Source organism: Liolophura sinensis, chromosome 6 (genome assembly GCF_032854445.1).
Source record: "Liolophura sinensis isolate JHLJ2023 chromosome 6, CUHK_Ljap_v2, whole genome shotgun sequence".
NCBI classification, from domain to species: Eukaryota; Metazoa; Mollusca; class Polyplacophora; order Chitonida; family Chitonidae; genus Liolophura; species Liolophura sinensis.
The window spans coordinates 32,173,070-32,286,338 of record NC_088300.1 but is presented as its reverse complement, the minus strand read 5'-3'; the positions used below and the strand labels follow the sequence as shown (position 1 = coordinate 32,286,338).

Genomic DNA, 113,269 nt, shown 5'->3' with positions numbered 1-113,269 from the left:
ACTAACTGGAAAAAAAAATATTAAAGATCCACGAGGATGACCTTGCCTAGTTCACCTCCCCATAGGTATAAAGTATAACATCCAAGAGGAGAACGGTGGCTAATTTACCTTCCTACTGGTATAAGATACAACATCCACGAGAAGGACAGTGGCTAATTTACCTTCCTCCATATAAAAGGTACAACATCCACGAGGCTAGTTTACCTTCCTATAGGTATCAGTTAGAACCTCCACGAGGAGGATGGTGGCTACTTTACTTTACTGCAGGTATCAGGTACAACATCCATGAGGAGGACGCTGGCTAATATAACTTCCTGCCGGTATAAGGTACAACATCCATGAGGAGGACTGTGGCTAATATAACTTTCTGCCGGTATAAGGTACAACATCCACGAGGAGGACGGTGGCTAATTTACCTTCCTACATGTAATAAGTTCAACATCCACGAGGAGGACGGTGACCAGTTTACCTTCCTTTAGCTATAGAGTACAACATCCATGAAGAGTGCGGTAGGTAATTTACCTTCCTATAGGTATAAAGTACAACATCCATGAGGAGGACGGTGGCTGATTTACCTTCCTACATGTATAAAGTTCAACATCCACGAGGAGGACGGTGACCAGTTTACCTTCCTTTAGCTATAGAGTACAACATCCATGAGGAGGACGGTGGCTGATTTACCTTCCTATAGGTATAAAGTTCAACATCCACGAGGAGGACGGTGACTAGTTTACCTTCCTACTGGTATAAAGTACAATATCCACGAGGAGGACGGTGGCTAATTTACCTTCCTGCAGGTATTAGGTACAACATCCATGAGGAGGACGGTGGCTAGTTTACCTTCCTGCAGGTGTCAGGTACAACATCCACGAGGAGGACGGTGGCTAAATTACCTTCCTGCAGGTGTAAAGTACAACATCCACGGATTGGACGTTGGCTAGTTTACCTTCCTGGAGGTGTCAGGTACAACATCCACGAAGAGGATGGTGACTAATTTAACTTCCTACCGGTATAAGGTACCACATCCACGAGGAGGACGGTGGAAAATTTACCTTCCTACAGGAATAAAGTACAACATCTACGAGAAGGACAGTGGCTAATTTACCTTCCTACATGTATAAAGTTGAACATCCATGAGGAGGACGGTGACCAGTTTACCTTCCTATAGGTATAGAGTACAACATCCATGAGGAGGACGGTGGCTAATTTACCTTCCTATAGGTATAAAGTACAGCATCCACGAGGAGGACGGTGGCTGATTTACCTTCCTATAGGTATAAAGTACAACATCCATGAGGAGGACGGTGGAAAATTTGCCTTCCTACAGGAATAAAGTACAACATCCACGAGAAGGACAGTGGCTAATTTACCTTCCTACATGTATAAAGTTCAACATCCACGAGGAGGACGGTGACCAGTTTACCTTCCTATAGGTATAAAGTTCAACATCCATGAGGAGGACGATGACTAGTTTACCTTCCTATAGGTATAAAGTTCAACATCCACGAGGAGGACGGTGACTAGTTTACCTTCCTACTGGTATAAAGTTCAACATCCATGAGGGGAACGGTGGCTAACTTACCTCCCTGTAGGCATGAGGTACAACATCCACGAGGAGGGCGGTGGCTAATTTGCTTTCCCATATAGGTATAAGGTACAACATCCACGAGGAGGACGGTGGCTAGTTTACCTTCATATAGTTATAAAGTACAACATCCACGAGGAGGACAGTGGCTGATTTATCGATTTATAACTATACAGTGCAACATCCATGAGGAGGACGATTGCTAGTTTACCTTCCTATAGGTATAAAGTACAACATCCATGAGGAGGACGGAAGTTAATTTACCTTCCTATATGTATAAAGTACAACATCCATGAGGAGGACGGTGGCTAATTTACATTCCTACTGGTATAAAGTACAACATCCATGAGGAAGACGGTGGTTAAGTTGCTTTCCCATACGTATAAGATACCACATCCACAAGGAGGACGGTGGAAAATTTATCTTCCTATAGTTATAAAGTACAACATCCACGAGAAGGACAGTGGCTAATTAACCTTCCTACATGTATAAAATTCAACATCCACGAGGAGGACGGTGACCAGTTTACCTTCCTACAGCTATAGAGTACAACATCCATGAGAAGGACGGTGGCTAATTTACCTTCCTATAGGTATAAAGGTCAGCATCCATGAGGAGGACGGTGGCTGATTTACCTTCCTATAGGTATTAAGTTCAACCTTTATAGGTATAAAGTTTTCCATCCTTCAGGTATGCAGTACAACATTGACGATGACCAAATTAACTTCAAATAAAGATTTAACTGATTGACTGACACACACTTATGAGGACAATAGATAAGTTATATGTCGTTTTGGTACAGCTAAAATCTATATGCGGAGGACTGTTGCCTTGTTTATTTCTGAGAAATATATATAACATATAATGTATGTATGCAAGGTGATGGATACCAGGGTTTGTTACGTGTTTAGGAAACTTTTTTAAAACTAAGTATTAGCCCGATTTGAATGGAAGCCCTATAAGTTATATAATAGCTCTTCGCTATCCTGATCACACTTGTGTGGTAATTAACCATAGGTTGTTATTTGTTGCTTAGAAATGTTTTATATACATGATTATTATTGCTTTATTCTGTGTACAGTAAACTTCTGACGCTTAATGTTGTAATCCCTTTTGATCTCTGCCTGTGCATAGCTGTTCACAGCGCTCTTGTTGTCAATTAACGTTCAATGGCCATTTAATTAGTAGGTAAAAACTTGCAGAGATATAAAGCGTGGCGAATTGTTACCCTCAGTTCCTTGATATGGACAAACAAGGTCTTTGCTGCTGTTGTATAGCCTTATTTATAACCCCAAAAATACACATATGTAGCTTGAGACCATAATTTGTAAAGTGCGAAAAACATTGAATATTTAAGAAAGCTTATTTTGCCAAAGATATGAAGTAAGTTTTTCAGAGTTTACTTCTTAACACACCCCACACATTATTTCCTCTTATGGCAGAGAAAGGTTCAAGCGTCTAAATTCTGTGTGTCTGACCTCTGTCTTTCATGCATGACCGAGTTTATTTTGTTATACCGCAGAAGCTTACATCCACATATATCAGATTTCACCGGTGTACAAGTGATCGCCCGCTTTATTGCTCCGGAATTCTCTAAGTGAAAACATTTAACTTGAAACTAAATTAGGCGTCTCCATCTTATAGGGTTTTCATATGTCGCGCTACCATAAAGTTACTTGCTTTATTTATGTATTTATTTATTTGATTATTGTTAACGCCATACTCTCTTTAGGACACATGGTTTGTTTATTCACAACCTAATGTATATAACATCCTAGCCCAGCAAACCACGGTGGAATTTTTAGAAAGACAATATAGTCCTCAGACTTAAAAAGGAATTCAGACTTATCTCCTTGTCAAGGAAATCTGTCAGTTATAACTTTCTCATACCCAGAATTGTTTTCTTTGACCTAAGCAAGATGCATTTATTACTACTATTATTAAGTTTTAAAAAATAAAATGATCAGAATCATAAAAATCCACACATCACAAAATATTTCTTAACAAATATGTGTACAGGCAAAAGAATGCAACAATACAGGTGTATGTAAATATACCGTCAATGTAATTATGTAACTCAATTCGCATTAAAATTTGCCTTTCCCTGCCCGACAACCAAGCAGCGGAAGATCCATGTATAATACAATATGAATTGGGGTCGGGCTTTTTGAATAGCGCTTTGATTTTATTCATACAATGAATGAAATCCTCATGAAATGGCTGAAAAGGAAGTATGTCAAGCAAATACCATTTCATTTGTACTACCTAGCACATTGGGCCTACTATAGTGCTTGAAAGTCATATCTGCAGTGTCGTGATAACTTTTGTTATGGTTGAAGAATTTAAAATGTACTTCGGACCAATATCTTTATCTTAGAAATTAAGTAGGACTACTTTATTTTGTTCATATGGACATGTTGTCTCACATGAATGATCTTGATGTCTCCTTATCCCAATTTACTTGGAATTCGACGGTGGAGAGTTATTTCCAGAAAAATTAACGAGTTCTATCATGTACGAGTTTGTTTATATTTTTCGGACGCCAGAGCAATACAATATTTGGAAAAACTCGATGTTGATAGAGGTATAAATGATTTTCTAATTCGATTATAGGATAAAACATTTTCAGTTAAAGTTAAAAACGTGGAGTTTCTAAGAACATTCAGTATATAGGCCTGCTCTTTCTACACTTTTATACCTCCGTGCATCACTTGCCACAATGTCTAAATAAAACAAATTTATGGGTAGCTTTCGTGTGTCTGGACCGTGGAAAGCCGAGGTGGCGGTGTGTTTGTAAACTCAGTTTCCCATCGCATGTCTGCTGAAGTAATACTATCTCAGGGTGACTTGTTAGCTTTGCAGTTTGGCTAATGTAGTACATAGCTTTTATAAAAGCTTTCCACTTTTCCGACGAGTTTATTTCTGGACGCTGCAATGTAACAATGACAGCACACCAACCTGTCGTGATTCAGTCTGTGGATGAATTGTTAAGTTGTGTAAAAAGTTGCAAGGATTGTTGTAAAGGAGACTATATTTCATTCCATTGTCCGTTATGTCCACCGTCAAAGTTCAAGCCAGCAAGGAAGAAGAAAGTAGAGAACCATTTGAGAGCTGTACACTGGAAAGCACGCGTTGAGGGACAAAACGGTACGTAAAATTAAGCATCAATACGTTTCATTCATCTAAAATACTGTGTACATATATAGTTATCGTCTGCGGCTTTATATGATAGGCGAGCTTTTTGATTAACTTTTCATGTTAAAAAAAATAGATACATTCCCTGTCAATGAGATGATGTGTTCTTAAATTATTTTTCTACATCTTTTTTCGAAATGTATAATCCTAGTGGTCATCCAGACGTATATGCAGATTAATCGGCTCTGTAGGTGACGCCAATTTAAAATATTCTTCCACTGATGAGGCAGAGTAAAATAGGTATCAAAGCAAATCTAAACTTACAGATCTTATTTTCGTGATTGGCCCCGGCGATGGATGTAAAACAGAAAGATGCCATCAACTTCCGGTCGGGCAAATGCAAGTGTCTAATTTGCAAGGGAAAAAATAACTAACACAAATAGATCAGATCATCTATGCCTGCAATTGAACTTCTACTCAATGGCCTCATGTGAATAGTAATTGTGTAGTGTTTGTGTACATATTCTCTCTATTAGACCAACAGATTAGTCATTTGGCGTGTATGTTTTAATACCACACAATGTAAAGAACGCTCCCGCTGCGCTAACCGTAACTCGAAAGCCAACAGATGTTTTTCTTACATAATGCATGAACGGTGGCAAAAATTTTAATGCCAATCACTGGGAAACTATTCATCTGAAATAATTTGATACGAGAGAAGAGCACAATTTGTCCTGCTGACCAACTTTCAACATTGCACCATTACTGCTTTTCGCATCGTGTCTCAAAAATCAGAATAAAGTGTGCCTAAAAGCGAAAACTTCTTTAGAACCAAAACAAAGCCACATTCGTGGTTAGCTCTTTATGCCTAATGCATGAACAGTAGGTAAATTGTGGTCAAACTTTTTAAGCTAGAACAAAGCTAGAACAAAAGCAAAGCCAGATTCATAATCTATTTGTCAAATTACACTGTATATATTCACACAAGAAATTGGATCAGCTCTGCACGGGTTTAAACTTCTTTCCAAAGGCTTCACTGTGCGAGCAATCTAATTAGGCTTTAAGTCTGCGCTATATATTACAGTCCATGCACATATGTCCATAAAACTGACGGCCATCACATGGGCTGTAAATTGAGCTGTTTTTGAGGCGTAAAACACCATTGAAATAAATAACTAAATTATCACAATGTTCAAAAGACGTGTTTATTTTTGTAGGTAAAAGTGCCGTTCTTTGCCATCTAACTGAACACAGTTCTTCACGGCATTTCCATTGCACGTCATGTTCAAGGATAATTATTCGCAAAGAGAACACTAATTAAGGAAATGCATTTCAAATCTGAATTGAATATTATACTCGTGTATATCTGCATTGTGGTGCTTAGGGCGACAAATGCTGGGCATAACTGAACATTGTTGCATGTCTTAGGGTTAAGGTCTTTGTCTTGAACACATTCTTTCCAATACGTTTTGCTTTAGAATGTGTAACGATGTGGGCGTCGATTTTGATGAGTGTTGCAGTCATTTCTCGTATGTTTTCAAGAAAGATACAACTTTTGTGATGTCTTGATTTCTGTAGGTTTTCGTCAGAAGACTTACAAGTGTCCAGGATTATTCCATTTGCGGACGAGGAACTCAACAATGAGGAGCAGGATTCCAACATGTTTATTTGTGTATCTGATGTCATTTCACAGGTATGGATAAGGGAGCAGTTGTCATGCAGGTGACATTGATTTGTTTATTTGATTGGTGTTTTACGCCCTACTCAAGAATATTTCACTTATACGACGGCGGCCAGCATTATGGTGGGAGGAAACCGGGCAGAGCCCGGGAGAAACCCAAGACCATCCGCAGGTTGCTGGCAGACCTTCCCACGTACGGCCGGAGAGGAAGCCAGCATGAGCTGGACTTGAACTCACAGCTTGAACTCACAGCGACCGCATTGACTCCTAGGTCATTACGCTGCGCTAGCGCGCTAACCGACTGAGCCACGGAGGCCCCAGGTGACATTGAGGCATATACTCAAAATGTTTAGAAATAACAGGTATGTGGAAGGCTTGTTGACAGACAGAGGCTCAAAGTGGTATGTATAGCTTAAATCTGTACACTTCATTTATTTTCTTTGTCTTTTACATATTTTTCTATATTTCCTCATATGTGTAGGCGCATTCTGGAGTTTCGCACAGTGACTGGTGTGAACAACAATTAGCTTAGGAATATTTACACATTTTTCTGCGCAATTATAATTTACAGACACAGTGTATTTAATTGACTCTTGTATTTGACTATATACAGTAGTTTTAAACATATGATCATCTCTGTATTTCCCTATTCTTCTATAGTGGCGTGCAGCACCACTGTACATTCATATCACACAAACTCGAAAGATTTCGCTGCTATTTGAAGAATGGTTGCTGCGATACAAATAATTAATTTGTTACATGACATATAGTTTAATGTATTGTTTCACATCATACAGCCACACTTGATGGTAGCATGCGATTTCATAAAGATCCTCATGTATCTAAAAAGAGTGTTTTAGAGTGTTTCACTGTGTTATATTGATATCTTCTCCTAACCCCTTCCTCGTACAACTGTATACATGATTATGTGTTTATCTAGGTCCGAGAGCTCTGAGCTGGAGATTTTCTTGACAAATCCGAGAAGGGAATTTCTAAAGGGCTTTGGTTTCGGTTATGTCTTGGACTTGGTACGTAAAAGTGTGATTTCGGTGTATAAATTGTTTATAAATTGATATTGACTTTTTCGCTTAGCTTGATTTATATGTACTGAAAATACCCTTTGTATGGAAAAGGCCCTGTTACTATATTTATATATGTTTTACGTACCAAAAACAACGCTGCGGGACTTTGGAATTTTGTAAATGTTTTGTGAGTAAATTATGGCCATTCTGGGTGTTATTTCGAATGGGTATGTGTATGGTACTTAATAAGATTTTCTCTTTTAGGCTTATACATATCTCGAAGCCTATGTGGAAAAAAAGTTCTTAAAATTGAAGCTTAGGGACAAACGGTACGTATAGGTACATGTAGATAGGGTGGTTGCCAGTAATCCCGGTCTGCTCCATCCATGTTTCAAATAATCATGCCTATAAGGGTTTTTTTGTTACAGTACAGATCTGGGATGTTCTGTTTGTTTGTTGTCACACCTTATTTTGGTCCAAGAGTGAAGAAGAAAGTGACGGATTCATTGCTGCTTACATGGAGCGTGATTAAATTATGCGAAACAGTCCGCATATGCTTTTGTATACCTTGTCTGTATATGTGCATGGGAAATATGCCATGATTATCTTTCACTGTGTGATTATATTCTTGTGTGAAACATTGCTTCAGGCCCCTCGCCACATCTGGATTTGTACACAAGCTAGTCCAGCTACCAGGAACCGAGCGAATTCAGAAGATTTTAAATGTGGATGGGTTTGTATTTACCTTGTATTTTATGTCTGTTTTTATTTTTTGGTATAATTAGATATGGCTATTTTGGCTCCAGTCATGCATGGAGTAGTATCGGAATGGCCTTCCAGCTTTCAAGTTATCTATATACAGACAGTTCAAATGTGTATAAACATTTGACAAGGCTAAAGCCATAAAAAGGAGGAAAGTAACTAAGAATATTGCAGTCATCAAGTAGTCATTTACATGTAGATGTGTGTTTAATTATTTATCATTATAATTTCAAAATTTTGTTCCGCGCATGACTTGCTAAAAAGTGTGAAGGCATATATGTTTAATTAGTAGCAATCTATATACATTTCCAGATTTCAGTCTTTTACAAATGAATAGGAAGCCTTTAACAGGATTGCATTCTGTTCACATTTTTTTCTTTGTAGGTACGAAGGGACAGTCAGGAGTAGGAGATGTAAGGAAGCTTTGGTTCGGGATGCAGTCGCACTGCTTGTATCCAACAAACTGCACATATCTTTACCAGAAGCAAGACGAAGATGCTGTCAAACTGAACATTCATCGTTACACACGGCACTTAAAAAAAGTGAATAATTAAGAGCACACCGCTTAATCAGCAGTACCGAGTCGTAAATGGCATGCTGTCTGTGTAAATAATAGATGAATGATGAGTTGACAATGTGTATTCTATATCATTGTTATCATTCTATCATGGCTATATGCCTTGTACATATAGCCTACACCTATAATGTATTTTCCATTCCACCTCCATACCATTCATTGCTTCACTTACACATGTATAGAATCTTAGAATGTACAAGAGAGTTAATACACTAATAAACTTGCCTGTAAAGGTTTTTGCAAACCGGATGAAAACAATGCTGTAACCATTTTTAGGGAAAGGAACTTGTTGAATTAGAGTTTCTGTTGGCAAACTCTCCATGGGCGGTGGGTTATGGCACTGCGACAGGGCTCATTAAAATACATATATTTAAACTAGAATGTGGTTGTTGACTTTTTTATTCAACTGTCCGGAATTGGTGGTCACTGGATTTCTCATATTGGATGATTCGAGGATTATATTCTAAGGCTCTGTGAAAACTTTCTCATCTACGTACATGTAGAGAAAGGCAAACTCGGTTTGTCCTCGTTCCTGTTGGGCTTTTCCCATCTGCGGAGAAAAAAGATGGTAAATTAGTCACCGTCCTCCTCGTGGATTTTTTTACCTGATACCTATAGGAACGTCAATTAACCACCGTCCTCCTTATGGATGTTGTACTTTATACCTGCAGGAATGTAAATTAGCCACCGTCCTCCTCATGGATTTTGTACTTTAAACCTATAGGGATGTAAATTAGCCACCGTCCTCCTCGTGAATGTTCAACCTTATACCTATAAGGATGTAAATTAGTCACCGTCCTCCTCGTGGATGTTGTACTTTATACCTATAGGAAGATAAATTACCCACTGTCCTCGTGGATGTTGTACTTTATGGCTATAGGAAGGTAAAGTAGCCACCGTCCTCCTCGTGGATGTTGTACTTTATACCTGCAGGAACATAAATTAGTCACCGTCATCCTCGTGGATGTTGTATCTTATACCTATAGGAAGGTAAATTAGCCACCGTCCTCCTCATGGATGTTGTACCTTATACCGGCAGGAAGTTAAATTAGCCACCGTCCTCCTCGTGGAGGTTCTACCTGATACCTATAGGAAGGTAAACTAGCAACCGTCCTTCTCGTGGATGTTGTACTTTATACCTATAGGAAGGTAAAGTAGCCAACGTCCTCCTCGTGGATGTTGTACTTTATACCTATATGGATGTAAATTAGCCACCGTCCTCCTCGTGGATGTTGTACTTTATACCTGTAGGAAGATAAATTAGCCACCGTCCTCCTCGTGGATGTTGTACTTTATAGCTATAGCCTCGTGGATGTTGTACTTTATACCTGCAGGAACATAAATTAGTCACCGTCCGCTTCCTGGTTGTTGTACCTTATGCCTATATGAACATAAATTAGTCACCGTCCTCCTCGTGGATGTTGTACTTTACACCTGCAGAAAGGTAAACTGGTCACCGTCCTCCTCGTGGATGTTGTACTTTACACCTGCAGGAAGATAAATTAGCCACCGTCCTCCTCATGGATGTTGTACTTTACACCTGCAGAAAGGTAAATTAGCCACCGTCCTCCTCGTGGATGTTGTACTTCACACCTGCAGAAAGGTAAGTTAGCCACCGTCCTCCTCATGGATATTGTACTCTACACCTGCAGAAAGGTAAATTAGTCACCGTCCTCCTCATGGATGTTGTACTTTACACCTGCAGGAAGGTAAATTAGCCACCGTCCTCCTCGTGGATGTTGTACTTTATACCTATAGGAAAGTAAACTAGCCAACGTCCTCCTCATGGATGTTGCACTTTACACCTGCAGAAAGGTAAATTAGTCACCGTCCTTCTCGTGGATGTTGTACTTTACACCTGCAGAAAGGTAAATTAGTCATCCTCCTCCTCATGGATGTTGTACTTCACACCTGCAGAAAGGTAAATTAGCCACCGTCCTCCCCATGGATGTTGTACTTCACACCTGCAGAAAGGTAAATTAGCCACCGTCCTCCTCGTGGATGTCGTACTTTACACCTGCTGAAAGGTAAATTAGCCACCGTCCTCCTTATGGATGTTGTACTTCACACCTGCAGAAAGGTAAAGTAGCAACTGTCCTTCTCGTGGATGTTGTACTTTATAGCTATAGGAAGGTAAAGTAGCCAACGTCCTCCTCGTGGATGTTGTACCTTATACCTATATGGATGTAAATTAGCCGCCGTCCTCCTCGTGGATGTTATACTTTATACCTATAGGAAGATAAATTACCCACTGTCCTCCTCGTGGGTGGTGTACTTTATAGCTATAGCCTCGTGGATGTTGTACTTTATACCTGCAGGAACATAAATTAGTTACCGTCCGTTTCGTGGTTGTTGTACCTTATGCCTATAGGAACATAAATTAGTCACCGTCCTCCTCGTGGATGTTATACTGTATACCTGTAGAAAGGTAAAGCAACCACCGTCCTCCTCATGGATGTTGTTCCTGATACCTGGAGAAAGGTAAATTAGCAAGCGTCCTCCTCGTGGATTTTGTACTTTATACCTGCAGGAAGGTAAATTAGCCACCGTCCTCCTCGTGGATGTTGTACTTTATACATATAGGGATGTAAATTAGCCACCGTCCTCCTTGTGGATGTTGTACTTTATAACTATATGAAAGTAAAGCATCCACCGTCCTCCTCGTGGATGTTGTACTTTATACCTGCAGGAAGGTAAATTACCCACCGTCCTCCTCGTGGATGTTGTTCCTGATACCTGTAGGAAGGTAAATTAGCCACCGTCCTCCTCGTGGATGTTGTACTTTATACCTATAGGAAAGTAAACTAGCCAACGTCCTCCTCATGGATGTTGTACTTTACACCTGCAGAAAGGTAAATTAGTCACCGTCCTCCTTGTGGATGTTGTACTTTAAACCTGCAGAAAGGTAAATTAGCCACCGTCCTTCTCGTGGATGTTGTACTTTATACCTATAGGAAAGTAAACTAGCCAACGTCCTCCTCATGGATGTTGTACTTTACACCTGCAGAAAGGTAAATTAGTCACCGTCCTTCTCGTGGATGTTGTACTTTACACCTGCAGAAAGGTAAATTAGTCATCGTCCTCCTCATGGATGTTGTACTTTACACCTGCAGGAAGGTAAATTAGCCACCGTCCTCCTCGTGGATGTTGTACCTTATAACAGTAGGAAGGTAAATTAGACACCGCCCACCTCGTGGATGTTGTACCTGATACCTGCAGGAAGGTAAATTAGCCACCGTCCTCCTCATGGATGTTGTACTGTATACCTGCAGGAAGTTAAATTAGCCACCGTCCTCCGTATGGATGTTGTACTTTATATCTATATGAAGGTAAATTAGGCACATTTTATATAGATGCCGGGGGAAAACCACCGTCTTGCCAAGTACCTGTATATTGTATAGTCCTACAGGCCTATGAACCGCATGTCGGGACAACGGGTCTGGAGAGGCCGTGGGCTGTTTTGTTATTATGATATAGAATACCTTGTCTTTATTCGTCATCTGTCTTCGATAGTTCGATAATTTATACCGATAATTTATAAGATACCTTGTCTTATTCATCATCTGTTGTCTATAGTTCGATTATTTGGAGAAGCCCTGTAGTAAATAAAATTTAAGTTAATAGTATGAGATATACAGTGATAATCCGTATGTCTTTTAAGTGAACACAAATGTGTAACTATATCCCACTACTTTACATTTCGCGCCATATGTGTGGTCATGCGCACTACATGACCGTCCTCCTGATGGATGCCCGTTCTCCTGGTGGATGTACTTCCGTTCCCCTCGTGGATGTAGGCTGACGAGTACTGTTGGATTGTGTCCAACAATTTGCGGTCACAACAAACGAAGGTTGAAAGTCATTGACAAACATACGAAAATGGACTTGCGTTATCACATGTCTGAAAAAGAAAATATCTTTTCAGGTTTATAAAACAAATAAAAAACAAATAAAAAGCCTCAACTGAAAATATCCATTGGAATAACTCAAGCCAAGGGTAATCTTCAAATGGTGAAATGGACACGGGATATTTTTCTCCGGATATTGTCGCAAGTTGTGGTTTCATTACAACTGTAGTTTGACAGCGGTACAAGTAAAGGTTGAGAGTAGTTTAGTTTTCTAAAAATTTGTTGGTTGACATTCATGGTTTAAAATGGAAGATAAAGCTTTGGTATATTTTTCTGGAATCAATCCTCTAGCGAAAAAAATTCTGGAAGACTGCAAGAAAGTTGAAGTGGAGTGCGAACCGGAATGGGAAAACTGGGACTTAGCGAGACGAGAACAGATGTTGGACGATTTCCTTATACACTCCTTCGTGAAAGATCGTTATAGGAACCAGGATAGTTCTGAGAAAGATATTTCTTTCCCGAAGCTAGTATTGCCGTGTGGGGAAAAAATTATTGTTGACTTTGACAACGATGTAAGTTCAGCGCATCGTGTTTGTTAAATAGATGTATTCAGGCGCTTGTCTCAGAGTGAACAACAACAACAACATACTATACATGATCACAGCCCAACAGAGCTACATACTACATAAAGTTTAGTTTACAGTCTACAACCACCTTAAGTTTATAACATTAAAAACTGAAAGAAAGTTGGCAAAATCTGTAAACAATGGTTAACACTTACAATGAAATAGCGTCATTATTATGTTTTTACTCAGTTTAGATTAATACTATTCCAACCCTACCGGTACGCAGGGGCCCACTGTCATGGATTGCTCCCATTCATATCTGAAGCAATCATCGTAAAATTTCTGAAACAGTCAATCATGAACCTCCAAGGCCTGTCCAGTTACTCCTGGAGTAGGACTAGAATAACAGTAACTTTTAAACATATCATGTACCACACTGGAAACGCCTAGTACTATATATAGTCTGAGAATACGATAGTATTAGTATGCCTTCTTTTTGCACATCATGGACCATTGCACACAATCCTTCTGTTTTAGGAAATTGTGGGCTTATACAGTGTGATAGTTTGTAAAATATGGGTCGGAGAGCACAGAGCACATGACAAAAGAACACCCAGAAGGTAGTGAATAAAGCAGAAACGATGAAAGTCTTAAAAGAGATACAGTACACCATTTTATTACTTATCTGGTTTGTGTTTGACACCGTTTCACTTATTCGACTGAGGCCAGCATTATGGCGGGAAGAAACCAGGTAGAGGCTGTAGGGCAACCCACCATTTACCAAATGAGTTAGAGGCTTTATTTAATACATACTTTTCTAAACAGGTACCAGTCAAAATCAAGTATTTTACTTACATTTTCACGAGTAGAAAAGTCTTTGTTTAGGACCATGGTACTGTGATCAGGTTCAAAAGTAAAACTTATCTCATCTTAAGGTTGCCACAGTATGGTAAAATGAGATAAACTTTGCAGAATGTAATGTGTTATTGTTTTATCTGAAATAATAATCAGATGGATTCACTGCTGGATTAACTTGTTATGTCAGACATATAATTTTGCATATTTCTCAGTCCTTGTGGTAATCAGACATGTCATATTAGCTGCAAAGATATGCCAGATACTAGGTTTGAAATCACAACACAGGCATGAGATTTGTTCTCTTTGGAGGAATTCCTCTTTATTTATACAAAAAATACATCAGAAAAATGTTCAGAATTCAATTCAGAAATGTTAAAAATGACAAAACTATGAGTGTGATGTATAGTTTCCTCTTTTTCATCCCAGTGTCTGTCTTTTCTCTGAAACAACAGGGCAACTGGTATCCAGGGCCAATTTGAGTTTTGTTCTGAAAATTCCTCTACATATCACATTTTATTTGTGTATTTCAGAAAATTGTGATGTGTCTGAACTAGAGAAATACTTCGAAATGTTTCAGTAGATTTAATGTTTTTATCATTTCAGATTTTTGTATGAGTTGACTGAACACCTGTGTTTTATACATGTACCTTCACTTGGGTAGCATCAGACTGTAGTCTGTTTAGAACTTCGTTAAACCCAAATCAAGTAAATAAATAAATGTAGATGAACCTTTATTATACATGTCATACATGAAATATCACTTGATACTCTTTGAAAGAGACTTTGACATCATTATGATATTAGCACCATTAAACAAGGTATGTTATTTAAAATTACTGTATTTCTTCAGCCTTTCTTGCATGTTATTCTGTGTTTTTGAAGCCATGAAGCTGGCATACCTATCCAATGTGGTTTTGTCTTCAAAAAAAGAGGCATAAATTGCACTGAAAGTTGCTCTTGCATATGCAAAAAGGTTGAGGAATTGGAGTACATGTATTTAGAGATTAGTTTCTGTAAGAACATTTTAATGTCATAAGATAAAATGAAAGGAATTAATTTATTGCTGTATTTGTTTCATTTTTGTTGACGATTATGAAATAAAACTGTATTTTGTTTGTTTAACAATACACTGAGTTTTATGCCTTTATATTGATATGTTATTATTATAAGTATTTCCTAATCCTAAATGTGTATCATTTCAGTGTTGGACTTGGCAAGATGAGCACTCAGGACCATTTAGCTGGAAGACAAAAGTGAGTGAAATTCAAATCATGGCCATTCAAGCTTAAGGTTGTAGTAGAAAAGATTGTTCACTGGTATATAAAATAAATATAAATATAAGTTTTAATAAATATTGTCATATATACTCTACATAATGTGAAATCCCGTTTATTAGTAGCCAGTCATAAAGCACGCTCAATCCGACCTTGGAACATGAATTTGTACTAGACTTTTCTGCTCCCACCATTCTTGGAGCCTTGGTGATGATAAGAGGACATCGATGTGTATGTTATTGTTTATGCTGTCATTAAAGACAACTCGTTTTCCACCAATGTGGGGTGCACATCTTTACATCATGTGGGAAAGATCGTCAGTAATTTGTTTTAAGGTCAGTGGTTTATCCTGGGCACTCTAGTTTCCTCCACCCATAAAAACTGAACGCTATATTTTATAAGGAAAAAAATTTTGAATTTGGCTCTAACCAAGTTACAACAGTCCATTTATCCAATTGATAAATAGCAATTGTAACATCCAAATTTTGTTATTTCTCCAACATATATCTCACTTGACTAATACACTGCTTTTTCTGAACAATTTTGTGTGTGTAATTTACATGCAGAAAATGCATGTGGTAATAGTATGTTTGTTAATATACAGAATGCTAGCACCTGAAAAAAAATGAACAAGCTAAATTATTTCCATTATGGTAAGACTCTGTGATGTAAACAATGTACTTTCTTGTAGAACATTTTCCTGGTCAGGTATGCAAAGCACTGGTCATTTCATGAAATGACAAGAAATTGTTTAATTAAAGAAATAATGTTCCTGCTATGGGTGTCTAGTGACAGTTTTATAGTCAATAAGATGGACGAGGTTATTATTTTAGTTGAAAGGTGTGGACTGAGACCTAAAATGTTTTTAACCTTGTCCACCTTATTGACTATAAAAGTGCCGCTAGACACCCATAGCAGGGAACATCATTTCAATTCCATAAATCCTCAGCAAAACGTTTAATTCTGGTAATACGTATTTAAATAAGCCAAACTCCAGTCAGGTAAGGACTTTCCCACCTATACAAAGTAGTGTTGGAATATCTCAGCAAAGCTATTCTAAATAGCGTGCGGCATGCAACATCATACACACTGGGCAAAACCTTTGTTTCTAGACAAAAGGGGTACCAATCTATACAGTCACTGATTTCAGTTCGAATGAGTATCAAACTGACAGCAAATGTGGCTGTTGAAAATAATTGGTACAATGTTTTGAAACATTCGTTGACACCATGGTAAAGGCACATTTGTCATGTGAAATGAATGCTTCTGTCAAGTGCTGTTCACAATTTGTCTGCAGCACACTGGTTGGTACGTATACATTTTCTGATCTTTCTGTGATGTTTTCACAGGGAATGAAATACAGTGTTACAAATCGTCTGCCATCACGGTGCCTTTTGCCGAGGATTGAATGGAATTAACAGTGTTCAGTTACACGTGGCATTTCTATCTGTTCATTTTTATCAGCGAAAACAACATCCTGTTTAATAATGGACTTGTCTGTTCAATTTACGTCATCAGACGAGTCTTTTTCCGGCGCACCAAAGGGAGTAAAACATGAGATTTATCGTCTTTGATGTTCTCTATATGTGAAGGATTCAAGGGTTATAGAATATGAGTTTTGGCTCATGTAAACACAAATGTACAGTTGTTGTTTTGTTTTTATTCAGAGTCAGCAAGACTTATCTTTGAAAGATTTGGAACCAAATGAGCTGACAAAAGTTAAATCCACATCCAAAATACCTTCAACTGGAACGCCAAAGAATGGTGGTCACAAAATGCGAGATGGGCCTGGAAAACCCGGTGTATCAAAGAGGATTTGGGATTCTCCATTTCATGTGGTGGAGAGAAAAGGCGATTCGGGTTACCCAAGTAGTCAGGACAGCATGCAGTCCAGTTTTGACGATGTACGCCAGAGTTTCGAGCTCGAGTCCAGAGAAGACTGTACTGTGCCTGCATTGAACAACGGTAGAGATGTTGACAGAGGTCAGAACTCCACCTCAAAGCCAGCTGTATTACAGATTTCACAGAAAACCAGTAGTTCGAGCCTCAGTGCACGATCACCTCTCAAATCCCCAATCATCACCCGTCTTCCTCTATCGCCTGGTATTAACAAGAAGGTCAAAGATGGCCTGGATGACACTGGTATGACTCTACTTGGGGATAGCAAACGTGACAGTGTTGGACAGGATAACGCTGCCTTTGTCAACCTGCTTGAGGGAGAAAGCTGTGAAAACCTTCCAGGGACGAACACTGAGGCAAGAATAGACAGGGGTTTACCAGTCAGTGGGGAATGGTCAAATTTTGTTGGAGAAAGCAGTAGTGACACGCTTAACAGTGAAATATCCTCTCCTTCACGCCGTCCCTTAATCTGTAGTCAGGATGTAAGTGATCAAGCCGTAAGAGAGATTCAGGGGACAACGAACCAGGCTATTGAACAGGCACCGTCACAAAGCCTTCTCTCAACAGAGGTGAGTTGTGACCCCAGTTGGTACATGCACATTCTTAAAGGAAAAGAAAGGGGTGAAAATAAACAATGCATCAGAAGACAGACTATTGAGAGCTGTTTTATTTTTTAGGGTTTTTTCTTTTGTTTTTCACTCAGTTAAAAGCAGTTTAATGTTTTCATTGTATGGTGGGTTTTATGGAGCATACTGATGATGTATTTCGCCAGTGTCTTTACCTACATACATGTAGCTGTGTCTTTAGCTTAAGAATTTATGAAATGTGTGTAAGGTTATCTTGCCATTTTTTGACTGGAAAATTTTAGGGCAAGGGAAGTAACTCTAGAAAACACAAACATTTATGTTAGACGTGGATGAACGGTGAATGTAAGATGAGCCACTTCTTGTAAAACAGGGATACAAGTAAACGTCATTTCCTTGATCCTTACATCTGCATTTTGATGTTATAATTTGCAGGAAGGAGACAATGAAAATAACAGCGTAGTCAAATCTGGGTTCGACTTCCTGGACAACTGGTAACATTCGTTCACTCTGAAGATTCCAGTGCAAGATATTAGGTAACGTCTTTAGGAGAAGTGATCTGAATTGTTTTGTTTCTTTTTTCATTCTCTTGGGTACTAGCCAGTAGACATGGTTTGCATGTGAATTATTTCATGTTAAAGAGCAAAAAATCAAACTTATTTGAATGTGTAATTTTTGTACAACTACATAGACATCATTGCACTTCTTGAAATATTTGATGCAGTTATACTAATGTCACCTGATCCCATTTCATTTTGTCACTTAGTAATTTAAGGTTTTTTGATATGGTTTTGATACTAGCTAATGTATATGTATAACTCTGCATTTGTATGGTTTTGGGTTTTACATATTTATGTATCATAGCTGGTGACTTTAAATTTTATATTTGATACGATTGAATTACCTTTGAGCTACATATATTTAACGACAAATCATGTAAGTTGCATTTTTTTCTGTGAGCTTTCATAGTACATTTATTCCTCATGCAGGGAATAAACTAAAGCGCAGAGAAAAAATGATTGATGGAGAGCTTTCAATGTTAGTTTCTGTGTTTTAATATTTACATTAAAGTACATGTATGTACACAGAAAAGAAACTTTGGATCATCATCGCCGTAGGTGTGGCTCCCTGCTCTCCTCTGTTTTGTAATGGTAATTTTGAAGACTTATCTTTTTCTGCCTGCATCATAACCATGTTATCAACAGACTGAAATGTCACTCATTGCAGCTTCATGCCGGCCCTTGTTAAACTTTTTTCACAATCAGATTGTTACCAAAATAGTGCTAGTGAATATTTAGGGTTGCACCTAACAAAAATCCTGAAATGTTTCTAATTGCATCCTTTTTTATGCTGAATATTGAGAATTTTCTAATGGCCTACTTTTCTTTGCTTCTGGCACGATGTAGTTTTAATCGAGGTGGCTAGAATGCCTAGTTACCAGTATTTTGAATTAAATAACTGTGTTTAAATAATAATAAACAAAAAAGAAACATCATAAAATTGGTACAGTGTACATAAAAACTGTGAATATGTTGTCTTTGAAGCTGGACATGATGCATGCACTTGGATACTGTCAGTTACAGAGCTAAATGCTTCTTTTAGTTGCTAATGGGAAAATCTGTGAAGTGGTTTGCTGTGTTTTTGACCTGCCATAGATCAGCTTCTCCAGCAGTGATGCCAATCATAATGTGGACTCTGGTGTTTCAAGCAATTGTCACATTGCAGATGTATAACCGGTAATGCATATACTCAGATAGCTACCTCTTACATGAAATAAAAAAAAGTTGTTTCTGAAAAGCTTCTCTTTTTTTAAATTAACCTGGTGGATGTATCAGGGTTTGTATTATTTGAATTGGTAACACAGCCTTTTCTTTGCCTGTTCCAGTCTTACACATCACTTATCTGAACCCTAATAAATCCAGTACTATTCTTTTATATAAGAAATTGAGGTAAATATTGTATTACTGTCCATTTCTGAATGTCTAGGACAGGCCTTTTCCTGAGAGAAGGCACCATTTTTGTGAAAAATCGCATTATTAATATTCATCTGATTGATTAGTTTTAAACTGGACCAATATTGATGGTTCTGTGAGGCAAGCCATAAATTTTGATAGTAAGCACATAATTACAAATACTTGTAAATGTCATTGTCTTGATAAACACAACACCTGTCCGTGATAGATGGTCTTAAAACCTGATGACATCATATTCCTGTATTTATCTGCACATTTCTTAATTGCCATTTGTAAAATACATCACTGCTAGCTGTTTATAGACAGTTAGTGACTGCTCTGTTACTAGAAAATCTTGGAATGTTAGTTTCATCTAAAAACTTCAATATTTTAGATATTAATTAAGATTAAATGCATATGATAGATATATAATATTCATGGCTCAAAAATTAACCTTTTCTTTTGTTGGGCAATCTTGCACCGTTTGAAAAGTGTCTATTTTATGTGTGAACTGTTCAGACCTATTAAGAGATTGGTCTAATTTTTGTGACTGATTTGGTGCAATTGAGTGATGGGACGGCATAATATTTCCATGTGAATATATAACTATGCAATGATTTTGTGGATCAAACTATTTTTAATCACTGGTTTGAATCATAGCCACAAAGAGAAAAATATCAGTTAAAAGGGTCATTCATGTGTTTATAGTATAGCGCTGCAAGAAATGTATCCTTAAGCTGCATTTTATTATGGTAGAATTGAAGCCTGAGTTTATGGAATAGCATTCACATCAGAGTCAAAAGGTCAACATTCTCTGGATGTCAAAAGATGTCAGAAATTCCATATTCATTATTTCAAACCTAACCATGGGACCAGATTATGCCATGATGTGAGCCAGTGATACACGTACTGTAAATCTTCAACCTTTTCAACCTCTAAAGCACTTTTTCCATTGGAATTTATGTATAGAATTAGTTGGAAAATGGGGCCAAAAATTATTTGTTTGTGTCACTAAAGATGTAAACTTCATAAAAATGTGCAGATTATTTCTCTGCACTCTGTAGTTGTTTCAGAGTGTTTTAAAATATTGGTTCCTAAGGTGGTTGAAAAAGTTGAAGAATTAGGATGGTTGAGTGGCTAAGAGGCTTAAGTACCTTTCAATGGCTGGAACAGTCAAGGTGTTGGGTTAGTTCCAGTCTTGGACGCAGAATCATCAAAATTCACCTGCTTCCAATGTTCTCAAAGCCTTGGTGGCAACGAGACTCGACAGTGTTGGCGAGGCCATTAATTATGTGGTCTTACATGCATTCCATCGAGGAGGATGTGCCCTTCACGAAAAACCAGTCAGCATTAAACACGTAACATGAAAATGAATAAATCACTGTCTATAACAAATGTAGCATCTGGTATGTTTTTGTATAGTGTTTAAACAAGGCAGCACTATAAGTACACCCTCTAGGTTTGTCTGAGCAGAACAGGTGAGAAAAAAGAACAAATACAAGTACCTAAAATGGGTGGACTATAACTTGGGCAGTCAAAACAATCTCTGTATATATTAACATAAAAAGGAAATATTGCATCCAACCCCAACAATTTAATATTGGCTTAGCTGTTATAAAGTTTACCTAAATATTCATTGTTTTTCATGGTCTTGTATACATTTACTGTAACAGTGGTTGTGCTGAATATTGTAAAACTTTAACATTATGTGTCTTTCTGTATATATGATTTTTATTCGTTATTTTGTATCACTGTAATACATGTACATGTATGTCTTTGTAGTTTTTTTTTAGGCTTTTGCTCATGTGATATGTTTTGTTGGGATATAGCCACTGGTTAAAGAGGACTTTTGATAAATGTTGGTCGATAGGGGACTACTTGTCAGCCCAAGGGATGAAAATTCTTTGGTTATGTCCTATAAGACATTTACTCTGACAATTCCCACCATGACCGAGTCTTTTGGAGAACTCTTGTTGACATGTGCCTTTCCTCATTTCACCTGTATCAAGTTTAGAACAGAGCTTTAACAACATGCAACTTATTGTAAGTATTACCATAAACTGTTAACCTAACGTTTATTAGTGTGGAAGTGTCATTTGCTGTTCGAACCAGTGAGAAGAGTGTTTTCTTATTCAACAAAATAGTTATTGTTTTATGGTGTTGTCATGGTTTGTGTAATTCAACGAATGCATGTTTGGAACGGCAAGACTAAAATAAAGCCTCCAGCTGGCTGATGACGATGGAAGTAATGTTAGTACTGTGCTGTGGATCTAGATGATGTCTGTACACAATGTAATTTTTCTTTTCTTGAGTGCAAGACTGTACTTGGAAACCATGAATTTCAAGCTGTTAATGACGAGGAAAGCCGTGTATTCATGTAAATAACAGAATTATAAATACTGCAGTTCAAGGGGGGTAACCAGTGGATGACATTCACTGGGTTACTATGTCAGTGATCAATTATTCTATAGCAGCAGAAAGTTTATGCAATTTTTGACCAAACTACCACCTCAGATCACGCAGTTAAGGATTCAACAATTGAAGTGTCCATTCAGTCTTTACATCTTCATGTTAGGGACATTCCTTCAATGGGCTTCCAAAGTTTTGTCAGAAGCCTATTAACTAATGGGTTTCTGGGTTTGTATACTGTAAACAAATTAATGTACATGTGTGTGTACCTTGTGTGTGATAATGTACATTTACATTAAAACATAGATATATATCGGCCATGTATTTGTTTACTTTTTGTAAACCCTATCCTAGTATAATGTATTTCTTTACTTTGTGTTTTGACTTGAAAATCTTATTCAGAGAGAGGATTGTTATCAAGAAGCTAAGATGCTTGTCTGTGAATTACTAGCACACACAAGGTTCTGGTTCAAACCCAACCTTGGACAGGGATTTTGTGGATTCTAGTGCTGTCCTGGGGCCTTGGTGTTTATTTATTTATGTGACTGGTGTTTTACGCCGTACTCAAGATATGTCACCGATATGATGGCAGCCAGCATCATGGTGGAAGGAAAGTGGGCAGAGCTTAATAAGAATTTATCATTATATGAAAGCAGAAAGGTTAATACCTGGCGGACAGGTTGATGATACCTGTCAATTGTCACGTTTTTGATGTGACAGTGAGTGCTACGTTTTATAATTGAAGATCACATTCTCACAGTCAATGTGTTTCATATTGATATTTGATGTTTTCATCTCGCATAATGACAAAATAACTACAAGGTATACTTGCCTGCCACAGCTTCCAAATTAGGCTACAGCTAAACAGTTTTTCCAAGGAGCTTTGCTCCCCTAGGCCCCACCAGGAATTTGCCCTGTACCCTGGTTGTTTCTTTTTGTCACTACTTAGGACCCAAAATCAATTTATTTATGAAATAAGGCCAAACTATTGCTTGGCAATGTAAATTTTAGGTAATTTATTGTCCAACAAATTTCAGCTAAAATGGCATATGGAGCATACCAAATTTAATCACTGAAACTCTGACTTAAGTCTAAGATTGCTTCATGATCCTGGGCACCAGTGTGAACCACTGACCTTGGCCAGGTACCTGTCATATCTCTGGCCGTATCAGCAGGAGTTGGATTCGAACGCACAAGAAAATTACATGAGTATGGCATTACACACCAACGGCTTCGGGACCAGGATCCTTGATCAATCCTTGATCGAGTCACACCTAAGACTTTAAAAGAGGAAGTTGTAACTTCCTCCCTTGGCGTTCAGCATGAAGGGGATAGTGCAACAACTGGTTGACCCGTATCAGTATAATGGCTCGGGCGGGGCGGCTTACTTGCCTTTGGTAAGTCGTCTCAGTGAAGCAGCACTAGATAAAAGAGCGGTGGAAATCCGTCCTGCTACAAGGAGGCACATTACACGTACATGCACCCTAAGGATTCCTTTGTCGTCATATGACTGAAAAATTGTTGAGTACGATGTTAAACCCCAAGCACTCACTCACTCATTACACAACAACCATATGAATAACATTTAACAACAGTGTGCATGTGATTTCCATATGTCGGTCTTAACAGATATTAATTAATTGGTGGCCTCACTGGTCAAGGTGGTTTGTGCCAATCTCTCATCAATGCTGTTGCTATGAGTTCATGTCCAGCTCATGCTGGCTTCCTCTGGGGCTACACGGAGGGAAGGCCTGCCAGTAACCTGCAGATGGTCGTGGGTTTCCACCAGACTCTGTCTGATTTCCTCTCACCAGCATTATGGTGGGAGGAAACAGGGCAGAAACTCCTGAAGAAACTTTCTGCAGGTTGCTGAAAGACCATCCCCCATTGGGCATGAGCTGGACTCACAGCAGCCGCATTTATGAGAGGCTCCTGGATCAGTGCGCCAAGCTTGGATATTCTGGCTTAGAATTTCTTATTTCACTTCATATGTCACTTTTAGAATGCCCATCAAGCCTTCTTCAATTCATGGGTTCAAGAGCCTTTGGTGTCACGTGGTTTACGAGAAAAGTTTCGTGAAATGTATTTACGAAGTTTTGAGAAAGCGGGTCGAACTGTTAAAAACTTGATGAATGAATGTAAAGTTGCCTGCTCTCGGCTTAGACCTAATTTACGTTTCTCCAGTTCTGGGCTTTCACAGCCCAAAAATGTATAGCCCAGTGCATGATAGGCTCGCAGCTGGCGCCGTTTTACAAGCACTTAAAAATATAAAAAATAAAAAACCGCACAAGCCGCATGTTATCTGAGCTAACTCTTTCACTATTCTATTTTATTTGTCCAAGCGTCGTGAGCTACAAAAAGCGCGAACGTGCTAGAGAGCACCCACAGTCGCCGTTGATTGGTTGATGTTTTACGCGCGAATATGTTTCCACAAATAGTACAATCCTCGCGATGTGTATAAAAGGATGAAAGTCCGATGTCCTTCACTAGCTTCTATCGACGCATCAGAAAACACAAAACAAGGTTTTTGAGGTCAATCCAAAGATGTCTGGACGTGGCAAAGGCGGAAAGGCAAAGGCGAAGGTTCAATCGAGGTCGTCTCGTGCTGGGCTTCAGTTTCCTGTTAGTCGTATTCATCGCTATTTGAGGAAGGGTAATTACTCCAACCGTGTCGGAACAGGGGCTCCCGTGTACTTGGCTGCTGTGATGGAGTATTTGACAGCAGAGGTGTTGGAGTTGGCTGGAAATGCTGCCCGAGAATACAAGAAAAAAAACATCAACCCACGACACCTGCTGCTGGCCGTCCGCAATGACGAGGAGCTGAACAGACTGCTGTCTGGTGTGGCCATTCCCCGAGGTGGCGTCCTTCCCAACATCCAGGCTGTTCTCCTGCCCACGAAGACAAAAAGATCCTAAATTGCGTGTACAGCCACAGTGGGTAACCACTCTAATTCCAACGGCCCTTTTCAGGGCCAACCATATTTCCTGAAAGAGGTCTTTCTTCTGAGCAAGAATATGTGATTAGCTGTTCTTATCACAATGCGCACAGACTAGGCAATATCACAGTTGCAGTCTAGAATTCATCGTATTTTGTACTTTAACAAGTTAAACAAAAAATTAACAGAAATGTGATTTTTCAGTAAATCTTACTCGTGGTATGTCCGAATTGTTTAAAAAAAAATATTAAAGACGTTTTTCGCGACGAAACCTCCGGCTCCCGTTTCCTTTGATATTGCCAAATCTGCAGTGGGTGGTTATCCTCTCTAGTGTAATTATATTACATGTATTTAATACCGGTATGTGTTGATAAACCCACGTATTGAAAATTTGTTGACCCATTAACAATTAGCATATTTGAGTGATAAAAAAGGGTGATCTACGCGTTAACGGACGCTTACTTTTAACGTAGTATATACGCGGAAGTGAAGACGCACAGTTTTCACATACTCCTGTTGTTTCACATGACCGTTTTCATGTGATATGTGCTAGATTTTTGTCCTCCCCAGAAGGCCACTATTAAGGGAAGTTACTCTGAATGAACGATTATGGTAGGGTGTGGTTCACAGTTGTGTCCCTTGAAAGGTGCTGAACTCATCCCAACCACATTGCTGACTCTTATTGTTTCATTTCACTGATACATCCTAACTGATCTCGTAAATTCGTATCCATTGAGCGTTATAAATCTGACCCATCATGCTAAAATTTTCACATAGTCAAACTGGTGTCCACCTAACTTTCCATGTCTGGATCGTTTCGAGAGCTTTTCAAAGAGCTTTGAAAACACGCATGTAAAGCATCAAACCGGAGTCGGGTCATACCAAAGACTTCAACAATGGTACTTGTTGCTGCCTCGCTTAACGCTCAGCACTCGGACGTTAGAGCAAAAACACTGGTTGACCCGCATGAACTCGCGCTGAGCCCTGCAACAAGCCAACGGAAGCTGGATTCGAACGCGACCTATAGCTCTCCTAAACAAGGCTTCAGCCCAAGAAGTATCCGAGAGAGCAAAGGATTTCTGAAGTGGGCATGTTTTATCTTGCATGTTATGCTTGCTTGTGGTGTTGATTTGATTTATTTATTTATATTTGACTGGTGTTTTACGCCATACTCGTGAATATAGTGCCAGCATTACGGTGGAAGAAATCCGTGCAGAAAACCATAACTATTAGCAGGTTGGCGGCAGACCTTCCCACGAATGGCACGAGCTGGATTTGAACTCGTCGCGGGTGGTGGGAAGAAACCCACGACCATCCTCAGGTTTGGTGTCGATTTGAGTCGTGTTTATATACAGCCAACTGTAGGCCAATATAATATACTGAAACAAAGAATTTTTTTTGGTATAAATATGTTTATATATTCACAAACCTGATATGTACAGATGGGTTAAAGGTAAGCTAAGCACCTGACTAGCACAAATTATGTATACACAGGTAATTACCAAAAGATAGCTTCTAAAAACCATTCTTCGGGGGAAAAAATTTGGTGGCCTGAATTATATTCATGGCAGGATTAGGTGAAAATGTCCAACGCACTCAAGGTGATAACTTCATTGTCAAAACGGAACGGTCGGAATCAAGTCTGCAATTGTTGCAGCAGAATGGGAGAAGGAAGCAGTGGGATTTTTCAGTGTGTTTCAAGTCACCGGAACACAATATTACAGCGATATAGTTGGTATCCCAGATACAGTTTATATCATCCAGATCACAGAAACGACCTCAAAGGGATAAAATACCATCTTGTTTGGGTTCCTATTCATTCGCATTAGAAAATAAAATGGCGGCGATGGAAATGGCTTCCTCCTCTATGGACTATATTAATGGTCGCCTGTGCGTACGATATACAAGCCACTGTTGATGGTTTGACCGACCCCCGGAATGTAATCTTGTGACGCCACTGTGTTCAACCGATTAAGTTACACGGGTATACAAAAGAGAACAGCGTTGACGAGACGAAACTTCACTCCTATATGTAATAAAGAAGTGACGTCACAGCTATTGGTGATAGCATCAACTTGGGCTAGGAGAAAGCAGCATTGACTATACAGAACGTCACTCCTGTGGCGTCACCGTGTCCATACACAACAATATGGTCCGTTTCCATTCTGGATTTCCGTTGGGAGCTTTTCCGTTGGGGGCTTTTCTGAGTGACAGTGGAAGTGAACTTCTTGAATGATTTTGACAGCACTCTTTTGACTTTCTGTTGAGGGAAAAGAAAAAGACATAAATATCATATAAAATTATCCCATGTCGCTAGAATTAAATCCGATGAGTATTGTATCGGTCCGTCTCTCAATATTTTTTTGTTACGAGTACCGGTATATGTAGGCTGTAAGCCAGAATACAGTCTACGCTGTACTTGCAGTTCCACCAACCATGCCTTCTCGCTAATGTGTATTTGGAAAAACGTATGAAAGGTAAAAACTTTGCTAATGATGTATGTCCTTAATTTTCCAACATAAACAGTAAAATGTTACATGTCCTTAAAACTCCTTAAAAATGTTATTAAAACATTTTTGATTAGGTCACCTGACATGTTCAACATTTAAAACATCTAAAGAAACTTACGCGTTTTGCTACATTAAAGAATTTACATTTGATACAAACTAGACGCCGTATAGATGTGCAAGTACTTTGTAAATCTGTGTCAAGTGATGTACTATATATAGTAAAGACACTCTCCCCCTCCCCCCAATATATTATATATAGTGCGCCTCTTTAGAAATTCCACAAACAAAGCTACATGGACGGATTTACAATGTCATTATATAACAGGAAAGGAAATTAAGTGTGTAATTAAATAAATTTCTGGCTAAGTAGTCAATTAATGAAATGTCATCTTCGACACAGACTACAATTACACCCTTGAACTAAGAGGTTTCGTGCTCAAATCCCGACTGTGCCTACATGGTCAGGAGGTTCCCTTAGGTAGGCATACACTATATATACCTAACACCTATTTTGATAATATCGGGCTGTTACATTATCTTGCTGTTTCATTATCCTGTATCTATATCTTATGTTGATTTAATACTTAGTCTGCATTTTGTGGCTTTGTCTCCATGCCTGTGTGTGTACATGAGCCTTTCGTTTTTCGGAGTTACACTACTCGTGTCTTGCATTAATCTGATTAGTGGAACACAAGGCTTCAAAACACCCGACAATGTCCGCTGTTTTACATTATTCTCTGTACCATTTTCCTCTATTCAAAAAAATGACCATGATTACGCATGCAAGTGAAATAAATTTAACTGAGAATATTGCATAGCAAAAAGGGAAGTTATACATAAGTAAATAAATACAACTTTGTATTTACCCGTGATAACTGTGAGGTGGTGTTGACACTCGCTTTAGTATCGGAGATAAGATCCGCGCTTAGATCTTGGAAGGACTCATATCCTGACGTGGATGAATCGATCTCCTGAGCTGACAACCGTTGATCTAAGGCAATGTAACTGCTGTTCATCTTATTAGAGCTTTTTCTCGAGAAGACCTTCAAATATGATAAATTCTGTAATGGTTGATATATTTCCCTGTAATACTATATGCACCGGTATGAAACGTCCCTGTCCAAAGCCTCAATACTTCTGCGTGGATCACTGAATGCGATTCGTCTTTATATATAGACTATCTACAGGTCGGAATATCTTACTTTTTATATTTGGGTTAATCATTTAACGAGATAGGCGAGATTTGATTTAAATCAAACACAGGTGTGTAATGGTATAGATATATACTTGTCAGAAGAGGTCAGGCGTATCAAACATTTCAGGTATACGTCATTCGTGACCAACTGATATGCGCCATCGAACTTGTGACCCGGTCAAACTATGGGGAATGTGTAATGTACAGACCTTTGCATATGTCGCTGGTCGTGCTTATCGTCTGTGATATAGGACGCTCAGTATGCTGACCGACGACACAGATAAATCACCTACATGAGCATGGTCAGTAAGGCATGTCTGTTATACACTCTCAGATACGTAACCCTTTCATATACGCCTCAATCGTCAATGTATAATGTACATTTATTTACTTGATTGGTGTTTTTATCATATATATGTAGTACTCCATTAGTATATATACATTGTCATAGACATAGGTTGAAATGTCTGGACAAATTTAACCTTAATCTAGAATGTGTTCACCATAACTGAGAAAGTTTTTATACTACAGTGTTACATGAAGCTTAGTAATACAAGAGTACTTACCAATTTAAAGTGTAACTTTAGACTATATTTCTAATTATATAAGTCACTATACTGATGAATTTTAAGAAGAAAAAGTTTGTCAATTATTTGCCAAAGGTCGGAAGGTTTTATACGCCTATACAGGCACTCTAGTTGCTTCCAAATATAAAACTGACCTTTTTAAAATTTCTTGAGTGTATATGCATGGCGTTAAACAATATTAAAAAAGATAAATAAAGATATTCATGTATTAAACTCGCGAGATACCTATTTTATCCATAGTTAAAATTTTTGGCATTAATCCATTCGCGTAGATATATGTACTATAAGGTATTTGTCGACTGATTTTATATTTATGTGTTTCTATGTATAGATTAAACAGGCCTGCACAGACACGGAAGTTGCTGTGAATGGAACAGTTATATTTGGAAGATATCTTCAATTTCAACATTCTTCAAATAATCATTTCCCTCTATGTGCATACCATTTGATCATATATATATACATGTAGATCTATTTTTAGTTTGACATACAAGAAGAGAACACACAAGAATTAATTAAGAAAAACATATAATTAAAACATTGGGAGGCTATATCTGAATATAAACGTTACTTCGATATTGAGAATCGTATCAGTGAGAATTGAGAGTTTCTGACACCCTTTCATATACACGCTGACATAAGATAAAAATATTTGATTAGTTATGTATTCGGTGTATTATATAAATTTATTTGGTTAACAGTTTTCAGCCGAGAGAGATTTTCATATAAACATATATGACAGCATGCCAGTAAAATTACAGAGCTTTCAAACGTAACCATACACTTTCATTATCCGCGGTAACGGTGTACATATGTTATTGAGAGTATAACTATACACAAGTGTTGCATGTGTATACTTGTCATGAATTTGCCATAAAAATTGGTGCATTTTTTTATTATTTTATTTTTTTTTTTCACGGAGCTTTCTACTGACTCCATCACAGAAGTGGCAACTGCACAGCGTAAAACTTGGTGTTCACAATATATAGACCATATATACAGAGATAAAGACAGAAAAACAGAAAGCAGAAACAACGAATACATGTTGGGTGTTGAAAAATCAGCTCATGTACTGCTTAAAAGCAAGCCAGTCCAGATGGTATGAAAAGCATGAAAAACTGGTTGGTTCTCGCAAGGTATTTCTGGCATTGTGAGCTATATACATTGGAAAGATATACATATATATAGACACAGACGAAATGGTATTGTTTAGATTTGGATGGCTCTGTCTGTTGCAAAGATTCTTTTATTTTAAGAATGTTAAAACTAAAGACTGAAGATCAAACGTCAGTGGAGCTCATTTTGATACGAAAGAGAATCTTGAATCCAATCTAAATCTAACACACCATCAAATCAATCAGTCAATAAATCAATCAACCAATAAATAAAAACAAGGCAAGCATTTTACAGGAGTACTGTTTTTGCCGTACGTGTTTTTGAGTCGCCAGAAAATGGACTAAACTGTCGAAAATTAATTTGGTCTCTTATACCAAGTTAGGGCAAAGTACTAAGTTTCAATCCATAGTAACCAACTGAAAGCAGGGACTCATATATAGCAGGTAGGACAGGGCAAAACGCGAACTTCATCTGCCATTTAAACGAAGCTGTATGTATGAAGCCCACTACCAAGTTTCAGATTTATACAATCAAATACTTTTTTTTTACAAGTCAGAAAAACCGTCCAAGTGTAAACAAGGAAAGAAACACCCAAGGTATTGCTGAAATTTGAGAAAACGCCACAAAACTCGAACTTGATAAGCAAGGTGAAGACATGTACCGGACAACAGATTCCTGACTGACTGACTGACAGACTGAGATGGAAGGGTATAACCCTATATAGCCTCCTAAGGTATATGCGTGGTAGGAGGCTATGTAATAGTCGCTCATACACACACTGATGTAGCGAATACATCGTTCACATTGACAATATATATTTGTCTTACTATACACAGAAGCTTCTGTAGATGCACCATGCATGCCTGCGATTTAAATCGTCTGATTTGTACCGAACTTGATGTGACCGACTTTTAAGTGTCCCCGACCCTGCACTTGCCCCCTCCCCCCCACCCGACCGCCACCTCCTATATCCGCGACCGCCTGCAGTACACAGCCCGTAACCTCTGCTTGACTGATTATACGCTATACGCTCTAGGTTGATGTCGATAACATGCACTGTAACCTATATATGTGTACCAAGGGTAGTACACACCAGCGATGGTTTAAATTTTCTTTATTTATACTTGGTAGGTGTGTAATACTGTATACTCAAGAATATTCCACCAAGCTAGTTGTTGGCGACCAGGCATGGAGAAATAAACCGGACTGATAATGCATGGAGAGTAAACTAGGCTACACTTGACTTACCTGCTGGCCTAAAAAAAATGCAGTCAAAGATTTGAACACACGACCTCATTTGTAAAGTGTCTAACAGTCGATTGAGGAAAGTCAGCGTTTTACCCACCAGGGCCAGCGATGACCTCACATACTTAATAACCCATTACAACATGTCAAGCCTTCGTGTTCATTTAAACACGCGCTGAGCAATGCTGCGGCAATCATGTTATAACATAGAGTGCTACATCACACATCAACACCAATGGCAGGTTTGAAGAAATATTTCCTCTGCTCATATGATTTAGACAAGGTTTCTATTTTTAGAAACCTGACACTTGGAAGATCCTTGAATGGGCAATCCTGAGCATTTCCCAGCTTACATGCATACATAATAAAACATAATTAGTTTGAATGGCGACTCCTTTCCATGGAATGATTTGCGCCAAGGTAATGAGATGACGGTGTTTCAGGCATTCTGGCTCTTCTAATCAACAATGATCGATTCACAGCGAACTAAATATATTGCCACAGTGCTGTGGCTTAATATCTCAGGATCCCACATGAATAATTCCTCAAACCTTTAAAAACTAAACTTACATATTTCGGTGGACAAAACATAGTTCTGTGTAGCTCTTTATATACGTATACATATATTTAATGATGCCTCAAGTAATCTAGCCGGAGAGAATTGGATTCGAACACGCAATCACATCCGCTGAAGCTTAGACGTAGGCCTATATACACATATTGCAATAGTTAATTAAATTAAACCTATTTATCTATCGGGGCCTCTGTGGTTCAGTCGGTTAGCGCGCTAGCGCAGCATAATGACCCAGGAGCCTCTCACCAATGCGGTCGCTGTGAGTTCAAGTCCAGCTCATGCTGGCTTCCTCTCCGGCCGTAAGTGGGCCGAGGTCTGCCAGCACCCTGCGGATGGTCGTGGGTTTCCCCCGGGCTCTGCCCGGTTTCCACCCACCATAATGCTGGCCGCCGTCGTATAAGTGAAATATTCTTGAGTACGGCGTAAAACACCAATCAAATAAAATAAATAAATATTTGTCTATCTATTAAACTTGAATGGTATATAACATGCACCGCAATGAAAAATTCTTTGGTAAATACCTAAGGTCATTATGAACAAGATTGCATCAGCGATTCTATTAGACCCACCATGCATGTAACCTCTTTTGCCAGCGGTCGATCGGCGGCAACGGTTCAAAGAAATAGTTCACCGAGGGCACCAAGTTCTCCTTATAACAATCGTTATGTTTTACTTGCGCCTTGTTTGTTTGGGTTAAGCAACTCTTTCAACAATTTCTCAGATATATCACGACGGCGCCTCCTGTTTGCAGACATTTACTTATACGTGTAGTGCTGCCTCAATGAAACACCTTGGCGAAGACACCAGACATGATGGCCCACCCTTTGCATGCACATTATGCCGAGGTCGAGTCAACCAGTCACTTGGACTATATTAGTAGCTTCAGGTTTGAAATTTCCAGATATGTATCATAATATAGGCCTATTATATGTGGAATGCATCGTTCACAGATGCTTAATTCGTGTAAATACACGATTTGTTTATTTTAGCTTAAATATTTGTTCTCTCCAGATTAGAAATTATATAAGAAAGTGACAACTGTGAAAACAAATCAGCACTGAAGCCGTTATTTCTACACTCAAAAAATATTTCTGTTAATTTTAACAGAAAGACTGTTGTCTGTGTGATGCTAAATGTGCTAAATGCTAAATATTGCAGCAGATTGTTCTGGTAAATATAACACAAGTATTCTATTAATTCAACATGAAGAATCTATCAGACTAACAGGATATGACGTTGAGTATGATAGAATGTTGTGTTTTAATAACAGAATACATTCTAGCATCACTCTGACAACAGACTTTGTTAAAATGAACAAATTAATTTTTCAAGTGTAAATTTCCGGTTAGGACAGCTATATATATATATATATATATATATATATATATATATATATATATATATATATACAGAGAGAGAGAGAGAGAGAGAGAGAGAGAGAGAGAGAGAGAGAGAGAGAGAGAGAGAGAGAGAGAGAGATAGATAGATAGGTATGAACGTTGTGCATGACTGTGACTAAATGGGACAAAAATACATTTTGAGCTGTCAGTACACATAAATATATAGGTCCTACACTCAGTATATATGTGTTTGAATTCACTGGATTTCTGTCCAGTTTTCATTACACTAATTTTACTTTTCTGTCCTTATAACACCAAATGGCGAACGTCGTTGACAGCCTTTATCAGGGACCTTGAGAGAGAGGGAATCTATGCAAATGCATGTCACAGGCTGGGTTTGAACCCACACTCTGAGTCTCCTACATGTAGCAATTCAAAGGCAAGAACCCTATTAACTCGATATAAAACAAATAAAACGGTACGTGTGCTTTTTATGCAAGGTCTGAAATGAAGAGAACCTGAAGCCTTAATAATTTGGATCAGAGCATGTCGCGTGGCCTTTCGACTTTATGTGATGTGCATGAATTCAAATCTGAGACCTTATAGTCGTGACCGTGAATGCATCGAAAAAGCTGGAGGGTTTTAGACAGTGTGTTGTTTATATGCAGGCTGACTTGCTACCAGCATGCCTCGGCGTCCTTCCTTAACGTGTCTGCTGGACCCTGAAGTAACAGCAAGTGAGAAAAGATGGCGGTCATTGGGACTGAAGAGGGTGCGTACTTACGCCTTTGCTTTTATACGTCATTTGTACATATACAACAATTTCGTACACATACATATACTATGAAAATAATTTCTGCCATTCACATCTAAATTTAGAAGTTTTCACCTGTGTCTGTATGGCGTATGAGAAATATTCTGTTCCACTTCACACCTTTTACAAACGACATCAATTCTTATCAGCATGGCATAACAGAAAGTTAATGTGATAATTGCCAATAACAATCAACTAAAATAATATTTATGGATAATAATTATTTCAGATAAATTCCTGGTTGTTTTTGTTTTCTTCAAGCGCGTATTATTTGTTTTAAGACAGTTTTGTGTCCAACATACACCTAGGCCTGAAGGCAAATTGGCCTGTACTCCTTATAATGAAGATCATGCTATGTATTATATGACCCAAAGTTTGGTTGGTCGACTATATTAATCGGACTAGTGTTTTGAGACAAATTTCTCCTTGATAAATATTGACCGTTTTAAAAAGAGAGAATTAATTTTTCTCATTATGCCTGTTGAACGTAACTATGACGGCATGGTTAAATATCAAGGCAAAGTTTCTTTAAATATTTATCTGCTGCTTTGTTTTCCTCGGATATTTTTCAGAAAATACGTTCAGTGGTAATCGTAACGTGGAACACTCTCGTCGAAATTTTCTCCCGGGCGTCTTACTTTGAAGAAGACGGTGTTTCTGCGGTTCATGGTATAGCAGGGGAGACAATCGTGCTTGTACGAGTTAATCAGGCGTGACGTGAACGGCGTAGGACCTACAGTCTTTGGGTGTCAAGAACTGACAGTAGAGTGAGCATTATGCAAAAGAACTGCAATCAGAAACATGTTTTAAACCGAAATAAATAATGACTATTTGATCATGCTGGCACATGTATGCATGCTTTGTTTCCATGCAAGAGAAATCACAGCTGGCCTTCACATGTATGTAACCTCTATATATGGGTTGAAGTAAAGTCCGTAAGAATCGGAGAACCGGAGAGGAAGTCAACATGAGCAACAGCACTGATGAGAGGCTCCTGGGTCATTGTGCAGGCCACAGATGCCCTGTTTACGTATAAAGAAGGCTACGTGGAATTCGTGGAAGTTTAACTGTAATGTGTGCAAGATCCTTTTTAGTTTAATTACGGCTTTGAAATCCATATTCAGGGTCGCCACAATAGGGACGCATTGTTGCCAAAGTGACGTTAAGCCTTAATCATTGATTCGTGTTGTAAATTACAACGATAAATGGATTGGTGCACATAGCATGTCAAAAAGTCATTTAGAGTGATCTCCCCTGCACCGCAGATTTGATTGGCTGATCAGATAACACACTCCTCACGGTATCATCTTATATAACATTACACGGTTCATCCATTGGCTCACTATATGAGTCCTGCTGTTAATTTCCTGTGAGCATTTCACCATATGTTATATCTGTATAATCCATCTCTCTTCATGAACACAGTTCGGCGAGTGGGGCCTGGCTTTAAGAGTGGTGTAAATTAGTGTGCGACCCCGACCACTACATACAGAGCTGTCAACCCTGACAGAACCAGAAGTGATAAAAACAAACGGCCAAGTACCAGGGCAAATTCCTGGCGGTCGTGTTAAGTGTGTGTGAGTGTGTTTTGGGGGCAGGGAGGTGGGGGTTGGGGTAGGGGTGGGAGTGGTGGTGGGCGTGTGTATGGGGGTTGTTTGTGTGAAAAAATCGCTTTGTTCATTTTTAACTGTGCTTCGGAGGCTTTTGCAGACCTTTTGTAGTTATGTCGTCGTTATGCAAAGTGAAAACATCACACAAAATCAACATTTTTGTGCAATGAAAAACATGACATTTAGTCTATTAACTGTGAGAACGTGAGCTTTAATTAGAACATGCGACCCTCACGTCAAAAACGTGACAGCTAAGGAGGGTGATCAATTTTCAGGATATTCAGGTGACGGATGTATTTTGCAACACATTCTACTCACCATCGGTACAGAAGAGGCCTTTAACTTTATTTTAAAGTTTATGCTTAACTACTAAGAAAGCCATTCTCGTTGACAGATCGTTCCAAGAACCGTTTCGCACACATACAACAACTTATCCGAGAAACCTTTGAAAGTGAGAAAACATTTACTTGGTCTGCAGGCGCAGGCATTCCAGAAGCCTATGTTTATACTTTAGTTTGAATTCCGCACAGAAACAGCAGGCTACATAGCGCATGTCAGCCATACACAGTAAATTTATGTAGGCTATCTGAAATGTGCTAAAATATATACAAAACATCCTATTGCAGATGTATTAATATACAAATATTATAGCCTGAAGCTGAAATGCCAACATCTTGAATATATATTAATTGATATCACGACAATCAGATTTATTCAAGACCAAAACCATGTACCATTTCACAAAATGCGCCTGGGCCTGAAGCAGGAGCTGGAGTGGCACGTACAACCCTATTGATCAACGACATATGATATATGGAGGCATATCTTGCGACATCTTAAATGGCTATAGGGGGCCATGCAAGGACAGACAAAGAGCAGCCTCTCAACTACGATTCGTTTAATTCTAGAAACCACTGTTCGGGAATATTCAATCGTCAAAAATTATATTTCAAACAACGGATGTTTTTCAGGAAATCATAATTAAGAAAAAAGTTTCTCAAAAGATATGCCTAAGAAATCCACAAAAATGGAAGAACAACGAAGAAAAAACAAATATGAAACACATCTTCATCCAATAAGATTGTACATAATTGTGGTCAATGGGATTATACTTCTTGTTATGCAAGTCATTAGAAATACAATTAAGGAAGTAGACAAAAAGCGCGAAATCCGGAGTGTATCCAGCAAAGCACCGTGCAGTTTACTGGCGCCATCATAACTGCAAAAACCGGACACGGACTCCGGTCAATGAGAGTGAACGTGTTCCGGGGAATGCCATGTAGATTATCTTCAGACCGGTGATGGTTTTAGGTGACACCGTCACTAAATACAGCTAGCTCTATATTAGGTGATTTCTGAGGTCAGGAACAGTATTAGCACAGAAGCAGGAGATTAAATGTAAGTCGCTGCCGAATTTCCTTACTGTTGTATCACGATTTCAGCTTGAGAGCTTTACAGCCACGTCAAGGTTGTGGTCAGAATTAAACATTCACAAACGGTTCACATAGCTGTGGTCAAAATCTACATTTTTCTGTGCACATTTCATTCAGACTGGAGAAGATACTTTTTTCTCCATGTGCTGCAGGTGTTTTCATTTTCTTTTTTTTTTCCTCCAAACTTCAAAAAGTTGTGCGCATGTATATTTAAGACAAGATAAGCCGTATATTTGTTTAATTTCCGTCTGTCCTATATAAATATGCAAATACTTACAAATTCATGCATATACCAATATGTCAGAAGACTTCACAACACTATACCGTCAAGCTCATTCTTATACATATCGTGCATTTCTATCACTTATAAACCCAAACCTTACCAAAGAATATTGCAAACGTTGTAGACAGTTCAGGCTCGTCCAGTGATTGTTTTTCAGTTTTCATTCATTAATTTCTTTATTTATTTGATTTGGTTTTATGGCCACACTCAAAAATCATCGTTCACTTTTGTGACGGTGGCTTAAGGGTGCATGGAGGAAACCTAAGTGCCCGTGAAGGAATTAGTCACCGGCCTTAGCTGTAGCTTAACTTAAGTTCACTAAAAGCCGTAGCTGGATTCGAGGCTACCAACTGAATCATCACCCGCCCACCTCAAACCCCACCCGTCCAAATGAAATATGAAGAAAATAGGCCTAAGTCGTTTGTAATTAAGTCTATAATTCCTGGGGGCTGTTTCTCAAAGCAGATGTGACGTTACGCCGGTCGCAAGTACCAAGGCGGCGGGTGCTGACATACGTAACGCTATGCCGGTCGCAAATACCAAGGTGGCGCATGCTTGCATATGTAACGTTACGCCGGTCGCAAATACCAAGTCGGCGTGTGCTGGCATAAGCAACGTTACGCCCATCGCAAGTAGCAAGGCGGTGTGTGCTGGCATACGTAACGTTACGCCGGTCTCACATACCAAGGCGGCGTGTGCTGTTATATGTAACGTCACCCCGGGCGCAAATACCAAGGCGGCGTGTGCTGTTATACCAGTCCAACAAACATAGGTCCAAGAAACAGCTAGGACCCGGATGCTCTGAGATATAGCTGGTTGAAGACACGTCCTTGCACCTTTTCGGCAAGAATACTGAAGTGTTTGAGCAGTAAATAAAGAAGACTGGCTAAATAATCAAATCAAAAATAATTTTACAGCCCACTTTTGGTTTCTAGAAATTAAAATTTTGACCACTTCACACATCTTGCCTAACAAAACATGAGGTAAAATTTCAACTTCTAGTACCGAAAATTAAACAATGTCACAGAGAGTGTTAAAATTTGACTTAATTCAGAAATTACGTTGTGGAATCGCCCGCTGTAGAACAGGGTCTATAGAAGTCACCTAGGCCTCGGAAGCTGTGTAGTATATACCATTATGTATGAGCTACATGGCACAAATGCCTTGTTTTACTGTGTTTTGCCAAGAACATTTATCATGGTTACGTATTTCTTCACTGGGTCTTACCATGCAGTCACATCACGACTGCTTCGTAAAACAGGTCCCCTATAAATATCCCTTCATCTCACTGCATGAAGATTTCCAACGCAATTTGCAATGTTGCAGCTTGTTCGCGCTGCACTATACACCACTAGTCTTTCATAGATCGCCCGTTTAACAGCGTTTTCTAAAAGACGCTCAAGATCAAAAATAGCCTAGTGGTAATTGAATTGTTCGGGAAATTTGGTTCAGCCGACATAAATTAATTATCTCTGCCGTGAATTCAGCAAGTTTTAGGATGAGAGTGAGAATCAATGGGACTTCTTATGAGCTTTACAATTATGTGCGTTTAAGACAAATGGTCGGAGCAACGCCAATTAAGAGAACTCCACCCATAACATTACAGATTTAGTTATAAGCATGGGTTACAGGAGTTGAACCTTTTAGTCGGTTTTCAGGTGAAGTACATGTAATATATTTGGTATTCGATGTGCGTCATCCACAAGAATTTCTCTCGAAGTCAACTCCGTCCAAAGATACTGTCTTCATTTCATTGGTATATATGGATATAAGAAAAAACCGAAAGTATGATTTCAGTTGACCTCTTCGACGGCGTGCTCAGGGGTGGAGATGCATGAAGCAGGATGTACATATAAAAGATAATAGCAGACAAAAACCATAGTTCGTGGCGCTAAACGGGAGGCATGAAACATTCACCTAATATAGAGAAAACATGGCACCGGATCCGCAAAGACCTTTGAATTAAGTCAAAGTTTGAAACGAAAATGAATAATTCCTTTGTGGCCAATCGAGCTGTGCGTGAACGCTCAATAATCAATGTATATATACGAGAAATGTAACACATATTAATTAAGTTGTAAATTTGGACTTCAGCCAAAATGCGCTTTGTGCTTGTATAATACCAATTAATTTGCTTAATTCCTTCCAGTATACATGTGACTTAAAGGCAATAACACTTTCGGTCATATTCACGCTTAAATAGCGAGATCTGTTCACCAACCAGCAAGTAGAGAAGAATTTCATTTGTGTTGTAGCAGTAATGCGACCTTTGTTAGTTCATTCGGCGGATTGAGTGAATGAGTGCTTGGGGTTTAACGTCATACTGAACAATTTTTCAGTCATATGACGACGACTGACGGATAGAGTCTTGACCATCTGGTTGGTGAAGTGCTTTAATCCAGCTCCTTCTAGTTTGGCTGCGGCTTCAGGTAAGGATGTTGGGACATGCAGGTATGGTACCCGCGAATGACGGTGGTTCGTGATGGATTTGTCTTTTTTCATAAAATATATAGAGCCCAATGGATTCAAATAAATGAATGAAACACATAGAGCAAAGTGGGTTCACTGTCAGTAAATTCAGTGCTATAACCTACCCAGACATAGCATTCTTATCGGGCTTTCCAGGGCAATGTATTTTTTTTTTCTTTCAGGGCAATGTATTTTTTTTTCCAGGTGTCATGCAGAATAATCTTCGGAATGAACGCCCTACTTCCATCCTCTGGGACCATCATGATGGTATTGACGAGACGTCTTTGACAGGAAGACAATGGGATTCCAAACAACGATGTTCAAGGATTTTCCAATCGGTACGTCATAGACCTAGACTATTCTACATAAACTCACACCAACTTCACATGGATATCAGCTTTTACTGTGGACTTCTTTATTGATCTAGAACAGAGCATACAGAAGACTGACCCTCGTTCAGATGCCCAGAGATGAGGACAGTGTACAGAGAAATGCAGTGTCATTTCCAGGTAGTTTCTACGGCTCTTGGAGAAACCCTCCTGAACGACAAAACCTACCACGTCCTGGATCCGAATATGACTGAGTATTTAAGCATATTTACAACCACTATGCCAAATCCTCAGAGACAGAATTCTCTGGGTTGTGTAGTAGAGAGATATTTTTATAATATGCAAGTAACAAACAAAACAAAATCATCTTGATCACACCTTCTATAGACGATTCTAGCGGAACACGGCAAGCCAATACGGATAGTTTCGTCAAAAAAAAAAAAGTCGTCCCCAAAACGTTTAACACTATTCCTGGTGACCAGAAGAAAAATCCCATCAAAATCTGCCACATTCCTGCCATATTTCCGACTTAAAACATTTCACCTTCTTACTCCAACAGGGGGCATTACCTAAAGGGAGAATGGTCGACCGTGAGGGATGGGATAATAAAATAAAACAACCACTTGGCAGCTTTTCACTCCCCGCTCATAATGGATACAAAACACGTTTAAGAGATTGTGAGTGGATTTTTTTTTGTTCTTTTTCAAGAATCACAAGAATTCTGAAGCCGTTTCCAGCCTACATCTGTAAAATTCAACAAGACCTATCATACACTGGCCAGACACGGGATGCCAAACACAGGATTTCTTGGAATGTGGAGTTTTCAATCATAACATTAAAGGGTGGAGATCAAAGGAAAGTTCTCACGTGTGGGGGGGGGGGGGGGGGGGGAGGCAATCAAAATGAACTTTGTCAAGGGAGCCAGCTGCCAAGAGGGGTTTTGGGTACAATTAACAAGGGAAAGGGAATGTAAATGTTAAAATGGACAATGGGGCATTAATGGAACACGTATACCAGGGTCTTCCATCATGTATAATCTAACCACATAATGTAATGAGAAACAAAAACTGGCCAGGTGTAGCTCACAAGTACGGTGCTCTCCATCATGCACAAAAAATCTTGGAAACATGCCTTTGTAAATCTGTACTATGCATACTAATCACCAGCTACAGTAATTCCATTACTGTCTCAAGCCACCATGTTTTAATAACCACAGTTCCCTGTCCGCATATATTTATCAACAATCCCAGAACAGTAGAGCTTCAGCACTTGTCTTTAACAACATACATGTACATCTCTAGTACATAGAAAAATAAAACCTGATTGCTTCGCCATGTACTTCAACAATGCAGACTAACCGACTACTGAAGCTTCAGCCTGCCATATCTATTTAGCACAAGTACAAAACTTGCATACAGCTTTAATGTAGAATTGCTCCATTTGTAATTCAACAACGAGTAACTGCTATCAACAATATAATTTTTTATCTGTAAAAACTGCATTTTGACTCTTTGTTAATTTTTTTTTTTTCTTCACTTTTTTCATTTTTCCTATTTGATTGGGCATAGATTTCTACACAACCATGTTGTCTTTTCAGTATTCCAGATCTGACTGTAATCACCAGGTAATAGTAAATCGATATCACATCTAGATAATTCTTAGTTATCCATACATAACAATATTCCTGCATGAGCTCTTGGGTATAATTTGCCTGGAATAGTAACATTTACAATCTTGTAACAAACCTGATCAACATATCTTTGTAACTATCGTTTAGCTATTTATATATATATATATATATATATACAAATACATATCCATGAATCATGTATATATATTGTATCACACAACTGAATATTAAAACAATCTAACAAAAACAAAACCCAAACCATGGCATAGTTGATCTGTTGCCTTTATCATGCAGGCAGGCACACACACATACACACGGACACCCAATAACAAATCCTCTTTAAGAGTATAAACACCTGGCTCTATATACAACTGTTTAACAATTTTATATATACATTTGAAATGGTAAATCAAACCAGTGCAAACAAGTTGAGAAACAAGTCCAGAAGATGAACCTGACTAATGATGGGATGGAACTTTAGGATTTCTAAGAAAGGCAAAAACATTAAATTTACTTTTAGAACAACATCTAGATTTGTGTCTATTGAATATTTTCAACATTTTTGATGAATTGTCAGTAAGCACTTTGTCAAAACAATACTGATTTATACGAGAACAAAAGGTAAAAAGAAAATATCATTTTTGGATTTCAGTGCAAGATGGTCATACACTATGATTTAATGCGAGTAAGGAGGAGTTGTGTATTTTAACTTTCATTCAAACCACGTTTTTGTGACAAAAAATAATAAATGCCAAATTTGACCAGCCATGTATGTAAGGTACATGTACTGAATGTTTGTGAAACATCTCCACTAAAAGATAACTAAAAACGGTAGAAAATAAAACAAAAATAAACAATTTAAAAGGAAATCCTATTGAATACTTTCCAAGACAACTTGAAAATAATAAAAGTCTCATATAAGTGGTTATACTTCAGAGAGTACCAGAGGGCCTCACAGTGACTTCAAGATTCTGGATGGGATCAAATGGGGCAAGAGTGGCCATAATAGTGGCTAGCTGGTTGGTTAGGTGGTTGTAGAACTCTATAAAATCATGATCTGGAACGATGCTTAATTTTTAACAGCATCAATCTAGTCAAATGGGATTCTTGTACTTGTGGCACCCAAGTGAGCCAACATGCCTGGCGCAACATTCTTGTGTCAACTGATGTTTTCTCTGAACATGCGTACCAAATTTATTTTTATCTTTGACAGGAATCTACTATAAAGGCAGACGTGGGTAGAAAGTGCAAAATGAGATTTTCATTAGTGTAAAGTCTACCTCTTCAATTAAGCTAGAACATTTCACACAAACCAAAAACAGACGTGAAATAAGGAAATTAAAAGAGATCAATGATGTGACTGGTTTATGCAGAGATTGGGGGAGTCAGGGGAAGGCTAGGGAGGGACACTGAATGTGCAATGATGACAAGAGGGAAGGAAAGAAAAAGATGTAATAAGAGTGCAGAGGGGAGCTGGGGGGAGGAGAGAGAAAGTTGATTGGATGATGTAAATATATAAATAATTGTGTAACAACTGATCAAGACTTTTATGTGATATCACACAGATAGGGCTATCGTAGGACGCCCCTAAATGGCAGTAACCAACTCCCTATAACCTTTTACAAACAGGTAGCAAAAATACACTAGCTAGATGAACACGTGAACGTGATACATGTAGATGAATAGATGGCAACAGGTTGAGCAGAGGTTGGAGCGTGACCAGAGGCTCACACTTTGCATCTGCGATACATATATCATAAATCATCTGGGATAACAATAACAACATTAACAAACACTGATTGATAAGGTAACAGCATATCAATCCAAAACAGACACACATGAGTCTTTATACTCTGTAACTGGTTTTCAAATGGCTTAGGGTGGGGTCATTGATATCGGTAATACCAGAAAGCCGGGAACAGTAAATGGGATCTGTGAATAATGTTGTATTTAAACAATCTATTATAAATTGTACTCTCTAAAATACACAGCTTTTCTACGGACTGTCACCTTTTATGTGGAGTGACTGGACTGGTATCAATCATTGTAAAGTATAGCACTATAGTAAACTAGGCTAGACAACAGTAAATGCCAAAAACATATGTCAGCTTTGATTCTATGTTCTGTATATTAGCCCTGACCTATCACTACGGAGGGTAGGCCTGCTGGCTATAGCACTATGACATATCTAGATTAGAGTTTGGGTAGACCAGTAGAGGGCAGCACATGTCTGACATGCCTCAAGAATAACCATATCTCTGGTTTCACCCTTCAGGCAAGTATGTTTACAGTTACACATCCATAGACGGCTCGCCAGTACCTCTCTTCCATAATCTCTGCCTCTGGACTGTTCCCACCATAACAGAACTGCAGCCTTCCTCAAGGCTTCACCCCTGCTATTATAATGCGTTCACTCTCCACTGGTAGTCAATGGTTTTGTTGTTTTCACACAGCTGCACAGTTGGTGCAGCCGTCTGAGCACCTGTTTCTACAGCCTGTCTCTTGCACACATTTTCCTGGGAAGCCTAAACATGGACGATCACATTCCCTGCCCTCTAAAACTTCTTTTCCACGTAATAAATTGTGTATTACAGGTCATGTTGTATATACTGTCATCAATACATGTGAACACTTCACAGTTTGGAGAGCTCTTCGCTCTTGTAAAAATACTCATCCATCCAACGAGAAGTGTTTTGGGCTGACCACACCAGTCACTGTATGGGGTGAAATGCATTTATACATCAGAAGTTTGCTGCCTGACTGTAAAATGGGGTGTCAAAGGTCCATGCTCTTTCCATCTTTTGGCAAGGCTTGGACCCTTTATATTAAAGGGGAAAATGGGAACACCAGGCCTTTCTTGATCACAGGGACACTGTGGGTGATTTATCTTGTGAAAGACTGTGGTGACTGGCAGTAGTCCACACTATGAACTAGCACTTGGCCAATTTATTCAAAGAGTACAGCTTTTACTTGTCCGGTTTGAATGTCCATCAACCACTTGTTCCTACACACTACATATATATATATATATATATATATTTCTCAAACTGCAGGTTCTCCCATAGCCATCACAACTCGTAGCATCTACAATTTTGGCATACCACTGTCAACATTAACATAACAAATCTTCATGCTCAATGTACACACTCCATGGCAATTTTCTGCTCTGGGGCATGTAGTCCTCCTGGATATCTAAAGGTCAAAGGTTAACCAATTGGACTTTTTTTTATCAAGAATCCGCCTCAAGCATTTCCAGGAAAAGCTTATGCATTGGTACACGTCCATCTTTCTTCACATCAAACCAGTATTTCTTGGCCAGTAATTTGATTTGTGTGAGTATTGGTAAGAGCAGCAGAATGTTTCCCACCCTGCGCATGTTCCCGCCACTCCGCCGCTTGACGTAGTCAATCAAGCAGTCCTGTATCTTGTCTCGAAATTGGTGGACTGCCTCTTCATTCTCCACATTGGCATCTGTAAACAACATCAACACTGTCTTATTGCCAGAAAAAACATATCATGTAGATAGGCTGACATCCAAACATAATAATCCCACAAATTACTTACTCAAAACCACTACACATATAATATCAGAAACAATCATGTAAAAATGTACAAGGAGGCTGTCAAAAAAAGAGTGTTTCAAGTCCACTGAAGAGAAAACTTGTGGTGAATGGCCCCTTGTCCAGTGAATGGCCCGTGTTGATAGGATGTTAAAAAAATACATTCCTGCAGTTATATATTCTAAATGGGTGAGTATCTTCAATATTGTACTCATTATCAACAAACACATATAAGACACCTCTAGTTTTCCTCATCCTCAGTCTCTCACATGTATAGATTTAACATTTTGACAACAACAACATCCTACCTCTTTAAATTTGGAACATAAATTTGGAACAAATTTGGAATGCCCCAAATATATGTGCATCAGAGTTTAATAAAAACATCTAGTACACGGGTACTAAAGTAAAAAGCAAACTGTACCTGGATTACATAGCACCAGGGCCTTTATAAGGACATATTCTTCAGTGGTAACTCCAAGCAAGGTTACTTTCTTGGCTAACTTTCGACTCAAGTGGTCAAAATCCACAGGGCTCTTGAATAAACTGGCTTTCTCTTGGGAGAGCTTGAAGTCGTCAGCGAAAACCAACTGTCCATTGTATGGAGTTGATCTGTAGGACAGGTTAAAACAGAGGATGTCCAGCCAGGAGTGTTGTAACAGGTTCATTTGATCACTCAATGACAGGTTCACGAACCCTGAAAACACAGGCACATGGTGAAGTCACACAGGTTGAAGTCATGCAAAATGTGTTTGATAAAACTAAAACACAGGCCTTTGGAGGTCACACTACTGACATCTGTTTGAGAACCCTGAAACACTGATACAGAATGAAGTCATAGTGATCTATGGAAGAACCCTCAGAGGCACGATTAACCCACACCACTAACACCTACAGAAACGTAGTCATGCTGCCATCATGAAGTCGTATTACCAAGATCTGTAGCGTAGTGCAAACATCTGTACAAGTCCATTAAGAGTCATACAATATAACTGGCAAAGAAAGAAATCCTACTTCAAATTTCTCTCCACAATATATGGGAGTTCTTCCAAAAACCTGGTGGCGTGGCTTACCTCAAATTCCATGAACCCATAAACCTCACAGCCACCATTCAAATGAAAAATTCTTGAGCACGAATGCAAAAATCTAACAAATAAAAAAACCCCTCTGAAATCATGCGCAGATGATAAAGGGCAAATGCACCTGATTTAAACCAAAAAGATAAGACCAAGACAAAAATATCAGGTGCTGTACTGGCCAACACATATGTAATCTAAACACCTCGCCTCTTGTTTCATACTCACACCATCACGCTTCATGATTGGCTGGAGAGTTTTGTTGTGCAATTTTATTTCTTCAAGCAGTCAAAAATCACCATTGAATGTGTAACGGAGATTAAACTATTGATGACTTTGCTTCCTTGGTGAGCTACGTGTTATTAGACTTCCAAGGGTAAAATAATCCAATCATAGAGCTGACTGCTTGCCATTTAGCATTCAATAAAATATGACAACTTTCATGGAGAAAACAAAAAGCCAGAGTTAATCATCCTCACGCCATTTGAAAGTAGTTTTTATTGTGGACCAAGGGCCAGATTTCCGTTTTCAAATAATTTCTGAGAATAAAAGCTCAGATGTTAGCGCCATTTCCACAGAGGTTTTCTTACCTGGCACCTGTTTTGCCCAACTGATGGTCAGTACGAGCTCACGGTCTGCCAGATCTGACATGACGGACATGAACTTCACCTCATCATCGGGCATGCTGGGATCAGGAAGGGCCAGTAACCGGTCTAGCTGAGCTTCCACCGACAAGAGAGCTGATAACAGTTTGTTCTCTAAGAGGAACAAAAGGAAAAATCACCAACAAATTAATACAAACAAGCAGCTTCCCAAATAACATTTGGCATGTTGTACTTGAATACTAACAGTACCATAAAGTAAGTCATCTGAGCAAAATACAGCCTTGGAGATGGACTGTCTATGCAATACACAAGTATACCTATATGCTCAAGCAGGTCTCTCTTTGGAATATAAACAGACTCTCAGAATTCCAAAAAGAGCTAGCACTGGCTAACGAATTCAGCTTATTGAATGGTCAAGCAGTAACTGGGCCTGGTTGTTCAAAACTGGTTTAAGACTTAATACTACACTTAACTTTAAGCCAAGTCTTGAGCTTAAACTGCTGCTGTTACACTTTGACTGGAGAACTGTATTGGCTACTGAGTTTGGCTGAAATTTTAAATATAAAATATGGCTTAATGCCAATATTAGCAAATACATTTTCGAGCAACTGGTCCCAAGAGGCTTTAATTATGTTCCAAATGTGAAGATATGACCTGCTGCATGGAAAGCCTGACTCTGACCTTCAGTGCAGAATTTTTTCGCAGGAGCTATGATCTGCTGATATGGTGTGTGTTGTTGTTGTTGTTGCTGCTGCTGCGACTGCTGTTGTTGTTGTGATGATTGATGGTTGTTCTGCTGTCGTGAATGATGCAACTGTTGATGAACAACGATCACTTGTGAGTCTGGGCTTCGTTTGTACTTCTGACGGCCGCCTCGTACTCTGTCCAATCGCACACCTGCAAAATTCACAAATAACAACCAAGGTGATTTATTACATTTGTCAGATTTACAGAACACACTCTAGTACCTGTCTTTTCTATTATCTTCTGCTAACGAATTAACGCAATTGTCCAATTCAACAACAGGTATAAAAATCTTCCTAGTTTTAACAAATAACAGACCAAAATACTATAAATGTTACATGTAATTCAAAATCTTTAAACAACAAAAACAAATACAAGATTGGACCTCTATTACATTCTCGCTAGATTCAAACAATGTGATGTGTCCAAATAGATCTGCGATAACCTGACTGATCAAATCTTTTTTGCACAAAGACATGTCAAAGTAATCTTTTGTCTATAGATATTATATCAATGGCAACAAAATGACCATTTTGCTCAACAGTCCTTACACATGTAGTTCCATTTTGTCCCCAAATATGTATGTTCATACATTATGGAAACCGTGCCATTTTTTATAAAGGTGATGCCGTCTCCACTGTGAGGAGTATGGAAGAACGTCCAAAAATTGCAGTTGTAGAAATCTGCACTGTGAGAAGCATGTAAATATGGCAATAAATTGTAGTGGGCATTCATTAAAACACTGGGGGGTGGAAAAAAAAACCCACAACGAAATTAACAAAGCATTTCATCGGATACAGAATATGCCCATGCAGACTACCACAAGATTCACTGGCCCTAGAACAGCTTCAGCCTTCACCTGTACATGTTGTGCTTATCTTTGACACACTGAACTTTCTGTGGACGCTCCAGCTATAAGCCCCCTATTATGTGCAGCACTGTTATGGAAATGTGTAAACAATCAGTGTGGATTGCTCTGACATTTACACCAAACTCTCTGTTGTAAGATATATGGCCTGCTGAGAGCAGAGCCAGAAGAACATAGATTGTGGACATCGGCATTACAGTCTGATCTGTACGGAGCACTCCATCTAATGCATGCAATACTGCATACGTGTGCATGTGGCCCTGACTTTCATGCAGACTGCTTTCTTGGTTTGTTGTTTTGCACTATACTCAAAGATCTTTGCTATAACAAGCATGTCTGTAGGTCACCATTTTACAACATGAGCTTTTAGATGAAGGGCTTGTGCACGATGATGTTCACTTTTTGTGACGTGATGCAGTTTTCATTTTACTTTCCTGAGTGGGCGAGACCAGAGTACCTGGAGTAAACCATACCATCACACTTTCCTGTGTGCGACGTACAAATCTATCTGATTGGCATGATTGGTGAACGATTCCAGTGAGTACTTATTTCAACCAATATGAGAGCGGGAGAATCTACAAATTGTCTGTCTAAGGCTGGGATTGATCCTATGATTGGAGTGCTCAGGGTTGCACCCTGTGCCACCTTTTACTACTCGTCTTCATATGTGCACGAACCTAAATAATGTAAAAATTTACAGCTCAATAAACCAACAAATTTTATGTTTAAAAGAACATTTGCCATTGCAATTAATGTACAGGTAGGTCTATAACAGAAAGAAGTGACTACAATACCGTCTGAAAACCAAACAATAAAATTATTAAAAAAACAGACACTGGATTACCTCCCTTCCTCTTTAATTCCACAATGGCACTGAACCAGTCTAAGTACATAATGGACAACCAGATCTTTCAATATTGACTGTTAAAAGCAAAGATCTGAGAGGAGATGGTTATTTTCATATCACCCACTAAAGATGCTATAGAATATACCTACTGTAATTACTGTAACTGATTGGAGAAGGACAAATATTTACATAATGGTTTATTAGATTGCAAGGGGATGGACATTCCACCACCCAGCACATGTGTATCTCTCATTACACGGATGATCCAGTACGGGTATGTAAATCAATATGAAGCTTTAGCATTCCTAGCAGTGGTGTTATCTATAGGTGCATATATGTCCTGGTCAAGTGGTCTGGAATCTTACACTGTCAGTCCTACATTACTGAAGTTTAGCAGTACATGAGTCACTCAATAGGGATGAGTCATTTTTGTTACAATATTTGCTTTTTTGAATTATATTTCCTGAATCATTTCTGTAGTAAATGTCTACACATATATGTTATGATTTTTTTTTTTTTTTTTTTGGTTGGAACTACACTCAGATTTATCAGCTTGCGTAGATTTGGGTTAAACAAAAGCGCATAAATCACAGTTAAGCAATTCAAAAGGATGAATAAGCTAATGTACCAAACGAAAAACTCAAAGTCTAGAGATAAACTGCTTTTCATTTTGAAATTATATACTACTGATGTTAGGGAATAGAATTCTTAAAATACATTTACACATATTTTAAGAGGGTTCTACATGAGTAACAACCATGAAGTTGTATTTGACTTACTTATTTATTTATTTGATTGGTGTTTTACACCGTACTCAATAATATTCATGATATTGTAAATACTATTATCTAATACAATGAAATGACACAGCAGGGGCTACTGATATCACAGCTATCATACTGCATGGTTCAACATTCCTCCAAACTGTCATCATCCCGAGTACTAAACTTGCTTTGGGTCTAGAGGGCTTTATAAATATCAATCTAATTACCACCAAGATTCTACACAAAGTGCATAGCTCTATGGGTCTGCCACGAGCTGCTATACAACCTTTATTCAGACAGTTCAATAATATCCTGACTGGGAATACCCATACCAGGTTCAGTGATCCGATTATAAGTGAGGCCAATCATTACTGGTCTGCACAGAGCAGTAGTACCTTCAGGTGGGCAGGGACAAGCTTCAGGTTATGGAGTTATCTCATGCATGCAGTATTCTCCTATCACAAACGTTGGTCAGTCAACACTAAAATCACTGAGTCTATATGGAGATCTCTAATGATTCAAAACAAGACAAATTCTGATCACATCAGGGCCCAGAGACAAAATAAATCATTCAACAACTTGGGTCCCACGATTTCAGTCCTGGCAACACATTAACCTAACACGGTTATACTGATTTATAGTCCAAGGTATCATATGTTTATCACAATTGCCATTGGGGCTCAGGTGCTTGTTCCACATAATAACGCAATAATGAACAAATTTGACTGTACCTTGAGAACTTGTGCTTTCTCTGGCACTGAACCATATTAAATAATGAGGTACAATGTAAATTCACCAGCAATTGTGTCATCACGAGACGAATTACCTTTCTCAAAACGTGCCAGCGTTTTAAACAGAATACCATAGTGGCCAGGGAATCCAAGATGGCTAACAGTCAAATTGGAATGTAGTAAGGAGATAAAAATCAACTCTACCAATTCCTTGAACACAAGGCACTGTGTTTAATAGAATGAACTTGATTGGTTGAAAAATCTTCACGATGTTTTGTTCACAAGGACAGGTGTGATGGGCAAGAAATCCAAAATGGCCAACAAAGCCATACTGGATTACACAGTGTGACAAAATCAATCCTGAAAGTCATCCGCCCTGACCTTAAGCCACAGCTTTCATGTAAGTATAAACTTGTGTACAAGATCAGGTCTGATGAATGCAAGGATGGACAAATGGAGAGTACTTTCATGTCTTCTCACCATTTCCATGGCAGAGGACAATAAAAGGTTCAACAATGTCTTCATCCATCTTGTCACTGGCTAACTCTTTACATCTCAAAGACGCTCTCGCTTATGACTTTCAGTTTTCACACCAGTATGGCGACTTATCAATAGGATAAAGGTTTATTTTCGGCCACGAAAAGGAGCAAGCTAACATGAACATACATCTTGTCTAACTAACACATACTTGTCACACGTCATTCTCTTTGTTTCTTCTTGCGAACTAATTTTGTGAACCTAATGAAGGTAAAACCCCCTGGGACAAACAACATGCTTTTCACATTAAAATAAGACATCTTATTCATAATCTAAAACACACTTTTGGGAACATAAAAAATGAACGCCAGTTCTGTGAAAAGAAATCTCAAACAACCTTCAATTAACTGAAATTTGCTGCTACTTGCATTAGACAAACCAAAAAAAGCCAAGCAGAAAAGATGATTGAAAGTTCTATAAACATTGAATCTGTAAGAATCTTGGACAAGCTGGCAAAGTCAATTCAACAAAAAGGCTTCCAACAGGGTCTGTAACGTTTACAGCACAGGTTCTCAGCAACAAGAGCAGCCATTTGCTTTGAAAGATAACCAGTCTGGCAGAAACAGACTTCAGCATGATTTAAATGACCTTTCAGGATAGGAACACCTCAGTCTTAGCAACAGCTAGCCCAAAAGAAAGCAAAGCATTCTAAAATCTGGACAAATCAATATTCTCAAATAAAATCACTGTCTGTGAAGGGATAAACAACCAAGGTGACATACCACTGGAAAGGATTCGCTGGCCCATTATGACAACATTCAGCACTATGTCACTTAGGTTTCACAAAACATTAACACACTGATTTGCAACCATTAAACTACAGACGCTGGCAACACCATGGCAGTGGTTACATGCAAATTTCTGATTAAAAGGATCCTTGAAATGATAACGTTGAGCATTATCGGACCCTATCAGCAAAAATAGAACTGGTTGGTAGTGAATCCCTTTTTTTTTTGTTTTAAATTCTGGCTTATGAAAAGAATTTGAAAGAAATGAACATGGGAGAAAAAAATACAAAGAAAACTTCAATTAAAATCTCATGAACAACAAACACATTTTTAATGATGGCCCCATCATTGGTACTACTAAAAACTGCCACTATCATGACTAATTGTAAATGAGATTTTTATTTTATTATTAACTCTTTGCTGCAACCAGCCTCATTTTTTAAATTGGATTTAAGCAAGAGACTTATAGTTATTTCTTTGACTGGTATTCCAATGCCATTCATTGCTATAATTTGTTGTTTAGGACAGCTTTTATCTCCTTCCACAAAACATTAAAAACTATGGTTTTCATTAAGTACTGTACCTTTTTATTTCAAGAGTCAAATGTAAACTAAATATAATTTCTTGAGGCGAGCAGAATGGCATTTTGCATGGTGTGTTCTTGTCACATGAAGGCTATTGACTGAGGCCAATTTACATTCAGACTGAGTAGCACAGCTTTCTGCGACAGATAGATTGGAAATTTCAGTCTTCACAATATCCAAGCAGTAGGCTTGCCAGCAGCTAACAGGCAGGTATTTCCCAGGGCATCGATTGTGAAACGGCTCGAAATTGATAATGAAAGCTGGGCTGACCAACTAAGTTGGAAGAGGGAGACGTGTAGATGAACATGTATGTACTGATCCAGATATGCGGAAGTTCTCTGACTCAAATCTGGTGCTAAGCTATTACCAGGAAATGCCATCCTAAAATGTGTATTAGTGCATCAAAAAAATATGGAAGGCACTGCAAATTCAATAACAAGAAAAAAGCAATTCAACTGCTGACTGTCCTGCTAATTGGCATGTACTATTAACCTTGTATGAGGATTTCAAAATGTCTGCACTCAGAGGTGTGTTGTACTTTATACTCCGGTCAAACACACCCAAGGAAATGAAAACATTCGTTAGTTGTCCAGTCAATGACAACCCCTATATTACCCTACCGTAGGTAGATTAACACGATCCAAAGCAACAGGTATTAAAAATAACCATCGTTTATCACGTAGACTAGAACGTCTGTCCTCAATCTCTGGTAAACAAATTAACAGAGGCTTTTCAGACAGTCTATAAGGATTTATTACAGTCAGCAGCAGAGACAAAAACAAGTTACATGTATCATATAAAAGCATATTTCCCATATTTTCTATTGATTCTTCCATGGAGTATTGTTTAAGGTTATATATATATATATATATGCTAGTCAGTAGAAGTGTTTTGCACTACCAATTCCCTGAAAAATTCCTCCTTAAAATGACCATATTAGGAAAACGGTACAGACAAGAGGGTTTTAACGTTCAGTTATTTCAGTTGATAGAAATATCATATTCAGTATTACAGGTGGAATAAACCTGAGTGTGACGGCCTAAGATAAAACTGTCGAAAAATGGGAGTGTACCTAATGTACACTTACTGCATACACATGTGACCCAAATGCACTGTAAAAATCCTACTTACTTTGTACATGCGTTTAAACTTTGCACCTAACTTGCCTGAAAAAACTTCTATCTGTAGTCTTCACAGGGAGTTGACCAACTGAACAGGGGTGTCCGACACATTTCTCCATCACAGACAGTGGTGAACATCAATCAAATCAATTTTGAATACTGTGCTGTAGAAATGTCAGGCTTCAAGAATGCAGAGTAAAAATTTGTGAATTGGGAAATCTTGCTTAAGGGGGGGGGGGGGGGGGGGGAATGAATGGATAACCAGGACGCTTGAATCCAAAGTGAGCCAAATGTTGCCAAATTCAGGCGAGAGAATTGGCAAAAGACAGCCTTGTGCCTGATCAATGTTTGCTCCCTTTGGGCACATGTACTAAACTCTTATCAACCATCACTCAATCACCTGGGGGCAGCTTTAATCAGAGCATCTTGACAGCTAATATTGTCGTGTGGCAAGAGAGATTTCAGCGGTCTCCCTAAAGATGGCACACCCATCTCCAAAGCAAAAAGGCTAGACGGCATTAAATGAACAGCAAAGAGTGCTATAATGATCAATGCCAAAAGCGTCTTTTGTATTAAAAAAACGTTTTGACTTTTCAAGAAATGCTGGCAACAGTCTGTATACATGTAGATGACAGAGCTCTGCACTTTACTGAGGGTAATCCCACAATGGAGGAATCTTGGTTTAGGGTGAAAGACGGTGAAGCAGAAGGTCATTTCAACCTGGTCAAACTTATTACCTCTTGTGAGGTGATTCCTTAGGCTAGCTGGCTTCATGCTAAACCTCTCCTCACAGCAAATCAACATTTTACCGCCTCATTAACACGCCCACAATGACCTGCTCACAAGGAACTTTAAGTGGCATGTTCCAACTTTGTCTTTCTCACCTTATATTAGGGAACAAACCAATAAAAGCGCTCTTTTTGCCAGATTAATTGCTGTGTGCTCTCTGTCAACCTTCACTTTGAGGGAAAGGAGATTCGTTACTGGCTTTCATGCTTGAGTGCTAAACGGGGCTTAGGAATATAAATATCAATTGTGAATGTCTGGTAGGTTCTGGACCTAGCAGCTGACCCCTCATATCTGCGTCTGCTTCTATATCAGAGATCAATTCTCTAAGTGGCAGAGCGCTGATGTCTAAGAACTGTGACTGGCCTTTCAGTCTGGAAATGGAAGGCCCAAGATGGCAGTGACTTAATGGGATGGCACAGGGATCAGACCTAATGTCATAAGTGCTACAACGTAGCCATGGTAAATATACAGTGTGCACACAAGCACCCATAATTCCACCAAACAGTTTTGATAAATGTAACAGATGGTGGAGTATTTACATAATATGCCAGCACCTTACAAAACCACTGGCAACTTGCACATGTTCTGTCTGACAGGAGTTCATGTGCACAGCAACCGAACTATGCGAGTGGGAGTGTGTAGGTAACCACAAAAAATTGTTTTTTTTTTGTGGTTACAAAAAAACAAAACAAAAAAAAAAATTTTTTTTAAATTGTATTTGATGGTAATTGCTTTTCACACAAACAATGCCATTTAAGTCTATGGATGGAGGAAACTGGCCAATGTATGGAGAAGATATCTGACTAGCCTCTTAACTGTGAGCTATAGCCAAACCAGCACAAGTGGAAAATTATGAAACTGAGGTTCAAGGCTTCAATGATGAACCCATGATCAAGCAGATCTACATTCAAACTGAGCTTCATCAATGATGAACCCATGATCAAGCAGATCTACATTCAAACTGAGCTTCATCAATGATGAACCCATGATCAAGCAGATCTATATTCAAACTGAGCTTCATCAATGATGAACCCATGATCAAGCAGATCTACATTCAAACTGAGCTTCATCAATGATAAACCCATGATCAAGCAGATCTACATTCAAACTGAGCTTCATCAATGATGAACCCATGATCAAGCAGATCTACATTCAAACTGAGCTTCATCAATGATGAACCAATGATCAAGCAGATCTACATTCAAACTGAGCTTCATCAATGATGAACCCATGATCAAGCAGATCTATATTCAAACTGAGCTTCATCAATGATGAACCCATGATCAAGCAGATCTACATTCCAACCATCATCAGACTGATGCAAAATTTGCAAATTGTTTTTTCTGTGATAATATTGCTATTCTCATCCTCACTAGAGTATTTTGGGGGGATTGTGAGTACACTAAATGAGGACTAAATGTATGTTTTACATGTGGCTGAAAATAGAAAAACATGCTGAAGACCTGCATGTAACAATAAATGCAAAGATCAGAAGAAACAGTTACAATAAAGTGTAGAAGTGTATATAAATTTATTTATTTTTTGATTCGATTGGTGTTTTACGCCGTTCTCAAGAATAAATTCACTTATATGTCGACGACCAGCATTATGGTGGGAGGAAAGCTGGCAGAGCCCGGGGAAACTCACACCCACCCTTAGTTTGCTGGCGGACCTTCCCACTTATGGTAGGAGAGGAATCCAGCATGAGACGGAGTTGAACTCACAGCGATCGAATTAGTGGGAGCCTCCTGGTTCAAAATGGTGCATAGTGAGATTTTTCATTCCATGTCAATTGATGATAATGGACAGCATATATGAACATGCGGCCATCCACTCTTCCACACCCACCAGGAACAAGTCTAAGATGAGGGCTGCCAGGTAGCCCCTCCACAATACTCCCTGGTTTATAAATAAGCTAGCTGTTGCAATGTACGTAAAATGCATGCAGACCAGTTCCCGGCTAAGAACACACTAGGTAACACGATGGGATTCAGAAGACTGACAATGGTAGACAGCTGTTTGCCTTGTATGAAGTACAACCTGTCATTCACCACATCTTTCTAAGACGTGTACATCTGCAGGCTCTACCACACAAGAGGATTGTTATTTAGCCTGGCTTTCTGAGCATTGGAAAAAATGAAAATACATGTACTTATATAACTGATGATATAGTTTTGGACATTTCATGGAAAGCTTCTTGTAAATGTATGTGTAAAACGACAACCACATGTATACCCAAACCTACACATAGGAAGTAGCTTCCAGAGTTTTATGCCCAAGACAGATAAATAATTTCAGTCTTATTTTCTTTATTATGAACAAGCAACTGCATAAGTAGACATGGTAAATTGGCTCAAAAAGTGGAGCACCCTGGCTTGCAAGTAAACAAACCCTTCAGCAGTTCAGCTAGAGATAAATGGATCCTCCATGACCCAGTTTGAGAGTACTTTTACTCCTCGCACCGCAAATACTCCCACCCGTATTACTTACAGACAACCACACAACCAAAACAACACTTAAAAGAGCCCTCTTCCTGAAAAACACTTTGATAATCTTCAGGGCTTATCCTGAGCCCTGGTTCCCTACAACCTTCTCAAATTCTGTCTTGGTTTAAAAATTCTGCTGCATGTTTGGCCCATATATCATCAAGTAAAGATGTCAAAGTCAAGGAACTTTGTGGATGGAATGGAAGAGACTAACAAGGTGTTTGACAGTATACCAGCCTCAGATCCTGGGTGTCTGTGGATAACAGTAGGGTAGGTTTGTCAAAGATACATCATCTACACCATCCACCCATAACCCTACCCTAATCCAATAAACACCTCCTCACATGCCAGACTATAAGACCAAAATTCCAAGGTGTCCATCAAGGTCTGTGTCTGACAAAAAGCTTGTCAGCTTCAAGTACAACCCTCATTTGCATAACATGCTAGGTAAAAACAAATGATCCAAACTGATGTCATGGGCAAATGCCAACACTAGCTCCTTTATCAAAACAGTGCTGCAAGAGATTGGCAATAAAATCCAGCTTTCCACTGGTACAGCAAATGTTCCCAGAATGGGAGAAAAACTGGTGTTTTGCTGGGGAGTATAATTTCCCAAAACACTGGTGGAGATAATATTGATATCCATGCGATTGTGTGAGTAAAGCTTTTTGCAAAACATTCAGATGATATAGAGTTTTCTGTCACAACACATACCACTGGCACCACATTCCTGGCAAACCTCTGTTACCCAGACTGGTCATGTCAGGAAGCACAGCATGGGTGAGTGGTGATCTGTTGATAGTGTTGAGACTGTAGAGTGGGATGCCTCCTAGCTTTCCCTAAAATACAACCACAGCCCAGCCAGGTCTTCTGTACCTGGAAAGACGCTTTCTCCCAACAGGCCAAGCATTAACCTGGCAAATCAGCAAATCTCATTTATATCCGCTCAGGCCTAATGTGTCTTGTGCGGGAGTTAAGACAGGGAATTCTCTGTAGTATGAATGTAATTCCACCCACACAAGGGATTGGATCATTACAACTGAAGCAGTAGCAGTCAAAAGAATCATACATTTGTCGGATGGCAGACTTTTTCATAGCACATTTTTTTCTTAGCAGCCGGATGTGAAATGATATCTTTCCAGTCACTGTTTGGAAAAAACGGCCATAATACCTCCACAGCTCATCAATGCTTCAACTTTTATTACATGCACAATGTATTATAATAGCTTCATTAAATCGCAAGTGTATTTTAATTCGTGTTTGTTATTACGCCATAAACATGTTTATGTATGCAGTAAAGAAGTTTACAGTACTTTATGAGGGCATCTTAGCATCCTTTTTACATGTTAAACTCAAGACATTTAATATGTATTTTCAATTTCTGATATAGCAAATGAAGGAAGATATATACAATTTGTTTTTGCACAAGACAGGCACATGAATTTATTTATTTATTTATTTGATTGGTGTTTTACACCATACTCAAGAATATTTCACTTATACGACGGCGGCCGGCATTATGGTGGGTGAAAACTGGGCAGAGCCTGGGGGAAACCCACGGCCCCCTGCAGGTTGCTGGCAGACCTTCCCACGAACGTCTGGAGAGGAAGCCAGCATGAGCTGGACTTGAACTCACAGCGACCGCACTGGTGAGAGGACTCCTTGGTCATAGCGCGCTAACCAACTGAGCCACGGAGGCCCCGTCAGGCACATGAAGTCCAAGAGGACACAGCAGTGCCTTTACATAATTTCTGATCTTGTGCCAGGGTTATAGGATGTACAACGGAAAAAATTCACCTGGAGAACTCAGGGGATGAATTACACTGAAAACTATCTTCAAAATACCAAATAAAGGATTACAAAAACCTATCATTTCAGAAATTCATCTCAACATATGAAGCTCATTAAGGTCTGGAGCTATACATGTAGTAGAGTAATAAATAATTATTTGAATTTAAGGGATACCTATTTACCAGAAAAGTGTTCTACACCTTTACAACATAATAAATTGCAGGTTTGTGGTAAACTGGAATGTTTGCCGCGCCGCATTTTGACTGGGTTAGCTATTCTGGTGAATTGCACCATGTGGTAAGCTGTTTTGGAGCAGAGAACCAGCAAAAGCTTTTCAACAGTTGCTCAAGGATTGTCTCTTGCCATTCATCAAAAGGCTGAAGCAGTGTGGAAAAGGCTTTAACAAATCATCCAGCTAAGACCTTTAGTCCTCTAACTGCCAGTCACAATGATAATCAGAAGAGGCGAAGATACAATTTCCAAGACAAGGGGTCAAACATGCTGTAACCCTGGCACTATGGCGTCTCTCCACAACCCCCATCACAACCACAAATGATCATCACTGAGTACAGCTTCACCAGAAATCGAGAACCAAACGATACTGGGTATGAGAGCCACAGACAGGATAAACGAATCTATAAACAATGGATCATAAACCAAATTATAGAACTTACTGCACTGCACAGATTGACTTCCATGTTTTTATGTAAGCCAGCATAAAAAAACACGACTGTTTAACTTGATATTTTATCTTTCAGCTTAGACATTGGCCCGCACATTGTTATATTACCTTTCCATACAGCCAGTATCATTTCGTTATGATATACATTTTCTGAACGACTTATCCTAATCTTCATATTTCTCACATTTCTCATCAGTCCAAGGGTTTTATGTAACAGCAAATCTCTGAGACCAGATCATTTCCAGACCACTTATGACAGTAGTGACTTAACCATGTAGGTGAGAGTCTAGTGATGGTCAGCTCGGGACAGGTTTGCGTCGTTAAATGGGAATTGTGGTTGAGAGCGTGACAAGACTTGGTGCAATTACTTTCGCTTGTTACGGCTCTAATGCCATCACTGGCAGTCCCGTTTGCGGAGGCACCAAGACAAACTAAACCATTTACACGGAACGCTTTCTGTGGGTAATGGCAGAACTCAGCACAATTGTGGGAAGACAGCAGGCACGTCCGGAGCGTGCCAGTCAGGCATTAGGGCCCGCTGAACTGTTACTATGGTGGCAAAAGAAGCCCCTGGTCGGCATGTGTAGATCATATGGTGGGGTGAATGTGACGGGATACAGCACCATGGAACGTGCGCATCACAGCATACAAGGACGGTAAACAAATCCAGAAAACAGACTAGATGCATCACACGTCTTGCCTATATGCAGGACATATACACTGAACTGATCTGAAGGACATAAATATATGTACACTGTAGCAATTAACTGGGGTATATTAGATGACTTAACAGAATATATCTAATTGTTTCCTACCATATATAATGTTTGGTGTATGCATATGTTCTTATTATGGAATTCTGCAGCATTTGGTAAACGTATGTATAATGCCATTTCTTGTTTTAGAATTTAAACATGCATATCTGCATCATGTTTTCACCAATCAATTGTATGAATGACTGCTAAAGCAGCATAAAACTTAACTGGGGGGAATAAATTAGGACTGATGTGCTGAACTGACCTTCTTTGAGCATACCAACGTTGAGACATTTTTGAAATCTACAGGCTTGGCAGGCTTTTCGTCTCCTCTTTGTTATTTCACAATCACTGCTGGCTGGACAAGAGTATTCAATATTACCTGAAATTGTGAAAAGTTCAGAATAAAAATCTTGGTAATGCACATGCACAAAGGTAATATTCTGCATAAATTAAATGATACACAATTTTCTAAACTACAAAAGAAAAAAAGGAAGCAGGACATGGCATACACATTCACACACAAACAGACTGAGATCAGTGTAACTGAAAAGAACAAGGCAGTTCTTGTATTTATTGCATTTTGGTTCGGCTTCGTACCCACAGGTATTCGATTTAGACAGTAGGGTGGTCAGAATTATGGGTAGGAGAAACACTGCACTTTGGCATGCACCTGACAAAGTCAATGGCTTTCAGCCCTATTTGAGACAGCGAGAGCTTGATTAGAGCACATGCACTCATTGGTCAAAACCCTATCAGCTGTGCTGAAAGAAATGCTTTGAAATGAATCAGTTGAGAGTCCTTTAGGGCCTACCTACATCACACATCTGTAAGACATCACCAGTTAATCATTTCCGCATAAGGAACAAAACAATTCTAGACAACACAAACAAAATCAACCCTGTTACTGCATCATATTACATACAAAGAGGCCACAAAACTTTTGTTGTTATTCAGTTTTAATGGTGTTATTTCCACTTTGCACAACTGCTCCAAACCATGTAAACAATATATCATAGGCTATTTGTCAACAAATATGAACTTCACTTCAGATTTGTGTCATCCCAAGAACAAGTGTAATCAACTGAAAGCTATTTCAAAACTTGGCTGAAGGTTGAAAACTGTCAAGTAATTGATCAATGATTGCATAGTTTAATTATTAAAGCAACCAACTTGAACAGGAAAGCTAAAGGGTTGATTCTATCTAATGGGCTCAACCTTGCTGAGGGGCTTTCCTGTAGAACAGTCGACTTTTGTATAAATAGCCTCCAGGGTTAGGGGATGTGATCTGTGACAAAATAATTCACCTCAATCGCACGGAATGCTTCATGTTTGGGAAGAAAGCTAAAATCAACCACATATATGTACACGTACCCGGACCTTCTATTCACTTATATATATATATATATATATATATATATATATATACACATTCATACTTAGACAGACCTTATGAAATCATATTTCTCCCTCACACCAGTCATACTTTTTCTTGTACTTTCTACAACATTGATAATCATATGATAAGAGTAGGGTGTCACCCCTCTACAGTACTGTATACGTATAGAATATAGGACCTAAAATTTGACCTATGCATTAAGTTGATTATTCTGCTGGATTCTACAAGTTGTATTGATCTCAGAATAGTGTTTTAGTCTTGGCATGGAAGGCAGCAGGGGGATATCTTACTTGAAAGTTTCAGCACCAAATTTGATTTATTAAAAGAATTATTTCAAATAATATAATGCATCTCCTGTGATATCAGACAATGCAATGTAAAATGAGCTTTTAATCAATTTTTGGTAGTTGTCATGTACGTCACCAAAATCTTTTTGAAAAAAAGAAATACCTATAAGAAGTCCACAGTATTAGTAGCAAGATAGGATACCCCAAAAACATCAAAGTACATGAAACAACAGGCAAACAATTTGGAATCAAGGTATTAACCTAGAGCAAATTACCGTTTAAGTCATTACCCCATTAATGAACTAGCTCTCCCACCAAACAGCTTTGCCAGGCCCTAATTCCTATTGTAGGTACTAATTCCAGTGTATTCCATGGGGATTCCCTTAGGTCCATCACAATTAACTTACACATATACAATACCAGTTCTTAGCCTAACATTCTCTTTTTAACAGAAACATGTTCTCCATGTACTGAACATGTACTATATGTATCATAAAACAGCACGGTCAGTAGATTAGTAAGAGGTGTCACTCCCAACTACAGGTGCGGGTTCCATCCCAGCACTAAATGCTCTCACTGTTTGAGGGACCTGCATGGTCAACTGATAAATATATTACACCAAATGGCATACAAGTTACTCTGTGTGTCACACACATGTTACGTATGTGTGAAATCTTCGCCAACAACTTACCAGAATCTTGGCACTCCTGTTTCCTCCACTCATGTAACTGACCGCCATCGTATATGTGAAATATTTTTGAGTATGACAATGAAGAACAATCAATTAAACAAGACAATTCTGGTTTTGGGCAGAGAGTTTTAGATTCCCCTGCTCAGATTGTTTGTGGGGCGTGTGCAACAATAAGCCATCAATGGTGCTTAGGTCTTGTTCACAAAGTTTTACGTTTGTTAAAGAAGAAGAAAAGCTAAAAAAAGCTAAAAACATGACAGTATAGCCTGAAAAAAGCACATTTTTTCTATCTGGTGGTGCCTGCTGCATAATTTTGCCATTTTTCCTCTCCATACACGTAAAGCCAGAAAACGGCAAAGCTGGCATAAATTGTTGAGTCCATCATGTCGTCCATCTTTAACACCGTGTAATTTATGCTGGGGGAGTGTTGCCTCTCAACCAAAGAGAGTCGTTAAAACTGCCGGCTTGTTCTTGTAAACTCAGAACCTATGTCCAACATCACTGTTTCCCAATCGTCAAGCGGAAAAACGAACTGTACTGTTCGCTACCTTCTGGGAAGAAGAGTTCTACTGGGAATGTACGCCGGTTTCCGACGGCAATTCTCCTCCTAACACAGAAGACTTCAGGACTGGTTCTTAGGCAAAATGGAGTCGCCCACAGCGGATTTTGGCACTGACTTAATTTATAATTTGTCAACTTGAGGTACATATTAGAATTTTTTATGGCAGGTACCTGCGAGGAAAAGCATACTCTTTTCAATGGTATTTGCCTGATATTTAAATTTTCTTCTCCTTTAAAGACAGCTTTTGTTTATTGCAAAGATCATCATTAACTTGGCAAAGGTTGATGGTTTACCATGGGCTGTCTGCTTTCCTTCACCCATCGTAAATGTCAAAATGAAAAATTCTTGAGAGTGTTCCAGGGACGCACAACACATTATTTTGTCTCGATCCTTCTCTGAGGATATTTCTGTGGCATTGACCTTTTCAAAAATCAACAACCACAGGTGTCTAATGGAAACACAAATCACCAAAGTACATCGTTCATTATAATTTCAATCATCAGATGTATAAACTTAGAAACACTATCCATTCTATATACCATTGGGCATACCATTCATTTAGTTGCACTTAAAACGCATTAATAATCACATAGGTTCAATACATGAAGACAATTTGTATCCGTTCAGAATACACTTGTATAAAGATATACATGTACATCATATCCTTGACTATCTAATGGCTTGGAATAGTGAAAAACCATTTTAAGAACAGCCAGAAGCTATATCATTCCTCTCTAAGGCTAGACTGTACTTGACACTGAATCTCTTCTCTGAAGTACTGAATGCACTTCTCTTCAAACAACTGAAATACGGTCGCACAGGAAGTGCATTAGAAGACCAACAACTATTGACAGAGTATCATTAATTAAGGAGCTGTAAACAAGGACTTCAAAGCATTTTCCTATGACAGTTATGAATTCTTATACATGTCCAAATGATGTAATTTAAGAGCTGGTGGAGGACGAAAAGATATCGATTCAGATTTAAGCTTTTCAATATCACATACACTACGGTATTTTTTGGAAGTATTGTTCATTGTAGAAAGCACTATCCATCAAACTCTTGCTGAAGTTATGTATATGTCATAAATGAAATAACCCTGAAGTCATAAGAGAATGCACAGAATTGCAGCAATGTAAATTATATGCATACACATGTGCAGATATGAAATAGCATTCATGTTATTCTGGTTATATTCAAATCATCCAGTATGTTTAAAGAGTCAGAATACATGCTCTTGTGCCTATTTCTATGCACATGCATTCTGGAGTATGATGACAAAATTTGATGACGAAAAAGTTTTGGAGCATAAAATTAACTAGCTTAGAAATCATGCAGGTCTCCTCTCCTTATATTATGTATAGGTTTCCTGGTGAAATTTTCCTGGTGATAGCTGACCAATACTGAACATACATGTACTTTTATACTGCGAATCACACAAATGGGTTACATGGCTATTTAGTCACTGAGCACAATTAGGGTAAATATACATATATACCCCATAGGTCACTATAACCGAACAAGCGGTTAAAATAGTGTTAATACGCCTTTAAGCATGAGGTAACAATAGTAACTGTCCTCACAGAAATAACGTCTTTGCTTGAGGACATCATTTAAGCCTTGATGCCTGATGTGTACAGGTCACTACTGAGGTTTACAGATTACATACATAACAACACCACTTAAGTCAGGTATCCCCCTACCACACGCCTGTTAACACATGTACCTCAGAGCTCTAATAGTTAACAGATTACATGGGCCATTAAAGAGGATAGACTTTACCAGAGCCCCCCTCTTGACAAAGAGTTCTGTGGAGGCCGAATGCTTCGATAACCTTTTTGACCCTTATTCAATCGAGGTTGTGTAGCCAATAATACTTGGATCAACAACAAGACGGGCTTTATATTGGCTGACTGCCAAACTATCTGCATGTGATACTATGGATGGCGATTTTACAGACATTGATAGTATACCCCCCACGGTACATTGTACATGTATGTATTCACTTAGCACTAAAGTGCTAAGGGAGACATTTAGGACAATTTTACACTTAATTTATATGAACATTAAGACAAAAGGGCAGACTGTTATACATCTGAAAATGATTGCTTTTTATCCCATATACGTCAGAGAATATGCTGATCAATCCATTTGGCATAGATACACCTGCTGGTTTTAGTTTTATACCTGATCTACATACTACCCAGACAAACACATACAATCAATGCTCTGTCAGATTTACTACCTACACCAGACACAAGTTACAAGTCAATAACCTTTTCTAATTCATTAACCATTGTTGTAATGGGCCACTATAGTCAGTGACAGCTGATCCACTAGTGTGTGTATGTGTCATGCCTGAGGAACACCAATGATATTCCCTAATCAAGCTGACTGACACAACCGTGTGGCTGCATTAATGTAGTCAAGAGCTGGTTTATATACACACACGCATGTGTGAACCACTTCATTGTGCTAGTGTTGAAATGGTTGCCATGATATTAGGGCAATTCATAAGCTGTCCCAGGCTCATTAATAATTATTTACTGATTGATGTTTCAGTCATGCCTGTTCTAAAGTACAAAACATGATAACAGGTTGGTATCTGTGTAACGCATCCACCTGAAGCAGTTTCATGATGGCAGCTAAAATATGTATGTGTTTATACATGTGGGTACATGAGCATGTGGACAAATGGTTTCAATATCAGCAGACAAGACTCAGATAAGTTATCAAACTGCCTTAACAAGGAAGCCAAATAATTTGGGCCATGCAGTCCTTCTTATCATTTGTTACCAACTATGCTTTACACACAGTTACGAGGAGATACCACATGTACACAATGGTAGCCACGCATACATACATTTTGATGTGCGAGTATTTTACCTGTATTATGTGATTTGTATATCTTTATTTATCTGACTGGTGATGACAACTCAAGAATTTTTCACTTAAAAGACAACAGTCAGGTTTGTGGGTGGAGGAAATTAACCTGACTTTTACCGCGTAAACCACTGCTCTTTGTCAGATATGTGATTTCTAAGTGATATATCAATAAGCGCTTCCGCCAACCCAAGAACAGGCTACAGAGGTACTTGATTTCATGAGCTGGACATATTTACAATGTCCATCTTAAACCAAGGATTGCAGCAGTGAACTCTATATTCAATTAGAAATTAACATAGAGCCTTCAAGTCTAAGCATCAAAATCCTGTGTCAGCCAATACAGGGCCCAATCTAAACCAACACATGTTCATCGTATGGTATTTTAGATGTGATTTATCATTTCCCAATCAAACTGTCAATTTTGATGGAATTTGGCAGCACAGTTAGCCCTGTGTTATGTTAGTATATTACGTGCCAGATGCTTCACTGAAAAACAAGCTTGCCTGTGTGAGACACAATAAATCATTGTGCCACGCTTACTGTACAGTGTGTGTGGATTCCAGTGAAACTCTGGAATCAGCTGTCCCACAGTTACAGTAAATCTGCATAGAAGATACAAAAATCTCCACATAAAACAAAAGTGGAAGCTTTGTTGTGTTTTTAAAACACATATGCCCCACAAAGCATGTGTACATATAATCAAGCCAGCCCATACAAGATATATGAGGGAATGGATTCCTGAGTGGAAAACAGCTTGTACAAATCTGAAGAAATGAAGAAAAAGTATCTCCACATTCAAAATGTAATCAAATCGAGGTCACTGGATTACACTAACAGACAGATAGATGTAAATCAAGATCTAAAAATCTACTAGGATAGGAAATAGTAATAAAATATAGTTTTAAATCGCTTTTATTTATTTATTTGTTTCATTGGTGTTTTTACAGCGGACAGCATTATGGTGGGCGGAAACTGGGCAAAGCTCGGGGGAAACCCACATCCACCTGCAGGTTGCTAAGAGACCTTTCCATGTATTGACGGAGAGGAAGCCATCATGAGCTGGACTTGAACTCACAGTGACCGTATTGGTGAGAAGCTCCTGGGTCATTGTGCCGTGCTGGTGTGCTAACTACCTCAACCACGAAGCCACCAAATCGCTTTTCAGTACTTTGAGAACATACACACACACACGATACAAAGAGTACAAGAGTATAGCGTCGAATAATTCCAAGTAAATGTACATAAATTTACACGGTCAAAAACATTCACATGTGTATGCTGGAATTCTTATACTCAGTTAATGGCTGGCTATGTGCGAAGACTGTAAATCATTCACCAGATCTGATCCTGAAGTACTTGATAATGGAAGCTGTATAACAAAGAACCACAGGTCTACTTAATGATGTGCATTTAAGCTCACATCTATCATATTCAAACGTGTACATGAATGTTCACCCAGCTATTGTTTATTTGCGTACATGTATGCCACCTGTGGGGTAAGGCAATTACACAGTTAATGGCAGAATCAATGGAGATCCATGTCCCCTGGGACGGCTTATTGGCTGGCTGATGTGCAGAACTAAAGTCACATTTACACAATATGTAAGGTTGACAAACCCTCAGTCCGGATTACTCTCAATATGCAGGCAATGCCTCCGGAGGGAGACGAGCAAAGTCAATGTACAATTGTGATATCAACTACATGTACTAAACTTCAATAATCACACACTTAATATTATCCATTAAACTAAATACACAAGTTTGTTTGATACATGTAATTATACTTTTTTTTATTATAATACAGTGAATGTGTGGTGGTAAACAATACATGCATACAATCAGAAATTAGCTTGAAAAATTAGCACTGTTTGTCAGACCAGTAGATTTCTACTGGTTCGGCTAAAATATACATCCTGACAATGTACCCTGTTACATTTGCATGGCATTTAAATCATGCTTGGATAAAATCATAAGTTTACAATCTTTCTCTAAATTTTATAAAAATTTAAATCTCTTCTGAGTACAGAGTATCTGTCCGTATCTTACTGACATAATTCTAATGTAAAATTAATAGTACAAGCACTATAACAGACTACATCTATCTACATAAAAGAACAAGTAGATGAACACGTATATGACAGAGGGAATTGGCTGGATGACTGGATGATTCTCAGGAAGCCACCACATGTCACCAGGAACTTAACAAAACATTAATCTAAATATCACAAAATCGGTCTATTGCTTAGAATCATTCCATATAATGGCAAAAGTGCATCGCATAAATAAGAAATAGCTGCCATTAACATGTTCACTGATGTGATTCCAAATAAAAACATCTATTCCCTTTAACAATTGAATTTACTTCAACGTTACTGCATGGCTCCAATAGTGATTTCCATACTAAGTTTTTTTTTTAGCCCTTTTCACGCACAGATAATGTAATTATGACAGAAACCGTGAACAAGAATACAAGCTAAAGGTTCTCTGATAAGATAATTAGATAACAGATCAAGGGAAGTAGTGTCAATTAAAACAGACAGTGACCCAAAATGAGGATGTTAATACTCATGCAGGTTTCAAAATGGCTGAAAAGTACAACCATAAAAGAGTGGCTGATTTAACTAGTGTGTGTGCTACTTATGCATTTGAATTAATATGCATACAGTACATAGTTCTGTACACTGAAAAGTGTACAACAAAAACTTCTAAACACATCTTTCACACACAATGAACAGGAACTTACTTTTTGAACACCACAAATTGTTTATTAGCATCAAAGTGCATACCTGTGCTTGCAAGTCCCCAGTGAGTATACACACAGCACTGGATACATTTTTGATTATCTGCGAATCTTTGATCTAGAAGCTCCAAGAGCATGAAGGCATGACAGGTTACATTTGAGCTGAAACAACCATTGAACCTCTGATGGAATTGGTTCACACCCAGCTCAAGACTATTTGTGCGCATCAAATGGGCAGAACTATGTGCCACAGGCTCTTGTAAACATTTTCCTGCCATAATGTTGAAATGTTATACCTGAACAGCAGAAGAAGAGATTGTACAGGTATGCATAGATCAGTTCATCTCCATACTTAATGTTAAATTGTCTCCAATGCTGAAATCTCACACAAAGTACATGCACACTCTCAAATTCAATAAGGTCATAATTCTGATGACAGGTAAAAGGTCATGATCTGGAAGAATGCATCTGGTTCTGGGTCCAGGGATTCATTTATTTGACTTTTAAGAAGAATCAATCAAATGAAATGAAAATAACTATTTATTATTTAGAGCAAATAGGCCAATTGAAACTTGGAAATTTATAAACATCATATTTCAGTTAATTCTTCAACAGTTAATGAGTTGAAATGTCCTGAACCATCAAAGTGCAGAGCTGATTTTTTCATAAATTTTGGAACATTTAATTTTTTGAATAAGACAAAATTTCATATGAAACCATGACAGCTCTGGTCAACAGATTTGTCATTCTGACAACATGTAACATGTATCTGGATAGCATACCATTTCTACATATGCATGGAAGATGATTCCAATTCTATCGCAGATATCTTATGTGACAGGCTAATTTTGTGAACAGAACAATAGTTGACAACTGTGAATGATTTGCTTAAAGCAATGATTTCCCTGTTTAATATGTAACCCTTAATGAGGATCTTATTAATAAACGGCATTAGAATAGCGTGACGGGTAGTAATCTCTGCCTGTGGACACTATTGATTCCAATACTTGTTGGGGTGTTGTTGCCTACTCAAGCAGGTCTCAGGTAGGTGTATTCTACCATTCACCATGGCACACCGCATGCCAACGTACCACAGACAGGTTTTATAATGGGAGATGTTCAGCCCTTAGCAATCAACTCTGACATGCTTAATCAGGGTCTTCATTTGGAGGAGGCTGCTCACTCTCCTGCGTCACCTTATTACGGTAACCGTCACGCAATCTACAGTCTTCCCCTTGCTCCCCTGGAAAAATTCTCAGACTATCCGTGTTCTATACCCTTAGTAAAATCAAGAGCAAATTTTGCAACAGCTGTGCCATCCACAAAGAAGTCCAGGTGGTCATGCATCCCAACCCCTTTTAAGAGAATGGTCCAGGTCAAAACATATGATGTCAAAAGGCACTGTTGCTAACAGAGCTGCTTGACATAACTAAAAACATACACAGTGCAAATTATCTTCTTTCCTGAAATGTGATAAAAGAATCCAGACTGAAATGCTGTTTAATTGACACTGTCTGAAATTTTTACAGACCTAACACACTAATCCCAGTAGATAAGATATCACTTTTTAGTTTGTTTTAGGCTTTATAGCATTATGTTGACCATACAACTAACCATGTATCCTTGGAGCAGTCAGTCACAAGGCTTACATATTTACATGTACAGTGTCCCTCACTGGAACAACTTGGCCTATATGTACATGCATATCTGTGGACACAAGGCCAAGAAGTATAGATCTATGGCCGATCACAGCATGCCATAGGGCCTATATAGTGAGAATTAACCAAGATGGCACCAAGACAGCTGATTACAGCGTCTCCACAGGCATGGCCTAATTTGGGCTTAACCTGGCATCTCCCATCAAAATGAGGGAATCAGGCTTACCACTTGATGAGCATAGTGCAGTAGTATTATTATTTACTTACAAAACATCTTGTGAAATTCTGTTGTCATGGTTATAAAAGAATAAATAGATGGTCTGTTACATCAGCTCTGCATGCTTTAGGCACCCACCCCATATTTCATAAAGCTCTTAACTCTTGGAGATCTTTACATTATATATCTTGGGTGAAGAGTGTAGTACATGTAATTTTGGCTGAATTTGTGGCCAGCCTTTTTAACGCGTGCCACTACCACTGGGAACTCTACAAATTTATATGGATTATCATTATGATCCAGCAGGTGGTGTAAAAAATCCCCCTCCATCTATTTCCCTAACTACTGCTGATATAATGACTACGGCGTTCAAAGTGACACAGCAAGCCATTTCCTGAAACACGACATCAGTTCTCTATTTTAATCAGCATAGCAACAGGATTTAAAACTCAGCTAACAGCAAATCAATAACTCCAATTACAAATCATCAGTACTTTTACAGAGTAATAATATGACATTCAAAGGCACAAATTTCACCACTGCATATTCTATAATACTGTGATATAACAGCTGTTACATAAAGCATAACCTATTTAACATGGCTTTCAGGTATCATTTAATGCTGAATTAACTTTAACAGTGAGAATAACATCAAAGCAACTAGCCATTCTGAAAGACTGACTGCTTTCAAATTCCAAGGCCAGTCACATTTAACTACATGCATGTACATCAATCAAAAAAGTAAACACAGAGCTGGTTCATTTCCCTTTCACTTTGTTCATCTGGTTGGTGTTTTATGCCGTACTCAAGAATATTTAACCTTATACTATGGCCGCCAGCATTATGATGGGAGGAAACTGGGCAGAGCCCGGAGGAAACCCACGACCATCCACAGGTTGCTGCGAGACCTCCTTGAAAGGATTCCAAAGTTTAGCATTCAGAAGACTCCATGTCTTAGATCACAATTTCAGGCATATACTGATTCTCACTACATCGTCTACATTATGCATCCTTAATAGTATGCTTAGTAGTAATTAATTAATTCCTTCATTTTAACTGGATACCCTAATTCTTCAACCTTTTCAGTCACCACTACGGCCAACATTTGGAACATTCTGAGAGAACTATGGTGTGTAGAGAAATAGTCTCTACAGTTTTATGAAGTTGACATCGTCTTTGGCACAAACAAATCAATGTGATATCCTAGCAAAAAGTTCTACTCAGAAATTTTCCCCTCTACCTGGACCAAGAATGTGAGTCTAGCAAATGCATAAATGAATTTATGCACGACAAGGATAAACTATGCGAAATCTCTCACACTGTCACCTGTTTCTTGTCTCCAAGGCCCCAAGGATAACAGACATGGAGCGAAAAGCCTCTTGAGAAGTACATGTACTTGTCAGGGAATGGGACTGAAACCAGATCTTGGGTGACTTTAGCCGCTATTGACAAGCACCTTTACTAACAACACAAACACATTGTAAATGCTGTGAAGTGTTGTCAGCATTATCATGTACATGTACTCATATATTATATCCATGGTTTTATTCTACAATACCCGCACAACTGCCAATCTTCTGTAAACTCACACAATCAGATTATGCATTAACCTTTTCAGTGAAAATATACATGTGACTTAGTTGGAAATTCAGGCAATGCTTATAATGCCAGGACAGAATGATGCAATTTGATAATGGGTTATTTGAGAAGCAATGAAATTTCAAGATTCTGATAAAGTACAATGCCAAAAGCAGAGTAGAAGAGCAAAAGGTCTGCCCAATCTTCCATGGTCCTTGCCATTTCTGCATATGAAGGAGACTCCATAAAAATCTATACACTAGCTATTGATTTTCCCCGCCTCCCAGCCCATTCATTCCCGGACCAGATAGAACAGGAGCTACTTTCAATCTTCAACTAGGTTAAGATTTTACCATAACTTCCTTCCACGAGCCAACTCTTTCACATTTATTATCATTAAACCTTCGGAAACCAATCAGGTCTATGCCACAATCAAGAAGATTGGGGGGCTAAGTTCAGGCTTTGTACTCTATCGTTATGAGCGATAAAATACTGGAACAGTTTTTGGAAAGAAGATTTAAAATTTGAAACAAAACAATTAGCTTTACATTTGGAAATGTAATAATGTAATTCACTGTTCAGAAGATTTATATGTTTGCTTTCTCCTTGAATTCAATGTGTAATGAGGCAAACCACAAAGCCATCCCCATGTGGTTCCCGTGTAACAGAGTATCTGGAGGCAGACTGTCCACGCCCAGTCGACTAATGAGGGTCTGCCTACAGTTTAATGGAGTGATTGGATTCTGTGTACGTGCGAACCAGATATATTCATCAGCCTAAAGAAAGCTTAAGTCTATAGCATTATGCGCCTTAAGACATCACTGCCTGATGATGAATGGTGAAGAGCACCCATCTTGATGTATGTACACAGCCAATGAACCAGCCGACAACACATTTCGGCTGTTATACCAGTCATCCCGTTGTCATACTCCATGCTACATGTGCCATCGTAGGTTCTAATGTGGAACTTGTAATTATGCCTGTAGCAGTGAGCTACATCATGTGTAGCTAAGACCTTGATGATGTACATGTAACCAGTAAAACTGGGAGACCTTGATGAAGTAAACAAGCAGAGTGAAACACACACCCAAGACTTAAGTCAGCTGGCTCACAAAAACAAAGCCTACCCACGATGGGATCTGCCAAATGGCACTACCAGGCAACGTCTCTACAAGTTTATCATTTGGAACAGGACCAACACTGATAATGCAATATTTGTAGCTTTTATGTACGCAATATACTCAAAGTTCTGGTACAAAGTAAATATATATGTACATCTGAAAAAAGCTGAATGAGACGTTTCATGTCAAGGTGATTTTGCTCTTTATCATGATTGTCTCGAATAACTCTTCAATCTATTCACATTATTTTTTTAATTTGATTGCTGTTTCATTATGCCATACTCAAAAAGGTTTCATTTATACAATGGTGGTCAGTTTCACGAGTGAAAGAAACTGGAGTGGCCAAGGTTAACCACTGACCTTTAGACAGTTACAGACAAACTTTCCCACATTACCACTATTCTCACAATGTACTGGGGAAAGACAAGTTGTCAACTTATGTTCAATGAATATTAGATTCAATTAGCCACGCAAGCTTTCTGGAGAAAGACACGGACAGTGAGTCCAAGGCAACGGACAAATTCCCTGTCCAAGGTCAGCTTTGAACCGGCACCGTGTGTGCCCTAGCAAATCAAAGACCAGGACCTTGACCATTCGGCCACTGCTAGCTCCCCTATTCAGTAAACACTGCATGAAAGTTTAAGACTATGCACCCAATTATAGGAAGTTTACATTGCACTAAGTTTAACCAGCATATTCTAAATGCATCACAAATATCAAACATGTACTTTTACACACATACACACCCAAAGGAATGAGATTACATGTACATACTACATGGACTGTCCTCAATCATATGACAAGTCTGATCTGTCATTATTTGTGGTACAAAGAAACCAGGACAACATTTCTGTGACCACCATCAAAAATATGTTTGCTGCACATAGCCTGACACTCCAAAAATTTCTAAAGCCTTTGCAGGGTATTTTTATAGAAATTTCTTTTTCAATCTGAACTTCATTAAAATCCTTTTTAATAAAATTAAAAATACCCTTGTCATTAGCCAGATAATAAAAAATCAAATTTCTTACTGCCACACCCTATTTTCTCTCATATGCTCAGGTTGTGCCCAACAGCTTTTTCTTTAATGACGGCCAGCCCAGTAGAGGTCACAGTAGAGCAGACAATACTTAACATAACCACTGTAGACATATTATGAACAGTGTAGGCACAAGAAATGTAATGCCACACAGGAGGTACATGTATTTTTATGAAAAAAAAGAGCTTTATTTGAATTCTCTCAGCTGTCCAAACCTAAACCATGTATCTTTTGTGACTACAAATTTAATATCTTCTGCTAATGATTAACACTTACACTCACACCTGTACATGCATTTTACTCAGAATGATGCTTGTAGCTAAGTACATGTACCTCAATGTAGGGGAGCTTTGAACAGTTCTCACACTCTCACTCACACGCTCACACACACACACACAGTCTCTCTCTCTCTCCCTCTCTCACATACACACACACACACACACGATCTCTCTCACACACACACACACACTCTCTCTCTCTCACACACACGCGATCTCTCACACACACACTCACACGCTTTCTCTCTCTCTCCCTCTCTCACATACACACACACACACACACTCTCTCTCTCTCTCTCCCTCTCTCACATACACACACACACACACGCTCTCTCTCACACACACACTCTCTCTCTCACACACACACACACACACACACACACACACACACACACACACTCTCTCTCTCTCTCACACACACACACTCTCACACACACACACACACACACACACACACACACACACACACATGCTTAACATTTTATTATATATTATAATATGACTGCAAATAAATTTCTGGAGAAGATAACATTGGAAGGTGAGAATGTTTATGTCATTTACATACAGGAGCGTATCCTAGTGCTCACACTCCAATCTTCCAACACCTTACCTGTGATGACTTGCTCACAAGTTGTCCAGGATAACGTTTTATGTTCACAATGACTATATCACATCCATTTGTCACCACAAAGTATGAAGATTACCATCTCCACAAAACAAGGTCAAAGTTTGTGCTCTTTAATGTTTTTAGCTTGACACTGAGATTTATACCCTGATTGCCATGTCGCCTCAAAAGGGACATGTATAAAGGTACTATTGTGTCAAATGCCTCAACAGAAATTTGACACAAGGTCAAGGTTTCTTGGTCTTCCCAAGGTATCACGTGGCGAGCAACCACACAGGTGATACCATTCCAATACAGGAGATCATGTTAAAGCTAACAAATTATCCTGACAAGGGTTTGAGAATTTCCCCCTTGTCCATTTTGTGCATATACATGTACATGTGGAAGGTTTAAAGCAGACCTTTGCTGTATTTCTGACACCTCACACAGGGGATGCTAAGAGGACTGTACATCAGAACAGAACACTGAGCACATTGATTCATGCTAACTTTTGATTTTTCTAAATAAGGTAACACTGCTGACTGCCACAGTCAGAGGCCCATTCTCACAGAGCATACCCTGGAGACTATCTGTTACATGTAGACAGAGGAGATATTTATAAGCTGGCATCACACAAATCACCTTTCAGTGTCAGGACTGTAGTATACTGGATACATAAACTTCAATATAAACATTGTACTTTGACATCTCACACCAGATTTTGATACAACTGACAGCACAGAATCAATGGACACATGAACGACATCACAATCTCTAAATTCAAACCTTTTTCTTTGCATAACAGCTGGTTGAGGAAATCTGATTTCTTGTATTATTCAGATTTCTCTTTGGCAACAGAAATACCTTCAGCCTTGGGGGAACAACTGTACCTTATGGAATTCCCAAGCAACAAGTTTTAGTGAACAGAGTTGCATATAGACATGACCCCTTGGGATGAACTTGAAATCACATTAGTGTCTTCATGGAAAACAAATCCCTCTCCATTTTTTATCCTGTTACATGTACATTTTTATTTCTTTTATTTTCGGACGGATACACGTGCTAATCACTGTGTCCACCTTACCACTGTGTTCAAACCTCTTGACTACGCTCCTGACAGGTTTCAGCACAGGATTAGGGCAACTGTGGAACTGTCAACTGCCACCTCTGAAGGTAAATGTTTGAAGTCTGACAGGCACTGTTCAAGTACCTTGTGATGTGCATCATCCTATACAAGTACATGTATATTCAGATCAATCATGTGTGCAGATTTAAGTGCATCTGTACCTCAGCACATTTTTTACATGGAAGATGAACAGATGTCATCCATCAACTCTCATACCCATGGAGGAATAGAAATTTGTTCACAGACAGCTATAAGGGTAGGTTAAATACAGAAGTGATTCATGCTATGTTCACGATACTTTGTAAAATATTACTCAAAATTAGACATATGAGGGGTATGTAACTTAACTGACAGAGCTACTATAATTCTTCAATAGTGTACTTTTTGTCAAACCTTGAAAACTAGACAATCCAACCAATGTAGTTTTGTTTCCAAGATCAATTTAAAAATGTGCATAAATTGCATGAAGATTTCCTTTCCTATTCAAACAGGTTGAGGAATTAAGGTATATGTTAATTTGAGGCAGTATGTAGAAACAAGAGTGTGGTTTATAAATAAGCGTACATGCTACACTTTCATTACATTATCTATTACTGCAAAAGCTATAAAATTCAAAATTTTATTTTCTCAATTTATAATGAGGATGAGATGTCATGCTAACTGTCAACTATAAAAACCTAAGCGGCTTTAAACCATTTCCTTTGTTTTAAGAATTTTAACCATATTTTTTTCTTTTTACGTTTTCAAATGTCATAACATTCGAGAACAATATATATATATTACATTGCAGTAAAAAAGAAATTCAAATTCTTGCATGATAACATTTTGATAACCTTGTAAGTGTATTGTACTACTACTGAAGTAGTAATGGACTAAGACTATAGAGTGTGTCAGAGGTTAAAATTTAAAATAACTGTACATCTTAGCTACCATGGAGAACAATGATTGCCTCTGTATGTTCATGAGGTTCACACAGTTAAGTTACTAAGGTGCCCTATATACACATCTATTATACCAGCACACCTGCAATGTAGGGCAAATTGGTTAAAGTACAGTACTGTACACCCAAAGTGAAGAATTTCTCAATAACAAAAAATCTCAGTTGTAAAGCGATCTTATACTCCTAAAATGTTACATACCTTTTTTACATACAATGTAAAATGGTACTCTCAACAAAAATACAGTACTAACCACTTTTGATAGGTAAATGATGTATAGTGTATACACATGCACTTAGCCTACACTTGCTGATGAACAAAACTTGAGTTCAAGGTAAGTCTTTCCTTGCTGCAGCAAGCTTTGTCTTAAATTTTGAGGTCACTTTTAGCAGGTAACCTCACCTGAGATAAATGTGTTACATAGTTTTGTGGCCAGCAGAACGTGGGAACTACCGAGGCCAACACTTCCAGAGTCGACCTCAACCTTGGTACTTATAAACTTTAGTGCACCTGTGTATGAGGGTATCCTTGGGTGAGCTAGACTCATATGCACTAACATATACTATTATACACTACAACTGTTACCAGTGCAAACATACATGATATCACTGAAACTGAATTTGTCATTTCTGACTCAATGTTTATTACATTTGCCTGAAACACATGTATGGAGATGGAAGAACTACACTTGTTTAAAACAGTCCATCATGTCCATACGGTTTTGTTCAATTTAAACAATAAACAGAACAAGCATCATTACAAATGTTTAAATTATTTATTTGCTTGGAGTTTCTTGACTTTCTGGTGGGCAGAATGGTTAGTGGGTGAAGAAAACTGAGGTGTAGAGAAAATTATAAAAATTATTACAAAATTATTGCATTTTCTCCTTTGAAGTAGGCTTCTCCCTCACCTTGCCTGAGCAGGTGTTCATGTGTTTTACATTTACAAACACCTGCGTGCGATTTAAGAAGTCCTCACATTCAAGCATTTCAAATACAAACTTGAGATGAGAAAAGCTGTAACAAAGTTTATCACTGAACTCCTGCTTTGTCATGCTGATTAAAAAAAAAAAACAAAAAAAAAACAGAAGCGTAATTAGACACACCATATCTGATTTCAATTATAATACAGCACAAAAAAAGCCTAATTTTTAATCCCATTTATGTGTAAAGTAGCCAATAACAAGTGTATGGGCAACTGCTATTACTATTATACATGTACTTGTCCAAATACAAATGCCTATTATACGATATGAAAGTCTCTGACAACCTGTCAACAAGTACATGCACATTATATATGTAGACGGTATCTTCTTTCATGGCACAGTCTGCATGTTTGCTTGTTGACAACGTTTGGATTTGCTGGCCAGGTGCCTATAAGCAAAATCTAGCAAAAATTAGAAAATGATGCACTCAAGGTCATGTGGCTGAGAAGTACTGTATGGAGTATGAAGTAATAACCTACCCTGTCCTACATGTACATATACATGAAGGTAAGCAATGGGGAAAAAGGTTTAAAGATCTTGGCAGAACGTACAAAGCAAACATAAAAGCCTTTAGTTAGGATTTAACAGGAGTTCTTGTCTTTTATATCAATTCACCGCCAAACATGCATGTATGCATCACACGAAGAAATCATTAGGGAGACATGTCATAAAAGTTCAATTATGAAGATGACATTTAGACATATTTATGATCTTGTCAGAAATATTAATTTTAACACAATAAACCTTTTACTGGGCATGAAAAACTGTAAATGAACAGCGATTTCTGTATGGCCATTATACTCAGATGATAATGGATGGTTTTCAATCTGCAGTCATCTTGTCACAATTAATATTAGCTGACGGCTGCATAACAGTTCCAGGTCATAGCAGATCCAGTTTAACAGGGTGTTGGGACAGAGCTGGAGAGCGGCAGCCTACAGTCTGGGCTGGAAACACTAGAATGACATGGAGGCCAAGATTTCTGGCTGATGAGAATTCCACCTGGTTGCTCACTCAGGAGAAAGTGATGAGAGATACCAACCTTTCACACACCTAACACCTGAAGATAACTCGAAAACTATAGCCCAACTACTTCATCTTAGCAGTCATCACTCGAGCTGCACAGACCCCTGGAGAAAATTACACAATACGGCATGTGGCTAATTTAAGGTCAAGACAACACTTTATAGTTTTCTGTTTTTCGTTCCACATGCTTTTCTCAGATCTGGCTATCTTTTCTTACACTCAGTTTCTGGCACATCAGGAATGAAGCTCATGACAGAGGAAAACCGAGAGCACACACACAAAAAACACTTGTAACTCATGTGTAATTGTTTTATCTTGAAACTAGAAGTATTAAAGTGAATGATACAGTGCAGGGAATACTAATCACAAGCCTGCAAACAACTATTTCAGTGGCACCTGACAATGTGTCAGGTACCAAGGACTTTGTGCCTGACATTTAAAATTTTGAGTTGGAACGATTTTTTTTCTTCTGGTTTTCAAAAGACTTCTTCCCTTACTTTTCTCTGTAAGAGAACAAATTCAAAATTGTGCTCTGTACAAGAATTTCGTACGATTCTGTTGATTTGACAATTTTACAATACTATGCCTACCAGCACGTGACACAGCTAAATGTTATCACTGACCGACCAAGCATACATAATGTGGGGAAAACTACAAACAGCGCCATCTATAAAGTCACTTCCACATACTTGGACTAACTGTGTTTTGACCCTGTTTTGTTATTAATTAAATAAGTAAAACAGTGCATGCTTCTAGGATAATGAATGGAAACCAAGACACCATCTCGCTTCCATACATAATGATCCAGTTTATTGTTAAGAGCCAAGTAACATGGGCGAATTTGCAGGGGCTAGGTAACGGAAATTGGACCATGTATAATGCTACAATTCCCAACTGCCTGGGAAACATTTTTTGTTTTAGATAAGTTACCTCTACGATATCTTGTACTCCGAAGAGTCAACAAAATGTACTGTGCTGACAGCTGAATGTTCTTGTATTGAAAGGAGCTCTTGAAAGCATGATCACGAGTTGACAGTTACACAACTAAATCTCATCTTTTCCTAGACCTCTGAATTTCTACCAGACAGATTGACCAACATCAACAAACTTGAGGCAGATATCAGCCACTTTTGTAATGGCCAATGTCTGTGTCTGGCTGATTTGCAGGCTAATTGTAATCAGTACAAAAAAGCACCACAAACAGCTGTGTTCTTCCTGGCACAACTCTAATATAGCACAGTGCATACTAATCAGTATACAAAAGCTTCGGCAATAATTCTGTTCTTCCAGCTACATGTACAGTACATGCAACTCTCACCTCACCTCACTGAAGGTTCAAGGCTTCACCCTTCCCTGTTCACGAGTGAAACATACCAGAGATGCTCAAAAGCAAAGAGGCTATTTAAGACTGTTACCTGTCAAATAAATTCTCATCAACGTAGGTAGACTTAGCCTGGTGATAAAGACTTGCATAGACAGGGATTTCAAATGCATTGACAAGAGGCTCTAATCAACCAATTACAATGGTTAGCATTTAAAACCTTTCCAAACTCCTTTCTACCTCAAGACATAAATCTAGTGATAAGGAGGATGCTGAGGATACATAGATATAAAAAGCGTGACTGATATGGTGAGGGTAGTACGAAATACAGAAGACCCCATTATAAAAATGGCAGTCTATACCTCATAACACAGAGATCAATATAAAGTCTGGCCACACCTAAATCCTTCAATGCTGCCTCAAGTGAATTTACCATGCTGATGTATCTTTTCACCCTATGTTGTCATGAAAATTGCAGCAGGGGCAATTCTTTGACTGCTTCCTAGAACAGGTCCCTGATCTTCAATCTTGGCGATTCTCTGGCTTGACAATGAGGGCAAAAGGATAGCGTAAATAAGGTTTTCCATTGTCTCCAAAGTCTCCTGTCTTTGGATGTAGTATTTCAGTGAGGCAGCACTGTAAATATGACGTCATTTGAACCAACCTGGTGCTGCTGTTCCACAAAAGGTTTACATGAATATACAAAAACAACATTACAAACCAAGCCAAACTCAGAAGAGTAGACATTATCCCTAAAAACCCTGATAATCTGCATAGTTCACATAAAAAATATGCCGCTATCTCTTCTGGTGTAATTTCCTTCCTTAAAAAAAAAAATAAATAAATAAAATTTATCTTCTACTGATGCTAGGGATTTCTACATGTAGATAGATTTTTTTTTCATCCACCTACACCTAATGATTTCCCACTAAATCAAAATTTAGCCAACTTCATAAGCACTTGCTATTTTATTTCCATGCACAAGCTCTACTTTCCTCACAAATCATCCACTGTCCACAGAAAAGTTTGCAAAACTGCACCAATCTCAATCATTTTGATGTTTACATAGGGTATTGTTTCATAAATATTAAGTGCTTCATGTTGCTGCAATTCAACAGCCTTGAAGTGCAAATACCTGTACGTTATCACGTTCACAACCTATCCTATTTATGGCAATTAAGCCAATCTGTGGGGTTAAATTATCGCCTGAACAGATTTCATGCAGAGATTTATTGCCTTTCACAAGACCATTTTAGACCTTCAGTTGTAAAAATAGAACGTGAAGATGTTCCAAAGCCACAAAGCAGCATTAGGCTGAGTTATAAGACGCAGCGATGAACACAATGGTCGTAAACACATTTTTCTTTTAAAAGATTGCTCAAAGTAACACTGATGAATTACACACAAATAACAGATACTGAATCTAATTCTGAAGTCACAATATTCTCTTTCCAAGGACACAAAGTAGGTGGCTTCTGTTCTGACTGGGGGTTTGTCACAAGAGTTAACACGTGGATACTCTCAAAGACTGCGATTCCTCAAATATTCCTGCAAGGTTATGGGAATCTATCTGGAATCTCGCACAGAAAACAGTAACAAGTAACAAAATATGACAATTTCATCTAAAACACTTGTCATTCCAATGACATGTACATGTACATTACAGTGGAGATAAAAGGTGAAAGTCTTGCTTTGGTAACAAGGGTATTTAGTAATTAGCATATAAAGACCTGTATCTGTTTCAATAATAAAGCATTTACAATGTATCTTTGATGCAGATTACATTTTATCTCATTCTTTGCCTTGAGAAATATGATTGATGTACAATTTAAACATATGGGAGTCTAAAATTGGATATGCACAAGACAAACAACTAGTCTAAAATAGATGATCCCTCAAACATGTAGACCTTAAGATTTATTTATTTATCTGATTGTTCTTTAACGCAATGCTTGAAGATTTTTTTTATTTACATGACTGTGGTTAGTTTTACGGGTTGACATAATTACCAGGTAAAGTGATGTTGATGTTAACCAGGCTCCACAATTTAAGTGCAGAGAGAAATTCTCTGTCCAAGGCCAGGTTTGAAAAGGTAGCTGAAAGGCCCACAAACTTTTCAGGGCAAGGCATTCCAGACACATTTCGACAGCCTACAGCCATGCTTTTAGGCATGATGTGGCCTTCTAGTACATCCCAAACTCCTACTTTTTAGAGCTGGCCTTCACAGACCTTAAAATGTACGTTCAAATTTAGCAGAGGCTGGAAATGAATGTTAATCATGTGGTAAGAGTGAAACCTTAAGCATAGTGACATCACAATCAGGAGGAAAGTTGGGGTTTTTCATTTGACAGGCCTTAAACATGGCGGGACTTTCAATTCTGTAGAACATGACAATCTTTAAAACTGTTTCTTCTCCTACGAAAACTTTTTAAAAAATTTTAAAAAGTTCCCCAGAGTTTGTATAGCTCTTTCATTTAAGGTATAGTTTGTACAAATGTGCTCTTTTCTTTAAACCACTCCGACACAGCCCGCTCCCAGTAAAAGTACTGGTCTTAATGTTCAAGACCATTTGACCGTATGTACATTAACTTGTAAATGTTTGACACACTGAGCTTTCTGAAACAAAAAACTGCATGTGTTACTTCCGTGGGTACAAATTTTAAACTCAATTTATTCAATAACATCATTTCTTTGCATTATAAGGGTTACAATCAAGTTTTCCCCCCAATCCTGTTTTACTTTGTCTTATAGTGGTGGTCAAGCATTTTTGTTGTTGTGACTGGCACTCAGTTCTCTTAGTTCCTTATTACGGGTGGATTTTTTAAATATGCATGTAACACAGCTTTTCACCCCACATGGGCCACTTTTTCTTGTTCAACCCAAGTGTGTGTATCTCCATCTGTAGATTATATCCCTTAATGATGGTTGTCTGTTTTCATGGGTTGGGTACGGGCAGATCTCAACAGAAACTGTATCCTGCTGGTAAACCTAACTAATCTTCTCTGGAGTCTGAGGGAGATTTAACCGCCTAACAGCACAGTAGGAAAGCTGCCATCTTGATCCTCTCCACGCCTCTATACACTAGGTATATGAATACATCTAACCCAAAAGTTGCAGTGCCACAGATGGGTGTTTGAAGTAACATTACAAGTGTACAGTCCTTTCTATACCTATGTCACAACACTTTCACCTAAGGAATGTGCACCTTTTGAAAACCAGCTAATATTAGACTACAGTGCTAAGTGGCAAGCCAAGTGACTTTATAAGTGCCTGCATATGTTTTTTTTCCCCGCCTTTCCTAGGAACAATTTCACTGCTGTCTTGTTTATTTGCTCTTTACAAGATTCTTTGAAAAGGTGTCAATAGCACGATTTACAATTTACAGTTACTGCTATTAGTTTGCCTAACCTGCCTCTCCCTTAACTCCACATCAAACATTCATTAGATGTGTTAAGCAGCAGTGCTGGTCAGCAGGAGGTCACCGGCGACCACTGGCTATCCTATCCTAACAGCATAGGCAGACCAGTTTTGGACTGCCTTGCACAGGAATTCAAAATAAATATCTTCATAACTTACCATAAATCTCAGATCTTTCAGGTCTGTATTTAACGACAACTTCAGACTGTACACAGATTCATATATCAAATGAAAAACTGCTCCTTTAGCAATTAATTCCATAATGACAAAATGAAATAGAAATTTCTGTAAAATACATGCAAATAAATAAATATTGTTCACATTTAGTAAATCAACCACTCCACTTTTCATTTAATTAAATCATGAATGTGAAGTACAGCACATTATCAAACCTGGCAATCTATGGAACTTAAGATGTATAGATCAATCACAAACATAATCAAGTGTCTTTAAATTTGCACAACATTAAATAATTCACTTCCTTCTGTTCAAAATAACACATTATCATCAAACTGATGTGAATACTGCAACTGAAATTTACATAATGTGGAGTGCATCAAATTATCCCAGACTGCATGTACAGCCTATACAGGTTAGTTAGAACTCCTATAGTATGCCAGGCAGACATAGCAAGCCCAGGCCTGGCAGCAAGCCTGCAGCAATGCATCTAAGGTTCTCAGTTGTGTGTAGGCTATCCCTTTTATCTATATACATGTATTTATTGTGTAGCAAGAGACACACAATTAAGTAATGCGATCATTAGAAAATTTGCCATGAGCAGATGCCATCACTGCTGTCCCAAACAAAGCAATGGGCACCATCTATTCACTCTTTGCAAACTGTGTGCTTTTGAGTAATAAAAAAACATTGAAACAAAAAGCTAATGATAATAATAAATAAATGTATCAGAAAAAAAAAAATGCTGATACAGGTTTTACTCCCAGCAGAGCTATAAATTATTTCATGCAAATGATTGCTTTCCTGTAAATTTCCAGGAGACCTGGCAGGTGCTGCATTTATTGGATTGTTGACGAGATAGCAAAGGGCAGTCCCCAGACACTCTGTTAACCTTTACCAAACCCTGATTGGTGTGAATTAAAAAAAATTTGTGTTTGTATATGTGTAGTCAATGTTTGATCTGACCAGAATTTTTCCTCTACCCTAAATGAAGCCAAGTTCATAAAATTTTATAAGCAATTTCTCAGTAAAATCTGAGGAAGTGTAAATTTTGGAAGACAATAATTAGAGCTTGAAAATTTGTTTCTGTTTTTGTATGCAGTGGAAAATGCAAAATATGCAAAGCGAGTTCAGGCTTATAAAACTAAAACAGTCCCTTACCATAAACTTGTTCACATGATTGGATTAAAGTAGAATACCATGCACAATATACAGCTGTAGTGAATAACTAATTTGCAATGCAACTGATTAGTGATTAACATTAGGAAGAAGTCTATAAAAGAAACCTACATTAATATACTTCACAGGCATGCCAACTTATTTATTTATTTATTTATTCGATTGGTGTTTTACGCCGTACTCAAGAATATATCACTTATATGACGGCGGCCAGCATTATGGTGGGTGGAAACCGGGCACAGCCTGGGGGAAACCCACCAACCGCAGGTTGCTGGCAGACCTTCCCACTTACGGCCGGAGAGGAAGTCAGCATGAGCTGGACTTGAACTCACAGCGACCGCATTGGTGAGAGGCTCCTGGGTCATTATGCTGCGCTAGCGCACTAACCGACTGAGCCAGGGAGGCCCCCATGCCAACTTAAAGAAGGCAATGACCACGTCCAGAATTAATGTTTGCCGAGGAAAGCGAGGAAACAAATGATTCCCAGAACATGGCTGAATGAAGCTTTTGAAACTGCATGTGGAACATTTATTATCTTCTTATTGTTTGTGGCTCACAACATAGTCAAATTCCTGTATGGATATGTTTATATTATACATGGCCTAAAGGCTTAACTTACTATGCAGGGTTCCAAACATGGTCAGATATTCAAGATAATACCAAAACTTGGCAGTTTTACAGGAAGTGGGCTTGAATTACCTGAGTGTACCTGGGTAGGTCTAAAGTCAAAAGCCTTTAATCTCTTTAACAAAATTGCAAGATACATTTCAAGTCGTCAATCGTAGACACCTAATTTTATAGTGAGAACCAAACACAAAAACCACCGTATACACTCCCCTACACTAACTGGCAGGATGCCAATGCTTCCCTCAAATGCTGTCCTCTAGGAATAGGAGCCTTCGATCAATCAATTATCACAGAGTGTGTTCAAGTCTGGCTTGGCTGCGGCTAGCTCTCCAGTCAAGACCATGCCTACACACCAAAGCACAGTCTACAGGGGTGCATGAAGGGATAACTCAACATAAACAAGCCCTGTCAGGCAAATGGCATTTATTTGCATGAGGATAAAATGCAGGCAGGTTGCTTACGAGGAAGATACCTGAAGCTTATGTAACAATTTCTCAACACAAGACACATGCAGCCTACATGGGCCTGTAACCATGTCAAAATATACCCATGCTGTCAGTGACTGCAAAAATAGGATTCAACCTTAAAATTATTATTATTTTGTTTTAAATATGTCCACAGTTCAGAAATAATAATGTGTATGAGATCAGTGAGAAACAATCGAAGAGTGGAAAGACATAAAGTTAATACTATACACATGCTTCATATCTGTAATTCACATGGCTAATCAATGAATTGACAACTGAAAAATTAATTTAATACAAGTATCTTTGGTAATTTATGCTGCAAGACTTTAAATAGTATAAGTATACAAATCACATCCTTATTTGGATCAAGTTCTGACGCATACTTAATGTACTTGCAACACAATATGTACAGAAGCCGGAGCCCTTTGAAAAACGTGAACAATGTAAACACTTCAGAAAATTGTATTTATATTATTTATTTATTTATTTGATTGGTGTTTTACGCCGTACTAAAGAAAATTTCACTTATACGACGGCGGCCAGCATTATGGTTGGTGCAAAATGGCAGAGCCCGGGGAAAACCCACAACCATCCGCAGGTTGCTTACAGACCTTCCCACGTGCGACCGGAGAGGAAGCCAGCATGAGCTGGACTGAACCCACAGCGACCGCATTGGTGAGATACTCCTGGTCAGACGATTGTAGAAACCAGTGGGTTTAAATATCTTTGAGAGTTATATAATATTCTTTGTCTTAATATAGCCAATGCTATCAAATCCAGGGACCAAGATGCTTTTGATCTGCTATATAAAAAAGGTGTAGAAATCTTTTTAAATTATTAATGCTTTACTGTGAGATAACTGAACTAGTGGTTTAACAGACTCTTGACTTGAAAGTCTGTGTTAACATTATCCAGAGCACTTTGCTGCTCCCGGCTGCATGTTAACTCCTAACCTCCCAAACTCCACTGCAAAGAACTCATCAGTTAATTCACACAGCTGTGGGAAGTCTTGAATAAGTAATGACTGGCAAGAGACTGCTTATCATACTGCCAACAACCTAGGGTGAAAAACAGCATAATATTTCAACACTACAAAAAAAAATAATAATAAAAAACATAAAGAGGCAGATAAAATGAAATACATGTAAACATAAACAATTTCTTTCTCGCTGTACCTGAAGACCAACTCCAGTCAACCATATATCTCTTGGCATGAAGGACACATTTTAGAATGTGACACTTATTGTTTGCGGGTGTACTTCTCCTGGGAGCCATATGTTGAGTACATGCACTATTGCAGCCAAGGATTTTGGGCAGGCATTGTTCATCCATGTTTACAGGATACTGACGCATTTTATGCCATTAATCAAGACAGTTTTTTGGGATGATGCTACTCGTAATTAATACGCCACTGATTGTGCAGATCAGATGCGGGTATCGTCAGGAGATAGGAAGCGTAACCAAGCTTACACAGACAAATCACACTTGTTCCAATACAAATACACAACAGTTTTGGACGTGTGGGCTAACAGGATATACATGTACACATGTATTAACGGCATCTGATTGTAGATGTCACTGCAACCACGTCCTGTTTTGCGGGACACATGCTTATTATGTGAGGATTGGTATGCCATGTTATGTAACAGCAAAACAGACATTGGCACAATGCCGCCATGCATCAAGCAGAAGTGGGGGACATTTTACTGACGATAGATCAAGATGAGTATAAAGATCAGGAAACAAGTGGTATGGCATTAAAACAGGACACAGGTCACATAAATCTGTGGCAGCCATGTCTACCACATTAATGGAGGGGTAGATTATTAAGATCAACAGCACACAGGGCCCTGATAAGGGACTAGTGAGCAAGGGTTAGAAGACCTAACCTTTCTTTCCTTCTGTATTAACACTGCCAAAAATGCTACCTATGCATGCGATAGATTTACTTCAGCTGGGATGGCCAAAGATATTGAGGGTGAAATGTATGTAGTTCACTTATACATACACAACTGAGCTTCATGTTCCCTTTACATAGCTGGCTAAGCTTAGACAATACAGGATAAGTAAATGCCAATCGCGGACAGTCTTATCACATGAGCAGCGAGATTCAATGCATTTGCCAAGCAATTTGAAAAAACGAGGCATTAAAGGTCAGATAAATATGTAAATATTATGGTTCTGTCTTATCAAATTGGCAGAATGCAGAGGTTCGGCGTTCAAATCCTATTCCAGCAATTTGTGTCTCTATCCACGTGCATGAAAAACTACTTGAAACATAATCAGACTTTCTTTCAGCGATGATTTATTTATTTATTTGATTGGTGTTTTATGCCGTACCTGGAAACAAGCAGCAGAACAAAGCCAATATCCTGCACCAAACATAACAGTATTTTGAAGAAGGGGCAAACAGTTTGGTAAAGGACAAACATGTCATGTAAATAACATGGTAGCATAGTTAATAATGCGAATAGCTTGCCACTCTGAACTGCACCAACTTGAAGTTATTTCCAAGCTTGAAGAATAATTCATAGGACACCTGCCAACATCATGATGGGAGGATGTACTGCTGGATAAATCCTCCCATTCTTCAGCTCACATGTACATGTATTTAAAATATGTGTGTGTGTGTGTGCACATTGTGTATATCTGGGGGCTAAACCCCTTATTGGTGGCGCATGTACACTGTGAGTATGACTTCTACTTGTCTGTTGTGTGGAGTGATTCACTCTCAAGACTCCTCAGTTGTCAAACAGATGTCAAGAGGTGAGTGGCCAAGCACCTACAACAGATTGTGTATTTCTACCTCAATTTATCACAAAAAAATTTACATTTGGCCTCTTGTCTGAATTCCCCCATGGCTTGTCTGCTAGAAGTGAAAGACAACAGTGTAGACACTGTACAATGCTGTCCCAAAGTTAGAAATAACCTTAAAGCCATTTTTAGGCATCAGCCATTGGGGCCATAACAACCAATTTACTGTAGGGCCCCATTTTCAAGTGACACATTTTCCTTGATTCTGATTCATCAACCTTATAAGGCAACGTAAACGTCCTTAGTGAAGTTTTCCTCATTTTGTATCAGTAAAACTTAAAAGTTGGCATAAAAAGCATAATTTTAAGTTTTCATAAAGTGCATTTTTACAAACAAAACTTTAAGTGAAACATTAAGTAAGAGGTAATACATGTGTACACAGTCAACTGACTGTACAGCACATTGTTAAAGAGTTTTCTTAAAGGCTCTACACTGGGTCAGCCAAGGATGGTTCTAATTTTTAAAAATGAAGAAAGGTTTACACTAAAATTAAATGCGACTGTGCCACCTCTCTAATTGACTTACGGATAAACATGCAGTCAGTAAAAGGATACTTGTGCTAGGTTTTCATATTCACAAACTCTTAAAGGAAAGGCAGGCTATAAAACATGGGGTCATTAAATTCTGTTTTGCCAAGTCCAAGACAGGCACAGGGCTCTGCATGAAACCAATGATACTTGAGATAGCCATAAGCATCCACTCACTGGGGCTATAAAGGCCCATCCAGAAGGACATATCAAACAGTTACCTATCACATTTAGTTTTATTACTCTTCTCAGTTTCAGCAGCCAGGCTGGTTTACCCAGGTGTGAATATATAAATCTATGTATAAAATTGTGACATTTTAAACCTTACTCTAAACTGCTCAAAACATCCTTGAACAGGTTACACACGTGCAAATAATGCAAATCATTCCGCACGATGCAAAAAATCCCCCAAATAAAGTTAACAGTTTGTTTTTATTTCCCAGTCCCCCAAACGTACAATATCCTTGTATTGGCTATTGACTGACAGTTTCCTCTTACACTCAGCCATCTCTCACCCTGTGTGATGGTGTCCAATAACTGTGAGAGTGATCAAAGTGTGAATGACTGGCTGCAGACCAAGTCTGTATGACGGTGATAATGCAAGCTGAGGTGGTCCCTTGGTTTGAAGTATTCATATCATACCCATTATGTCGGTGAGAACACTTGAGCTAAAGTGTCCCATTAGGACTGAGCACTCTTGGGGTTCCATGCCCCAGAGATTCACAAACCCAGCCACCGGAACGACCAAAGGTCATTAATTTTTTTTATACCGCTACACATCTCTGTTCATCCCTTATACGTGCAGTGTTTTGTAGTATCAACTTTTACCAAAAGCCTACATCACATATTAGTGCCTATCCACACACCTGTGTATAAGACATACATGAACACGCCATTATCAAATAGTCTGTGCAGTTCATTCAAATATTCCACTCCCATAGCAGTGAAATGTAGCACAGGGGGCTGTTCACATTAACTACACGTGGCAAAGATCCGTGAAAACTTGAACAAATGCTTGCAGCTGTAAACAGGCAGGTCAGTGGCCTACAAGGTCATTCACCTATATTATCATAACATGTCATAATAGATCTGCTGGTAGGGTAGGCAGCCAGAGATGGTATGAAATATTCCCTTAGTGCGCCATCTGTGTCCTCTGTAGTAGGGTACACTACATAGAGTGTCACAGAGGCAGAATCACTATCTGTATGCAAATGGTAAACAGAAATTCTCTGGAATTTGGAAACTAGTGCACAGCCTGTTCGGGACATCATCTTGGCCTAATTTACTGATGTCATACACAATTTTTGAAATACACTAAAGTTAACTGTATACTGGCCTTCCTTCGATCTCCAGAATTACACTTGGCAAATGTGAAATTCATCACACAATCAGTTGAGGGGTTGAATTTAAGGAAAAAAGTTTCTTGCACAGAGTGCAACACAGGTGCACAGAAAATACCTTAGTTTCATGCACTTAATTTATCAAGGCCGGAAATTTATGCTGAGAAAAGTTTTTAAGTGTGCTGAGATATAGTTTATGAACTAAATGTAGCAAAAACTGTCTTCAGGAGTTAGATTTGTTGTCTGTACAAGGTAACTATATAAAGGTGGTGAAATGTTTGCAAATGTCATGTCCACTGTTAATGTGCTTGCTTACCTACTCTACAGTGTCAAATAAATGGGTGCACTGATGAATATGCATGAGCCAATTCCGCTACTGATTTTTGTCAATGTTATATGCTTACAGCAACCTGTGCATGAACATATACTTAGGAATATCTATATCCCTTTGATGTCGATCAGTCGGTTTATACTGTTACGTTTCCTAATGTCACAGAAGCTGCTTATTTCCAGTCATCTCACAACATATATCATCCACATAAACTGAAAAACTTACAAAATTGCCGGTGTGAAACAGCTGTAAATAGGTCACGCTGTAGCGGCCTAATGAGGTCATTGCCCCTGCATAAAAGGCCATAGTCATGCACCCGTCAGTACCTGCAGCCATGCAGTCATAGCACTGACAGTAGGGAATAGTATTGATGTTGTACGCACGACACCTCTAGGTGCTACATGCAGACAGACCCATCGTTGGACTTAGTCAATTCAGCACTGATTGAATGACACAAATCAATAAACCCCATCAAATATATATCTTTTTCAGACTAGCTTAGTTAGGAGTCAATGTCAAGTTTAGTCAATGACTTGCAATACAAATTCAATGAGAATGTATGTAAAATCTTTAAAAATGTCGATATGCAGGACTAACATACTGAAAAATTATACTGTCTATGATGTACCTGTATCACACTATCCAGCAGCCGTGTATACCTTGCAAACTTTTCACTATGCAATGTATCACATTTTAATGGGTATTTGTGAACTGCTCCAAGATCCTTTGTTACCATCTTAATTGTCTGGGTAAGCTAACAATTTTTCACTATTTATTACTCAATAAGAAACAAAAAATTGAACGCACGATTCCAAATGCGGTATTATTTTGTTTATTTGGGTATACCTCACAGAACTATGCACACAAACTGCCTGACAGATGACAAGTACTAAAAAATGTTGTATAACAATTCGTTTGTGAGTGTACTGTGTTTTACTGTGCTTTAGCATTGTGCAAGGCCAGCTCCAAGGCAGACATACTTAAAGTGCTGCCTCACTGAGTACCGATTGGCCACATTGCAGAACAACAACACGGCAACAGTGTTAACCTGACTGGCCAAGTGCCAAGACAGAAAGTACGCATCTACCAGACTGCTAATTTGAAGTCTTTAACATAGCATCTGAATACAAACTGAAACCCTGACCTCCTGAAGTGGGGGCAGTCACCAATCCTCCAAAAGCACCTTTAACTTGACCATTACACACTTCCCCCTTGATTCAAAGTTACAGGCGGCATAGCAAGAGCTGGATTAGAACACTCAACTTCACTGGTTAAGTGAACCATCTTGTACCATAAAAACACATGTACATACAGTATACAATAAAACAAATGGCAACGTAAGGTTTACATTTTGGGGGGAAAGACATGTAGGCAACAGTTCCAAGATATAAAATTCTAAGTATGAAAAATGAGGCAGTGTATTGTATTTTCAACGAGTTTGAATTACTGCCCTTTATGGTATCCGTAAGATAAATATGCAACTGTTCCACAGACTGTATTTCACCTAAAGTTTAGAATTCTTCCATGACACATTCTTCATCAACCTTATAGTGTCCCTTAAGAACTTTTTGTGAACTTGGTATGTTGAAATTATAATTTTAAAGCCTTCTGAAAGTGTGTTGCTGCATACCAATCTTTAGGTTCAATACAGTATTTCATAAATGTCTTTTAACACTTCAGTGAAAAGTCTCCCGTTCACCAAAAACAGAACTGCATTTTTCCTTTCATTCATGCACCTATCATTAACTGAAGCCTACAAAAATTCAAAATGTCTTACCTTGAATGGTTCTTTTGAAGAAGGCTTTGCAGGCCTCGCAAGAGGACACCCCATAGTGATAACCTGATGCTATATCACCACAAACTAAACAGATTTTCTTGGGGCTGTCTGCATTCTCCTGGTCAGAAGACAGCGAACTGGAGCAGTAGTCTGTTTTACAGCCCTCTGTGCTGCTAGGAGAGCTGCAGGTGTCAATACTTTGTAACAAATCCTTGTTGTCTGTCTGGTAGGTGTGGTCAGGGCTGTAATCCCCATGGTTGCTATAGTCAGGCAGAACTTCACGGCCCAGGAAGCTGTCGTCCAGAGACTGCTGGGAACAGCGACCAAAGAAGGACGGACTGCCGGGTTCACATTTGATATTCATGTCCAGGTCCATGGTAAGGGACACTGGCATGGCTAGTAAGTCCTCCAGGTTGACAGCGGTGAACGGTCACTTCTAGAGAACAGCTGTTAGTTGAAAACCAACTTGTCCACAATTACTGCAACAGAAATAGTAGGAAGTTGTGTTTACTCTTTGCAGCCTGGGAATATAAAATTGTCAACGTGTGATTAATATTTCCTCACATCCCCTTGAACATATGCAGAAAAAGTTTTGCTGTATGTTGACTTGTTCACTACTATATTTGATACAAAATATAAAACTGTATTGCTCTGCCAACGAATAAACTGGATAAGTTGGTTTCCCCAAGGCAGCATCTAAGAGGTTGCACGCTAGCCAAAAATAATGCCAAGTGGCTTCTCCAGGAAATACATCTCACAGACGATTTGGATCTTATCTCGTACATGTTGTGAACAATAAACACACAATCACACATGTACATGTAAGCCACAGATTTGAAACTGGAGGCTATATGGTTACATGCTATACCAGTCCCCTCACCCTCAAGAAACTACATGTAGTGTAAGTTTTAAACCTTTTCGCATGTTAGCTAGGTGTTTATTCAAGCAAATTCTGAAGGCATTCAAAATCAAATTAAAACCAGTTGCTCTTTCACATGCGAAATGGTTGAGGAATTATTAGGGTACCATATTTGACATCAATCCACCTCTAAGTATGAAGTCAATCCGCCAAACTGTTCAAGATATAAAACAGATCATCACTTCAACCATTAATACTTGGAAATGACGGCTGTGACAATGACAGTCCAGACATGTGAAAGGCAATACAATTCAGTAACAATCCTCTCACAATAAACACCCTCATTGGAAGGATAAGTGTGGTAGTGGTTTGATGTTAATCCGCTACAGCCTTCTCCAGTCATTACACACTAGGTTTTATGGAGAGGTTCTTGCACTTAATGGCACCATTTTGGATAACAATAATGCACACAGATGAAAATCAATTCCATACTTCACAGTAACATCCTATTGGTGGTATGACAACACTAACAAGATATGAATGAAATACCACCGAACACCTTTCAGACACTGAGTGAAGAACTCCCGATACCAGCATGAAGACTGAGAATATAAGCCCTTTGGCTTATTCTTGAAACCTTATACTTATTGGTAAGCTGTGGTACAATGCATCCAATCACATCTTTATCCAATTACATGTACTGGGAACTAAGCCATGACTGGACTGTACAGGTATTTCTGATCTAAGTCTTTAGAGCCACACATGTGAATCAGCCTCATTTTGCATCTAGCAGCATACAGTACATACACTGTACACAGTATGTGTACCTATATTATTATTTCATATGATGATCCAGTCACCTTTATAACATTAGCAATTAACACAAATCAAATCCATAAATTATGCAAATTTTCACGCGGGGATATACAGCTCTGCTTCACTCATCTTCAACTTCTATAAATAATCACTCTTCGCACCGATGTTTACACAAAATTTCAGGAATCGGTTTAAAATGCGTGCACTACCACTAATGATCACCGCACATGCATGCACGGACATCATGCAGGTGTGTAGGACTTGCCAAACAGGGAACATTTCCCAAGGGAGGCTGTATGTTCAGTTCAGTCTGTTGCATATGAATGCTGCCAGAGGGTAATTTGAGGTCAATTACATTTACATTTTGTGTTAATCAAAGTCTGAGGAGTCTCAGGGGTCAAATTGGAGTTAAGGTGTCTAACACATTGACACTGCCTCTTCCCATGCACGCAGAACCATGTATCATTAGCACTGAGGGGGTAACTTCCAAGGTTCCATAATAGATTTTGAGACAGAAGTAGACCTGAGAAACCAATTATGCGCACACACATAACGCCAGGTGACTTAATAACTGCAATCTGGCAATACACCTGTCCCCTGCAATCTTTTCATTAACCAACATGTACATCTAGAGCTTTCCAAACAGTAGTTTGTAATGCACTAAAACTAGAGGAAAAACTTCATTAATCAGCACATTTCAAGCTGCTACAAGTTTGAGATCAGAGCACTAAGCGGTTTGCTGGCCTACATATATGGGTACATAAATATAGGTCAGTCTGTTTATGCATTTTCCTGTGGGGCTAAGAGTACACACAGGCTGTGATAAACACTCATTCACGTCAGGCTGAATGAACAGCACGATCAATGTATAAAATTTCTTTCAATATAAGCATTTTACACAATTTTGTTTTGTGGAAACATATGCATTTAAAAATATGACATGTACCTTTATATATCCCATGCCAGGATATGCAGAAATGCACTGAGTAAATCCAGACTAAATATAGCACTGTGCACCATAACTTATTTGACTAGCTGTTTTGATCGTCAAACTCAATTCAACTGGTAAAAGGGAAATGGACAGGTAGAGCTCTTTGGTAATCATCCCACCTCATCATGTACCTGACAAACGTCCCATAGTAAATCTCCAGTCGAGCCTGCACACGACGCCTAAGAAACTGGGCCACTTAGAATCCTCATGCTGCTTATGTCAGGCAAATGAACTGCTGCATGTATACATGCAATGCACATACATGTACAAGTAAATGCAAGCTGACATGTCATACGGACCCAAAGACGGCAAACAAATATATCACCAAACATCTTCAATCTGCATCACCCACCTGACTACTTCCTATACCACACAAACCTATTAAGACAGCACTGTGTGATGACATGGGTATAGCCCCTGCAATGTACTAGCATCTTTACAGGGTTAGCAAGTGGAAACCTACACCTACCTTCCGCACAAGTAACTGGCATGTACATGTACGTTTGATCTATCTGCTGAAAGCTAAGCCTCTAGTACTGCCAGGTATATGTAGCTAGTGTGCTACTGTTAACAAAATACCATCTACCTTTGGCGTGGTGGCTACCAACTTCAGATCTTACATAATTCTAACATGGTCAGTAGAAGAGAACTTGCATAACACTAAGTAGCAGATATTTAACCTTTTCACCTAGTTAGTACAGGTAAGTAGAGTTAAGTGAAAGCAATCTCATACAGCTACTGATCTACTTTAAATTTCTGGATGTTACCAAAATTCATGATTAAGAATATTAGACACTAATCTGCCTTCCTATCATTCTGATAAAAGGTCAACTTTTATGCTTTTGTGAAAAGTCCATAAAGCATAAAGACGATAGAAATCATAGAAAATAAAAAGAAAATACTGAATACTTTTTCAATAAACGCTGTCACAGGTCTAGGCAAAGACAACTTGTTGTAGTGCACACATGCGTGTACACAAAAGTACATGTACAACACTGCTGTTACACTCATGACCCAGACTGTTACACACTGGTATTTATTGTGAGGAAACACTTCCAACAGACATTTATCTCATGGCTCTTAAAATTTATAATGTAGAGGCCTAAATTCCTTGGAGGCAAAACTGAATATGCCAGAAATGATATCAACCTATGCCTAAACTTCAGTAAAGTGGTAATGGTTTTGGCTTATTACGCATATGTACATTTGCAAAATCAAAAATCGAAATGCAAGCTGCTGTAAAAGCATGCCAAAATGGGAAACAATACAGTGTGCAAATCCTTTAGGCCTACATCTCACCACAGTAATAATGCCAAGGTCCATTATTATACTCACTGGAGCTGGAGTTCAAATCCTAATCTTCTCAGTGCAACATGGGTTTTGCATACAAAATGTATTGGTATCATTTCAGTATTTGACAAAAGCACAGGCCTTATATATATAATGGTACTGTTGACAAGAAACTGCAAGTGTCTGCCTATTGGAGGGCTATCCAGTAAACAGAAATCATCCCTGACTGGGTCAGACCAGTCTCAAAAGTGGGACAAAGTTAGGGGAAGGTTCCAGCTTATTGTAGGGGGTCTAACTACTATCATGCACTGCTGTGCCATTTTAGGGTCACACTAGCCATCCTCACAGATATAGGGTGGCAAAGTGGCTAAAAATAGATCCACGAACATTGGCCTGACCTAGATAGCAGATGGACTGTCACTCAGTTAGAGCAGCAAATCAGAAGTTTTCCACTGGGCCATTAACCAGAACAACTTTTTTTCTCATGAATCTTGCGCAATGATCATTTCTACCTGTTATAACAAGTGATCACAATGATCTTTCTACAGCCTTAACATTCCATTTCCTAACAAATGAGCTTTCGTCTGAGGGTACTTGTATATAAAACATACTGTCACATTTCACAGAAAAGGTACACATGTCCGGCAGTTCTAACAAGATACATCCCGAACATTTGTACAGGTACTAAGTGAAAGCTCTCTTGAAGCTGCAGTCCACTAAGTGAAAGCTCTCTTGAAACTGCATTCTACCTAGCGAAAGCTCCTTTGAAGCTGCATTCCAGTAAGTGAAAACTCTTTTGAAGCAGCTGCCTACTAAGTGAAAGCAATCTTGAAGCTGCAGCCTGCTCAGTGAAAGCTCTCTTGAAGCTGCAGTCCACTAAGAGAAAGCTTTCTTCAAGCTGCATTCTGTTAAGAAAAAGCTATGTTGAAGCTGGCCTCTACTGTCACAAAAGTGCATTTTTAGAGGCTAATAAAAGTCATAAAATACAGCTTTTTGTGTTGAAGCTTATATTTTCCCAAGAGGATTTCATCCCATCTTCCAAACTATCTTTAATGGAATTTTAAAAAATTTACAGAACTCTCAGAATCAGGAAAAATTAGCAAGCTGGTTATGAGTGAAATTTTTGATCATTTAAGGCAAGTAGAATCTCTTTTGTAGATACATTCTACTAACTATACAGTAAAAACTCTCTTGCAGCATCATTCTACTAATAACTGTTTGGTCTTATCTTTTTATTTATTTGATTGCTGTTAATTGATTCAAGATGCAATGTTTTTACTTAATATCAAATTATATGACAGTGGTCCAGTTCATGGGTGGAGGAAACAGGAGAGCTCTGAGAAAACTACCATCCATTACTAGGTATCCAACATGTCTCCTGACTTCAAGTAACAGTCTAAGCAGGGCAAGATAGCACAACCCCCAAGTATGTAAACCTCATACAATAATACTGCAAGACAACTACCGCAGAAAAAAGAAAAGTCAAAAAAAAAAAACAAAAAACAATTTTGCTTTTCTGACATCCTGTCATGGCTAAATAATGACAATTTCAAGACCCACTAACACAAAGCGAAAAAAAGAATACCTATGCTTTCTATAATGTAGCAGTTTTCAGATTGCATTTTAATTATAAAAATGATAATCATTCGCCAATCTTCTATCCCTTTCATAAGTTCACAATTCTGACATAAGATTTTGTCTGAACAAAAATCCTATATTCTTTCCTCATCATTTCATACATTGTATATAACGACCAGTGGACGCATTGTATGGTGTCACATGTGACAGCACATGAGGCTTATCATAACCTACAAAAAAAACAACACCGTCACCATGCATGCCTCTCATATGGTGCATTTTCAGTTGTATTTCCTGAAGCAGAAATAAGCTATACCTTTGTGTCTTTTGCAGGGCAGACTGAACTGCTTCACCCATATCCTTGTTCTACAACCTTATCACACATCCCTCAGACAAAAGTTTACCCCTACCGTCTATCTTCATATCCTGAAACTAGCTTAAGTCCGGACTGAATACCAGCATTCAATAAGCCTTAGCCTATCATGGTCACCTACTGTACATGACAAATACAGATCAGTAAAGGATTATTTTTCTACTTTTTTTTTAAAAGCCAACTTGGACAGATTTAATGCCTTGAAGTTAAAAATAAGTTCTCATCTCTTCTGCACATGTGTTGTCCACGCAGATCTATAAGACCCTTATCCTGCTAAAGAGAAAACTGTATGACGGCAAAACCACTAAACCCAATTCATTAAAATGTGTCTCAAACTTTTTTTTTGATCCTGCACAAATCAATTAGAGGTTATAAATGTCTTTTTTTGGCCTAGAACTTATATACCCTATAACCTAAAAAATATGCATGTTAGCATATTTTTTCTTATACTAGTCATGTTCAAATTTCTTGAAACTCCTATAAAGGGACTTGTATAAAACACAATAATAGAGAATGTCAACAACCAATGCTGCCACTCAATCATTTCTCAATCCCATCTGACATGGAAAATGTATAATTCAAAATACGAATAAAAATATCTGCTGTCCACATATCCTGTTCTAAATCTGACACAGAAGTTTCAGTCAATAACAGTTAACCTCACACTTAAATCTGTAAATGTAACCTTAACATGAAATAAAAACACAAGTTTTTTTTTATAACAATTATATAATCACGGTTCACACAATTATTTTTTTCTGTTTGTTCTAATGTCCATCTCTTTCATGTGAACACTTTCTACCTACCTAAACTACCCAATGTACAAATCTTCCCAGTATGCCTCTGGTGAACGCTTTACATAGTGGTGTCATTCTATATGAGCTATATAACACTAAAATCAATAAGCATGTCAACACTTTACCGCTGTGTTCTAAATTTATTGCCACCACAATTAACTTCCTACGTACAGCTGATCTGCTACAAAGGAACCAGTAATTACATTAGTGACATATTTAAGTCACAGCATATAAGCAGATGAAATTGTACACCTGTACAGAAAGACCTAGAAAATACTATACTAATTAAAATATACCACCAGTATATCAATTCTTTTTACCTACTTGAATATCCCTTCTAGGAACAAATAACCAAATGATGGTAAAAATGGCTAGTAACTCAGTGATCTAATATATACTAATCATTCTAAATGTGTTTTACATAACTTGTACTTCCTGTATTGATGTAGTCAATTAATACTCAATAATAGTAAGTTACAGCATTTGTGGCAGTATAAGCATGCCACCAACAGCTGCAGGTAAAAGTTTGCATATCACGAACCAAAACGGTTGTCTTTTCACACACTTCATAGCTTGATGTGCATGCCTTCTTCTCTACGACCTGTATATCGCTGTCAAAATCGGGCCCACATAAAAGCACTTGTCTATTCGGTGCATGAGAACCTGAACTTATCGCGGCACGCTTTGGCATGAGGTGCACAATATCGAAGGCTCTTGTATCCTGTATAATACCATTTCACTATCCAGTACAAGCAAGGTACGGAGCAAAATTTGAAGAAACAATACTTACATGAGCAACACACGTGCGGTAAACTATGTCATGGTCCGAGTGTAATAATTTGTGAAACGAGAGCACTGGTCTCTGCAGCACACTTCACTCGTGTTAATAAACTCGACCCGCGGGGAAATCTCCAACAAGCGAAACCAGTACCGGCGTATGCCGACAATCCTCAAATATAAAATGTTTTGTCACTAAAGCTTGTTGCGTGGAAGTTAGCAATTCCCGATGATCTTACACCATGAATGTTGCATCGACGACGTCGATGTTACGTGATAATTAGAGGTAAGTGAGGCGGTGAAGACTTGCAGAGCGCCTTACAGACATCACTTTACTGGCCGAATGTGGCGAGGTCGGCCTAGACCTTCATCACGGAGTCAAGACAGAATCGCGCGCTGATTGGATAACGCGAGGACGAGCCCCCACGTTCTGACCAATCAGCGTTCAAGTATTTACACACGCATTTTCAAGCATTGGCATATGTCAGGTAGAGAAGAACGTGCCTAAAAATGGGCTACCGACGTAAGACTACGTCGAGGATGTTATCCACAGCACCTGGCTCTGGCGAGAATTGCTTAAGACAAATCGTTGCTGGCTGTATTTCGTCATCCACTGTTTCATCATCCTCTGTCTGCAGCAAGCCTGTGTAGTATGGCGTCACACGTGGCCCAGATCCGCCGGGCACCAGTTCATTGCTGATTGGCCTACTTTATACCTATTTAAGACCATGGAGTTGTAAACAATTTATTGCTGGGTATTTCTTGCCACGCTTTCTACTTTTGTCCCTTCGTTTTACCAGTCTTATGTCCTAGAATTAATACCAAATTTTCAGATAACTATGTATGATTAATTTATAGAAGCAGATGTATGAAAGTATATATACATATATATAGGCCATTAGGCTGACAATAGAATTACATGATCATACTGTACAGGTAGGCTATGTACATAAAACATAAAACCATAAGTTATCTTGAAAGCGACGTTGTGTGACGGCATAATTAAGTGAAATTTAAATCCCGAGTCTCATATTGTATCCCAGCAACAACAAATTCCCTTGTGTAACAGTTCATATGTACTCCTCCATGCACTCGCATAAGTTCGGAAACAAAATATAACTTCGGGCGTTGTTTTTATGCTCTGCTTTGTGATTTGTAACAGTTGTCAAGTTACAGACATGGTTCAGCTGTCGCGAAACAAATTACACATTTGTGTATAAATGTCGCACAATATTGCACATTCTTTTTGATTATGAAGCATGATGCATTGAATAGATAATCGTGTAAAATGTGGACCACATGCAACAAGTTACTGAAAACACTGAACATTATGCCTTGCTCCACCACACCCGTGTTTGTCAGACGTTAATGGTAGTGTTCACCGTGTCATTATATGTAATAATATTGTACAAATTGAAAAAAAAAATAGTGTATTAACATTGTGTATAAATTACCACACTGTACATGATGTACGTAGGCTCAGCTTGTTGACGCCATTTATTTACATTCAGATCCTTAATCCATGTAATAAATGTCAAATCAGGCTTGTATCCTCACACATATACCGTGTTCTAGATATAAATGGTCAATACGTACCTACAGTAATTGTGTGAGAGATTTATTTTTTTCTTCTTCTTATACATGTTAACATAAAAAGATGTTTCATAACGCTGGTCGGCGTTCACTTGTGACGTCATTGAAAAGGCGGTGCTTGACAAAGGTATACAAGTTTTGGAATTCAGTATATATTGTTGTGTTCCCTGATGGTGAGGCCATTCTGTATCAGTATAACTTTGCATGGAGTCAGGAGGTTGCCATGTAGGTGCCTAGTGGTGAGAGGCAATGGTTTTCTCTGAGCATTCCGGTTTCCTTCACCTACTAAGAATGAAATATTAAAATGAATGTTTGGGGTTTAACGACGTGCTTCACAATTTTTCAGTCATATGAGTGAGTTAGTGAGTGCTTGAGGTTTAACGTCCCACTTTAACAATTTCATGCTCCTAACAATGTAATGTGCGTCCTTGTTGCACCGCCGGTTTATCTCGTGTTGCTTCACTGAGACGACTTATCGAAGGCATGCAAGTAAGACGACCCGCACGAGCCATTATATACTGATAAGGGTCAAACAGTCGTTGCACTACTCTCTTCATGCTGAACGCCAAGCAAGGACGTTACAACTTCCTCTTTTAAGGTCTAAGGAGTGACTCGACCCAGGATTGACCATGGATCTACCGCTACCAGCTGTGTTATCGGGGCCGGTCTTCAGTCATATAACGACGAGGAGTCTGTATACATATACCGTTTCTTCTGAGTGTGGCAGAGTGAGTCCATGACTCTTGAGTACTTCCGCCACTGAAGTATCATGCCGAAAACACCAGGTATGACAACCCACCCAGTCGCATTATGCTAACGCCGGTCCCACCAGTCCTGTTACCTGAATGCTTTTGCCTTTCAGGTACCCGGGTTTAATCCCGGATCTCCTGACTTGGAGGGACGTTATAACCATTAGGTCATCCAAGCGGTTCACTGAGATGTTATACCAACATAAACACATGTACGCGTTTGCTACATAACTTCCATTGTTCACCATTCGTAATACAGCAGAGACTTCGTTCTTTCTTTCTGATAGAAATTTTAATGTTACAACAATATATATCCATGCCTGGTCAAATTATCACGTTAATGTATATACATGTGATTAATATGTTTCCAACCATTTAGTCACACGAAAATTCTGCGTGTGTACTTAGGCCTATATATATGAAAATTGTAAAGTACAACGTTAATCCCCAAGCACTCACTCACTATATATATGAACTTGTGGAATTAATGTAAAATATATGCATATATGTTTTTGTGTGGTGTATGCATCCTATATACACTTGGTTAAAATCGATTTTTGCACGGAATGTTTATAGACCTATACATGCATGCATGCATGTTCCCGTCGATGAAGAGATTAATTTATTTGTAAACATGTAATGTAGCACCAAAATAAAGATAAAAGCACCAAAATAAAGATAAAAGCATTGTCTACATCTACATGTATGTAAGCACCGCTGGGACAAAAATGAAACTGGAGCTTCCGTGGCAAGGGTGGTTAGTTTTCTAGTGCATTGGAATGGCACATGGATGAGCCTCTCACCAATGCGGTCGCTGGAAGTTCAAGTCCAGCTAATGCTGCATATCTTCCTCTACAGCTGTACATGGGAAGAGTTCCAGTATGGACTAGCTCCGGTTTCCTTCCACCATAATACAGGCTGCCGATGTATAATATTGTTTATTACAGCGTAAAACACCACTCAATAAAATAATATAAATACTTTATTAAATATCAAAAAAGAAATCAAATGCAATTAGGCATACATATAGTTGCAACAGCCATTTATAGGACATGTGCCTACTTTTATGATAGTTTATACATGCATGGACTGAAAACAAGATTCCGAAGGCGGTATATAGAAAGACGAATGACACTACCTGACGCGCATCTCGAAACCAAGTTCCTGTGCAATTAATCTCTATATTACAGTCCTTTTCGTCGCTTTCATGTATACTGACGTCCAAAAGAAACTTTACAAATGTCATTTAACTTGTTTCATTTGGACAAACATGCGTCTTTGTGTGGCTGTTGTACAGCATGAAAATGAAAATGTTTCTTCTATCATGGAGTCTCATCTAGTTCACACCATCCTAAAACATCACTCTCTTGAATACATATCTCTTGCATATGCAACAGTGGTTGCTCTTGTTCAGTCGTCCCTGAAAGCCTTAGTAAAGTTTCTTTTGGACGTCGGTATATGTACTTCATATTACGTGCAGCATCAAATCTTCCCAACGTTACCATACTTGGTCTACATTTTTATTAACAGCCTTATGGGATAGACAAAAACTGTGTACTAGTTGATGTCAGTATTTCTTTACGAATTTTTGGTGACTCTAAATATCTTTTGCATAGTATGTCTTGTTTCTTATCAGGTGCATATACGCCTACAGTATATAGGCCCGGACTTCAAACAAACTGTGTATTGGCTCCTAAATTGTGGCATAATTGACAGATTTTGAAACCTGATAATTATGTTGACAATGTCCACATGATTTGGAACCTTCATTATCTGCACGTTTGTTGAGCAGGCTGAATACGTGGGCATTAGCATCCACCAGTAACGACACGTTCTTTATTTTAACGCCAATTGTAAAGTGAAAGCCAACACTTGACTAATGTTTATGTCCACCGAAAGACTTCAAAGTAAACCGACATTAAATATTTAATTTTTGTTTTCAACCCAGATAAAAGTTGTGGACTTCGGCGAAGAAGGCCCAAGTGAAAAATCTAGTTTTCTCGGAAATTGAACATTCTGGAGGAATATTTTTTCCACTGCTTGAACCGTGGATACAGTACACTTACTATACCATTTACAAGGAACTCAGTTCGACTTGAACACAACGTTTCGATAATTTTACTGTATTTTATAAAAGAAAACAATAAAAAAATCTCTTGTACGTAAGAAAGAAGAAGGAGCAAAATTTAAATTCTTCAGTTGTAATAAATTCGGAGAAAAAAATTATGACTTAAGATTTAATTAAAATGTACAAATATGTATTTGGTGAGATGAATGCGCTTTGTGCCGAGATGGTATGCTCCTGTCTGATATAATTTGTAATACCGTCGTTGAATGTTTCATGCCTTATAAATCAACTGATTTTACGCTTGTTGTAGTCCGTAAATGATACATACCTGTCTCCCAACACTTTGTGAAAAGGCCCTTCTGCTACACGTAACAACATCGTTGTAAACGATCCCAGTATGAAGTCTTTTGAAGTAGTTCTGTGTTATGCGTCGTTCATTGGGTGAATGGGTAAAGACTACGTCACGGTTTATGTCACGCAATCAAAAAGCAACGTATTTGACTTCTCAAGATGAAAACTGATGAAAACTCTCGTGTTGTCACATGCATGCATCATATAGCCTATGTATATTTACTTTATTTACACTTTTGTTTACTTAGTTAGTTATACTGATTTAATTTGTGATTTAAGCCATACTTAAGAATATTTCAGTTATACGACGGGATTATGGTGATAGGAAACCTCGCACAGCCCGCGGGAATAATATCTGACCATCCACAGGTTGCTGTCAGACCATCCAACGTATGTCTACAGAGGAAGCTAGCTAGCATGAACTGGACTTGAACTCACAATGTCCACATTGGTGAGAGGCTCTTTTATATCCACCATGCTGTTCCTGTCGATTCGAATACAGCTTTCATTCAGCAGGTTTAACAGTTGCCTGGTGAAAGGCGGCTGTTTTCCCGAAGCTGTGTTATATAGGTTGCTTCCATGTACCATGCAGGAGGCCTATAAAACCCAGTCATGTAAACCAATGGGCTTACTTGTGTGCAATTACTTGCAGTCTTAGAGTTTTAAATTCTTTAATTGCATGCTAACTCTATCTTATACATTATCAGTATTGTATACTTAGATTCATACGTTATAGCCTATATTTATATAGCTTATTAATATGGATGTATACACGATATATCTATATTTTCTTATCTTGAACGATAGACACTGGTATACTCTGCATCACAGGTTCAGAATTTGGTACACATTAAAATTGTAGGTACATAAACTTGATGTATGCAATTTACACATCCTTGTTGCTGTGTAACTTTGTTACAATTAATGCGTACCTGTGGTATACATTTTGTGTATTATTTTGTACACAATTTCTTTAAGTGAGTATGGCTTTATATAGTACATAATTCGATGTCAAAAAAAAAATAATAAAAATAAAAAAAAAAAAAAAAAAAATAAAAGGTCAGTCGAATGTGTTTCGTATATTCATCGGACTGGAAGGTATGTGGTATATTCGCTGTGAATATGAATTACAAGTACCGTACTATAACATGCCTTATAAATGCATGGGGTACCGTCACACGTTGTAAGATGTTTAAATTAGGTTATTGTGGTCGACATATACTGTAAAGGGCGTGCTTCTGCTCGATTTATGAATGAAGTTTAGACATGATCGAATGTGCCTGAGTAAACAAATGGTCGGAAAGAGGACAGATGCGTAAATACATAAATAGATCTGTGTATGCTACATATAACGTATAGTCAGCATTTATACATTTTGTTGTCAATGTATTTATATAGGCCTAAATAAAGACGTTACTAAAACGACCTACGTAAAACCAAAATAGAATCAAGAAAAGTCGCCGGAAAGAAATTAAAATTAGAAACCTATGACCACAGAACAAGTGCAAGATGGAAGCAAAGGTCTGTAAAAAGTAAACAAGGCTGTCATTAGTGGACACGTATGCATATAAATATATATGTGGGCCTCCTACGTGATATATTGACGACTCGATTGTTCCTATAGTGACCACACTACTGCAGTGGCCGAGGGGTTACAGCGTGCACGTGGTCGAAAGGTCCTGTACACAATATTCCACAAAGCTTCCAAACACAGTTCACTGTATATTCCCAATAGCTTCTATGCATAGTTCTTTGTATATTACATAAATGTTCTATGCACAGTTCACACAAGGGTTCTATACACAGTTCACTGCAAATTCCACAAAGGGTCCATATACACAGTTCACTGTATATTCTATAGAGGTTCTATAATCCGTTGACAGCATCTTTAACACAGTTCATCGTACATTCAACAGCGATTCTATACAGTTCACTGTGAATTCGGACAAGGAGTACATACCGTTCACTGTATATTCAAAAATGTTATTTCATAATCTGCAATACACTCTAAAAAGGTTCTTTACACAATTAATTGTGCATTGTTCTGCACTAGCACGCTAACCACTAGGCCACGAAGGTCACCAAAACTGCATGTGATTTTTTTTTTAAAAAGCCCATACAGAAATGTAATGTGTTTGTTTGTGTGCAACATCGTAAATACAAATAGATTTGCATTACTACACACATATATATAGTGCCAAAAAGAGTATTGAAAAAATACCTATGTAAACATTTAATACGTATAGTTTGTTTACTTATTTATTTGATTTTGTTTTACGCCGTAATCAAGAATATAATATGTATAGTATAAAATAAATTAAAATCGCACAATAGCACATTGCTTTTCGGAACAACATAACTATAGTCACGCTTGCTCGACTCGACCTGTCCTGTGTTATAGGACTGTATTTATTACAATCTGGCTGTTAGAAATCTGTGGAGTGACAGACGAGTAACTTTACGCAAATAGATAGGGGCCTGTAAAGTGTGTACAAAAATGGAACCACTGCGCATCTTTTTGTGACGTATGCGGATACTGTGTACAATCTTTGTATGCCGTCACACCTCCAGGGGTTGAATATGTGGAACGCCTCTTAGCTGCCAGTCGGCACGTGCTATTCCCTTGGGCGTCAATGGACAGGAATTCCTCGCGACGGTAAATCTATCTACACCGTCAATATATAACCTTTTAGCGGCGTATGGTTAAAGCCGGACCGCTGCCAATTGTGACGAGGGTACAATACCCGGGTGTTTTTATTATGAACAGGGCCTATATGGCATGAACTGACAGGGTTCACGAATGTTCTTGTGATGTGGCGCCAGTACTGGAACAATATATATATATATATATATATACATATATATATACATATATATATATATATATATATATATATATATATATATATATATATATAGATAGATAGATAGATAAACGCTAGCCTGTATGTTTGCATGTTTCTTGGTATATAAGATGTGATACTATATTCTACTCACTATGGGTAGATAATAATTATGTTTGCCACGCCACGCCGACTGCATGAGCTTAGAATTAAGGTCCGTATTTCTGCTTCCAATTCCAAGCGTTTATTAACCCATGTCCGTCTATCATATCCCTAAACTAGTCTATGCCTTGACTGAACCTACTTTATATGTAGTTACTGGTCGGGCGGTGCCGAACGAGTTGACAGTTAGTATATGTTTGTGTAGGCCTCTTTAAATAAAATGTAATAAATGGGTTAATTATATAAATCTGTTCTTCCTCATACATAGTACAATTTTCCACGTATGAGAACATTTCATCCGCATATCACACACAGGAAGTCACATATAGTACATATGGTATAATACCGCAGAATGAACCCGGCATTGAGGTGCGTTGAAAAACGCATAATCATCCATGTAAAAGGGACAGTCTACTTAACGTCTCGGACCATAAACCTGTAACCTCTGAAGGCTTTATATATCAGTGTTGTCTGGCCACAGCCGATCAGCCCTGAACATTAAGGTCTCGGGCTCGAATCCAACTCTTGGTGATTCAGGATGGTTAAATTTTACACAGTTTTTAATTTTACATAGTATAAATCTTAGTATGAACAACCTGATAAAGATACGCATTTATGCATTTCGCGGTGAGATCTTTTTGCTGTAATATATACCTATAATAAATTCATACTATTATTAATTGTTGACAGTTTTTTTTCTGTCTACGCTCGCCACAGCGCGGGATTCACCACCTGCAATTTCTGTCTACACTCCCCACAGTTTTATTCCAGGATCAATCCTGGGTCGGGTCACACCTTACGCATAAAAAGAGGAAGTTGTACCTTCCTCGCTTGACGTTCAGCATGAAGGGGTCAGTGCAACGACATCTCACTGAAGCAGCACTGGAGAGTCCTGCAACAAGGGGGCACATTACACGTACATGCACTCTAAGGACTCCTTAGTTGTCATATGAGTGAAAATTGTTAAGTACGATTTTAAACCTTAAGCATTCACTCACTCCATCGCACATTAATATCTATATGTATGACGTGGTGGTAGCTTCAGTTTTAGATAGTGAATATACAGGGCAAGAATGTATACCCAGTGGAAATATTCATCAGAAGAGACCATCTTTAAATAATGCACATACCGTATAAAAGAACGTTTCGTTATAGCTGATTCCAAATATGGATTATCATTTTTATATATATATCTATTTACAGTGAATAAAATTATGTAAAGAAAGACTGAGGTGTTAAGGAGGACTTTCTGGAAAACATACATAGAACAAACTAAATCACAGTGTCATTGCCGATTCTGTTGTGTTGCAAAACACGTTCTGACTGCTATATTTCTGTATGTTGAACATGGCCATACGCAAAGTACTACAGCTTTATATCTGTATTTAATCTGGAAATATAACAGAGCATTAAAAAAAAACTAAATCACAGTGTCATTGCCGATTCTGTTTTGCTGCAAAACACGTTCTGACTGCTATATTTCTGTATGTTGAACATGGCCATACGCAAAGTACTACAGCTTTATATCTGTATTTAATCTGGAAATATAACAGAGCATTAAAAAAAAAAAAGAAAAAAAATCAGAAGAATCGAAAAGTTTTTCCATGCACTATTGTCACAGGATTAACAACAGATTTGAATGCGCAACAAAATTTAACTTTTGGTATGTAATTGTTTTTGTTGTGTGGAAAATAAAAGCACAAACTTTGCCGTGACACGCATATATACTATGGCAAAAGAAAACGGGCAAAATGGGGATTTATTTCATGTGAACCATGCCACGTGACTTAACAGTACAAAGTTAGCCATAATCTTCTTTTCTTGATGCTATATAGAATATAGCTAGCGTAAGGCTCATCTGTACTTTAAAAGCTCCCTGTGTCCTTTGGCACAACTCATTTTTACCTTTTCAGTTCCGTTGTATTCCTTCGATTTGTAATAAATTAGTAACTCACAAGACTATCACTTAAACAAAAAGCCAAGTACAATCAACTTAAGCTATAACGAATAGAACTTACATATAAAAACCAAATGGTACACGCGTATGTCCACTGATTGGCTTGTATGTTGGCATCTTTGCAGGATCTCGGCATTGTGGTTCACGTATAATGGGAGAGAACTCTTCTTCTCACATGGTTATTAAACGGATTATGTACCTTTGCATGTGGAGCCTAGACTTCATGCATGAAACAAACAGGCCTATTGGTAATAAGATATTTCCCTGGGGTACGCGATCTTGCGTGCCCGGTTCAGTACCTATACCTTGGTCATGTGGAAAGCTTTTAAAACGGTACCAGCAGTCAGTGCAGTTTCGTCCACCTATTCAACTGACCGCCATCGTATATAAGTGAAAATTCGCGAGCAGGGCGGTTTTTTTTTCACACCAATTATATCGTGAATATACGACGGTATCTTACATTTTATGAAGAAGTTAAACTGATAAACAGGCTCCCCTTTTCTCAATGTAGTTGCGGTCATCCATTGCCTCACTTTGTAGAACACTAAAAAGAAAAAAGTATGCTATTATAGGAATCGAACACGTCATACTATTAGACACACCGATTTCAAGGCACACGTTACCGCCAGTGCAATGCTGACAATGCGTTAAAAGGCATGAAATATGCAGAGTACAGAATGAATTCTTCTAAACGTCCAAATTCTTTCTTTCTTTCTTTCTTTTTTACGCTTTATAAAAATATGATTGCGTGAATGTGATATTGTCATAGTTTGCCACGTGCATTTGTTTACATCATAGCACGTGTATGTTTACATCACATTATCAGCACCCCTATGTTAATATTCATGATGTTGCAGCATAGCGATTGGTTAATATTACGTAAGTAACATACTGCGGAACTGCTCGAGGTAATGAAGTGAGAGGAACAGAGTGACTGTCTTATTAAAGACAGGATTCTCATGGGCTCAAATTCATCTGAAGTTCAGGAAGCACTCCTCTTAGAAGATGATCTAACTCTAGAAAATGCCACAAAAATTGGCAGGGCGTGATATATATCACGTGAACAATTGAAAGTCTTGAACAAAACTCCCGATGAAGTCCACGAACTAAAATCTGACAATAAATGCAAAACTAGTCAAGACAAATTTCACGGACAAAAACAACAGAAATTTAAGAAGTTTCAGAAATGGAACACACATGACAAGCAGGGCAATTCTCAATGTGGTCGGTGTGGATATGAACATAAGAAGTCAGAAACTTGCCCAGCAGTTAACAACACTGAAAACAAAGAAAATGAAGCATATGCAAACACTGACATGGGAAACACAGGCAAAACTCTCAGGTGTATACTGGAACACAGGTAAACTGCATTCCCACAGAAACATACGAAAGACTTCCGTCAAGGGAAGTACCTCTACAAACACGTTTTATCCCCAAGTTGTCAGGATGTGGTGGTAATCAGCTCAAAGTCACAGGTAAATGCACGGTACCATGCAAGTACAAAAACATTGTTTAGAACTTATTTGTAGTTTGTAGTTGTGGATAACCCAGCAAAACCCTTCCTAGGTTTCAGCGCCTGTAAGCTGCTACACCTGGAGGTTACGACAATTGATCAACCAATCACAAAGCAGTTTTTGACTAAAGAATTAATGGTCAAGAAAAACAAGGATATCTTCACAGAGCTTGGTTGCCTTCCAGGAAAAGCCAAAAGTTGACTCGAAGACAATGCACTACCGGTTGTGCACGCACCACGGCGTGTCCCAATAGCAGTAAGGGATCGAGTCAAAAATGAACTAAAACGTATGGAGTCAAAGGGCGTTATCAGAGCCATTGGCGAGCCCACAGAATCAGTAAGCCCACCCGAAGGATTTGAACGAAAACATAATGTGAGAGCACTATGGACTTTCTACAATGGAGGACATAACACATAAACTGGCAGGTGCGAAATACTTCAGTCGGCTCGACGCAACGTTCGGGTACTGGCAGATCTAGCTAGATGATGAAAGGAGTAAACTCACAACATTTAACTCTTCCTTTGGCAGGTGGGCATTTACACGCTTAC

The 113,269-nt window shown here is 38.5% G+C and overlaps 3 protein-coding genes across 4 annotated transcripts; 2 read left to right on the top strand and 1 right to left on the bottom strand.

Moving 5' to 3' along the window:
• Window positions 1-12,860: 12,860 nt before the first annotated feature.
• LOC135466786 (uncharacterized protein C1orf198-like) lies at window positions 12,861-22,414 on the top strand. Its single transcript, XM_064744472.1, has 4 exons — window positions 12,861-13,182; window positions 15,237-15,287; window positions 16,976-17,776; window positions 18,227-22,414. Exons 1-4 carry the CDS (start codon window positions 12,916-12,918, stop codon window positions 18,287-18,289), a joined length of 1,182 nt encoding a protein of 393 aa, XP_064600542.1. The 5' UTR covers window positions 12,861-12,915; the 3' UTR covers window positions 18,290-22,414.
• Window positions 22,415-24,696: 2,282 nt separating this feature from the next.
• On the top strand, window positions 24,697-25,068 carry LOC135467099 (histone H2A-like). The gene has a single exon (XM_064744859.1). The coding sequence runs from the start codon at window positions 24,697-24,699 to the stop codon at window positions 25,066-25,068; it is 372 nt and encodes a 123-aa protein (XP_064600929.1).
• A 20,172-nt stretch (window positions 25,069-45,240) lies between these two features.
• LOC135467833 (estrogen-related receptor gamma-like) lies at window positions 45,241-101,824 on the bottom strand. 2 transcript variants are annotated; one of them, XM_064745718.1, is made up of 7 exons: window positions 101,498-101,824; window positions 94,004-94,482; window positions 61,157-61,273; window positions 48,146-48,361; window positions 47,450-47,617; window positions 46,208-46,480; window positions 45,241-45,694 (listed from the first exon to the last, which is right to left on the bottom strand). In XM_064745718.1, exons 2-7 carry the CDS (start codon window positions 94,395-94,397, stop codon window positions 45,453-45,455), a joined length of 1,410 nt encoding a protein of 469 aa, XP_064601788.1. In that variant the 5' UTR covers window positions 94,398-94,482; window positions 101,498-101,824; the 3' UTR covers window positions 45,241-45,452. The 2 variants fall into 2 exon arrangements, with proteins under 2 accessions (XP_064601788.1, XP_064601789.1); XM_064745719.1 differs by lacking the exon at window positions 101,498-101,824 and adding an exon at window positions 98,005-98,079.
• Between the last annotated feature and the right edge of the window lie 11,445 nt (window positions 101,825-113,269).

Excerpts from the sequence above, each read along its gene's own strand:
- LOC135467099 (XM_064744859.1), top strand. The coding sequence starts at position 24,697 with ATGTCTGGACGTGGCAAAGGCGGAAAGGCAAAGGCGAAGGTTCAATCG.
- LOC135466786 (XM_064744472.1), top strand. The coding sequence starts at position 12,916 with ATGGAAGATAAAGCTTTGGTATATTTTTCTGGAATCAATCCTCTAGCG. Across the intron at positions 13,183-15,236 it reads TTGTTGACTTTGACAACGAT|TGTTGGACTTGGCAAGATGA; the intron begins GTAAGTTCAGCG and ends GTATCATTTCAG. Across the intron at positions 17,777-18,226 it reads AAAGCCTTCTCTCAACAGAG|GAAGGAGACAATGAAAATAA; the intron begins GTGAGTTGTGAC and ends TATAATTTGCAG.
- LOC135467833 (XM_064745718.1), bottom strand. The coding sequence starts at position 94,397 with ATGCCAGTGTCCCTTACCATGGACCTGGACATGAATATCAAATGTGAA. Across the intron at positions 47,618-48,145 it reads GAAAAAATTCTGCACTGAAG|AGAACAAACTGTTATCAGCT; the intron begins GTCAGAGTCAGG and ends TGTTCCTCTTAG. Across the intron at positions 45,695-46,207 it reads CCTGGTGCTATGTAATCCAG|ATGCCAATGTGGAGAATGAA; the intron begins GTACAGTTTGCT and ends TGTTGTTTACAG.